The sequence below is a fragment of the Hemitrygon akajei genome, chromosome 8 (assembly GCF_048418815.1).
Source record: "Hemitrygon akajei chromosome 8, sHemAka1.3, whole genome shotgun sequence".
In the NCBI taxonomy this organism is placed as follows: domain Eukaryota; kingdom Metazoa; phylum Chordata; class Chondrichthyes; order Myliobatiformes; family Dasyatidae; genus Hemitrygon; species Hemitrygon akajei.
Genome location: NC_133131.1, coordinates 136,779,799 through 136,903,150, shown reverse-complemented (window position 1 = coordinate 136,903,150; position 123,352 = coordinate 136,779,799). Strand labels below are relative to the sequence as shown.

Genomic DNA, 123,352 nt, shown 5'->3' with positions numbered 1-123,352 from the left:
GAGGGGGAACTTCTTTACTCAGAGAGTGGTAGCTGTGTGGAATGAGCTTCCAGTAGAAGTGGTAGAGGCAGGTTCGGTATTGTAATTTTTTAAAAAAATTATATAGCTATATGGACAGAAAAGGAATGGAGGGTTATGGGCTGAGTGTGGGTCAGTGGGACTAGGTGAGAGTAAGTGCTCGGCACGGACTAAAAGGGCCAAGATAGTCTGTTTCAGTGCTGTAATTGTTATATGGTTATAGCTTTAACGTTATTCAACACAATGAGTGCACAGGCAGCAGAAGTGGCAGCTGTGCCATATGTGGTCAGCCACAAAGAATCTTTCTGCCTAGGATTAGTCATACATTCTGGTAGTCTGTATGCTTGTAATAGCCTTACTGAATATTTACCTCCTTGGGAAGTAACAGGGTTGTCAAGAAAATAAAGAAAAGGAAAAACATGTTGGTTCCTGCTTCCCCTATCCTGAAATGGAATTGGGTGGAAAAAGATGGATGGGTTGAGTCCAAAGAGAATTGGGAGCCAGGATTGGATGAGCTAGAAAAGCAGATAATAAATATGGACTTAAAATAATTTACAAATGAATCTGGAAATTAGAGTAAAAATTACATTTGTGTGTTACAGATTTAATTTGATATAACGAGAATTTTGAAAAATCGACTAGCCCACAACTTCAAGTAGCTGGAGCTACAGCAGAGCCGAAATGTAATGAGATTCAGCATAACACAACGGGGACAGAATTATTATTTGAATATACTGTGTGGGCAGGGGTGAAATTTGCCACTTTCTTACCAGGGTACCAACATGTGCAGGTAATTATTCTTCTTTATCAATCTTTTTCTTAATTAAAATAAGAGTACATATATACATATATTTATATGTATATAAAAACAAGTGGAGAATTATCTCAAATATCTATATCAATAATGACTCATTTAAAAGGTAAAACAAACATTATCAAGATCATGTATTAATTTAATAGTATGTAATAAAGAATACGATAATCGATTCTCCTCTTATCATTCCATGAAAAAAAGAAAAAAGATAAAGAAACTTCTATAATTTTAATATACATTAAAAACAGCACTAAACAAAAAAAAGCAACAAAAAAGAGAGAGAAAAAGGGAACTGGGCAGCTCAAATTGAGAGTGAAAGCAAGAAAAAAGAAAAACTTTCTGCTCAAATCCAACATTTCGAGGAGGTTACTGGAAGAGCCATAAATCAAAGCATATGAAAACATTGAATAAAAGGTCGCCAAGTTTCCTCAAATTTAAAGGATTTATCAAATGTCCGACTTATTTTCTCTGAATTTAAACAGGACATAATGGAAGGAAGCCAATAAAGAGCAGTAGGTGGATTAGAAACCTTCCATTTAAGCAAAATTGCTCTCCTAGCCAATACAGTTGTAAAAGCTGTCATCCATTGAGCGGAAACAGGAATATATCCTGCTTCTGATGGAATAATCCCAAAAATTGTTTTAAGTAAATTCGGTTGTAGATCCAAATTCAAGACTTTTGATAAAGTTTTAAAGACTTCTTTCCTAAAATTATCTATTTTGATACAAGACCAAAACATATGTGTTAAAGTAGCCACCTCAATATTACATCTATCGCAAATAGGATTAATATTGGAAAAGATACGAGCTAATTTGTCCTTTGACATATGTGCCCAATGCACTACCTTGAACTGTATCCAGGAATGACGGGTACAAATAGATGAAGTATTTACCAAATGGAAAAATTTTATCCCATTGATTATCTGAGAGTGAAATTTGTCACTTTCGTACCAGGGTACCAGTAAGTACATGTAATTATTAATCTAAATTAAATAATGGTGCCCGAATGGTGCTCGTCTACAATGAGACAGGAATTTGCTCACTTTCTTGGGAGACAACAAAGCAAGAGCGAGTTTAAGTCAGTCAAAAATGGAAAGAAGAGAGGGCTATTGGAATTAGTGAAAGCATGTTATGCATTAAGGATTGCAATGGTCAATACTTTAGATAGCAGAATGAGGATAACCAGATATAGACCCTTCAACAGAAAATGTTGGCTTTAATAGAGAAAATTATTGGGATCAGATAGATACAGACTAATCAAATTTTTCAGAGTGCATGACAGGTAATTCTGGATTCATTTGCATTTCTGAAGCCAATTCAAGATACAAAAAGCATCTGATTCTTGACCTCATGTCTAAGAAAATGTGTAAACCTGAGATCTTCACAGACATTTTCAATCTGCCCCTGGCCCAGGCAGTTGTCCCCACAAGCTTCAAGATTGCCACCATCGTGCCAGTGTCGAAGCATTCCACTGCCACGGGCCTGAATGACTTTCGCCCAGTTGCACTCATTCCCATCATTGCAAAGTGCTTTGAGAGACTGGTTCTATCACATCTGAAATCCTGTCTGCCCACTACTCTGGACCCCCATCAATTTGCCTTTCGCACCAACAGGTCAACAGAGGACACCATTTCCACGGCACTTCACTCTGCCCTGACCCACCTGGACAGCCCCAACTCTTATGTCAGAGTGCTGTTCATTGACTTTAGTCCGGCATTCAATACTGTGATCCCCTCCAAGCTGATCACCAAACTTCACCAGCTTGGTATCAGCTCATCCTTCTGCAATTGGACCTTGGACTTTCTGACTAACAGACCCCAATCTGTGAAGTTAGACAACCTCTCCTCCTCCATTCTCACCCTGAATACTGGCGTGCCTCAAGGCTGTGTGCTGAGCCCTCTTCTGTACTCCCTTTTCACCTATGACTGTGTTCCTGTACATGGTTCTAATTCCATAATAAAGTTTGCAGACAACACCACAGTGGTTGGCCTGATCAGAGGGGATGACAAGATGGCCTACAGGGATGAGGTCCAGTATCTGGCCATGTGGTGTGCCGACAACAACCTGGCTCTTAACACCCAGAAAACCATGGAGATCATTGTGGACATCAGGCATGCTAGGAACTGCACTCATGTCCCCATCTACATTAACGGAGCTGTAGTGGAGCGTGTATCAAGCTTCAGATTCCTTGGTGTCCACATTTCTGAGGATCTCACTTGGTCCCTGAACTCCTCCATCCTGATCACAAAGGCGCAACAGCACCTTTATTTGCTGAGGAGCATCAAGGAAGCTCACCTCTGTCCCAGGATACAGACAGACTTTTACCGCTGTACCATTGAGAGCATACTCACCAGCTGCATCTCAGTGAGGTATGGCAATTGTCCCTTATCGGACCGCAAAGCACTCCAGCGTGTGGTGAAAACTGCTCAGTGGATTATCAGCACCCAATTGCCCACCATTGAGAACATCTACCATAAACGCTGCCTGGGCAGGGCGAAAAGCATTATCAAGGATGCATCTCACCCTAACCATGGACTTTTTACTCTCCTCTCATCCAGTAGGCGCTACAGGAGCCTCCGCTCCCTCACCAGCAGGCTCAGGAAGAGCTTCTTCTCTGAGGCTGTGACCCTGCTGAACCTCACATCACAGCACTAAGCAGTATTGCACCCATATTGGACTGTCTCAGTACTTTTATATTTGTGTGCTGTAGCACTTACTTTTTATTCACAGTTATTTTTTAAATAACACTATCCTTTTGCACTTCTGTTTAGATGCTAATTGCATTTCATTAGCTTTGTATCTGTACTTAGAATAATGACAATAAAGTTGAATCTAATCTGATCTAATCTAATATGCTAGTTGGTTGCTTATTGTGATTGGTCAGAATTCATTGCAACTCGATGTACATCCAGTACCAAATTTGGTATCATATGAACAACTAAGACAATGGGATGGGGAAAGGTACCCTTGTGTCATATTAGAACTCTTACAATAACCGACAGGGTACTGGGTACAGTGACTAAGGTAAGGGAAGGTTTTATGTTAGTGTGGTATTTTATATTCCCCAATCTGGAAATACTATAACATACTCCTTGAAAAGTGTTCATAATAATGGAAAATTGCATGATATTTTTAAGTAACCCATCAACACATGCTATTGTTAGGAATGGGATAGATTTATCAAGATGTCATCAAAGAGGAGACCACAGGGCTTACCCAGAAGAGTTGACAAGACAGAAACTTCTAGATTGTGGTTTCAGTACTTAATAGAATTGTTTGTGGTCTATTCTGCCTGTAAATGAGTTGTACAGTATTTGCAATATGCATTGATGGGGCAAACATGCAATATAGCATCAGCAACAGTGAGTTACACCGAGTTTTGGCGTTGGGGAACAAATGTTCAAATACATCCGTATCTGAGGACAGTATCAGATGCTGTTGTAATATCAACGTTGTGTACGCTGATAATGGTGTTGCTAATGTGTATTATTTTTTAAGGTGGAAGGCTGAAGTCATGTAAACGGAAAAGGATGATGGTTTTGTAATTCAGAGATGATTGTTTGTATACAGAGTGCATGAATTCAATAAGTAAATGGTACCTTTATCTTTTCGGGCAGATGGAGCTCGTCAGCCTGGGAAGGCTGTCCATCTAAGAGAGGGAAAACTCTGATTTCAAACCTCCACTACCTTGCGGTCATACCCACTCATGGGAAAGGCTTTGGGAGTAAACCCTAAGGATAAATCCGGAGCTGGAGTCCCTAAGGCACTCTGACATTGCCTTAAACCTCGTTCTGGCAACTCCTGCGACAACACTGGTGCCAAGCTGTATCGGCCCTTGCCCTTCCCTTGGACAACATCAGTGTCCTGGAGAGGGGAGACTTGCTGCATGGGCAACTGCTGGTCTTCCATACAACCTTGCCCAGGCCTGCGCCCAGAAAACCATCCCAGGCGCAGATCCATGGTCTCGTGAGACTAATGGATGCCACCACCTTTATCTTTATATAATGTCAGTGTCACACACCTACCAGGGGTTCATGGCAGTCCTATGAGTAGTCAACAGAATAGAGGAGGATAGTCATCCAAAGATGACTATCTGTGGATCAAGAAGAGGAAGATGTTGGCCAGAAAGAATGAACTACAATCTACAGATCAGTGAATTCAGATGAATCAAGGGCAGTGGAAGTAGATAGACCAATTGTCTACGTTCTTGCCATGTGCTTGGGTATGGAGGCTGCCATTTTGTGGAACAGTTTTATTTCCTCCATTCTGTGAAGTTGTGCTTGGCTTGATCAGTGTTTTAAAGTAGACACAATGATGCCTCAGGTAACCTGCTGGACAAAGGATCAGTTCCAAATAAGAAGTTATTTGTCAGGTGTTGTTTGGTTAGACATAACTTGCAAGGTCGTGACTGTTGGGGTCTGCATCTATTATGCATGGTTGAAGCTGGTTGCTGATTGAGAACAAATAGCCATAAATTACCAGTTGTCACTTGCTGTGATGGGCAATAAATGGATGCTGGCTTGGAACGCAACCAATAAAAATGTGTTGAAGACCAGACATATAACCTATAGCTAATGACACTGGAATGCAACATCTGAATTGGTAAGGAATGAATATAAAAGCAGATGCTTCAAGAGTGCTGACTGCAATAACTCTCCAGAGACAAAATATGGTGGATGTGAGGTGCCCCATAGACATGGAGATTCAAAATGGCTGTTTTGGAAACGTGGACATCAGCGGAAACTCCTTTTTAACTAGAATTACATTTTCTAAATTTTGACTGCTCAAGGAAGGTCAGGGAAACCAAGTAAGTGTGAACACAGGTGTGAAATTTCACATGTCTTCCATTGTGACAACAAAGGTACTTGTTGGTAATTACAGATTCTCTCTGTCCCTTTATCATTATTATAAGAGGTAATTTTTGTGACAGGATGAAACCTGAATGACAGACTGGCAGAGGCCCAGTGAGCTCAAAGTAGCCTTCAAAACCTAGAAGCAAACTGTCACGATCAGAGACGATATCCTGGGGAAAACCGTGAATCCTGAAGATGTGCTGTAACATGAACTTGGCATTCTCTGAAGCCGATGGTAATTTGGGAAGGGGTACAAATCAGGAAGCCTTAGAGAATTGGGCTATGACCACCATGATTACTATTTGACCCCGTGATGCTGGAAGATCAGTGACCGTAAGGGTGCTGAGTGGCGAGATGCTCCACTGTCTTTGGAGGAGCTGCCCAGTGCCCTCAACTAGTTGCAGAGAGTCATGTCCCTGGGAATGGATAGGCTGACAGTAGAATTCCACCAGTCCTTCTGGGACATCCTGGGTTTGATTATACCAGGGTGTTGGGGGGAAGCCTGGTGGCAGGTGAGATGCCACTCTCTTGGCACAGAGCAGTTGTAGCCCTGCCACCAAAGAAGGGGGATTTCCATTGCCTAAAGAATTGGCGCCCAGTATCTCTTCTCAGTGCAGAGATTAAGATCTTTGCCCAGGCAATGGCCAATCATCTGGGCTTCATGGTGGCTCAAGTGGTCCACCCTGATCAGTTCTACATTGTCCCAGGATGGTCCATCCAGGACAAAATTCCACCCCCTCCGGTATCTGACTCACCTGTATCAAGAGGCTGGTCTGCCAGTCACTTATCTCCCCCGTGACCAGGCGAAGGTGTTTGACAGGCTGGGCTGTGACTATCCTTTTGTGACTCTGTACACATTTGGGTGTTGGACACAATTTGTGGCCGGGCTCCAAACCTTGTGCATTGCTGCAGAGTGCCTCAGTAAAGTCAATAAGTCCTTGACAACACCCTTGTGCTTTGAGAGGGAGGTGTGTCAAGGGTGCTCCACGTCAGGGCAGTTGTACTCTGTTTGCACGGAGCCGTTCCTGTGCCTCTCCCTAGGAGGGTGAACGGGCTTGGTTTTGAATGAACCACATGAGGAGGTTGTCAAATTGGCCTACAATAATAACATCCTCCTCATCGTCACTGACCCTGGTGACTTGCAGAGGTTGCGAAACTGCCAGAGGATCTTTTTGGCTGCATTTTCTGCATGGGCCAACTTGGAAAAGTGTCTTGGCCTCTTCTTATTGTGACAGTGCCTGCTGCAGTCCCTGACGGAGGGGTTGAGACCCTTTGCATGGAGCACAATGCACCTCCTCTACGCAAGTTCCACTGAGGAGGTCTGGCCGGCAAACTGGCGGCGCTAGGAGACAAACATCTCTGCTGGGCTGGGAAGCTGGTCAGGCCTACTTGGAATAATCTCATACCGGAGAATAGTGCTGGTAATAAATCAGCTGGTTGCCTCAATGATATGGGACTGGATGGTCACTTTGGTCCTGCCCATTAATTTTGTCTCTTGGACCCAGAAGAGGCTGGCGTATTTCTTCTGGGGCAATAGGAAGGATTAGATCTACTTGTAGACTTGCTTGTGGGCCTGGTCAAGATGGCCAGTCATGGGTCCAGGTGGTGGACAGTGGAGGGCTCTGCCAAGGCCAACCACCTGCCCCTGTTCCAGGGATATATTCATGCTCAGGTCTCTTTGCAGAGGGAGCATGCAGTCATGATGGGAATAGTGGGGGATTTATGGGAATGGTGCCCGTCCCAGGGAATTGTCTTTTATAGAAATTAATAATCATATTTTAATTTGAATTAGTTCATTATCTTATAAATACTTGATGATTGTATTTTGTATATTTTTGACTGTAAGAATATCAGACCATAAGGTTAGGAGCAGAAGTAGCCTATTTGGCCCATCGAGTCTACTCCACCGTTCAACCATGGGCTGATCCAGTTCTTCCAGTCATCCCCACTCCCCTACCTTCTCCACATACCCTTGGATGCCCTGGCTAGACAAGAACCTATCTATCTCTGCCTTAAATGCACCCAATGACTTGGTCTCCACAGCCGCTTGTGGCAACAAATTCCACAGATTTACCACCCTCTGACTAAAGGAGTTACTCCGCATCTCTGTTCTAAGTGGACGTCCTTTAATCGTAAACTCATGCCCTCTTGTCCGAGACTCCTCTACCATGGGATATAATTTTGCCATATCCAATCTGTTCAAGCCTTTTAACATTTGGAATGTTTCTATGAGATTCATTTCATTTTTCAATCTTTTTTATTGATTTTCAAATAAAGAATATACAAATTGAAAGCGGAGTTTAACAAGTAGATAATATAAAATACATATAAACAGCAATAGTAAAAACAAAGTATATAATGTCAAAATCAAATAGATAATATATTATGCCGTTATATGTACAATGGTCAAAAAGAAACTACAACTCCTCATAGCAATCATAAAAAAAATTGGAAATTTTATTGATAAAGAAAAAAAACCCCACTAACTAAACTGAAACAAAAAAAAATGAGATTCGCCCCTCATTCTCCTGAACTCCAGGGAATACAGCCCAAGAGCTGCCGGACGTTCCTCATACGATAACCCTTTCATTCCTGGAATCATTCTCGTGAACCTTCTCCGAACACTCCCCAATGTCAATATATTCTTTCTAAACTAAGGAGTTCAAAACTGTACACAATACTCTGTGTGGTCTCACGAGTGCCTTATACATCCTCAACATCACATCCCTGCTCTTATATTCTATACCCTAGAAATGAATGTCGACATTGCATTTGCCTTCTTCATCACAGACTCAACCTGAGAGTTAACCTTTAGGGTATCTTGCACAAGGACTCCCAAGTCCCTTTGCGTCTCTGCATTTTGTATTCTCTCCCCATCTAAATAATAGTCTGCCCGTTTATTTCTTCCATGAAAGTGCATGACCATACACTTTCCAACATTGTATTTCATTTGCCACTTCTTTGCCCATTCCCCTAAACTATCTAAGTCTCTCTGCAGGCTCTCTGTTTCCTCAACACTACACGCTCCTCCACCTATCTTTGTATCATCAGCAAATTTAGCAGCAGTTTTAACACTGACCCCTGTGGAACTCCACTGGTAACTGGCAGCCAGCCAGAATAGGATCCCTTTACTCCCACTCTCTGTTTTCTGCCGATCAGCTAATGTTCCACCCATGCTAATAACTCCTCTGCAATTCCATGTGATCTTATCTTGCTAAGCAGCCTCATGTGCGTCAAAGGCCTTCTGAAAGTCCAAGTATACCACATCTACAGCATCTCCTTTGTCTACCCTGCTTGTAATTTTCTCAAAGAATTGCAGTAGGTTAGTTAGGCAGGATTTTCCTTTCAGGAAACCATGCTGGCTTTCGCCTATCTTGTCATGTACCTCCAGCTACACTGTAATCCCATCCCTAACAATCGATTCCAACAACTTCCTAACCACTGATGTCAGGCTAACAGGTCTATAGTTTCCTTTCTGCTGCCTCCCACCCTTCTTCGATAGCAGTGTAACATTTGCAATTTTCTAGTCATCCAGAATCTATTGATTCCTGAAAGATCATTGTCAATGCCTCTGCAACCTCTCCGGCTACTTCCTTCAGAACCTGAGGGTGAATTCCATCAGGTCCAGGAGATTTATCCACCCTCAGACCATTAAGCTTCCTGAGCACCTTCTCAGTTGAAACTTTCACTGCACATACTTCACTTCCCTGGCACTCTTAAATGTCCAGTATACTGCAGATGTCTTCCACTGTGAATACAGATGCAAAATATGCATTCAGTTTCTCTGCCATCTCTGCATCTCTCATTCTGTCAGGAACGCGGCCGGATGGACCCAAACGCAGGACGCAGGCACTGAAGTACTAGGGGGAGGACAGGATGGGGATGCCATGGCACTTAAGGGTAGAGCTGGGGTTCAGGTAGATAGAGTTCAGGCAGGCAGAGCGGAGCGGGCTCCCGGAGTCCAGGCAGGCAGAGCGGAGCGGGCTCCCGGGGTTCAGGCAGGCAGATAGACAGGTCCCCGGGGTTCAGGCAGGCAGGCAGGTCCCTGGGGTTCAGGCAGGCAGGCAGACAGGTCTAGGTGGCTAGATAAGCTGGCAGAGAGCCCTCCCTGGGCAGGCCACATATATCCCGGGTAGGGACGCCCCCCCAGGCGGAAACACCGGAGGCCTGTGCACGACGCGAACCCCGAGGTGGGTGCAGGGCATGATCCCAGAGTTCGGGCAGAAGAGGAGGACGGGGCAGAAAAGAGCCTTCCCTAGGCGGGCCGCATATGTCCCGGGTAGGGCCGCCTCACAGGCGGAAACACCGGAGGCCTGGGCATGACACGGACCCCTAGGCGGGTGCGGGGCACAATCCCAGGGTTTGGGCGGAAGAGAAGGACGGGGCAGAACCCTTGCTGGGCAGCGGAAGACCAGCCGGGCCTGCCCGACGGAGGCAAGGGATAGGAATGGGCATAGGTCCAGGGTGACCAACACAACAGTCACGATAACGGGAAAATCGGGAACAACCAGCAGACAGCGCGACCGCACTAACAAAACAAACGAGCAGAGAAGCAGGACCAGCGCATGGGAAGAAAGGTGGGGGAGCGGACCAACCTGGCAGTACTGGTACGGGGCAGAGAAGCATGATGAAGAGTAGATCTGAGCCCAAGCAGGATAACAGAATGCAGAGAAGAGTTTAGAGCCAGTGGAGAAACGAGAAACGGGAAACAGAACAAAACGACCACCCACCTAGTCCCAGTCCCAAGGCCCCTTATAAACACCTGCAGCTCAGTGAGTTACAGGTGTGCCTCCTTAAGCCAGGAGGGTCCTAACTAGATCACGGGTGACCGGAGGGACAACTGCAGGACCCAGAGTCTGGAGCCCTCAGACCGGATCAAAACCCGGAATGCGGATTCAGGACCAGACCCTGACACTTTCCAATATTTCCAGAGTCATTTTCTGTTGGTCCTATATCTACCCACGACTCTCTTTTACCCTTTATATACTTAAAATAGCTTTTAGTATCTTCTTTGATATTAGTCGCCAGCTTCCTCTCATAATTCATCTTTTCCTTCCTAATAACCTTCTTAGTTTCCTTCCGGAAATTTTAAAAGCTTCCAAATCCTCTATATTCCTACTTGCTTTGACTTCCTTGTATGTACTCTCTCTTGCTTTTAGTTTGTGTCTAGCTTCACTTCACAGCCATGATAGTGTCCTTCTTCCATTGTGTAGCTGAATTTCAAGATTGTCCATTTTATTTCTTATGCTGCGTGCATTCAAATACAACACTTTCAGTCCACTATCTGTTGCTTTCTGTTTTAACTGCACCACACCTCTATTGCCCTGTAACTCATTATTCCACTGGCTGTGATTATGCCTCATCTCCTGCCTGTCCTTTCTATCATGTCTGGTGCACGCTACCATTGATTTATTTCTGTTTACATAAACTTTTGTCATTTGTGTCAAATTGTGTTTTGTTAAAAAAAAGACCACCTGACAAAGTCCGAAGAAATGTGGGACCATGAACAAGTAGGAATGTGGAGAGGCTGAAGCAGACCTTGAGGCTGTGCTCGGGGTTCTTTATTTCGTGCACAGACATCACACACTAAGACATATTCCTGGACATTTTTCATCTTGCCTGTCCTCCAGTAACATCTCTTGAGGGAACTCTATGCTGTGAGCCATCCCTGGATGCCCAGCCAGGTTTGAAATGTGTCCACAGTGGAGCACCTCTGAACGAACAGGTTTGGGAACAAAGATACATTCAGGAAGACTATTGCCCCGGTCTACCCCATGGTGCTCTTGGGCTCGACACACTATCATCCACTTTCTGTGGATGGGCATCACTCTAGCATTGGAAATTATAGATGATGGGTTCTCTTCTATAATAGCTGTTTTGAACACTCCAGAGAGGGAATCTGGATTTTGATTCTTTACTTCTGTACAGTAAGTAATGAGGAAGTTGAACCTATAAAAGTACAGGGAGCAATGTGCTTGCCTAGAATTCAGCCTCCTGGATGAAGGCTAAGTTTTTGAGGTCAGTCCATACCATAAATGGATGTTTGACTTCTCCAACCAGTGCCTCTAATCCTCCAGTGCCAGTTTAACAGCCAAAGATTCCCATGTCATAGTTTGCCTCTGTAACTTGCTGTAAGGTTTCACTGCGAATTTAGTGGCTTCTCTTTAAGGGACATCCTGAATCAAGGATCAGGGCACCAGGTTGAGGCCATTGCATTTGTCAGCCGGAGTCTGTCAAAAGATAAACTATCCCATGCAAAAGTTGGAATTTCTGGTGTTGAAATGGGCAGTGGTGGATAAGCTGAGTGATTACCCCTATGGGGCCAAGTTTGAGGTGGGAGGTGCGGAGGTCTCAGAGAATTAGGAGAGCACCGGATAGGATGGCCTACATAGCACCAGGGGAGCAGAGAGTGACCCTTACTGTTTTAGGGAGCTACATCACTGTCTTGTGCACCTGGATTGGACTTTGTGTTTTGCAGGAAGGGTTGACAAATTATCTCAACATCATGAGGACATGACTAAATTTGGTAGAGGGAGAATGTAACATGCTGTAAGGTTTCACAGCTAATGTAATGGCTTCTCTGTAATGTTCCACTGCTGAGGTAATGGTTTCTCTGTAGCAGCAATGTTTGGGTTATGACTAGAGATAATGGGGCATACTAGCCAATGAGTGGGATGTTGTTCTTTGTTGTGTGCCTGGGAGCCGGGAATTTGCAGTTCTTTTGCCAGAGAGAGATGAGGAGAGAGGTTGCGAATGGAGAGAGTTGGTAGACCTTGGAAAGAGTGGACTTGGAGTGAGGGTCCAAAGGTCAGTGATGATCAGAGGAGTTCGATGGTGGATGACTGGCCTTATCAGTGAGTTCCAATATTTGCATATTAGACTGTTTCATGAGAATGGGCCCTTATCTTTTTTTGTTTTCTTTTCTAGCCATATGTTCAAATTAAGAATTATAAAGCTCAATTGTTTAATCACATATTGTATACTGTTTGTTATTTTGTGGTACTGATTTGTAACAGTGGACACATCACCCAGCATCCAGGTCATTGGGACAAGATGAAACCTACTCCCATGTCTAATATGTCAACCTCCGCTACAAACGGCAAGTTCAGGTCTGGTAGAACTAGGATATGTCCAGACATAGACCTTTGTTTTAATGCCACAAAAGCTGCCTCGGCCTCTGGGGTCTGGCAGAAGGGTACGGTAGAGTTCTTGGTGAACCTGGTGAGCGGCACCACCACTGAACTGAAATTACGGATGTACCGCCTGTAAAAATTGGAAAAACCTAGAAACCGCTGGAGTTGTTTCATGGAGGAGATTTCAATCCAAATCTAAACAGCTTGGGTCTTATTGGGGTTTATTTGTAGGTTGCTATTAGATATAATAAACCCAAAGATGGAGACTGTAGATACGTGGAATTTGATCTTCTCAAACTTGGTAAATAGTTGATTCTTCAAAATCCATTGTAGAACCTGCCAGACATGCTGGACGTGTTCTTGAGTGGACCAGGAGAAAATTTTCATTGAGGTAAACAAGGAATTAGTGGTGCAGCATCTGCCAGAGCATGTCATTGATAGAGGCTTGAAATATCACTCAAGCATTTATCCATCCAAAAGGCATGACCTGGTATTCGTAGCAGCCAGTAGGCGTGTTGAATGACATCTTCCATTTGTTTCCCTCATGAATGAGGATGATGTGGTGTATGCAACAGGGGTCCAATTTGGTAAATATTGTAACTCCCTGGAAAATCTCAAAGCCCGTATCATGAAAGGGAGAGGATAACATTTTTAACAGTGATCTTATTTAATCCCCTATTGTCTTAGTCCACCATTCTTCTTGGTGACAGAGAAAAACCGGCCCCAGCAGGAGATATACACAGCTGAATAAGCCCCAAACTTCAGAGATTCCTAGACGTAGTCCTCTGTGGATTTTCTCTCTGCGTCCAATAGAGAGCAGAGGTGTGCTCGAGGAGGACAGGTACCCAGTAGCAGATTAATGGTACAGTTGTAGTCCCGGTGAGCACCTTTTATTGCTGCAGACCTCCAGCAGGTCTGAATATTCTGGAAGTACTCTAGGAAATCAGGTGTACTGGGTTAGAGGAGGAAGGTTCAACAGGTGATTCAGGAAGTATATCAAAAATTGTGTCTGAAGTTATCTCAGAAAGTGATCAGATAACCAGCGGTGACCCAGAATGAGTGTCATTTTTGGGGAGTGAGCGAGATGGAGATAAATTGATTCCACATGCTGGCTTATCTTGAGCAGGGATGTTTGCTGGTCAATCTGGCCAGAACCAAAGATCCCCATTGCAAGCCATAGCAACGAGCCTCTGGTTGAGACGGGAAAAGGGGACTTTCAATCTTTTGTCCAGTCTGAGGTCCAAAGTGTTTGCTGCTTCCTGGAGTCAATAAAAGCTTCCAGGGAATGTTTTTAATCTCCCCTTGAAAGAAACATGGGGAACACTACAACAAAAGGAGCTGAACTGGGAACAAAGGTAGCAAGCATCATTGCCCTCCTGGCATTGGATGATTCTGGGAGATTCCTGGCAGCTTGGGACAAGATATCCAATAATGTCCAGCCTCTCCACAGTAAATGCAGCACCTCGCTCTCCTTCGGCTTGAAAGATCCTAATCCAGCCTATTTGCAGAGACTCCTTGGAGGCTTGGATTGGCGTGGTCAAGGAGGAGTCCTGGCCCAGAGAATAGGAGAAGATGGAGTCTAGTCTGACATAAGACTCTCTTCAGGATAATTCCCTTCGTCTATCCCTTCTCTTTTCTGTTGATCGGTTATCGAGTCAAATCACCAGGTCAATAAGACTCTCTCAGGCAAATAGAGCTTCCTTTAGCTCATCACTCAATCCCTCATGGAATGGAGCAGTTTGTTCTTCCACATTCCAACCACTCTCTGCAGCCAAGGTACAAAATTCTCTGGATTAATTGGCACAGACTGGTGCAAGTTAAGGAGCTTTATCATAGACCCATATCCTCTTGTGGGGTATAGACCACCCTCCTCAAAACCTTTGTAAAGAGGTCCGCACTGGCACAGATGGATGAATCCTTGTCCCAGAGTGCAGTGGCCCAGGCAAGGGCTCTTCCAGTAAGAAACCGGATGATATCAGCTACCTTACTGCATTCCAAAGGGAACGTGGATAACTGTATCTTGAAGGCCAAGGAGCATTGTACCAGGAATCCTCAGCGTACTTCATGATTACCGTCTTACCACTCAGGAGTCAGTAGGTGCGGCAATCCTTCACAAGTATTGAAGGAATCTCCAGATTGAACATGCCCAGAACTGGCAGCCACTCCTTCCAAACTCAGATCCTGCCTACCGGAGTTGGAGAGTTTCTAGAGAGTGGTGAGGATCTCCCGAAGTATGTTGTCGAGCCTGCCTGGTAGGTCAATGTGGTTCGTAGACATTCACACTCTGCTGGGTTCATGAAAAATCAGTCTGATATTCCAGTGCCACTTGCACTAAACCTACTGAGCATCAACAGCCCCTGTGAAAGGAAAAGGAATTTGTAGCTATCCCATTGTAATCTTTGTTGTTTTTTAAAGAGTGTTCTGGAACATCTGGAATAGGATTTGCTAACACTTCTGACCAATCAGTGAGTAGAATTTGGTGTCATGGCTGAGACTGTTATCATGGTTGGGGCTTGTACTGATTCAGCGAGGGCACTTGCCTATCCCCAGGACAAACAGTAGCAAGGAGTTTCTCAGCTCGGGACCCAGGTTGCGTTTGACCATTGTATAACATGGGGAACAGATTAGGAATGTTATTTAGAAAAGGGCACCCATTATGATGCCTGAGGAGCAGCCCATTTATCATTTAAATTGGGTGATGGAGGAAAGGGAAGGAAGATCCTGTTCAGATGAGACTGTTCTTAACCGATTCATCTTTCCTTTCCCTTTCCTCTGCCCTCTGTCCTTCCATCTTCACTCCTATGCTACATCCTCTCTCTCTCCCTTGTCTTCACTCACACTCATTCCCTTTCCCTCTCCTATTTCTTTCTTTTCTTTCCTTTGCTCTCTTTACTTTTGTCCATCTCCTTCTGTTCCTTCTTCTGCAGTTGTCACCTGCAGTTTAGTTCCAACCAGAAATTCCCCATTCCAGTTATCAGTCAGAGACGGTACTGCCTCATTCGGAGGGCTTGAGTGTGAGTGTGTGAGTGAGTGTGTGTGTATGGGTGGTGGGACAGGTGGAGTGTTGTTGTCCAGGGTGACAGAGTTTGCATCAAACAGGCAACTTGAGACAGACCTTGCTGGTTTCCTCAGGGTAGCATGGTGGCACAATTGGTTGACACTGTTGCCCCCGTGCTCCCGGGCTCCAGGTTTGATCCTGATCTCACTTCATCATGAAGTTTGCAAACTCCCCCTCTTTCCCCAGATGTTCTGGATTCCCTCCCCATTCCTAAATCTAATAACTATTGAAAATTATCCAGAGTTTAGGTAATTGGCAAAAAAATCAATACCAAGATGTGTGTGACAATGTATTAGGGAGAGAGGTTGCGGTGACTGGCCCCTACAGCTGTGGAAGACGTAGGCAGCGTGTGTGTGGATTATATTGCGCTGAAGAGGAGCACTGTCAGTGACCAGAATATGGCCCTGAGGGCCGAAGAGGCAATGGCCTATCTGAGTGGTGCGAAGTGGTTTAAGGTGCTGGATCTGAGGAGTGGATGTTGTCAGATCCCAATGAGTGAGACCGACAAGGAGAAGACGGCCGTTATAAGTTCTCTAGGAGTCTTCCGGTCCGAAAAGATGACACAGGGCATATCCGGAGCCCTTGCAACCTTCTCGCGGGGCATGTGGAAGACCATAGGGGATGTGGAGGTGTTTGGAGTTTTGGTGTATGTGGATGACCTCCTGGTATTTGGATTTGCCTCGGGAGAATATGAAGTGAGGTTGTTGCAGGATCGGTTGAGAACTACAGAGTTAAAGTGTTTTCTGGACACGTGCCAGGGCTGGCGAAAGTCGCAGCTCGTGAGTGACTGTCTCTGCAGAATCAAGTTTGAAATGAAGACTGAGAGATTGGAGAGAGTGATCTGGAACCAGTGGGAAGACTTACAAGTTGGAGAGAATGAAGAAAGTTGTCTGACTGAGGGCAACAGCAAACTGAGAGCCTGGAGAGGGGAGTTTGCGGAGGTGAAGAAATTGCGGACAAATCTCGGAAGAGGGAAGCGGAAGCTTGAAGGGAACCTGAAGATGACCATCAACAGTTCAAATGAAGTGCAAAACCTGAAAGTTGATCTGGAAGAAGTCATGAGGAAGAAAAAGCTGGAGAGAAGTGCAGTGAATACTGAACTGAAGGCTGACCAATCTTTAACTGCTGCTTTTCAGGTCGGGGTGGAAGAAGCTGTTGGAGTAACTGCGTCCCTGATTGAGATGGCCGGGATGCGTGAGTCAGAACTGCTGAGCCTGTGGCGAGAGTTGCAGGGGCCAGAGAAGAAGCTGATATCTCAATTGCAGGAGGCTGCAGAGACTGCAGGAGCAGTGCAGGCCACGTGTTTCCGTTTGGAGAAGATCAAGCAGCAGCTACCGATCGCAGAAATGAGGAAGAATACGGATTCAAAGGATGATGTGCTGGATGTATGGTACATGCTGCCTTTTGCTGACTTTCCCTCGATTGAGGAAGAGACCTTTGGCCCTTCTCCCACTGAGTCAGGCGTAGTGGGGAGGATTAGCTGTGTGCAGTGGGGGCATTAGTGAGAGGTTGAGAGAGGAGTTGGTAGTGGGCCCGAGGTATCCCCAGTTGTGTCCTAGCCTGAAGGGTTTAGGTGAAGGGGTATGGAGGTTTCAGAAGGGTTAGGGAACTCCCAGATAGTTGGCCTATGTAGCGCCTGAGGAACTGTGTTTACTGTGTGGGGAGGAGATGTCACTGTGTGTGCTTGGGTTAGGGTGTGTTGGCAGAAAAGGTGGCGAGTTATTTAATAGTCATGAGGACATGACTTTTATTTGGTGGGGGGAGAGTGTAAAGGGGGTTTCTTCTTTTTCTTTGTTACTGTGTATATTAATCAAAATGGCTTCTTTGTTTTGTTAAAAGTAGGAATGCTTCTTTGTTGCGAGAGAGTGCTGGAAGCTTGTTTGGGTTCAAATTTACTGATAACGAAAATTGTATACCTTTGTAAACCAATTGGGATTAATATTTTTCTTTCTTCTGAGTCTGTAAGCTATTGTTGGCGAGCTTTTGGGGAGATCGGCACGAGGGGGTGAGAGAGAGAGGACGCGATGCTGTAAACTGGGCGAGGAACGGACCCCAAGCGGGGGTCCAAGGCCAGGAGGTACCCCGAGGAGAGGAGAAGAAGATAGATGTGCTTGGTTGACCACTTCGGGCGGTCCTGAGCTGCGAGTCGACGAGTTCGGAGGGGATCGAATGGTGGCCAGAAGACTTCAGTAATTGAGCTCCAACGGTTGTGCACGAAGTGGTTTGGACTTTGATAAGTTGGTGCCTTTTCTTTATTTTCTTTTCCTTCATATATACTGTATCATTATTAATCACTTAGTTATAGTAACCTTTATAAATTGTACTCATTTAATCACATATGGTGTACTGACTGTTTTTGGGCGAGGTGGGGACATCACACAGCATCCACACCAGCTGATTACCCAGTTTGGCGGGGCCGAAGGCTGCTCCCCCTAGATGAGAACGAGCTGAGCGAGCCTGAGGCGACCCAGGGGGTTACATATATATTTTTTAAAATAAATTAAATTGTAGTGCTAAAAGAGGGGGAATAATAGTGAGGTAGTGTTCATGGATTTCTTGTCCATTCAGAAATCTGATGGTGGAGGGAGAGAAACTGTTCCTGAAATGTTGAGTGTGTCCTCGGGCTCCTGTACCTCCCACTTGATGGTGGCAATGAGAAGAGGGCATTCATGGTGACCACTACAATAGTGAGCCACCCATTGTCGTTGTCATGGATGTGATGGAAACTGCTGCTCCTCCCTCACCTTGTTTGCCGGCACAATTCATTAGCCCAGAGATAGCAGCAGAAGTATTTATTTAAGTCTAATTTCACATACGCAGGATGGCTTTTAGACAATGAATTATTTTTGTTTATAAGCTTGGACAAAGCAAAATTTCATGGCAGTGCTGGTTGGGAGCTGTTTTATTCAAAAATTGGGAAATCTCACTGATATTTATAGAAAGTTAGTCAAGGACTAGATTCTTCTGAGCATTGAGACATAATTATCTTAAGCAGTCATGAAAAGTGTTGTACTTCTATCAGGGCAGCATTAACCTACAACTGTTCTCAATTGTCACCTGGTTTTAAATGATTACAGTGATTGGTGTCTACTAGTGAAGAGAAAACTAAGATTAAAGAAGACTAAAAAGATGAACAGTGTTTAGCTATATTTACCCATAGAGATAGGGAAAAGTCCATTCAAATTTACAGTAGGAATTAACAAATCAGAAAGCTTTTACTCAAAACTGCAGGACCGAGATAACCAGTGAGAAAGCACTTATTCAAGTAGTGTAGAAATTGGAATGGAATCAAACACCATGAAAATCATTGCTTCAGCATTTCTATCCCTAATGCTCCTTCAGTAACGATGTGCTATGCTTCATCCACTGTTTTACAGGAGCCTGCATAATATTTTGCTATGGGTTGTTCATGCATTTACCTGAATTTTCAGGGAGCAAGGGAGAAGACTGGTCTGCTGGATGGTCTCCCAACTGCAAGAGAAGCAAGAAAACTCTTTCCCACCTCATCCACTGACCAGAGAAACTACGGAAACCCAGTTTTACAAATAAAAATTGTGAGTGGGAATCCTTTGCTAAATTGAAGAAAATTTGATGGAATTTTGTTTCTAAGTCTATTTCATAAATTAACTTAGTGAAAACAAATGAGGGACATACAGTTACAGTAACAATTCTGTTTATCACGGTTATAAAATTGAAAGTGATCTTCTGCTCAGGGGCATTTTCGAACCCCTATACACTGCAATGCTGATGAGCACAGGGTATCTGAAAGTCCCTGGCTGCAGAAATAAAAGAAGATTTTAAAGACAATATGTGACAGAATTGTATAACCCAATCAGTGAATGGGAAAGATCCCATTTGATTAAATTGTAGCAAACTTGATAGCTCCCTTCAACCCAGATATCTAACATATTTAGGGTGACACTTTTACAGTTCAGGGCATCAAATTCAGAGTTCAATTCCAACACCTGTCTGAAAGGAGCTTATAGGTCCTCCCCGTGAAATGTGTGGGTTTCCTCAGGGTGCTCCGGTTTCCTCCCACATTCCAAAGACATACCGGTTAGAAGGTGAATTGGTCATTGTAAATTGTCCTGCGATTAGGCAGGTGCAGCTCATGGGGCCAGAAGGGCCTGTTTCATGCTGTGGCTCTGAGTAAAATAAATTTAACACACAGAGACAAATGACATAGGAAGCAATTAGAAATCATATCATGAGTATGAATAATTTAATTGAACTGTGTATTTTCAGAACACCCTTGGACAGAGCATTGGGAAACCGAATAGTCAGGTGGTTAATTGACAAATCAGCTCAGGCCAAGCTCTTTTACACACTGGAAACAACTTTTGAAAACACAACACTGAGATATTGAAGAAATTTTAGTCAGTTGAGGCACAGATGTGAATTTATTGGAAAGTAATCAACAAGAGAAAAAGTGGTCCTCAGGGGTGGATTACGTTGGACAACATTTAATGCAATACAATCACCCACTTTACAACTGTTGCATTAGGCTCATTTAATGAGGTGATATCATAAAACCGAATTAAGCTTAGACAAGAAAAGAATACACTGCATAGCACTAGTGAATATCATGAATTTTAACTTATAAGTATGCTATAAAAATCCTAACATAAGCACGTAATACTTTATGTAAATATTCAATGCATTGAATGAATTTTTCCATATAATGGTTCAGTTCACTTGGTTACTAATAAAATTCTTTGCATTTGCAAATAGTAATAAATATCATTCTATCAATTATTCAATGATTTAGTGATGATTAAGTATGAATAAAAATGAAAGTAATTGAAAATAATCAATAACCACATTTTTCTAAAAAAAAGCATCTTCACTTTACATTGACATGGAGGCCAGAAGTGATTGGTGGACTGAGGGAGGGAGGATGACAAACAGATCTAATGAGGTAGGAGCGAGGGAGCGGTAGAGTTCGGAGACATGATAGATGGAACCAGACAAAGAAAAGGAGGAAGATTGAGCCAGGAGGAGGGTGGGGAGGGTGAGGTTGGAGACAGATCCTAGGGGATGATAGCAGGAATACATAGGCTACCAATGGTGGAGTCTGATATAAGGAAGGTAATAATGGGAACCATCAGGGGAGAGGGGAAAGGCAGACTGTTTGTTGCTCCAGAATCCAGCAGCTGCCACCCCTTTGTGTATCCACAGTATTATGGACAATCTGGATCAGGCATTCCCATACGTTTGCCTTTTAGATTAAAGTTGCCAGGTTTTGGACTTTCATATGCTGCGTTGCAATACATGTGGTTTTTCTGCCAATTTACCACATTGTCTGTTCTTCCAAAATGTGACTGACCTTTGTTTGGTGAAAATCTTTCCTGTTGATTTGTTTCCTTTTCTTCTATTACACTGTTTGTCTTTTTATTGAGTCCACAGAAAGTTAGAAACACAGGCAGGAATACAAGACCATGAACTGCCCCAAAAGATATGACAAGAAACATGATCTTAAAAAATGTCCTGAAGATGTAACTTTCTGCAGCAGCCAGCACAACCACACCCAGAATGGTTGAAACTGCTCCCTGGATAATGGGATACCCAAGAGCATACAATGCATCGATAGCTCGTTCATTGTAACTGCTTTTGCCACTTGAAACAAATGCATAGGAAATGTGAGCTGAAAAATCCACTGAAAAGCCGATGCAGATGACCAGATTAATCATCGATATGGAATCTAAATTGACATCCCAAAAAGCCATGAACCCAGTTACACCCACTAAAACCGATGCCGTTGCAAGTGTGACCCACAGAGAACAGACCGGATTAGGTATTAACAATAAAGCAATAAGAAGCATCGCAAGAGCAGCCACAACTACATTCTGTATTGTGTTGGTTACTATAACAAGATATTGATCAAAATAGATAAATGCAGAGTGATATACCAGCAAGGGAATTCTACATTTCTTTGCCAGATCTCTTAATTCAGTCAGTATGTTTTTCTCAGCAACTGAGCTATTGACATTCATGGTTTGAATGAAAAAACGTGAAGCATTAATGCTCAGTTCATTTTCTGAAATGTCAATATCTTGTCTGAATGCAGGGGCATACTGAAGGAATGTTGCTAAGTTTGTCATTAATATATCTTGCTTGTTTATATCTATACTGTTACTTTCATTAACGTAGATACGAAGCCAGGACTCTGACAGTTCCCGATCTACATATGAGAGGTTTTCAAATCTCTCCATACAGGTTTCAATATCACTCCGCACAGTGGGATTCCAATAATCTACAGATTCAGTGACAGTGACCATGACTCGTGGTCCGTACTCTGAGAAAAAATCTCTTTGTGCATCATAGAACGGAATCACGTATGAATCATCAAAGGCCAGATTTCTGAGATCAATTCCTTCCTTGATCTGCAAACAGCCATAAATACTGGCAGCTAAATATCCTAAATACAGGAAAACCACAGCTGCCTTGGTCCATCCATTGGTGAGGAATGGACCGTAATATTCCTTCATGAAGTAGTAGATTGGATGCTCTGATTCGGTACCTGTTTTCGGATCATAAGCCCCACCTACACAACACATGGTGGTCAGTGTAGATCCTCCTGGTTTAGGATCTTTGTCAACCTTTCTGAATGTCAGCCAGTGCCTGTTACTGGCTTCCCTTCTCCCATTCAGTGCAAGAACAGCTCCAAAAAATGTAATGTTATAAATAAAGCAGAACAGAACTGTTGTACCAGTGTAAACACAAAATGATTGCACAGATCGAAAAGGTGTCATGATGCCAATATAAAAGGCTAAAACATCAGTCAATGTGGTGATTGTGATGGAAACAGCTGCTTCAGCATACGTGTCTGCCAAACGTTTTTCAACTTTATCTTCAACTTTTGTCTTTTGCCAGCCTGAAAGCATAACAAACATGTCGTCCACACCGATACCTGGAGATGTGAAAGTATGAAGAATTTGACACTCATTGCCAGTGAATAACCACAAGGTGAAGTGAATAGGGTCTGACATTGTCAGTTAAACAGCATATAATATTTGTTGTGAACTATTTCCAATACATTAGAAAGGTTTAAAAGAAGCTAGGAGAACTCCAAGATGGAGCTGGAACCTTGAGACTCTTTGCAAGGTGGCTTCAACAGATCTATTTATGACATTTATTATACTTGTTATGCTTTTATATCTGAACCCTATGATCCTAAGAGTTACAGCCGCGATATATGGAATTAACTGACTGAATACCATGCAAACACTGTATCTCAGTACATGTGGCAATGAAAATATTGTCAATAAATGCAGACAGTGGGCCACCAAGTGTCCATTGGGTACTTTCTTCCTGTTTCCAGGACTACTCTTCAGCATTACTTTAATAGGCAATCACTGTATTGCACTGTACTAGCAAGCCTGGCTCCTGCTCTTCGCTGTTGAAACAGTGTTGCTTGTGACTGCTTCATGTTCGCCTTATCTTCTTTACCTGCACAGAACGTGGATACAGCTAACATGGCAGAGTGTGGAAGTGGTTCAACAAAACTCACTCCACCTCCTGCACCTCAAGGAGGTTGGAAGTAGCCATAAAATGCTGGCCATATCAACAATGCCCATATCCTGTGCAGGTAGAGAAGAGAAGATCATCATGGAGTGCTCACAAGTACAAGAAGCTCCATACCGGACTTCAGCTTTGGCAACAATGAGAATCAGTCATTTGTCTGTCTTTTCAAGAAAATGTGTTAATTTCATGAATATAGGACTGTGTCATAAGTTGTACCTTAACATTCTATGAATGTCCATAATAAGATTGGCCAGGTTGTTGGATTCACAGTGAATAAGGACGAGAATGTAAACAGGAGAGTGTGAGTGCCAAAATGGGGGACTATCATGGCTTTAGGATCATTTGTGATGAGAGCTCAGTTCAGAGGTTGAGTCAGGAAAGGAGTGAATATACTTTATTTTGAATGTTTTTGTCATTGGTTCTAGAAAGAAAATGAGGGAGGACATTTGTTTAAATTTAATCATGCCTTTATTACTGAAGTAAATGCAACTTACCTAGAATGAGAAATGGTGCATTGGCCGTATTGATGGCAAATTTCATCCCACAAAACAGCAGCAATCCAAATCCTGATAGTACGGCAAGTCCAGCTGACACAACTCCCAGAGCAGCAACCCAGACTTTGTTCCTTACACAATCAAACCTGAAAATAAATTCGGTAGTCCTTTATAAGGCATCATATGTTTTATATAATGTATTCAATGTAACTAAATTTGACAATAATGTATTTTACCTCATGCAAGATGTGATGGAAAAGAAAATTGAAAGAAAATAGGTAATCGAAAAGAAAGGAACAATTCGTTCAGTATTTCCTTCAAATTCATCTTGTCTTGATACTGACGTGAAATAAGACACCTATAATCCAGGGATCAAAGTATATATAATTATGTAAAATTCTTCAGAATTACTCTCAATCAAATTTCAACAAAAAGACAAAGATTTTCCAATTCATCACGATAATAATTATTTATAAAATCTGTAATTTTAGAATAATTTGCATCCAATGGAAAACTTGGATGTGAACGGAGTATCAAAAGACAAATGTGTTGACACTCACTTCGAAAACTGACTATCTTTTGATGTCTTCATCTTAACTTTTGTTATCCAACTGCACAAAATCAATGCTCAAGAATAACACCCAATGTCTTTTCAGTTTACTCATTATTCAATAGCTGGTGAAGAGAATTCAGTGTTAGTTTCCAATATATGTGTTACGCTACCATGCAGTGCAGATAAAACAGAGCAGACTTTGACAAACGCTGTTTGTTGGGATAAGGCACGTAGTGCCACTAACTCATTGGGGTAGGTAATGCATGCAGCCCACTCTATCTCAGGCAGAGTTTTCGCCACCATTGAGAATGTTTACATGGAGAGCTGTCACGAGAAAGCGGCTTCCATCAGTACCCAGACTATGCCCTCTTCTCATTACTACCATCGGGCAGAAAGTGCAGAAGCCTTAGGCCCTATACCACCAGGGTCAGGAACAGTTATTACCCTCCAACCATCAAGCTCCTGATCTCGTGTGTAAATTCACTCACCACTGTTCTAAACTGATTCTGAGACCTGAAGTCTCACTTTGAAGGATTCTTGACAACTCACGTTCTCAGTATTATTTTTATTTGCACAGATTGCCTTCATTTTCACAGAGGGTGTTTGTCAGTCTTTGTTTATCATAAAATTCTATTGCATTGTAAATGCCTGCAAGTAAATGAATCTCAAGTTAGTGTAACCCCCAGGTTCAGTGGGCAGCATCAGTCAAGGGGAAGACAGTCGCTGCCCCCACCAAACTGGTGAAGGCTCATTTGTGTGGGTGCTGCGTAATGTGTTCCCCTGTTACAATTCAGTACTGTACCATGAAAGATCAGACGGTACACCATATGCAATTAAACAATTGAGCTTTATAATTCACACAAAATGCTGGTGAAACACAGCAGGTCAGGCAGCATCTATAAGGAGAAGCACTGTCAATGTTTCGGGCCGAGACCCTTCATCAGGACTAACTGAAAGGAAAGATAGTAAGAGTGTTCCACCAGCATTTTGTGTGCGTTGTTTGAATTTCCAGCATCTGCAGATTTCCTCGTGTTTGAGCTTTATAATTCTTAAGTTGGCTATAGGGTTAGTAAAGAAGATAAAAAGAAAAAGCCTATCTTAATGAAACAGTCTAATGTGCACATTGGAGCTCACGGTTTTCCATCCATTAGTTCCCCATCAACCTCCCCCAAGCATCATCGACTCCTAGACCCTCACTCCAAATCAACTCCATTCTGCGGTCTACCAGCTCATTCCTCTCATGTCTTCTCTCTTCATCTCTCACCAACAAAAAACCCCATATACCTCTTTTCAGACACACAAGAAAGAAACAACACTCCTCTCATTGGATGGCGCACATTCCAAAGCCCCTGTTAATCTCTAGTCATAACCTAAACACTGCTGCTAAAGAGAAACCATTATCTTAGTAGTGAAACCGTACAGAGCGTTACATTAGTAATGGTAACAAACTTTGATAATGAATTTACTTTGAACTTGAGTTATTATTTCTTTGGTTATGTCCAGAAAAAAATACCAAATATTTCTAAAACGCTTAAATTCCATTTGGAACTCCTCAGAAATTCCTGCATATCACCAATGATTGGATACTCAACAGGAACTATGAGATGAATAGAGGTGATAAGGAAAGATTAGAGATTGGAGAATCTTCAATAAGTTACTCATCTCCCGATATTCTAAAGATTTTCATGGTTAAGAAATTGGCCATATTGTAACCAATACATTTTAATATTCTGGAAAATTGTAAAATCATCAACTTTGGAGCTATCTAAATGGTAAAAACTTGGGTACTCCAAGAGAGTTAATAAGGAAATTGCAGACTCTCCATTTATTCAGGAAATGGGAGCATTTTAAAAGTAAACATGTTCTAGTAAGGGATAAGAGATAGGAAGAGGAAGTCCAGCTTGATATGGAGTATTGAAAATGCGTGAGGTCCTTCTGGACTGTAAGACGTCTGTGAGGGGAAGGGGACAGAACACTTAATGAAAAAAAGAGGATAAATTATGCAGATGAATTTAAATAGAGCAATTTTAATGGTATGAGAGAGGAGTTGTCTAAGATGTTCTGGGAAAACAAGCTAAAAGATAAGTTGGTAAAGAAACAGTAGCATATGTTCAAATAGCTGGTCTATCATGCTAGCAAGAGTTTATCCCAAGTAAAAAGAGGGCATCTGTGAGAAAGAAGCACAGTCCATGTTTAATTTTTAAAAAGGGTAAGGAAACTTGTGGTTTCCTCCATGGTGGTTTTAGAAGTTAACTCTGCACGAACTAGTTCTAACAGCTCTTGACACCTCTCTTCTCCTTTTCTCACTCACATTCTTTCTTTCTAATTCTTCTTTTCAATCTCTTTGCTTTATTTTTCTCACCTTCCTTTTTCTTCTTCTAGTTACTTGCATCTGTGAATTTGCTAATTGATCAAGAAATGAGGTCTCATTTATCCTCTTCCATTTCCGCAGTACTTAAATCATTCTCCTCCTTCTTCTAATTTTTTTTCTTTGGAGGATGTGTATCATGATCTTGAGCAAGGTGTATTTAGTTCACTGGAGTATGCTCCTATTAATCCTTCTATTGCTCCCTTTATGATCTGATCTCTCTCTTGGTTTCCTCATCTATAACATCATCTGAAAAAGTCCTCTGATTTTGTATCTCCACTGACTCCTTTCTTTTTTGACCTTTTCATTCATCCAGCTGGGCAAAGCATGGAGGAACCATTATGAACTCCCACATATCCCGATGACCCAATGATTTCAGTCTCTGAAGCCAATGCGCGGGGACGCTTCAGGAAGGTGAACCCATGAAAAACATCTAGCCCAGACAGGGTATCTGAACAAGTACTAAAGACATTTGCTAATTAACTGGCTGGAGTGTTTACTGAGATTTTTAAGCTCTCGCTTCGGCAGTCTGAGGTGCCCACCTGCTTCAAGTAGGCGTTAATTATACCGGTACCTGAGAAGAACTTGCTGACCTGCCTCAACCTGTAGCACTTACATCCACAGTGATGAAGTGTTTTAAGAGGTTAGTGATGAAACAGATCAACTCCTGCCATGAAAACTGATTTAAATCAGCTCCAATTTGCTTACCAGAGCAACAGGTCCACCACAGGTGCCATCTCATTGTCACTCTCCTCAACCCTGGAACATCTGGACAGCAAAGATGCACACATCAAGATGCTCTTTACTGACTACAGCTCAGTATTCACTACCATCATCTGTTCGAAACTAATCAATAAACTCCAAGACTTTGGCCCCAGTGCCTCCTTGTGCACTTGGATCCTGCATTTCCTCACTTGCAGACCCCAAACACTTTGGATTGGCAACAACATCTCCTCCATGATCTCCATCAACACAGCTGCAACACAAGTCTGTGTGCTCAGCCCTCTGCTCTACTGACTTTACACTTATGACTGTAAGGCTAAGCACAGCTCCAATGCCATATTCAAGTTTGCTGAAGACACCGCTGTTGTAAACTGAATCAAAGGTGGTGATGAATCCGCGTACAGGAAGGAGACTGAAAATCTGGCTGAGTGGTGCCAGATCTTTTACTCATTGTCAACAATTCCAAGGAACTGATTATTGACTTCAGGAGAAGGAAAGCAGAGATCCATGAGCCAGTCCTCTTCGGAGGATCGGAGGTGGAGAGGGTCAACAACAATAAACTCTTCAGCGTTATTATTTTGAAGGACCTGTTCTGAGCCCAGCATCTAAGTGCAATTGTGAAGAAAGCACAGCACATCTCTACTTCCGTCAGAGTTTGCTGAGATTCGGCATGATATCTAAAACTTTGTCAAAAATCTATAGGTGTTGGGTAGAGAATATATTGACTGGCTGCATTACAGTCTGGTTTCCCAATGCCTTTGAACAGAAAATCCTACAAAAAGTAGTGGATACGGCATCACACACAGGTAAAGCCCACCACAACATTGTGCAGTCCATTTACTTTTGTCTGCCCAACATTCTCTTTGTATGTGTCCTACTTTGTTGCATTTTCTTCAAGTTTCATCTTAAACCTGTATTGGTCTGGTTTATGTGACCCCCTTGCCACACTGGTAACACAATTTGTTTTGCCAAGCCGGTTGCTATTCAAACATTGCAATTTTGCTCACACTCACTTTCATTCCTGACTGCAACTTAATTGTGTCTCTGTCTGCCATTTCCATTGATACAGCTATTTCAAGTGCTTTTTTAAATGTAAGTTGTGCTTCAGTCAGGAGCTGCTTTTGAATGCTTTCAAGAAGATTTCACAAACTAAACAATCTCTCAGTACATCTTTAAGCTCATTAAAGAACTGACAACTTCTTCAATTCAGCCATGTATGCTGAAATGGACTCCCCTCACTTTTGCTTCTGCTTCTGAAACCAAAAGTGTTCTGCAATCAACAATGGTTTTGGTTCGAAATGTTGCTGCATTACTTTCATGATATTGGCAAAACTAATTTTTGCTGGTTAGTTTGGAGCATTTGAACTTCAAAATAAACTATGCTTTTCCACCAGTTACACTCAACAAAACTGGCACTCACTTCTCATTGGCTAATTCATTTGCTTCAAAATATTGCATGATTTGTTCCATATACATATTCCAGTTATATTTTCTGCAATTGAATGCATCAGTCCTTCCAATGAGGCCAGTCATTTCTGCTTTTTATAAAAGTTATGATTATGATCACTATTCATTATTTATGAACCCGTGAATTCATCTGTTTTCTGACCAGTTTTTAACTTGATCGACTATCTCTCCTTGCAAAGAAAAAGAAATATACTACATAGCTTTTTTTATTCAACCATTTCTCATGGTGCTTTTTAAAAATTCAAACGTCACCTACCTCAACAGGTAGGTGGTCATCTCGGGTTTATTTCAAAAATAATTCATTGCCACTGTTATGTTTTGTAACTCTAAAACACGAAAGTAATTTAAAAGAAAAACATGTACAGGCCAGAAGGCGAATCTAACTTTGTTTTTACTTTAAGTGATATGCGCACGTATAATGTGGTGGCGTAATAACGTATGTCATTTACTTACTTTTACATATAATCCACAATGCTTTATTAAATAACAAAGAATGCTTAATCAAACCATATATTTACATATTAAATACACAACAGCACTAAAATTATTAAGATCTAGGGATTACTAAAGATTCACTCATGATGGACTGAAGGAACTGTTTCTGTGCTCTATGATTCTATGATCTGTTACTTAAATTGTTAAATCTTTTATGCAATCTTCTGGTGGTGTAGGATGACAGCTGGAGAACACCAAAATCCTTCATTTTAAAATGTATTTGCTTTCAAATCCCTCCCCACTGATCCCTCCACCATGATCTCCCTTCATGGTCTCCTTTAGAACCAACCCAGGACTTCGTGCTTTGCAAATACTGTTGTTTTGCATATTGCTGATTGTAATGTGTAAATCAGGTTAATTAAACCCAAAATTGTAATGTTAGAAAATTCTACCTGCGAAGAGATGAAGACAAGGTGTACCGATTTAAAAAGAAGAATTTGAAAAAAATGCTATGGGGGTTGTGGGCTCGACTCAGGGCAGACAAGGAGAGAAACGCAGCGTCAATTATAAGCTGAAGACATGAACTGTTAAGAGTGGAATTAGTAGTGAGTATCTTTACCCTACTAACTTGAAACCCTCAAGGTCAAACCTCTAGAGGAGAGTCAATAGCAATAAAAGATCTATTGAAGCTATAACATGCAGCAGCTATAACATGACAATATCGGCAGAGACCAGTGTCCAAAATCCCTACTGTGTAATTCAGAGTTAGTTCAGTTCCGTTCTTTCTGCCCAGTGTGGATGCGTGTAGCTCCCCCGCCACGCGCTGGTCCCCAACCACCGGGCCGCAAGGAAACAATATGAGTCAGCTGCACCTTTCCTCATTCCCTGTCAAGCGCCGTCGCTACTGGCCTGGAGCGCTGCCTCTAAACCTGTTTAGCACACCGAATGTTCATGGGGAACCTGGTGCTAAAATATTTGCAGACGGCCTAATTCAGGCTCACCGGGGGTGGGCCGCTCCCTGTCACACTCCTCGCTCGCTCGGTCGCTCTATGGACTGCGACCGCTGCCCCCCGGTACGGGGACCACCAGCCCTGACCTTGTCCTCTCACCCCACCCACGACCAACCGCATCTGGCCAAGGTGTCTGGCGGCGGGCGGGCCAGGAGGCTGTCCGAGGCAATGAAGCCCTCAAAACTGCTTTGGTACCTTGAGTCCAAGCACCCCGCACTTAAAGACAAATGCGTTGAGTTTTGTGAGTGGAAAAAATGTGAGCAGCGCAGGACAGAAGCTAAGTGCCGAGAGCCGTGAAAACTGGACATAAGGAACCTGCTTCGAGTATCGCTGTATTCTGGTCATGTTTAACACCACCCCTCTCCCCGTCAGTGGTCCACAAGAATATTGTCAATATTAAACTGGTCCGCAGTGCATAAAAGGGTGGGCACCCCTGGTGTTCATACATTATTTCTACTTCCGGGTTGCGGGGATTTACTTCCGGTATTTTCTGCCCTGGTGCGCATGCGTGTAACTAATTGCTTTGGGGTCGATCTTGCCTTGAACTAAGGCCGAGGTAGGGGATCTTGGGCTTAAAAAGGTTGGTGACCACTACTCTAAAGAGTGTGATGATTAGTAACACACTTTAAGACTAGTGCTATATAGGTGTTACAAATGACAGCAAATTTCACTTGCCTAGATCCTCTCTCTCTCTCTCTCTCTCTCTCTCTCTCTCTCTCTCTCTCTCTCTCTCTCTCTCTCTCTCTCTCTCTCTCTCTCTCTCTCTCTCTTTTCTCCCCCTTGTTTCCCCCCTCTTCCCCCCTCTCTTCCCCCCTTATCCTCTCTCTCTTCCCCCCAACATCTCCTCCCCCCAATATCTCTTCCTGCTGCCTGTTTTCTAACATGTAAAAAGGTTTGACTCTTAAGTGGACATGTTCACAATTATATACACTCCGTAGTCATTTTATTAGGAACAACTGTATGCCTGCTCACTAATGCAAATATCTAATCAGTCAATCATGTGGCAGCTGCAAAATGACAGGAATGCAGCAGTAACATGAATAACCATTTGTTACAACAGTGGTGTGCAGAAGGGCACCTGTGAGTACACTGCACATCAAACTTTTTAGAGGGTGGGTACAGTAGCAGAAGACTATGAACAGACTCAATGATCACTTTATCATGTACAGGAGGTACCTAATGAAGTGGCCACTGAGTGGATATCACAATTAAGCAGCATCCACGGACAATTATTTTGCTCCTTTCACACTCCAAGATAAATTGCAAGCATTTACTCCATCACTCCCTTATTAGTTTCAATTCATGAGACAGATATATGAAAATACAGATGAACATTAAAACCTGACCTTAATATCCTTCAGGTGCATCAGTTCGTTTGGAAAGATGGAAAGAAAGTTTTTGAGCCACAGCAAACTTTTTATTTTAATGTCTTCATTATCTTCTTGTAAATAATAGTCAATTTGAATTGCTTTTGCTGTTTCTATGATATTGCTTTTTGGTTTCAATTTTACACCTCCAACAGCTGAGCCAATAAATACTTCTTTCATTCTTGGATAAGTAAACTCAGTGCTCTCCACCAAAGTAGGATTGTGTTCTATCAACTTCAAAATTGCATTTGAAATGCAAGAGTCTGATCTCCGTACACAGAGAGAAGAATAGTTCCATATGGCATGGTAATTGTCAGAAATATTCAGCTGTTTCACCTTTTCATCAAGTGATATAATCTCTTTAAATGCATTTATGGTAAGGATGTTGTTACCTTTTGATACAGCAGTAAAAGAAACAAACGTTCCCTCTGTGTACAGCCTTTGTTCAAAGAACAATTCAGAATCATTGGTTGGAAAATGTTGCTTAATAAACTCTCTCTCGGACTTTGCTGGCCCATCGATAGGTGTAAATTGCTCTTCCAAATCATTGGCTTCACGTACCGGTAAAAAATAAAAACCTGCACCCAGTCCCGCAGAAACAAGTAGAGGAATTGTGAGGAACCACCAGGGACTTTTACCCACAAGATATCCAAGCTTCTTGAAACACTGACAGAGGGGTTTCTCAATGCAGTCGGTCCTCCGGCACGGCATGATGACAGTCAAGGACAACCCAATACCTTCACCTTTTTCAGCACGAAAGTTGATGAGCAGGAAGAACAAAGGCTTATTGATAACTGGACTGATAAACTGAAGCTGGATTTAAGAACATTGGGTCCATTTCAGTGCACAATTTGAATGCAGCACTTGAGTGTATATGGCTAGTTGCTGTGGAAACTGTTTCTACCCTATTCTGTTGGAGTCACTTCGGTGTCCTCATTTGTTATGTCAGTATCTTATGTCATTCTCTATGAATTCACTTTAACTATTTATTTGAGAGTCATCAAAAGGTGACCAGGAAGTTCCAACACAGGGTTAGAGTTTCAGGAAATATACCAGAGTATGATGTGGTTCATATTAATCATTAACCACTTCTCAGAAAGCAGTGACCACATGAAATAATGTTGGCCAGCATTTTTTTTTTTTGAAAGTGTTGCTTCCTCAAAAAAAATTGGTTATGCTAGACAGCTTGAAGCTGAACACAATTATAATTTCAGACTACTTGTATCATTAGGATTTTGGAGAAACAAGAAAAAACAACTTTTATTGAATACAATGCATTTAATTGCATAGTGGTGATGTCTTGCCCTAGTTAATCTAAGCTAAATATGTTTTGTTAATGATTTTCATTTGTAATTAATGTCCAAGGCTTCTTGCTTAAGTGTCCAACAATGATCAACCAGCATTGATGGATTCCGGTTGCTCTGATCCCAACTCTCCATGACCACAATCTCCTGTGAAAACTTCTACCATGCTTGTCAAGATGATTCTAAATGGGAATGCAGAAAATGAATCTTTAGCGACATGTTGTACTTCATGGTTTCGTATGCCTAAGCATGTTGTCAATCAGCTACATGTAGTTAGGTGCTCTGTAGTTGCCAAGAAAATTTTTCAACGACATCCTTGAGTGCCTTCCCTGCGATTTTCTCCGGTCTCACTAGAAGTTCTTCGTTGATGATCTACTTGATCTTTTTTAACCAACAAAAAGTCTTCCTTAATCTTGGCATCAGTTATTCTGGGAAATATCTTTCTCAAATATTGAAATCCTGCATGGGAGTTTTTGTGTCTGGAGTCAGCAGATTCCATCCTTGCAGTTTTGAACTCAATGGTTCTGCTTTTGCCTTTGACAAAACCTGTGTCTCTGACAAGGTCATTTAACTCTGATTGAGTTATCAGATGAGGCTCACTCAATACAGATGGTTCAAAATCTGTATCAGTATCATTGTCATGTCCATTCCTGACTTGTGCATCATGGCATCTTCGTCTGCCTCCTCTAGGCTCCATGTCTCTAGTGGCTTTGGTACTGGAAGACTGTTGCAATGCAGTACAGGTCTCATGGCTGAAGGGAGATTGGGGTATTCAATGGATTCCTTGTTTTTAGCAGAGAAACCAGACACAGTGGTCAGACAAAAGTAGCAGTCTGTTCCATGATCCTTCTGCTCTCGCCATATCATCGGGACAGTGAATGGCATTGACTTCCGAGTACCTCTGAGCCAAGCTGTAAGATCGATAGCACATGTTGTGCAACAAATGTGAGGAGCCCAGGCTTTGCCTTTTATGCAACAGCTGTGAAGATGCGTGTCTTCCTAAAAAGATCATTGTGAGGTATAACAATGACAAGCCGCAGTTCACCATGGAGTTGAGGACTCCCAGTTCTGCCCACTGGACTGGAAACAGAAAGGAATAAAGCTCTGCAAAACAGCAGTTTAATAAAGCCCTGACAGCAGCAAAATCTACTTACAAGCATTGGTTAGACTTCAATAGCAATAGCCAAACAGCCTGGAGTTTCCTGCAAACTCTTACCAACTTCAAACAGAAGTGCTCTCTAATCTCCCCCTGCCCTACCTTGGCCAATCAGCTTGAACAGTTTTATTGCTGCTTTGATAAGAACAATCAACATCTATCTCTTTTCTCTTCCTCTGATACTGATATGTTGACCCTTTCACAATGTTGCCATCCCCCTTAACCCCAGCCCCATCCATCTTCTTTTGCTTTCTTTCCATTCTTGCTCCTCCCTCCATCCCACCCTATACTTTCCATGAAGCAAGAATTTGTTCAGAAACTATTTGGAAAGCAGAACATTAGGAAAGCTGTAGGTCCTGATCGTGTCTCACTTGGTAATCTAAGGCACTGTGCCGATCAGCTATCACCTGTCTTCACAGAGATATTTAAAACCTCCCAGCAATCATGCAGGATTCAGGACAGCTTTAAAGATGCTCTAAGCATTCAAGTTCCCAAGAAAGATAAGATCACTGGAATTAATGATGATAGGCCAGTCACTCTGATTTCAGTGGTTATGAAAATCTTTGAATGTCCAATGTTGGCCTACGTTGTCCATTACTGATCCTGTTCTTGACCCGCTGGAGTTTGCTTATAGAACTAATTGTTCAGTTGAGGATGCAGTTAACTTCTGCCTTCACTATATTCTTCAACATGTGAACTCCCCCCAGCACTAAGTGAGGAGCTTGTTTCTGAACTCCACCCTCAACACTATTCTTCTGGAGCTGCTCCACAGCAAGCTAACCCAGTTAGCTATAACCTATGGTATGTATCAGTGGATTATAAACTTCCTGACAGGAAGGAAGCAGTGTGTAAGGCTGAGCTGCTACTTATCTGATCCAGACTCTCCTTAGGGCTGTGTTCTTTCACCCCTTCTGTTCTCACATTATACAAATGACTACTGTACATCTGCAGACGAATCCATAAAATCCTTAAAGTCTGTGGATGACACGACTGATCTCTATGAGTGGTGAATCTGTGGAATTCATTGCTACAAACAACTGTGTAGGCCAAGTCATTGGAAATATTTAAGGGAAAGGTTGATAGGATCTTGATTAATCAGGGCTTGAAAGGTTACGGGGAGAAAGTAGAAGGGGTTGAGAAGGATAAGAAATCAGGCATGATGGAATGGTGGAGCAGAATCAATGGATGGAATGGTCTAATTTTGCTCCAGTGTCTTATGGTCTTTATGGAATGTCACTGCTATTAACACATTGCTAAAGGTGTTAATAGCAGCTTTAGCAATAAGACCATAAAACATAGAAACAGAATTAGGCCTCCTAAGGGTTCCTTTATCATAAGCTTTCTGATCAAATCTGGGTCATTGCATAAAACCCAATCCAGAATTGCCTTTCCCCTAGTGGGCTCAACCACAATCTGCTCTAAAAAGCCATCTCATAGACATTCTACAAATTCCCTCCTTTGGGATCCAGCACCAACTTAATTTTCCCAATATACCTGCATATTGAAATCCCTCATTATCATCATAACATTGCCCCTTTTACATGCCTTATCTATCTCAGTTATCATTTGTAGCCCATGTCCTGGTATACACAGTAACTCCCATCAGGGTTTTAATACTGTTATGATCCCAGCCCCCTCCTTTGTGAGAATCGCCAGAGCCCTAGTGAACGGGGGGTCAATGACCCAAGAGAAGAGAGAGATACGTGCGGTGTCCCTCGTTTCACGGCGAGGCAAAAGCTGGCGACTGTGGTCATTGTCTCGTGGAGACACCTTTGTGAATTGGGAACTGTACTACGTGTATACCCTTGGGGCAACTTGGGTGGAGAGTTGGAGAGAGATTGCATCATCCCAACCTGATTGACATCTGAGACCCCCTGAGCGCAGATAAAAGAGGGGTTGTAAAGACGGCCCCCCAGACGCACCAGAGGACACGCTAGAAATCCTGTGACAGCGTTTAATAGCGACAGCCGGTGAGGAGGTTCATGTGCGTCTTTTCCTTGCCTGGGATTGGCGACCTCACCACGAAATAACGGCTTTAGCTACAGGAGAGGCCACGAGCGAACGGCCACCCCCAACGAGACTCCGACGGATCGAACTCATAAAGGTTGGAAAAAACCCGCCGGGTAACTGTTTCATTCAAGCTCTATCTCTCTCTCTCTAACAAAAGTGCACCACCGCGACCCCCCAAAAGACGGCAGCTGGTGGAACTGCAGTGAACGCAAGAGACTTTTAGATATACAGCGGACAATATATAAATTACCCCTAGACAACGATAAAGCTTATTTCTTATTGATTATTACTATACCTGCGCTTTAGATTGAGTATTGACAACGTATGTTATCTGAATGTTTGTATTAACCTTACTTTTGTGCCCCTTTATAAATAAAAACGTTTAAAAATGGTACCATCAGACTTCAGCGGACCTCTCTATCTTTGCTGGTAAGTGATCCAGTTACAGGATACGTAACAATACCCTTGCAGTTTCTAAACTCTATCCACAAGAAAGATTCTGCATCTTTTGATCCTATGTCACTTCTTTATGAGGATTTGATTTCATTTTTTTACCAACAGTCACAGCACCACTGCTGCACCCTACTTACCTACCTATTCTTTTCATACAATGTGTATCCCTGGATCCCACATGGAATCTTGCCACTTATGCCTCAATAATCTAGTATCCTTGCCACTTAATGCATAGTTCAGGACAGTCCTAGTTTGTCACTTAACCTTCTGGCTAGTTGTATATTCATGGAGCCAGCTTTAAACAGTGTAACAGAAGGGGTATATTTTGAATGTCTGAAGTTTATACATTCCAGTGTCACAGTTAAGAGGTGATTGCAGCAGCTGAAACTAAAGTTAATTATTTATTGTTACCTTTTCATTGAAGAAGTATAAAGCGTGTCAGGAGGGTGAGATTCTCTTGTGTTTTCCTGGACTCTCCCTCCAGGGGATTTACGTTGTGAATAAAGACTTGCATATTTCCTAGTTGCAGCTTTCACAGAGTTTACTTTTAGTTCCGTCACAGCAGCGGCCAATATCTGGCATGAATCTGTGTACGTCCAGATTTTATATGTCATCTATAATCAAGAAACTGTTCTGGAGAGAAAAGAGACTGTTTGCTAATTCATAGATGCTAATAAAGTGCGAGTTGAGCTGCAAGATTTGGATTCAGTTGTGGGAGATTTCCTGAGCTACCCTATATTAGCTGTCAGTGCTAAGGGTAATATAGTAGTACAGTTGTTAGCACAATCACTTTAAAGAAGCAGAGATCATTGATCATGGTTCGATTCCAGTTGCTGTCTGTAAGCAGCTTGTACATTCTTCTCATGACCACGTGGGTTTCCTCTGGGTGCTCCGGTTTCTCCTCACATTCCAAAGACATATGGGTTAGGGTTTGGAAGTTGTGGGCTAGCTATGTTGGCGCCAGAAGTATGACATCACTGGCAGGCTACCCCAAGTATATCCTCAGACTGTCTTGATCGTTGATGCAAAATGATACATTTCACTGTATATTTTGATGTTTCAATATACATGTAACAAATAAAGCTAATATTTTAATCTTTTGATATTAGGAAAAATATATCATTATATTGAGGGCCAAGGATTTGGAGTCTAAACAATTAATCTTGCTACTTCACACAAAATGCTGGCCTGCTAAGCTCCTCCAGCATTTTGTATTTATTGCACAGATTTGCAGCATCTGCAGATTTTCTCTTGTTTGTAATCTTGCTGCTTTATAGTTTTGGTTTTGCAAATGATTTTCTTTACAGGAGCTTTGTTGGTTTTCCCCAGTAAACTTTGGAGAAACTTGGTGCTAAATTTGTTGTCTTGCTTTCTTTGTTCCACTTGTTGGCTTATTGTGAACCATAACCATATAACCATAGAACAATTTCAGCACGGAAACAGGCCATCTCAGCCCTTCTAGTCCGTGCCGAACACTTACTCTCACCTAGTCCCACCTACCTGCACTCAGCCCATAACCCTCTATTCCTTTCCTGTCCATATACCTATCCAATTTTACTTTAAATGACAATATCGAACCTGCCTCTACCACTTCTACTGGAAGCTCGTTCCACACAGCTACCACTCTGTGTAAAGAAATTCCCCCTCGTGTTACCCCTAAACTTTTGCCCCTTAACTCTACTCTCAATGGAAAAAGCTTATCCATGTCAACTCTATCTATCCCCCTCATAATTTTAAATACCTCTATCAAGTCCCCCCTCAACCTTCTACGCTCCAAAGAATAAAGAGTTCAACCTTTCTCTGTCACTTAGGTGTTGAAACCCAGGTAACATTCTAGTAAATCTCCTCTGTACTCTCTCTAATTTGTTGATATCTTTCCTATAATTCGGTGACCAGAACTGTACACAATACTCCAAATTTGGCCTCACCAATGCCTTGTACAATTTTAACATTACATCCCAATTCCTATACTCAATGCTCTGATTTATAAAGGCCAGCATACCAAAAGCTTCCTTCACCATCCTATCCACATGAGATTCCACCTTCAGGGAGCTATGCACCATTATTCCTAGATCACTCTGTTCTACTGCATTCCTCAATGCCCTACCATTTACCATGTATGTCCTAGTTTGATTAGTCCTACCAAAATGTAGCACCTCACACTTATCAGCATTAAACTCCATCTGCCAACTTTCAGCCCACTCTTCTAACAGGCCTAAATCACTCTGCAAGCTTTGAAAACCTACTTCATTATCCGCAATGCCTCCTATCTTAGTATCATCTGCATAATCCAATTTACCACCCCATCATCCAGATCATTAATGTATATGACAAACAACATTGGGCCCAGTACAGATCCCTGAGGCACACCACTAGTCATCGGCCCCCAAACTGACAAACAGTTATCCACCACTACTCTCTGGCATCTCCCATCCAGCCACTGTAGAATCCATTTTACTACTTCAATATTAATACCTAACCATTAAACCTTCCTAACTAACCTTCCATGCGGAACCTTGTCAAAGGCCTTACTGAAGTCCATATAGACAACATCCACTGCTGTACCCTCGTCAACTTTCCTAGTAACCTCTTCAAAAAATTCAATAAGATTTGTCAAACTTTTTTTTTCTTTTTTTGCTTCTTTTTTTTTCTTCTTTAGATATTAGATTAGTAGTTTAGTCAATTTTGCAAATATATTTTTTTTCTTTTTTTTATATTATATATTATGAAATATCTAGATTTACCTTGTTCATACATATACTGTATGGTTCATGTTTTGGGAAAACTTATTTATACTGTAATCATTGCTTATGTATTCTTTCATGTGTAATGGGAATTTGTATGTTTGTAATCCCTTTATTAATATATCAATTGTATTTTGTTCATAATATTATTAATACTAATAAAAAGATTGAAAAAGAAAAGAAAGATTTGTCAAACATGACCAGTAGGGCTTCAGGAAGTCTGCACTCTGGCTGTTGCACATGCTGCACAATATTTTGGCAGTGTTACATACCCCGTAACTGGGTGTCTTACCAGCAAAGATAGAAGTGTCCGTTGGAGTCTGGTGATACTATTTTCAACAACATTTATTAGCAAAAATATACAAAATAATATCAATGCAAATATACAGAGAATATACGTTAGCAATACTAAACCTAAAAGTGCGGGTATAATAATAATCACTAATGAAACAAGCTCTATCGTTGTCTAGGGGATAATGAATTGTCAGATGGAAATATAAAGTTCAGTTCAGTTCATGCAGGCTGCGGTAGTTGTTTGTCGATGTGTTGCAATTGTTGGAGAGAGAGAGAGAGAGAGAGAGAGAGAGAGAGAGAAAACGTGTGAACAGTAACAGCTATTATCTTGCCAACCTTCCTTTACGATTTTGATCCGTCAATGTGTTGTTGTTGTGGTCATTCACGTATGACCCCTCCGTCCTTTAGCTAGACCGTTCTTCCGTGGTGGACTCATCACCCAGGCAAGGGTGGACACACACACCAGCCCCCAATGGTCTCGCTACAAAACACTGTGAGTTAAAATTTACCGACCCTTCGTTCGGTCTCCGGTCTCCCACCCTGTCTCGTGGGGGTTCTGATGCTCACTAGCGTTTCTCCTGGTGCGTCTGAGGGGTGTTAATCCAGACCTCACTTTTATCCCCACTCACGGGGTCTCAGGTGTCAATCAGGTTGGGATGATGTAACCCATCAAACCAGCCCACTCTGGTTGCCCCCTGAGGGATTTCAATGAATAGAACAGTACCAAGTAAACAATCCTTCTCCAAAAGACAATAGCAGTAATCAATGGTTCCGCTCCTCTTTTGTTAGCTGTGTCTCTCTCTCATTAACTTTTATGAGCTGTTATCAATAACAACTGCCCTGGCAGCTTTCCTTTGTCTCTCTTACTTCCTTGATAACAGCATCGAAATAGTAGCGATTTGCGATTCTCCAAAAAAGGGGGGGGGATTGGTGACTCTGCACCCTTCTGCCCATCAGAGTTGTTCATCCTTCGTAACAGCAGTTAGAGGAAGGGCAAGATCCATATCTGTGGGACCCTTAGGGTAACATCTTACTGTATCTATACACAGGGCAGCTGTGAGTCATGGTAGCTGGTGGTTTTCTGCAGAGTAAAAGATTTTACACGAAGAGCAGTGCCTGGAACATGCAGCCAGATGAAATTGTGGGAAACACGTCAGCAACATGAAAGAATGAATGAAAAGACTTGTAGGTCAGCAGAGGAAACTGAAAGGATGATGGACACATCCCTGCACCATGTGTTATTTATAGACATGCACAAGCCACTACCACATGACTTACAGCATAGCCCACTATTACAATCCACTCTAAATAGCTGGTAAACACAAAGAATACTGCAGATGCTGTGGTCAAATCAAGACGTACAAAAAGCTGGATGGGGGTGTCCTGGAGGAAGAGAAGGGTTGAAGACGGGAGAAGGGGTCATCAATAGGGGGAGGGGAATCGTTGTTAAAGTAGTAGGCTCGGAGACATAAGCGACGGAAGAAGAGTTCAGCGTCCTGACAAAGAGTCTCGGCCCGAAACGTTGACTGCTCCTTTCAACAGATGCTGCCCGACCTGCTGAGTTCATCCAGCTTTTTTGCATGTCTAAATAGCTGGTATCCTGGCATTTGAACAAAGTTTTCTGGTATGCCTGAGTTAAGCCACATTTCAACTAACAAAAAGGCAGTAATACAGCCATAATTCTTATTAGACCTGATGAGTAGCACTAACATGCCTATGATGTTAGTTATGATGTTAACATGCACTAACAGATGATGCCCTGACTAATCAAGAATCTAAGCAGAGGCTGATAGATTGTTGATTCATCAAGTCATGAAGGGATTCATGGAGAAGGCAGGAGGTTAGGGCTGAGAGGGAAACAGGCACATTTGACAAACTCCATCTACAATATGGGACTCCCAGTCAATATATGAAAAGTTAAAACCACCTACTATAAGAAACTTATGTTTCTTGCAGCAGTCTGCAATCTGTCAACACATATGTTCCTCTAAATCCTGCAGACTGTTCAGTGATCTGTAGTCTTAACATGGCCATACATTTCTTATTCCACTGTTCAACATGTAATGCTTCACTAGATGAATTCTCCAGTCCATCCTGACTGAGCACTGTTGTTCAAATCAGTCACATTGTACTGTAGCAAAATCTGTCTGACTTCTCTATCCATCAAGGCCTCTGGATCCTGGTAAGGAACAGAAAAGGACTGCCTATACAGGTGCTTTTGAAGACCTTTAGCAATCCCAGTGTTATCAGCAAGTACTAATGATTTTGGTGTAGAACAACTATCTACTTCTTTGGCAAGGTGATCAATTTCCTCCCAAGTATTTTCATAGGAAATGTCATTAAATCCTGTGGAATTAATGTGGAATTAATCCAAGGAATGTAGTTCTGACATTTTTTATTTCAGCAATTACCATGCCCTTTCTATCTGTAAAGGCCCCAGAAACTTAATAAAATTCAGTAGTATTTTTACAGGTTCTCATGACTATTATCATTTCCTGTTGTATTGGTTGACATACCACCAAACTCCCAGTGGAAGGAGGAGCTTAGGAGAGTCAATGGCTCCTAATGGTGACTACTTTGCTTACATCTTTGGAAACAACACTATTTCTATCTTTAATATCTCTATTTTTCCCTCTTAGAGTTCTTTTGAAGACCCTGACCTGGAGTGACACTCTGACTACGGTTCTTTGTGGGAATGGGACCCGTTCTCGGGGTTTCTTGACTGGCCATTTTTTGACACACCAAGGCCTCAGCCTAAGAGCTTTGCTTGCCTTCGTAGGTAATGGCCCTGGAGACAGGTGTATCAAAGGTCAGTGTCATGGGTGTCGGAAGATCTAAGGCTGTGTGCCCAGAGATGTGATATCTTTGGGCACAGAGCTCAGAAAAAGCGATGCAACAGACTTTTAACATCATAAACCAGCTAGTTGTTAGTTATATCTCCCCTCTCGCTGTGAAATGGAGACATCTCTTTCTCCTGTATTAGGGAGAGAGAGAGAGTCTGTGGTATGTCGAATATCAGGTGAACGAGTAGTCTTTGGGGTACTGAGAGTCTGTGTCTTTATAGAGGCTTTCCTGCATGCTTGAGTACTCAATAGTGAGTGCCAATGTTTTTTTTTTGCTGGTGTGGGGAGGAAGTTTGTTGCTTATGCATGGGAGGGAGGAGAGCTGGGAGGACTTTGGGGTTCTAACATTTAACTGTCATTCATTCTTTGTGGGCACTTCTCTGTTTTTGTGGATGGTTGCGAAGAAAAAGCATTTCAGGATGTATATTGTATACATTTCTCTGACATTAAGTGTACCTTTGAAACCTTTGAAGTTAGGAACCCTGACCTCATGTTTGACATTTTCATTGCCAGAATTCTAACTGCTTGCATGTAGTAATCTAAGATAACTGGATGAATGCAAAACTCATGCATCTGTGGGACAAGTTCATCTGGTACTGTTACGTACCCCGTAACTGGGAGTCTTACCAGCAAAGATAGAAGTGTCCGTTGGAGTCTGGTACTATTTTCAAAACAGTGTTTATTAGTAAAAATATACAAATCAATATCAACAATGCAAATATACAGATAATACACGTTAGCAATACTAAACCTAAAAGTGTGGGTATAATAATAATCACTAATAAACAAGCTCTATCGTTGTCTAGGGGGTAAGGAATTATCATGGGAAAGTATAATGTTCAGTTCATGTAGGCTGAGGTAGTTGTTGGTTCTTTTGTTGTAACCGTTAGAGGGAGAAAGAGAGAGAGAAAGGGCGAGCAAACAGTGACAGCTACAGTTATTCAAACCTTCCTTTACTTTCTTGATCTGTCGATGTGTTGTTGTGGCCATTCAGGTATGACCCCTCTGTCCTTTAGCTAAACCGTTCTTCCATGGTGGACTCGTCACCCAGGCAAGGGTGGACACACACACAAGCCCCCACCGGCCTCACTATAAAAACTGAGAGTTAAAATTGACCGATCCTTCGTTCGGTCTCCGATGCCCCACACCTTTCTCGTGGGTTCCAACACTTAAACAGTGCTCACTAGTGTGTCTCTTGGTGCGTTGCCTGGTGTGTCTGAGTGGTGTCTCCCCAGACCTCACTTTTATCCCTACTCACGGCATCTCAGATGTCAATCAGTTTTGAATGGCTTAGCCCATCAAACCAGCCCACTCCGGCTGTCCACTGAGGAATTTTAATGAACAGAATAGTACCAAGTAAACAGCCCTCTCCGGAGCCGTGAGTCTTACAGGAGTCATAATATGGTCTCTCTCCCCTGGTGTTATCTCTCCCTTGTCTGAAGCAAATGTTCCAGTCCCAGTATGTTTTGTTCCATCTCTTTCTCTCTCATTAGCAGCCTGGCAACAGTAACGGTTTGTACTTCTGCCAGGGGAGGGGGACATGGGCAACCTTGCACTCTTCTGCCCATCAGAGCTGTTCATCCTTCGTAACACCCCCATCCTTCTAGGAATTTTCACCAAATGGGAAAATTAACTAGTACAGCATTTTACAGGATTACAGAGTTTAGCAAAAAAAAAACAGAAGTGTTCTTAACTATAAAGCAATACAGATATACCTTCACTTAGCATCCAGATAAACAGTCAGCTATTACATTGTCACTTCCTTTAATATGGTGTATCTGAATATCAAACTCTTGTAGCATCATACTCCAATTTAATAACCACCTATTTTATTCCTTTTCGTCAGCAAAAAAAACTAAAGGGTTGTGATCTTAGCTTAAGTGTATATTACAAAATGTGAACTAATACATGTGTAATTATACTGTAGTACATTACGAAAGTTTGTGCAAATACTAATCTTTATTTTACTTTTAAACTTAACAGTCAATCTTCCATGATGTTTTCTTTATTATTTACATGTTTTGTCAAATTCCCTCAAAACCAGATCCTATTATTCAAAGTGGCATTTTGTCAACCTTTGCCCCTTTTCCACTTAACTCTCACATGGTTAGCTTGCTCACCAGTGTGGAATAGGCTTTCACATACTCCTTTCATAGGAGTTATTTTATCACCAATGTTTTCCAAACTTAGCCCATTTTCTGAACTTCCACACAATTCTTTATTTTTGAGCAAGTCATTAATCTTATCTTTAGGACCCTTCATTCTATTAGTTTTCAGTTTAACATCTGCAAGTGATCCCTCTTTGTCAAAACAACATTTTTGATTCTGTCCCTCCAAATCACCTCCTTGAATAACATCAGTGAGTTGTTTACCTTTACATTCCAAAACAAACTGTAATTGATTCACAGGCACCTTGTTAACAAGCCATTGTTCCTTCAGCCTGGTTACTGCTTCTAAAACCAATTCAGACTTTAAATTTTCTTTATTCAATTTAGGAACATCACTTTTCCCTTCTCCTTCAATAATATTCACATCACCACCTTTTATCTCCTCACTAACTTTTAACACACCTTCTAACACAAACAACTGAGAATTCTCACTTTCCACTGGTACCAAGGTTAACCCTTTCTTCACTGAACCAAGTCCATCTGACTCAAAAGGACTGCATTCCTTTACAACTAAATCAGATACCTCAGACTTTTCCTGAGTTTCAATACTAGGTTCACTACCCTGTGACTCCACACCCTTCACACCCTGAACACACTCAAACGGGACATCTACCTCTCCCAGGCTTTCCATACCAGTCCCTTTTTCAAATTCTAAGTTCCCCTGATCCTCCCAGTTACTCTCTGGACAACTCCCATCCGGAGTAAACTCAACCCTGTGGGTTAAAACAATTTCATCCGCTAACCCAGCAGACTCCTTCAAGGTAATGGCATCCTTTTCATCCTGGATTGCCCCTATATCATTATTGGGAACACATTTAAATTTTTCAACTTCAAACTGCTCTGTCAAGCCAGACAGATCATCCATGTCCAACCCTGGACCTTCTAACTGCCTTATCTGTTTCTCATCTTTATTCTGTGCCTCCATACATTCTCTCTCGGCTAAGGGTAGGTCTACCTCCTCTCCTTTACTCTCTTTCACCTCCCTATTCTCCACTTTACCATCCCCTAACCCCTCTTGGTACAGGGTCGGTAAAAACATCTCAGCCAAATCAACACTGGACTCATTTAAACTGTCCTCTTTCTCAGCTGCCTTTCTCGACATGCTGCAAGTGATCACGCATGCGGGATAGATCTTAGAATCCAGGGGTGTGTCCTCAGCACTCACAGGCTTGCTCGTTAATTTCACTGCTGAACACACGTCACCACCTGCTAAATCATTACCAAGAAGGACGTCCACGCCGTCTCTCGGTAATTCTGACCGCACCCCTACTTCGACTGGTCCAGATACCAGGTCACATTTTAAAATGATCCCATGCAAAGGCACAGCTTCTGTTCCTTTTCCTATACCTCTTAAAACTACCTCTCCAGTCTCAGGACCAAAATCTAGCACCTTACTTAGGATCAATGACTGATCAGCTCCAGTATCTCTCCAGATTCTCACTGGAACTGGGGTTTCTCCTTTCACAGACACCGTTCCTTCTGAAATAAATTTCTCACGCCCCTCTCGTACTCTATCTACCTTTGCCTTCCTCGTCGATTTGCTGATCGACTCAATACACCCTGTCGGGACTGCCGTTTTCCCTTTTCCTGTCTCCTTCTTCGGAGCAAAGCACTTAGATGCAATATGACTGACCTTTCCACAATTATAACAGGTCAAGCCAGGAACCTTCCTGCCAGCCTGCTTTTCCTCCTCCTCACCTTTTCCACTAGCTCCCGGCTTATTCTTGACCTTAGCCGATGGACTTTCTCTACCGTCCCTACTGCCTTTCTGATAACTCTTATTCAAGGAAAACTTTGACTTGTGGGTTAGGGCATATTCATCTGCGAACCTGGCAAATTCCGATATAGACTTATTCGGCTTCTCGTTCAGATACATCCTGATATTATCCAAAACACAACCTTTAAATTCCTCAATCAGAATTAACTCTCTGACACGATGGAAATCCTCCTCCACCTTTTCTGCAGCACACCAGTGATCCAAGAGCACACCCTTCTCATAGGCAAACTCTGCATACGTCTGATTCCACAGTTTCTTTAAATCTCTGAACTTTTGTCTATATGCCTCAGGTACCAACTCATAGGCCCGAAGAATAGCCTCTTTTACTTCCTCATAATCCGCAGACTCATCCATGGACAATGCCGCATATGCCCATTGAGCCTTACTTTTTAATGCACTTTGTAACAACGCCACCCACTGATCTCTGGGCCACTTCTGATTCACTGGCACCTTTTCAAAATGCAAGAAGTAACTATCAACATCTGTCTCCTCGAACGGAGGTACTAACCTAAACTCCCTACTAACATTAAACATCTCCTCTCTTGAGCCTTCCTCTCGGTCTTTTCCCTGTTGCTTTACCCTCTCTATTTCCAGCTCATGTTGCCTCTCTTTCTCTTTCTCCACTGCTTCCAGCTGTTTTAACCTGGAGTTCATGCTCCCTCTGATTCTCTAACTCAGCTTTTTCCTTCTCCCTTTCAGCCTTTTCTTTCTCCCTTTGTGCCTCCCAGGCAGCTCTTTCCCGCTCCCTTTTCGCCTCTAACTCCTTTAGTTGGAGCTCATACTCCCTTTTCTTCTGTTCCGCGTCCAACCTTAATTTTTCCAACTCTAACTGAACCACCCCAACAACTGGTTTCTTTTCAGGGAACAGATCCAATGCATCAGGTGTGAACACATCCTTGGATATATAATACTGGGCTATGGCCCTCTGTATCTCCCACTTTTTCATTGACGACTTCACCTCTGTGAGATTTAATCGTTTCGCAACATTCATCAATTCAGCCTTCCTGGCAACCTCTAATGCCCCCGCAGTCGGGTCTTTTAAAAATTTGACAATGTCCATCTCTGCTGGTTTCCCGTCTGGTTACCCATGCAACTAGATCAAATAATGGACTTATAGCCCGATTCATTGGTCCCCCCAATTTGGTAACAAATCTCGAGACGAGGGCCCAATTTGTTACGTACCCCGTAACTGGGTGTCTTACCAGCAAAGATAGAAGTGTCCGTTGGAGTCTGGTACTATTTTCAAAACAGTGTTTATTAGTAAAAATATACAAATCAATATCAACAATGCAAATATACAGATAATACACGTTAGCAATACTAAACCTAAAAGTGTGGGTATAATAATAATCAATAATAAACAAGCTCTATCGTTGTCTAGGTGATAAGAAATTATCATGGGAAAGTATAATGTTCAGTTCATGTAGGCTGAGGTAGTTGTTGGTTCTTTTGTTGTAATCGTTGGAGGAAGAGAGAGAGAGAGAGAGAGAGAAAGGTCGAGCAAACAGTGACAGCTACAGTCATTCAAACCTTCCTTTACTTTCTTGATCCGTCGATGTGTTGTTGTGGCCATTCAGGTATGACCCCTCTGTCCTTTAGTTAGACCGTTCTCCATGGTGGACTCGTCACCCAGGCAAGGGTGGACACACACACAAGCCCCCACCAGCCTCGCTATAAAAACTGAGAGTTAAAATTGACCGATCCTTCGTTCGGTCTCCGATGCCCCACACTTTTCTCGTGGGTTCCAACACTTAAACAGTGCTCACTAGTGTGTCTCTTGGTGTGTCTCTTGGTATGTCTGAGGGGTGTCTCCCCAGATCTCACTTTTATCCCTACTCACGGGGTCTCAGATGTCAATCAGTTTTGAATGACTTAGCCCATCAAACCAGCCCACTCCGGCTGTCCACTGAGGAATTTTAATGAACAGAATAGTACCAAGTAAACAGCCCTCTCCGGAGCCATGAGTCTTACAGGAGTCATAATATGGTCTCTCTCTCCCGGTGTTATCTCGCCCTTGTCTGAAGCAAATGTTCCAGTCCCAGTATGTTTTGTTCCAGCTCTTTCTCTCTCATTAGCAGCCTGGAAACAGTAACGGTTTGTACTTCTCCCAGGGGAGGGGGACATGGGCAACCTTGCACCCTTCTGCCCATCAGAGCTGTTCATCCTTTGTAACAGTACTTTAACATGTTATAGTTTCTTCTAGTTCTTCTGAGCAGAACACATCTCCAAGGTTTCTGAATACTGAACCATGCTGAAAGCCCGCAGAGGATGTATCTACATAGTGATCTTCTGCCTTTATCCTTTCATTGGCTCTTTGCAAAATTTGTTGTAAGGAAAGAATAGTTTCTTCAGCACTACTGTCCATGTTTTGCTGAACCTCTCCTTTTGCATAAGAAACAATTGATGTCCTAACAGTAAATTCAGTCACTTTGTCCTTCCTGTTAGGTTGGACCTTGAGCTCTGTTGAGTTTGGCTGCACAATACAGGGATTCAAGAAAGAAATACTCAATTGGCAAAACCTGAGGGGTATCTTTGGTTTAATACTTGCCAAGGTAGATGCTAAGGCAAGCTCAACGTGCATGGAGCCAGGTAATATTGGCACTCCGTTGTTCTTGTGCTCCAACAGGTACGGTGCTTTTGTTAGTGTGAGGTTGTAGTCATACTCCTTGCCATCTCTGCTTGAACTACTGAGAAGAGGATGAGCTATAGATGACACTTCTTTGTCACCATGCCTAAAATCTTCAAAGTCAATGCTAAGCTTAGAGCGATCAAACTTATAACACGGATACAATGTGGGAACTATCTCACATTCCTCAAAGATATTTTGCCAATTAGGATTATATCCCATTTGGAAAAGCCCTGACAAAACTGAAAACAGGGTTTCATAATCTCTTTGTGGCTGCACTGCAGGGAAAACCTGAGCCCCATTTCCTACAATTTCTTTAATGTATCTCTGTAAGGCCCTTCAAGGTCCTATTTCAATAAACACAGCATCTTTTACCTCTGCAACAGCAGCTCTAATGACTTGTTAGAATGAAAGAACAGGTTTTTCTATGTTTCTGGACCAATACTTCCCTGTCACACAGTCAATTCCTGCAACCGACTTTCCAGTAACAGTGGAAATGACTTTAACTTTTGTTTTATGTTTCTGTAAATCAGTAATATTCTCTTCCACTTGGTTTAAAATTGGTTCCATCAAATGACTGTGATATGCTGCAGGGACATCCAGAAGGTGAAGGAATACATTTTTGTCACCAAATGAACTCTGTAAATCTGTATGCAATTTGTCTATTGCATCAGCATCTCCTGACACTGCGCATGGCGAGGGACTATTGAATGCAGCAATGCAGAGTCTCCCTGAATAGGAATCAAGCTTATCTGACACTTTTTTCACAGGCAAATTACTAACCACCACATTTTCCCTCCTGTTACTGTTGATTGTAAAGCACTTCTGTGGTAAAGCATCTTTACAGCATCTTGTAATGAAAGTATTCCAGCACAATATACTGCAGCTACTTCCCCAACTGAGTGTCCAATGACAATGTCAGGCTCAATTCCCCAAAACTTCAGAAGAGTCACTATTGCTACTTGGATGCCAAAGAGTATTGGCTGTGCTACGTCTGGTTTTGTGAAGTCATCACAGTCATTCTCTATTAACTCCATTAAGTTGATGTCTGTGTATTGTTGGAGCATCCTGTCTATCTCATTGATCTGTGCCCTGAACCTCGGTTCTATTTGTAGAAGCTGTTTGCACATACCTTGATATAAAACACCGTTGCCACAAAACACAAATATCAATTTAACATCAGCTTTGGTCTGAGCCACTTCACTATCTACAGCTGATCTAAGCTGCTGTTGGAGATGCCCAAGGGAAGAAGCAATAAATGCTTTCCTGAATCTGTAATTCTTATGGCTTCTTCTACATGCAGATGTGTATGCCAGGTTGTGAAGAATTACATCGTCACTTTCCCTTATTTGGTTACTTGTATCCTTTATCATCATTCTAACTGAATTCTGGGTGACAGCGGAAAGCACAAATATTTCAAATGGTTTTTGTACAGAGTTTTGAACAGAATCTTGCTTGAAATGCCTTACAGATTTCCTGGTGGTGGCTGATGGAATAGCAGTAATCTCCCTTTGCTCCAACTCTAATTATCTTATTATTTCGAACCTGTCTTGTAATTTCCTTTTTAAGTGTGATTTTTTTTCATTATGGCTACATCAAGGGGTGGCAGAGGTACTAAAAAGGATGATTCCCCTGCTTCTTTGGATTATATCATGGATTTGCTACGAAGTCATACATGAGGAGCCTCTGAGAAGTACCCACAATTCAGCTCTGAATTTAAATAAATAGATGGTAAATTAGCTTCTATTCAGCAAACACTTTATGAACATGATAAACGTATAAAAAATAATGAAGCAATGTTGTCATCTCTGGAAACAGAAGTGGTTGAATTGCAAAAACTTTGCGAAAAGCAATCGATGTCCAACAAAAAGACAGAAGATTATCAACATAGAAAATAGAAGTAAAAGGAACAACCTACATGTTCTGGGTCTTGATGAAATAATCATAGGTAATCATCCTATGGAATTCTTTGCAAACTTTCTGCAAGAATTATTTCGGGAAATTTTGGCATCTTTGCCTATGATTGATTGACTTCACAGGTCTCCTGTGTTTAGAACTCCTAACAGAGAGAGACCAAGATCAGTAACATAAAATTTAAAACAAAGGAACTGTTAAGATGCAAATCTCGTCAGAGGCATGCTTGATTGTTGTGATGGCTAGATTAGAATTGTTGAAGATTACTCGCCTGAGGTTATGCAGGAACATGCTAAGTTCAAAGAAGTTATGTTCACGTTTTAAACCCTCCCTTCGCTATCCAGCTCGTCACAGAATCCCACTTAAAAACAGTTCTTTCTAATGGTTTCGTTCAACTGCTGAGGCACAAAGGTTTTTAAACTCTGTAGGCTAGCTGTTTAGTTTGTCCTTACATGAAGACACAAGATTAAATGAGTAACTTTTAATTTGCAAATCCCATCGAAGGGGCATGATTCATTATAGGGTGGAATATTGGATTCTCAAAGACTATTCACTTGAAGTTATGCAGGAATGTGTTAAGTTTAAACAAGCTTTGTTGAAATTTTTTAACAAGTGTTTTAACGTGTCCCTTGGCTACCCAGTTTGACTGAGAATCTCATTAAAGATGGACTCTTCGAATGATTTTGTTTGAATGTTGAAGCATAAAGATTTTTTTAAATTTGAAAGCTAACTGCTTAGCCTGTTTTTTCATGAAGATATAAGATTAAATGTTTAACGTCTTTCTGTATGAATAATGATATCTTTTACTTTTGGTAAACCTTTGTAACTAATTTCCTTCTGTATTTTTAATACTGTATTTTTGACAAACGGGAATTGAATTTCTTGACTGGATATTGTTTAGTCTAGGTTGGATAATAAACAACCTTGAAACTAATTGGAGTGATCACCAGGTTTTTTGGGCGGGGTTGTCCGTAATTGTAGATGCTGGCTTTCTATTGGTCAGTTTTCCTTCTTTGGGAGGTGGGCGGGGGATGTTTTATTTCCTCAGAAGTTGTTTTCAATTTTTTTTAGCTAATTTGTTACTTGGTTACCATTTCTCAAGGTTTATGTATTGGTTTTAACTTACATTTTAACCCTTCCTTTAAATAATATTAAAAATGGACTAAATTATTAACTTACTCAGTTTTATCGTAAAAGGGTTAAATCGCCCTAGAAAACATAATAAGATTTTTGCTTATATTAAGACATTTAAGGTCCCTATTATTTTTTACAAGAAACTCACATACGCAAATGTGATCATCTACTTTTTTTAGTGGTTGGAATGGACTTTGTTTTCATTCATCTTTTCAGGCCAAATCTAGAGGAGTTTTGATTTCTTTTGCCCAACATAAAGTCGTGTCTGATACTAATGGATATTTTGTTATAGTTTCAGTAAAACTAGATAATAAATTAATAGTATTTGCCAATGTGTATGCCCCAAATGTAGATGATCCAGGATTCTTTGAGTGTTTTTTTTTTGTTTTTACCAGATCTTTTTTCGTTTTTACCAGATCTGAGTCTTTATTCTTTGGTGATGGAAGGAGATTTTAACTGCTGGCTAAACCCAATTTTAGACTGATCATCCTCTAAACCAGTGTCTCTTAATAAATCAGCTTTGTTTATTTAATCTTTTTTATTGAAATGTGGTATTGTTGATATTAGGTGTTTCTTATGTGCTTTAAATAGGGGGTACTCATTTTTTTCCCATGTTCATCATACATATTCCAGGATTGATTTTTTTTTTTATTGATAGTCAAATGATTTCATCAGTTCATTCCTGTGAGTATAAAGAGATTGCTGTTTCAGATCATGCTCCTGTATTTTTATCTTTAAATCTCCCTGGTCTTCCTCAAACAAACAGAATTTGGTGTTTTAATACAACTTTGTTATCTGATAAGGAATTTTTAAAATTTCCAGAGAGGCATATTATTTTGTTTTTTGAAGAGAATAAAAAGGAAGAGACTTATAATCTTATTATATGGGATATGTTCAAGGCCTATATTAGAGGACAAATTATTTCTTATACTGCGAGCATTAAGAATAAAGCTAATAAAGAAAGAATTGAATTAGCCAATCAATTGAAACAATTAGATGAAAAATATGCTATAGCTCCAGATCCCCTTATATAAAAGATGTGCTGAAGTTAAACTAAATATGATCTTCTGTTAACATATGCAATTGAAACTCAATTTCTTAAAGATAAAACTCAATTTTACATTCACAGAGATAAATCAGGCAAAGTATTGGCCAACCAATTAAAAACTTCTGTAGTTAAATGACAAATTAAAGACATTTGCAAAATTAATAGTGATGGGACAAATGATCACTTTGAAATAAATGATACCTTTAGAGAATTCTATTCTATACTTTATAGTTCTGATTCCCCTAAAGATAATACTGGAATGAATAATTTTCTAGATCAATTAAATATCCCTGCACTTTCTGCAGATAATTGTAAACAGATGGATTCTTATGAGGAAATTGCAGAGGCTACATGTTCATTACACTCAAGGAAGGCTCCGGTCCAGATGGATTTTCTGGAGAATTTTATAAGGCTTTTCCTTCATTAATTATACCGCAGTTACACGTTGTATTTTTGGATTCTTTCAAATTGGGTAGCTTGCCTCAATCTTTCTATGAAGCCTCTATTTTGCTTATCTTAAAGAATAACAAGGACCCAACTGAATGCTCTTCATATAGACCAATTTCATTATTCAATGTTGATACTAAAATCCTTTCTAAAGTTCTGGCTCGTAGGATTGAAAATATTCTACCTTCTATTACTTCTGATGATCAGACTGAACTTACTAAAAACCGACATTCCCATTTTAATATACGCCATGTATTAAATGTTATTTACTCTCCCTCCCAGGAGATATCAGAATGTGTGATATCCTTAGATGCTGAGAAGGCCTTCGATCGGGTTTAATGGAATTATTTATTTAAAATCTTAGAAAAACTTAATTTTAGATCAGATTTAATTCAATGGATTAAATTACTTTATCTATCTTCTTCTGCTGAGGTTGTTACTAATTTTCAAAATTCCAAACCATTTAAACTTCATCGCTGAACTAGACAAGGTTGTCCGTTGAGCCCTTTGCTCTTTGATCTAGCTTTAGAACCTCTTGCCATTGCTTTTCGAGAATCTAATGCTATCTGTGGTATTTTAAGCAGAGGTATTACTCACAAAATTTTGCTTTACACAGATGATATATTGCTGTTTATCTCTAATGGTGAGACCTCATTACCTGTGTACTTTCTTTACTCTCCCATTTTAGCCAGTTTTCAGGATATAAATTGAATCTATATAAGAGTGAATTATTTCCTTTAAATAATTTGGTATCAATTAATACTAATCTCCCTTTTAAAGTTGTAAGGAATCAATTTACTTATTTGTGTGTAACAGTCACTAAGAATTACAAACACCTTTTTAAAGAAAACTTTCTTACTTTATTGAATCATGTAAAAAGGATATCATTAAATTAGTCACCTCTTTCAAATTTGTTGAATGGATGAATTAATTCTATTAAAATGAATTTTCTACCTAAATTTATATATCTTTTTCAGGCTTTATCCGTTTTTATTTCTAAATCCTATTTTGATGCTCTTGATTCTATTTTATCCTCTTATATATGGAAAAATTAATGTCCTCATTTAAATAAAGTTCATCTTCAAAAATCTAAAAAGTCTGGAGGTTTAGCCGTACCTAATTTTAGATTTTATTACTGGGCAGTTAATATACGATATCTTACATTTTGGCTATATTATATTAATCATGTAGGTTGTCTGGTATGGGTTTCTTTAGAAGCTAACACTGTTCATAAATTTTCTATTATTTCTCTTCTTGGATCCTCACATCCTTTATCTGGAAGTAAATTAACTGATAATTTAATAGTTAAACATACTCTGAGGATCCGGATACAATTTAGAAAACACATCAGTTTATTGAGATTTTCCCTTTCAAGTCCCATTTATTTTAATTTTTTTAACCCTCCATGACTGATTTAGTTTTTAAAGAATGGGACAAGTTGGGTATTAAATGTTTTTGGAATCTGTTTGTTGGAGGAAACCTTTTTTCATTTGAGCAATCGTCAGCTAAATATAGCTTACCTAAAACTCACATCTTTAGATACTTACAAATCAGAGACTTTCTAAGCTCTCAATTATGCACATTTCCTATAAGCTCAGATAAGAACATACTGGACATAATTTTCAATTTGACACCTTTTCATAATAGTTCAATATCTAATATTTATGGTATGTTACTGGAGATGAGGAATGTTCCTTTAGACAAAATTAAGAAGCTCTGAGAACAAGATTTACAGACATCAATGTCTGAGGAAACTAGGAATGAAATGTTTAAACTGGTTAATACTTCATTGCTGTGTTCTCGTCATTTTCTCATACAATTTAAGGTGAAACATTGAGCTCATATCACTAAAGGTAAGCTATCTCATTTTTATTTGGATATATCTCCCTACTGTGACAGATGTAATAATGGAGAAGCTTCATTAATTCATATGTTTTGGATTTGTCCGAATCTTGAAAAATATTGGAAGGAAGTTTTTCAAACTTTTTCCTTACTTTTTAAAGTCAATTTTAAGCCTAACCTTCTGATGGCCCTATTCAGTATTGTTGCAGGACAAGATAGTAAGCTTGATTTACATTTGATTTACATTGCCTTTAGCTCTCTCATAGCTAGGAGGGTGCTTTTGTTTAAATGGAAATATGCTTTTCCTCCTACTCATGCTCAATGGTTATGCGAAGTTATGTCATGTTAGATTTAAAGAAGATTCGTTGTTCAATTTCTGAATCTCGTCAAGACTTTCAAACATTGTGGGGACCTTTCATGAATAATTTTCAAAACCTTTAATTTGTTGTTTAAACTCAGATGTTGGCTATTAATTTTTATTACATGAAAAGGTATTTTGCCTTCTTTTCTCCTTAATGAACAGCTTCGGTCTTGGTAGGGGTTAGATTCTTTTTATTGTAATAAATTAGTATAGTTCAATATAACTATTGATCAACTTATATGAATATGGGGTAATGAGATTGTTATTATGAACAGATATAATGTAATTGGTAGTTTTTTTTTATCTTTTTTGACCTTTTATATACACTTCCTACTACTCTGTATTCTTCTATGTAAAAACTAATAAAATATTGGAAAAGAAAGAAATGCCTTACAACTACATGAGCATTTGTCCCTCCAAATCCAAATGAATTGATCCCTGCCATCTTCCCTTTCTCCCTGTTTCCTTCCCAGTTTATCACAGTAGCTGGAATATGTAGGTTCAAATCTTTTGTATTAATGCTCAAATTTTCCTTGGAGTAGTGGAGTGATGGTACAATCTTTCCATGATGCATCATGAGGAGAAATTTAATTAAACCTGCAGCTCCTGCGGCTGATTCTGTGTGACCAATGTTTCCTTTGACTGACCCCATTGTAAGTGGAGGGAAATCTGAGTGTCTGGATTGTGCAATAACACTTGATATGCTGGCTGCTTCAGTCGGATCACCAGCTGGTGTTCCGGTTCCATGAGCCTCCACGTACTGAATCTGTGAAGGGTCAACACTTCTGGGGTAAATACCCCTCAGTAATTCTTCTTGCTGCTTTTGGGAGGGTCTGGTGATAGGTGTGACTGTTCTGCCATTCTGGTTGATTGCATTACAGACTATTACACCCCAAATATGGTTGTAGTCCTTCTGAGCCTGTTGATAGGATTAATGAGTATGTCAATATTAAAGAAATAGTTTTCCAATAAACGCCAATATTTAAATACACTTTGTAGACGTAAAAAGAACCTAATAAAATGTGTTACCGTTGCTAGTGGCTTTAACAGCAAAATGCAACAACCATCGCCTCTTCCATACCCATTAGCTTTGTTTGAAAATGGTTTGCTCATTCCATCTGGAGATATCATTTTTGCTTTGCTGAGTGCTACATTGACTCTTGGCTCAATAATACAGCTCACACCCCCGCAAACTGCCATCTCACAATCACCTGAAAATGGGAATTTGAACAGAGTCCATGTGTATCCAAGTGTACAAGGAAAGGTTTGAATAAAATAATTAATGATTACAAAACCAATTCAGACCCTTAACAGTGTTGCTGAGCAGAGAGATCATGTGATCCATCTTCACACCTCCTTGAAAATGGCAACACATGTCAATGGGGTGGTTAAGAAAGTTTGTGGAATGTTTACTTTTATTAGTTGAGGCATTGAGTTCAGAAGCCAAGAGATTATGTTGCAACTTTATAGAAGTCTCCTTAATCCACATTTAGAGTATTGCATGCAATTTTGGTCAATCCACAATAGGAAGGTATGTTAAGGCTCTGGAGCGAGTGCAGAAGAGATTTACAGGGATGCTGCCTGATCTATAAGGCTTCTGCTATCATGCAAGTTTGGACAAACTTGGATTGTTTGCTCTGGAGTAGCTGAGGCTGAGGGTTTATCAGATTATGAGAATCACAGATAAAGTAAAGAAGGAGTATCATTTTCCCAGGGTAATGAAATGTCAAATACCAGAGGGCATTCATTGAAGATGAGAAGGGATAGATTCAATGGGGATGTGAGGGGTAAGCTTTTTACTCAGAGAGCAGTGGATGTCTGGAATGCGCTGCCTGGTATGGCTGCAGAGGCAAATGCACTCAAGGCTTTTAAGAGATATTTTAGAAGATGAGGAAGATGGAGGAATATGGGCATTGTTGAGGTGGGAGATATTAGTTTTTGAGGGTTTTAGATTTACTTTTTAGCTGGTTTGGCACACTGTTAAAGGTCGTAGGTGTAGCTTGAAGGAAGATACAATGACGTGGCTCAGTTCTGTTACTTTCTTGTGTGGTGTTAAATTACAACTAAAGATTCAGAGATGTGCTAAGCTAACTAGTTATATTTCAGAGTACAACATATTCCTCTGAAGGATCTCATCCTCAGAATAAAGATCCATGTGGTGTTGCTCCTTTCCCACCATTTCCTTGCTAAGTTACTAATTGTGGTTCATTAGCAACGTGGAAAAGCAGGCCAGGAATTATAGCAGGAGTACCTAAAGGAGATGTGTCAATTGAGTAAAGCAGTTTCATAAGACTCCATTCAACTTTCTTCAGCTGGAGCTAAGTGAAGCTACAGTATGAACAATCAAATTTATTTCATGCATTATTGTAACGAGTAAAAGCAACAGAGCCTCCATGTACTGAATCTGTGAAGGGTTATTCCTTCTGAAATTGGAAATGGACACTAGAGGTTGATGATCTGTAATGAGGTTAAACTGCCTCCAATAATAGTACTAGTTGAAATGTTGTACACCCCAAACCAGACTCAAAGCCTCTCTATCAATTTGTGTGTAAGTTTTCTCTGCAGCAGTAAGGCTATGGGACAATCACTTCCATCATTCATAACATGGGACATGACTGAATCATACCATAAACAAGCCATCACAGGCAAGTTTCAGTGGACAATGTGGATCATAATGTGTGAGTATGGTGTCTGACATTGCCATTTCTTCCTGATCTGTAGTAATGAGTTCAAGGGGTGGTGTAGAGTAGCCAGATTTACTGGAATGTATGTTCGTAATTAACACATTCTGTAAAGGACCACAACTGTGACACATCCTTTGGTCTTGGGATATTCACCAGTGCTTGAATTTTCTCAGCACACTTGTGTAATCCTTGTGCATCAATAGTGTGACCAGAGTAAGTTACGGTTGGTTTAAAGAATTCACACTTGTTGCTTCATGTTCTGAGCTGATAATCTTATAATCTTTTTAATACTGTGTTGAGATTCTGGAAATATTCCTTGTCATCCTTAGTGGTAACAATGATCTCATCCAGGTAATACTTGGTGCCTTTATAGCCTTGCAACTCCTGGGCCATAGATTTCTGCCAGAGTGCAGGCGTAGATGCTACTCCATAAGCAAACCTATGATAGTGATAAAGCCCTTTGTTAGTGTTTATGGTGAGAAACCTTTGGATTCTTCTTCCATCTCCATCAGTACATAGGCCTCAGCTTTGCTGAAGTATTTTCCTCCAGAAAGGTTTGCAAAGATATTCCCCTCTATCTTGGACAGGGAGAATTGATCTACCTTCAGTACTGGGTTGATGATGACATTAAAATCACCACAGATCCGGGCACACACATTCTTCTTGGTGACTGGGACCATTGGCATTGCCCAAGGGCTCCACTCAAACTTGGAAGGAATTTCTTCAGCCTCCATTCAATCTAGCTCACTGGTTACTTCATCATGGATGGTATAAGGAACCGGACAAGCTTTGTAAAACTTGGGTGTGATATTTTCATTTAATACTGTTTTACCCTTGATATGTTTGAGTTTTCCAATGTCATCCTTGAATACCACTGCACATCATCTAGTACTTTTCTTAATACACTTTGAATTGATTTTATTGCAGGGATAGGATATGAAAAAGGTGGATGGGTCTGCAATCAAGTTGTAGTTGTCTCAGCCAATCATGACCCCATCTGTTTTTAACACATACTCGCCCAATGTGGCCTGTCAGTTGTTGTATTTCACTGGAACAAACGTTGTTCCCACAGGGGTTTTCTTTTCTCCAGTATAAGTTCTTCATTGGATATCTGCAGGGTTCAGTTTAGTATCTTTGAAATGCCATTTGAACTCATTCTGTCGAATGACTGAAATAGCTGAACGAGTGTCCAATTATATTTTAATTAATTTGCCATACACTTCTGCTGTAAGCCATATTGTTTGTCTATTGTTTGCTTTCACATTGTAAATCTTAAGGCTATGCAGTCCTGTGTCATTAATAGCATGCAGATTAGCGCTCTTTTTGAAACTGCAACTTGACATTTTATCTTTTTTTTCTTCCTTGTGCAGTCCATTTATTTTTGTCTGCCTGTCATATTCTTTGTATGTGTCCCACTTTGTTGCATTTTCTGCAAGTTTCGCCTTTAAACCTGCATTGGTCTGGTGTTTGGGAGCCCTTGCCACAATGGTAACATAATTTATTTGGCCAGGCTAGTTTCTCTTTCGATGTTCCAGTTTTGTTCAAGCTCACTTTCATCCCTGACTGCAACTCAATTGTGTGTGTGCTGTTTCCATTGATCCAGTGATTTCAACTGCTCTTCTAAATGTAAATTGTGCAGTAGCCAGCTATTTTAGAATGCTTTCTTGTAATATTCCACAAACTAAACAATCTCTGTGTATAATTGAACTGACAATGCTCAGATAACCTCTTCAATTCAGCCACTCGTGCTGAAATAGACTCCCCTTTCTTTTAATTCCATTTATGAAACCTAAAATGTTCTGCAATCAACAATGGTTTTGGTTCTAAATGTTCCTGAATTATTTTCACAATATCAGCAATGCTCATTTCAGCAGGTTTGGTTGGAGCAGTCAAATCTTTAAGCCCAACGTACTCAGCAAAACTGGCACACACTTCTCATTACAAACAAGAGGAAATCTGCAGATAATGGAATTCTGAGCAACACACACAAAAAGCTGGAGGAACTCAGCAGGCCAGGCAGCATCTATGGGAAAAAGTATAGTTGACGTTACAGACTGAAATGCTTCTGTACTTTTTTCCATAGATGCTGCCTGCTGAGTCCCTCCAGTATTTTTCCTGCTGAGTCCCTCCAGTATTTTGTTTGTGTTGCACACACTTCTCATTGGCTGTCTTATTTGTTCCAAAATACTGCTCGTTTAGCTCAGTATACATGAATCAGTTACACATTGAGCAATCAAGCGCATCTATCTTTCTGATGTAGACAGCCATTGTCCTCTTTTTTATGATTATCACCTGATAGTCACTGTTTATGAGCTCATGAATTCTTCTGTTTTATGCCATTTCTTTAACCTTATCATGTCTTCCCTTCCTACGTACACCCACTGCACTTTTTTCTTACCCTAGCATTTATCACTACACTTTTTTTAAGCTCCGATGCCTCGCTGCACTTCAACAGATAGATGTTCTTCTCAGGTTCATTTAAAGCTTCGTCATCGCCACTGTTATGTTTTGTGACTACAAAACGTTAAACTAATTTAATAGAAAAATGTGGCAAGTTCAGAATGCGAGTCTAACCTCTTCTTTACTTCAAGGCGCGCAGGTATGTCATGAGGTGGTGCGATGCCATCTAAGTACTTCATACATAGAACCATGATGAATTAAATAAACAACAAGGAATGCTTAATCAATCAATATATCTACAAATTTACTCCAATTACAATATCTCCAATTAACAATTAAAAACACAGAGATTCAGAATAGATTCAACAACCCAAATGTGGACAAACACAAAGTATTGTGGGTTGTCAGCTAAAACCAGAATTGACTTCCCCCACAGGCTGTAACCTCCGGATTTTATGTATTGCTCCTTTGCCATCACTTTCATGTTGTTATTAACTGTGACTAGACTATCCCACCATGGGAAACATCCTTTCCACATCTACTCTGTCTAGGCCTTTCAACATTCGAAAGGTTTCAGTGAGATACCCCCCCCCCCCCACACCCTTCTGTATTCCAGCAAATACCGACCCAGAGCCATCAAACATTCCTCATATGATAACCCTTTCATTCCTGGAATCATCCTTGTGAACCTCCTCTAGACGCTCCCCAATGCCAGCACATCTTTTCTAAGATGAGGGGTCCAAAACTGTTCACAATACTCAAGGTATTGAGTGTCTTATAAAGTCTCAGCATTACATCCCTGCTCTTGCATTCTAGACCTCTTGAAATTAATGCTTACATGGCATTTGCCTTCCTCACCACCAACTCAACCTGCAAGCTAACCTTCAGGGTGTTCTGCACAAGGACTCCCAAGTCCTTCTGCATCTCAGATTCCTGGAATTTCTCCCCGTTTAGAAAATAGTCTGCACATTTAGTTCTACTACCAAAGTGCACGACCATGCATTTTCCGACAGAAAATGGAACAGAAAGATTATAAAGATTAATACGTGGCTGAGAGGATGGTGCAGGAGGGAGGGCTTCAGGTTTGTAGATAATTGGGCCTTGTTCCAGGGAAGGTGGGATCTGTTCCGAAGGGACGGTTTACACCTGAACTGGAGCGGTACTAACATTCTTGCAGGGAAGTTTGCTAGTGCTTCTTGGGGGGGTTTAAACTAAATTTGCAGGGGGTGGAGATCCAGAATGTGAGAGAGGATAGCGAGAGGAAGAATAAAGGACAGGTGGGGACTACACGGTTCCAGAATATTAAGTGCGTAGTAGAGAAAGGTGAGGCGGAACAAATGATAAGAAGGACACATGTACAGAGGGATGGTCTGACGGAACATGGAGTTAAATAGATAGATAGATAGATAGATAGATAGATAGATAGATACTTTATTCATCCCCATGGGGAAATTCAACTTTTTTTCCAATGTCCCATACACTTGTTGTAGCAAAACTAATTACATACAATACTTAGCTCAGTAAAAGAATAAGTAAATTTAAGAAGGACAACAAAATTCTAGGGGCGTATAGCCCGATGGGAGTTCGGGGAGCTGGCTTAAGCACAATAGGCAGCGATTCAAACAGAGAGAGGAGAAATGGGCTAAAAATTCTATATCTGAATGCACAAAGTGTCAGAAATAAGGCAGATGAGCTTGAAGCCCAGGTGCGAATGGGTAACTATGATGTTGTTGGGATAATGGAGACATGGCTGCAGGGAGATCAGACCTGGGAAATGAATGTACAAAGGTATACGTGCTATCGTAGGGACAGAAATGTGGGCATGGGACTTCCGGTAAGATGGCGATTGTTTAGCTGCTCCGAACTTTTGTTCCGTTACTGTCGCTATCTTTGCACTAAATGTCTCCATTTTTTAAACCTTAGGAATTTTTTCGGTATCTCTTACTTGCCTGTGAACATATCTAACTTACAATGTCTAGCAAGAGTTCTAAATCCGGGAGAAAGGAAGCTATGGCGCCCTCAGACGAGACCCTGGCTGCGCTCGGAAAGCTCCGAGATGAAATTTTAAAGGAATTTAAAACCGCTTTCAAACAGTTGGAAGATAAACTGGATCAGATCAACGATAAAGTGGACAAGCATGCCAAACACCTATCTCGCATCGATTCAACTTCTGAAGATTTAGAAAGTCAGGTTCGATACTTGGAGACCTTGGAGCTTAGAGGAAAAATGTAACAAACTCCTTTCCAAAATGGTGGATCTCGAAAATCGCAGCAGTCGCTGCAATCTCAGAATTCTTGGATTGCCAGAGGCGACCGAACAGGGATCAACCATGAAGTTTTTCACCAAGTTTCTCTGTGAGATATTCGGGAAATATTTGCTTCCGAACCCGCCCGAGCTCGAACAGGCACACAGAGTTTACGCTCCCCCCGGAATTCTGGGCTCCCGTCCGCGACCAGTAATCTTGTGTTTCCATCAATACCAGGTAAAACACAGTCTGACTGTAGAGGCACGTCGCAGGGGGTCTTTTCCTTTCCAGGATTCGCTTTGTGGAAGATTTTGCACCCCAGACCTTAAAGATGCGCGCTGAGTTTAAAGGCGCAATGAAAGTGCTTTTTGATCATGGTTTTAAACCCTCTCTTCACAATCCTGCTGATCTACGAATCAAGCTTAATACCGGAAAATACAAGTGGTTCAAATCAGCGAAGGAAGCTGAAGCATTTGTGGCAAGTCTTCCGGCTATCCAGTCATCTTCGGAATCTGATCAGACCTCCTAAAATGGTGGATAAGTACTCCTCGTAGTAAAATTACTTTTTCTGGACTCAGACTTCACTTGAATCACTCAGACATTATTCATTGAAACTCTAAGGGTTGTTGACAATCTCTCCTGGGATTTGGTGTATGTGTAATCTATTTTTATTCTTGTATAACTTTATCTACAGAGTTCTACAGCTGATTCTAACTTGTTTTGGAGGTTCGTAGTCTTTAGTGAAGGCCTCCCTGTTTGTTGGTTCACAGCTTAATTGCTGATTTATTTTTCCTTTTTTTAATATTTATTTATTTTATCTTTTTTTTTTCTTTTCTTCGCCCCTTTTTTCTAATCTCTGAATTTTTTTCTCTCCTCTCTGTAAATGGTTGATAAATACTCATCTTGAATTTATAATTTTCCCCTTCCTCTCCTTTTATTTTACCTTTTTTTCCCCTTTCTCTTACTTTATTCTTCTATAATTTTTCGCGGGTAGGTTAGTTTTGGTTTTCTTCCGATTTTCTCTGTATTAAGTTTTATATTTCTGCAGAAGGTGTTCTAATCTGTAGTTATGTTTTCTAGTGCATAAACTAGTTACTATTTGCTATAGTATTTATACGGAACTGTTGTTAATGACACAGATCTGGAAGTTGTATTTGGGTTAATTTTTTTGGTAGAGCTAGCTACTTGTTTTGGTAGCCGTCTAGTTTTGGGTTGTGTGGACGGGGTGGATTTTCCAGTTCCAACATCACTCACTGTATTTATTGTTTCTCTTTATTGCTCAGGACATGTATATGTTTTGATTTTACGAATCTATGTTTACATCTCTGCTCCCAGACTGCTATTGTACTGCTTGACTTTTTATATGCCTGCTGCCTTTTATGCATTAGTAATTGATAATGGCTAGTGCACTTAAATTCATGAGCTGGAATGTAAAGGGATTGAATCACCCTGTTAAAAGGAGGAAGGTATTCTCACATATCAAACAACTCAAAGCTGACATTGCTTTCCTTCAAGAAACTCATATTCGTTGTTTTGATAACTCCCGGCTTCTGTCAAAGTGGGTGGGTCAGCATTTTCATTCATCCTTTGCCGCAAAAGCTAGGGGAGTCTCCATTCTTATTAACTCAAATATTCCATTTGAACTCCATAATAAAATATCTGATACAAATGGCCGTTTTATTATTGTTTCTGGTAAACTATATAACACTAAAGTTGCACTAGCAAACCTGCATGCCCCCAACTTTGATGATGTTAACTTTTTTTGAACAGTTTTTTTCCTCACTACCAGACTTAAACTCATACTCTCTTATACTGGGTGGTGACTTCAACTGTTGGTTGGATCCTAAGCTGGATCGATCGTCCTCTGTTACCAGATCACCTACTAAATCTGCCTTAGCTATCCAATCGTTTCTCTCTAATTTTGGTATCTCTGATATATGGCGTTTCCTCCATCCTACAGAGAGTGATTATTCTTTTTTCTCACATGTTCACCATACCTTCACTAGAATTGACTATTTCTTACTCGATTACCAACTTATTCCATTTGCCCACTCTTGTGACTATCAGAGTATACTGATTTCTGACCATGCCCCAATTACCCTCTCTCTGAACTTTCCTGGTCTCCCTCAGAGGAATAAACACTGGCAGTTTGATTCAACTTTATTAACGGATGATGATTTCATAAAATTTATTAAGGATCAGATAACCTTTTATTTTAACACTAATACATCACCTGAAGTGCCATCCCAGATTGTCTGGGATGCCATGAAAGCATATCTGAGGGGTCAAATAATCTCTTACACAGCAAATCTCAACAGAAGATCCCGTGCAGATTGATCAGACCTCATTAACCAGATTAAAGATTTGGATCAAATATATGCCCAAACTAAGAACCCTGAATTATACAAGAAGCGCGTTGAACTCCAAACTAAATTTAACCTTCTGTCCACTCAACCTGTCAAACGCCAACTTCTCGAAAGCAAGAGTCACTTTTACATTCATGGGGATAAGTCTGGTAAATTCCTAGCCAATCAGCTGAGGCGTTCCAAAGCTAAACAACATATTACAGAGATCCGGAAGGAGAACGGAGACTTTACATCGGATCATTTAGAAATTAATGACGCATTTAAAAATTTTTATTCTCGGCTTTATTCCTCTGAATCTCTGAATGACAATATCTCTGTTGATCAATTTTTACAGAATCTGAATATCCCCTCACTTTCATCTGATTTCAAAGCCAAACTCAATGCGCCTATATCATCAGAAGAAATATCTTTTGCAATTTCTGCACTGTCCTCAGGGAAATCTCCTGGACCTGATGGGTTCCCTGTAGAATTTTATAAATCATTCTCTTCACTCCTTTCTCCTCAGTTACTTTCAGTATTATCTGACTCGTTTAATTACGGCAAATTGCCACCCTCTTTCAATGAGGCATCTATTATTCTTCTTTTAAAAAAGGGCAAAGACCCAACAGAGTGTTCCTTGTACAGGCCGATCTCTCTGCTCAATGTTGATGTAAAGATCTTAGCTAAAGTGTTGGCTCATAGATTAGAAACCGTTATTCCCTCCATTATCTCTGATGACCAAACAGGCCTTATTAAAAACCGTCTCCCTTTTTTTAACATTCGGCGTCTATTTAATATTTTATACTCAGCTCCAACTGGGACTCCTGAATGTGTTATTTCCCTCGATGCGGAGAAAGCATTTGATCGTATAGAGTGGAACTACCTTTTTGCAGTCTTAGAAAAATTTGACCTCGGCCGAAGTTTCATCCCTTGGATCCAATTGCTGTACCTGTGTCCTACTGCTTCTGTTTTAACTAATTTTCAGAAATCCCAAGTATTTAATCTCAAACGTGGCACCCGTCAGGGATGCCCCTTAAGTCCCTTTCTCTTTGATTTGGCTATAGAACCTCTGGCGATAGCATTTCAAAACTGTCCTGAATTGACCGGGATTTGGAGAGGGGGTGTTGAGCATAAAGTTTCTCTCTATGCTGATGACTTATTACTCTTTCTCTCAAATCTGTCTACATCATTACCTCTAATGTTTTCACTTCTTGACCAGTTTAGCCAGATCTCTGGCTATAAACTTAATTTACATAAGAGTGAACTTTTCCCAATTAATAAAGAAGCACAAGAACTAATATTTCGTGATCTCCCTTTTAAAGTAGTCCATAATCAATTTACTTATCTTGGAATGACAGTCACAAGGAAGTTTAAAGATCTCTTTCATGAAAACTTTGTCAATCTTTCATACACTATAAAACAGAGTCTGGTACAATGGTCACCTCTATCTATGTATTTGGTAGGTCATATTAATGTTGTTAAAATGTATGTTCTCCCCAAATTTTTATACTTATTTCAATCTATCCCAATTTTTATTCCTAAATCTTTTTTTGATTCCTTAGACTCTATTATTTTGTCATATCTGTGGCAGAATAAGCGCTCTAGAATTAATAGATAGATAGATAGATAGATACTTTATTCATCCCCGTGGGGAAATTCAACTTTTTTTCCAATGTCCCATACACTTGTTGTAGCAAAACTAATTACATACAATACTTAACTCAGTAAAAAATATGATATGCATCTAAATCACTATCTCAAAAAGCATTAATAATAGCTTTTAAAAAGTTCTTAAGTCCTGGCGGTAGAATTGTAAAGCCTAATGGCATTGGGGAGTATTGACCTCTTCATCCTGTCTGAGGAGCATTGCATCGATAGCAACCTGTCGCTGAAACTGCTTCTCTGTCTCTGGATGGTGCTATGTAGAGGATGTTCAGAGTTATCCATAATTGACCGTAGCCTACTCAGCGCCCTTCGCTCAGCTACCGATGTTAAACTCTCCAGTACTTTGCCCACGACAGAGCCCGCCTTCCTTACCAGCTTATTAAGACGTGAGGCGTCCCTCTTCTTAATGCTTCCTCCCCAACACGCCACCACAAAGAAGAGGGCGCTCTCCACAACTGACCTATAGAACATCTTCAGCATCTCACTACAGACATTGAATGACGCCAACCTTCTAAGGAAGTACAGTTGACTCTGTGCCTTCCTGCACAAGGCATCTGTGTTGGCAGTCCAGTCTAGCTTCTCGTCTAACTGTACTCCCAGATACTTGTAGGTCTTAACCTGCTCCACACATTCTCCATTAATGATCACTGGCTCCATATGAGGCCTAGATCTCCTAAAGTCCACCACCATCTCCTTGGTCTTGGTGATATTGAGACGCAGGTAGTTTGAGTTGCACCATATCACAAAGTCCTGTATCAGTTTCCTATACTCCTCCTCCTGTCCATTCCTGACACACCCCACTATGGCCATGTCATCAGCGAACTTCTGCACATGGCAGGACTCCGAGTTATATTGGAAGTCTGATGTGTACAGGGTGAACAGGACCGGAGAGAGTACGGTTCCCTGCGGCGCTCCTGTGCTGCTGACCACCGTGTCAGACCTACAGTCTCCCAACCGCACATACTGAGGTCTATCTGTCAAGTAGTCCACTATCCAATCCACCATGTGAGAGTCTACTCCCATCTCCGTTAGTTTGTGCCTTAAGATCTTGGGCTGGATGGTGTTAAAGGCACTAGAGAAGTCAAGGAATGTAATCCTCACAGCACAACTGACCCCATCTAGGTGAGAGAGTGATTTGTGCAGCAAATACGTGATAGCATCCTCCACTCCCACCTTCTCCTTATATGCAAACTGAAGAGGATCCTGGGCGTGCCTGGTTTGTGGCCTCAGATTCTGTATTATCAGCCGCTCCATGGTCTTCATCACGTGCGACGTCAAGGCAACAGGTCTGAAGTCATTCAACTCCTTTGGTTGTGGTTTCTTCGGTACCGGGACAATACAGGATGTTTTCCACTGTCTGGGTACTCTTCTCTGCTCCAGGCTCATGTTGAAGATGCGCTGTAGTGGTTCTCCCAGCTCAGTCGCACAGGCCCTCAGTAATCGTGGGGAAACTCCATCCGGTCCAGCCGCCTTGCTGGTACAGATCTTCCTCGGTTGACCTTCCACCTGTGCAGCCGTAATCCTGGGCGTGGACAAGGTCTCCTGTGAGTGGCTATTTTCCTGTGAGGGAAGTAAGCCTGGTGTGGATTTCTGCGGTGAGGATGAGATTGTGCTGTCGAACCTGTTGAAGAAGTTGTTCAGCTGGTTCGCTTTCTCCCTATCTCCACTTATGTTTGCCCCCCGCTTTGCACCGCATCCGGTGATGATCTTCATCCCATCCCACACCTCCTTCATGCATTTTTTCTGCAGCTTTTGTTCTAGCTTCCTCCTATACTGCTCCTTTGCCCCCCTTATCTGTACTCTGAGTTCCTTCTAAACTCTTTTAAGCTCCAACCGATCACCATCTTTAAAGGCCCTCTTCTTCTGGTTTAGGAGGCCTTCGATGTGACTAGTGATCCAGGGCTTATTATTGGGATAGCAGCGAACAGTTCTAACAGGGACAACGACATCCACACAAAAGTTAATATAGTCCGTTGTGCATTCAGTGACCTCTTCAACGCCCCCACAGAGCCCCCCTTGCAGTACATCCCAGTTAGTAGTACTGAAGCAGTCTCTCAGGGCCTGTTCAGCTTCAGGAGTCCACTTCCTAAAAGAGCGTGTGGTAGTGGGATGCCTCATCACAATTGATTTATATCTGGGCTGTAACAAAACCAGGTTGTGATCAGCTTTCCCCAATGAAGGCAGTGGGGATGCACTATATGCCTCCTCTACGTTTGCATACGGTAGGTCAATTGTCCTATTACCCCTGGTGTAGCAATCCACGTACTGGGAGAAAGCAGGTAGTGTCTTGTCCAAAGTCACATGGTTGAAGTCCCCTGTAATTATCACCAGTGCCTCAGGGTGCTGTGTCTGAAGCCTAGCAACAGCGGAGCTGATGACATCACACGCTACCGTTGCGTCGGCACGCGGCGGGACATACACATTCACCACAATGACGCTTGCGAATTCTCGAGGCAGGTAATATGGCCTCATACTCACGGCGATCAGCTCAATATCTCTTTCACAAACGGAGATCTTTGTACTCACATGCCCGGGGTTACACCATCTTACGTTAAGAAAGTCCCCCTCCTTTCTTCTTCCCACACTTTTTGGCATCTCTGTCAAATCTTACCGTAGTAAAACCAGGTAATTCTACATTTACATCCGGGATGTTAGCCGTCAGCCATGTTTCAGAAAAACACAATAAAATCCACCTCCAAAAATCTAAAAAAGAGGGTGGCATGGCTTTACCTAACTTTTGCTTATATTATTGGGCAGCTAATATACGTTGTGCTACCTTCTGGTCTTTCTTCCACGGTCAACCTGAGTGCCCTAATTGGGTGGCAATGGAGTTGAGCTCCACTAAAGAATTATCTATATCTGCACTTCTTGGCTCTGCACTCCCTAGCAGTCTGCCCAGATCAATAGCTAATCCTCTGGTTAGACACACTTTGCGTATATGGGCTCAGTTCAGGAAATGCTATGGTTTCCAGGAGTTTTCCGTTTCTAGCCCTGTCGCACATATTCACCTTTTTTTACCTACTACGTACGATTCAGCATTCCATGTTTGGTATAGGAAGGACATTAGACATTTTGAAGATCTCTTCATTGATAATCGCTTTGCTTCTTTTCAGCAGCTCTCTGTTAAGTTCAACCTGCCTAATGCTCACTTTTTCAAATATCTCCAAATCCGACACTTTATTGCTCCTTGAATTCCTAACTTTCCTGAAATGCCTGCGAAAAATGCTATGGACCTATTTCTTTCCATTAATCCACTAGGTAAAGGTTTAATATCAATTATCTGAGATAAACTAGCAGCCCTATGATGGGCCCCTGTGGATAAAATTAAAATGGCCTGGGAGCAGGATTTAAGTATCTCCTTATCCAAGGAGAGCTGGGACTCAGTTCTCAAATCGGTTAACTCAAACTCTCTTTGTGCTTGCCATTGCCTTTTACAGTTTAAGATTGTTCATAGAGCCCATATGTCTAAATCTAAACTATCTCGATTCTACCCTGGCATTAGTCCGCTCTGTGATAAATGCAAGAGGGGCGTGGCCGCTCTCATCCATATGTACTGGCTCTGTCCTAGCTTGGAGAAATTCTGGAAGGATGTCTTCACTACATTATCAGGTATTCTGAATCAGCACCTAGAACCAAACCCCTTAATTGCTCTGTTCGGTTTTTGGGGCGAGACAGATTTATGTCTGGGTCCGACCAAATGCCGAATACTATCCTTTGCCTCTCTCCTGGCTAGACGCTTGATCCTCCTTAGATGGAGAGATGTTGCCCCGCCCACTCATGTGCAATGGCTTAACGACATTATGGCCTGCTTGGACCTCGAAAAAATTCATTATTCAGTTCTTAATTCGGATCTAAAGTTCCATAAGGTCTGGGGACCTTTTATCGAGTACGTTCATAACCTTCCTCTTGACTAGGGTTTTTTTTTTCTTTTTTTTTCTTCTTTTCGGTCCCTTGCTTTCAGCTCCCTTTTTTTTCTGGTAGTAGGCATTATTATCCTCTGTTGCTAAGTGTATTCACAGTCTGGGAGTTTGACTGTCCGGACTTATACTCTTTATATTGTGTTGTGGTCGGTCTGGAGTTGTTGTTTTTTTTCTTGTGTTGTGGGGCTTGGGGAGGACACTAAGCTTACTTGTCTTTAATTTAGGTGCTTTTTTGTTAAATTCTCTTCCTTTGTAGCATATTGTTATTGTATGCTTAATTTTGCACTGTATTAATGCTCCTCATTGGGATTTGGGGTTTTTAATTTGTAAAATGTTTTGAAAAACTAATTTAAAAAATTTTTTTTTAAAAAGAAATGTGGGCAGAGGGGGTGGGGTGGCCCTGTTGGTGAGGAATGAGATTCAGTCCTTTGCAAGGGGAGACATAGGGTCAGGAGAAGTAGAGTCTGTGTGGATAGAACTGAGGAACAGTAAGGGCAAAAGCACCCAAATGGGTGTTGTCTACAGGCCACCGAACAGTAGCATGGAATTTGGGTGCAAGTTGAACAGGGAGTTAACATTGGCATGTGGCAAAGGTAATGTCGCAGTAGTTATGGGGGATTTCAACATGCAGGTGAACTGGGAGAATCAGGTTGGTGCTCGACCACAGGATAGGGAATTTGTAGAGTGCCTACGGGATGCATTCTTGGAAAAGCTTGTATGAGAGCTGACCAGGGACAAGGCTATTCTGGATTTAGTCTTGTGTAATGAACAGGATTTGATAAGCGATCTTGCAGTAAAGGAGCCATTAGGAGGTAGTGATCATAATATGATAAGTTTTTATCTGCAATTTGAGAAGGATAAGGGCAGCTCGGAGGTGTCAGTGTTGCAGTTATACAGGAGAAACTATGGAGCCATGAGGGAGGAGTTGGCCAAAGTTGACTGGACAGATAGCCTAGCAGAAAAGAGAGTGGAACAGCAATGGCAGGTATTCTTGGAAATAATGCACAAGGTGCAAAATCAGTTCATCCCCCAGAGAAGGAAGGATTCAAAGGGGGGAAAGGGGCCACAGTGGTTGACAAAGGAAGTCAGAGATTGCATAGCATTAAAAAAAAGGAAGTATGACAGAGCTAAGGTGAGTGGGAGGACGGATGATTGGGAAGTTTATAAGGAACAACAGAACTTAACTAAAAAGACAATACGGGGAGAAAAAATGAGGTACGACTGCAAGCTAGCCAGGAATATGAAGGAAGATAGCAAAAGCTTTTTTAGGTATGTGAAGAGAAAGAAGAGAGTTAAGAACAATGCTGGGGCCTTGAAGAATGAATTGGGTGAAATTGTTATGGGAAACAGAGAAATGGCAGAAGAATTTAATGAGTACTTTAGATCCGTTTTCACTAAGGAAGACACAAGCAATCTCCCAGATGTATGGATGGGCCAAGAACATAGGGTAACAGAGGAAATGAAACAGATTGACATTTGGAAGGAAACGGTGATGAGAAGACTGATGGGACTGAAGGCTGACAAATCCCCAGGTCCGGATGGTCTGCATCCTAGGGTACTAAAGGAGGTGGCCCTGGAAATTGCGGATGCATTGGTAATCATTTTGCAATGTTCCTTAGATTCAGGATCAGTTCCTGAGGATTGGAGAATGGCTAATGTTATCCCACTTTTTAAGAAAGGAGGGAGGGAGAAAACAGAGAACTATCGACCTGTCAGCCTGACATCGGTGGTGGGGAAGATGCTAGAGTCCATTATTAAGGATGAAATAGTGGCATATCTAGATAGCAGTGATAGGATTGGGCCGAGCCAGCATGGATTTACCAAGGATAAATCATGCTTGACTAATCTGTTGGAGTTTTTCGAGGATGTAACCAGGAAGTTAGACGGGGGAGATCCAGTGGATGTAGTGTACCTCGATTTTCAGAAGGCATTTGATAAGGTCCCACATAGGAGATTGATGGGTAAAATCAAAGCTCAGGGCATCGGGGGGAAGACATTGACTTGGATAGAAAACTGGTTGGCAAATAGAAAGCAAAGGGTAGCGGAGAATGGGTGTTTCTCGGAATGGCAGGTGGTGACTAGTGGGGTGCCACAGGGCTCGGTATTGGGACCATAGCTGTTTACAATTTACGTCAACGATTTGGATGAAGGCATTGAAAATAACATCAGCAAATTTGCTGATGATACTAAGCTGGGTGGCAGTGTGACATGTGATGAGGATGTTAGGAGAATTCAGGGTGACTTGGATAGGCTGGGTGAGTGGGCAGATACTTGGCAGATGGCGTTTAATGTGAATAAGTGTGAGGTTATCCACTTTGGGAGTAAGAACAGGAAGGCAGATTATTATATGAATGGTGTAGAGTTAGGTAAGGGAGAAATACAAAGAGATCTAGGAGTCCTTGTTCATCAGTCACTGAAGGTGAATGAGCAAGTGCAGCAGGCAGTGAAGAAGGCTAATGGAATGTTGGCCTTTATTACAAAGGGAATTGAGTACAAGAGCAAGGAAATCCTCTTGCATTTGTACAGAGCCCTGGTGAGACCACACCTGGAGTATTGTGTACAGTTTTGGTCTCCAGGGTTAAGGAAGGACATCCTGGCTGTAGAGGAAGTGCAGCGTAGATTCACGAGGTTAATTCCTGGGATGTCTGGTCTGTCTTACACAGAGAGGTTAGAGAGACTGGGCTTGTACATGCTGGAACTAAGGAGATTGAGAGGGGATCTGATTGAAACATATAAGATTATTAAGGGATTGGACAAGATAGAGGCAGGAAATATGTTCCAGATGCTGGGAGAGTCCAGTACCAGAGGGCATGGTTTGAGAATAAGGGGTAGGTCATTTAGGACAGATTTAAGGAAAAACTTCTTCTCCCAGAGAGTTGTGGGGGGTCTGGAATGCACTGCCTCGGAAGGTAGTGGAGGCCAATTCTCTGGATGCTTTCAAGAAGGAGCTAGATAGGTATCTTATGGATAGGGGAATCAAGGGATATGGGGACAAGGCAGGAACCGGGTATTGATAGTAGTTGATCAACCATGATCTCAAAATGGCGGTGCAGGCTCGAAGGGCCGAATGGTCTACTTCTGCACCTATTGTCTATTGTCTATTGTATTTAATTTGACATTTTCTTGCCCATTCTCCTATTCTGTCGAAGTCCTTCTGCATCCTGTTTCCTCAACACTACCTGCTCCTCCACCAATCTTCATATAATCTACAAACTTGGCAACAAAGCCATCTATTCCTTCATCTAAATCATTTGATATACAGCATAAAAAGAAGTGGTCCTAACGCCAACCCCTGCGGAACACCAATAGTCACTGGCAGCCGACAAGAAAAGGGTCCTTTTATTCCCACTCGTTGCCTCCTATCACTAAGTCAATGCTCTAACCATGTTAGCAACTTTCCTCTAATACCATGGGCTCTTAACTTGGTAAGCAGCCGCATGTATGGCACTTGTCAAAGGCCTCCTGAAACTCCAAATATACAATATCCACTGCATCCCCTTTATCTATCCTACTTGTAATCTCCTCAAAGAATTTCAATAGGTTTGTCAGGCAGGATTTTCCCTGAAGGAAACTATACTGACACTGTACTATTTTGTCCTGTGACACCAAATACTTCTGAGTTCAAATAGACTTCAAGATTAAATTTATGATATCCCATTACTCTATATTAATTCATAAATATTTATGTCTTTATCACTGAATTTATCATTACCCTTCATCAAAGCATGCTTGTTCTGAGATCATTTTTACTAACTTGTTGTCATTGGTATTATACCAGAATTTTGTATCAAAACAATTTGGAGGAATATCATCCACACAGTTTCTTCCCTGAAGAAGAATGTTCCACAAATTATCAATGCATTCAGCACCATCAGTTCTGTATGTATGGAAATATAGATTCCTTTAGGTAGTTATCTATCCTATTTTCATCATATAGAAATGCCAGGGGTTGAAAACTAATGGAGAAATGGATATGGCAAAATATCTTCAGAATAATCATGAAAATACATGGAAATGCTTAAAAGGTCAGACCACATCTGTGGGAAGATGGACAGTTCTCATCTCTCAGGTTGAAGGCCCCCTCTCATAACTCAGAGTCTTTGACCTGAAACATTGATTTTATTTATCTTTTCAGACATGCTGCCTGATCTGCTGAAGATTTCCAAAATTTCTGTTGGTGTTTCATATTTCTGGCATAAGCAGTTTTCGGGATTTTTATAAGGAAAATCGTAGCTCAAAGGTCCCTGATTATCTGCGAGTAAGGACATTAGAAAACACTTGATAACCAAAATATTTGTTATATTCTAACATTTCCTTAACTTTTTCTCCTTGCTTTAGAATAAATTATATATATTTCAGTCCAAAGTAGGACAATACATGTGCATTCTTTAATCCTGTGTGAGCAAGAAAGTGATTATTCCCTTAGTTAAGTCAGCTACAAATTGGAGAGCCTTATCTTATTTCCATAATTAGATTACATCTCAATACATCAACTACTCCTGGCATTGATACCAAAGGTCAATTGGAAGTCCAGGAGTTGAGGCCTAATGTCCAAAGCCCCAGGCCTGTGGTTCAACAGGGAAGTCAGAAGCCTGATGTCAGCGTGTCTGCAAGTCTGCTGGAAGCTGGAGGCATGGAAGTGGCCTGTCCTGGAGTGGGAGGAGTGTCTGTGTGTCTATGAGAGTGTTGGATGAGCAGGATGAGGCAAGGGTTGTCCTATTGCTGCAGTTCTGTGGCTGTCATGTGCGTTGTTCTGTTCAACATTCTGGATATGCTATGTTGGTACCAGAACGTGTGGTGACACGTGCGGCTGTGCTCAGCACATCCTTACGTTGTGTTGCTTGTTAACGCAAACAGCGCATTTCACTGTATATTTCAAAGTACATGTGATAAATAAATTAATCTGAATAGGATCTGCTGAATTCTTTTGTTGCTCCAAATGCTTGCTTACTTCTATTGGTTGTATGATTCGTTTTTTCTCTCTCTGCACAATGGGTGTTTGATGGATTCTTTTGTTTCAATGGGTTCTATTGGGTTTCTTTGTTTTGTGGCTGCCTGTAAGGAGACAAATCTCAAGGTCGTATAAAGTATACATACTCTGGTAATAAAAATACTTTGAACTTTGAGCCTCTCTGATAATATTAGAATCTACAGGACTAGAATATGAAAGCACACAGATCACAAGAAGTAGTTACACAGTTTTTTTATGGTCTTAAAATAGAATTGGAATTTATTTAAAATAAAGACAACTTAATAACTCTGTAATTCTGTGAATGTCATGATAACCTTAATAGGGGTGATAGGTGAACTAACCCCTATTGTCAAAAATGGATCTGGGGTTGAGAAGGTAAACAGCTTCAAGTTCCTCGGCATCCACGTTACCGAGGACCTCACATTGTCTGTACACGCCAGATCTGTGGTGAAAAAGGCACAACGGTGCCACTTTCACCTCAGACAGTTCAGGAACTTTCTACAGGGGCACAATTCAGGACATTCTGGCTGGCTGTGTCACTGCCTGGAGGCACTGCCTGTGCCGCCCTTAATCTCAGGACTTTGCAGAGAGTGGTGTGGACAGCCCAGTGCACCTGTAGTTGTGAACTTCCCATAATTCAGGACATTTACAAGGACAGGTGTGTAAAAAGGGCCCATAGGATCATTGGGGACCCAAGCCAGTCCAACCACAATCTATTCCAGCTGCTACCATGCAGGAAGCGGTACCGCAGCATAAAACCCAGGACCACCAAGCTCCGGGACAACTTCTTCCACCGGGCCATCAGACTGATTAACTGATGCTAATTTGAGTGTACTCTATATTACATTGACTGTTCTATTTATTATAAATTGTTATCAATTGCTGTGATTGCACACTGTAGATTTAGATGGAGACATATCGTAAAGATTTTTACTGCTCTTGTACGTGAAGGATGTAAGAAATAAAGTCAATTCAATTCAGTTCAAAAAGGTAAAGCGCTGAAAAAGAAGGAATCTATTAGGAGAGTGGACCACGGGAGAAAGAGAATGGGCACTGTGGGGGGGGGGGGGGTGATAGGCAGTGAGGAGATGGGTTAAGACAGGAGCCAAAATGGGGAATGGAAATGGAGAGAAGAGGAAAGGAGGGAGAAATAACCAGAAGTTGGGAGAAACAGTGTGTTTCTGTATAATGGTAACAGATTCCAGCATCTGCCATGCTGCGTGCTGACAAGATGTTGTGAACATTCAAGTCAGCTTCATATTATAATAAGGATGCAAAGGCTCTCAGGAAGAGAATACACAAGAAGAAATTACCTTTGTATTACTGCAATTAAGCAATCTTCTGTAATTCAATAAGATATTGGTAGCTGGCAGTGGAAATGGCATCAAATTGCAACTTGTTCTAGTTTTGAAATGCTGGCGAAATATAAATAAGAACATAATGCTGAATATAAAGATGAAAAATCATGATTCTAATACAGTTACAATGCAAGACAGATAGCTATTCATATTTCTGGCATATTTAGTTTTGGGGATTTTTATTCGGAAAATCGCAGCTCAAAGGTCTTCTGATTATCTACTAGTAAAGACATTAGAAAACACTTGATAACCAAAATATTTGTTATATTCTAACATTTCCTTAACTTTTCCTCCATCCTTTAGAATAAATTTTGTATATTTCAGTCCAAAGTAGGACAATACATATGCATTCTTTAATACTGTGTGACCAAGAAAGTGATCATTTTCTTAGTTAAGTCAGCTATGAATTGGTGAGCCCTATCTTATTTCCATAATTAGATTACATCTCAATACTTCAACTACTCCTGGCATTGATACCAAAGGTCAATTGGAAGTCCAGGAGTTGAGGCCTAATGGCCAAAGCCCCAGGCCTGTGGTCCAACAGGGGAGTCAGAAGCCTGACGTCAGCGTGTCTGCAAGTCTGCTGGAAGCTGGAGGCCTGGAAGTGGCCTGTCCTGGAGTGGGAGGAGTGTCTGTGTGTCTATGAGAGTGTTGGATGAGCGGGATGAGGCAAGGGTTGTCCTATTGCTGCAGTTCTGTGGCTGTCATGTGCGTTGTTCTGTTCAACATTCTGGATATGCTATGTTGGTACCAGAACGTGTGGTGACACTTGCGGCTGTGCTCAGCACATCCTTACGTTGTGTTGCTTGTTAACGCAAACAGCGCATTTCACTGTATATTTCAAAGTACATGTGATAAATAAATTAATCTGAATAGGATCTGCTGAATTTTTTTGTTGTTCCAAATACTGGCTTACTTCTATTGGTTTTATGATTCGTTTTTTCTCTCTCTGCGCAATGGGTGTTTGATGGATTCTTTTGTTTTAATGGGTTCTATTGGGTTTCTTTGTTTTGTGGCTGCCTGTAAGGAGACAAATCTCAAGGTCGTATAAAGTATACATACTCTGGTAATAAAAATACTTTGAACTTTGAGCCTCTCTGATAATATCAGAATCTACAGGACTAGAATATGAAGGCACACAGATCACAAGAAGTAGTTACACAGTTTTTTTATGTTCTTAACATAGAATTGGTATTCATTTAAAATAAAGACTATTTAATAACTCTGCAATTCTGTGAATGTCATGATAACCTTAATAGGGGTGATAGGTGAACTAACCCCTATTGTCAAAAATGGATCTGGGGTTGAGAAGGTAAACAGCTTCAAGTTCCTCGGCAGCCACGTTACCGAGGACCTCACGTGGTCTGTGCACACCAGATCTGTGGTGAAAAAGGCACAACGGTGCCACTTTCACCTCAGACAGTTCAGGAACTTTCTACAGGGGCACAATTCAGGACATTCTGGCTGGCTGTGTCACTGCCTGGAGGCACTGCCTGTGCCGCCCTTAATCTCAGGACTTTGCAGAGAGTGGTGTGGACAGCCCAGTGCATCTGTAGTTGTGAACTTCCCATAATTCAGGACATTTACAAGGACAGGTGTGTAAAAAGGGCCCATAGGATCATTGGGGACCCAAGCCAGTCCAACCACAATCTATTCCAGCTGCTACCATGCAGGAAGCGGTACCGCAGCATAAAACCCAGGACCACCAAGCTCCGGGACAACTTCTTCCACCAGGCCATCAGACTGATTAACTGATGCTAATTTGAGTGTACTCTATATTACATTGACTGTTCTATTTATTATAAATTCTTATCAATTGCTGTGATTGCACACTGTAGATTTAGATGGAGACATATCGTAAAGATTTTTACTGATCTTGTACGTGAAGGATGTAAGAAATAAAGTCAATTCAATTCAGTTCAAAAAGGTAAAGCGCTGAAAAAGAAGGAATCTATTAGGAGAGTGGACCACGGGAGAAAGGGAATGGGGTCTGTGGGGGGGGGGTGATAGGCAGTGAGGATGGGTTAAGACAGGAGCCAAAATGGGGAATGGAAATGGAGAGAAGAGGAAGGGAGGGAGAAATAACCAGAAGTTGGGAGAAAAAGTGTGTTTCTGTATAATGGTAACAGATTCCAGCATCTGCTGTGCTGCGTGCTGACAAGATGTTGTGAACATTCAAGTCAGCTTCATATTATAATAAGGATGCAAAGGCTCTCAGGAAGAGAATACACAAGAAGAAATTACCTTTGTATCACTGCAATTAAGCAATCTTCTGTAATTCAATAAGATATTGGTAGCTGGCAGTGGAAATGGCATCAAATTGCAACTTGTTCTAGTTTTGAAATTCTGGCGAAATATAAATAAGTAGGAATGCTGAATATAAAGATGATAAATCATGATTCTAATACAGTTACAATGCAAGACAGATAGCTATTCATATTTCTGGCATATTCAGTTTTGGGGATTTTTATTCGGAAAATCGCAGCTCAAAGGTCTTCTGATTATCTACTAGTAAGGACATTAGAAAACACTTGATAACCAAAATATTTGTTATATTCTAACATTTCCTTAACTTTTCCTCCATCCTTTAGAATAAATTTTGTATATTTCAGTCCAAAGTGGGACAATACATATGCATTATTTAATCCTGTGTGACCAAGAAAGTGATCATTCCCTTAGTTAAGTCAGCTACAAATTGGTGAGCCTTATCTTATTTCCATAATTAGATTACATCTCAATACATCAACTACTCCTGGCATTGATACCAAAGGTCAATTGGAAGTCCAGGAGTTGAGGCCTAATGGCCAAAGCCCCAGGCCTGTGGTCCAACAGGGGAGTCAGAAGCCTGACGTCAGCGTGTCTGCAAGTCTGCTGGAAGCTGGAGGCCTGGAAGTGGCCTGTCCTGGAGTGGGAGGAGTGTCTGTGTGTCTATGAGAGTGTTGGATGAGCGGGATGAGGCAAGGGTTGTCCTATTGCTGCAGTTCTGTGGCTGTCATGTGCGTTGTTCTGTTCAACATTCTGGATATGCTATGTTGGTACCAGAACGTGTGGTGACACTTGCGGCTGTGCTCAGCACATCCTTACGTTGTGTTGGTTGTTATCACAAACAGCGCATTTCACTGTATATTTCAAAGTACTTGTGATAAATAAATTAATCTGAATAGGATCTGCTGAATTCTTTTGTTGCTCCAAATGCTTGCTTACTTCTATTGGTTGTATGATTTGTTTTTTCTCTCTCTGTACAATGGGTGTTTGATGGATTCTTTTGTTTTAATGGGTTCTATTGGGTTTCTTTGTTTTGTGGCTGCCTGTAAGGAGACAAATCTCAAGGTCGTATAAAGTATACATACTCTGGTAATAAAAATACTTTGAACTTTGAGCCTCTCTGATAATATCAGAATCTACAGGACTAGAATATGAAAGCACACAGATCACAAGAAATAGTTACACAGTTTTTTTATGGTCTTAAAATAGAATTGGAATTTATTTAAAATAAAGACAATTTAATAACTCTGCAATTCTGTGAATGTCATGATAACCTTAATAGGGGTGATAGGTGAACTAACCCCTATTGTCAAAAATGGATCTGGGGTTGAGAAGGTAAACTGCTTCAAGTTCCTCGGCATCCACGTTACCAAGGACCTCACGTGGTCTGTGCACACCAGATCTGTGGTGAAAAAGGCACAACGGTGCCACTTTCACCTCAGACAGTTCAGGAACTTTCTACAGGGGCACAATTCAGAACATTCTGGCTGGCTGTGTCACTGCCTGGAGGCACTGCCTGTGCCGCCCTTAATCTCAGGACTTTGCAGAGAGTGGTGTGGACAGCCCAGTGCATCTGTAGTTGTGAACTTCCCATAATTCAGGACATTTACAAGGACAGGTGTGTAAAAAGGGCCCATAGGATCATTGGGGACCCAAGCCAGTCCAACCACAATCTATTCCAGCTGCTACCATGCAGGAAGCGGTACCGCAGCATAAAACCCAGGACCACCAAGCTCCAGGACAACTTCTTCCACCAGGCCATCAGACTGATTAACTGATGCTAATTTGAGTGTACTCTATATTACTTTGACTGTTCTATTTATTATAAATTGTTATCAATTGCTGTGATTGCACACTGTAGATTTAGATGGAGACATATCGTAAAGATTTTTACTGATCTTGTACGTGAAGGATGTAAGAAATAAAGTCAATTCAATTCAGTTCAAAAAGGTAAAGCGCTGAAAAAGAAGGAATCTATTAGGAGAGTGGACCACGGGAGAAAGGGAATGGGCACTGTGGGGGGGGGGGGGTGATAGGCAGTGAGGATGGGTTAAGACAGGAGCCAAAATGGGGAATGGAAATGGAGAGAAGAGGAAGGGAGGGAGAAATAACCAGAAGTTGGGAGAAAAAGTGTGTTTCCGTATAATGGTAACAGATTCCAGCATCTGCCGTGTTGCGTGCTGACAAGATGTTGTGAACATTCAAGTCACCTTCATATTAAAATAAGGATGCAAAGGCTCTCAGGAAGAGAATACACAAGAAGAAATTACCTTTGTATCACTGCAATTAAGCAATCTTCTGTAATTCAATAAGATATTGGTAGCTGGCAGTGGAAATGGCATCAAATTGCAACTTGTTCTAGTTTTGAAATTCTGGCGAAATATAAATAAGTAGGAATGCTGAATATAAAGATGATAAATCATGATTCTAATACAGTTACAATGCAAGACAGATAGCTATCCATATTTCTGGCATATTCAGTTTTGGGGATTTTTATTCGGAAAATCGCAGCTCAAAGGTCTTCTGATTATCTACTAGTAAGGACATTAGAAAACACTTGATAACCAAAATATTTGTTATATTCTAACATTTCCTTAACTTTTCCTCCATCCTTTAGAATAAATTTTGTATATTTCAGTCCAAAGTGGGACAATACATATGCATTCTTTAATCCTGTGTGACCAAGAAAGTGATCATTCCCTTAGTTAAGTCAGCTACAAATTGGTGAGCCTTATCTTATTTCCATAATTAGATTACATCTCAATACTTCAACTACTCCTGGCATTGATACCAAAGGTCAATTGGAAGTCCAGGAGTTGAGGCCTAATGGCCAAAGCCCCAGGCCTGTGGTCCAACGGGGGAGACAGAAGCCTGACGTCAGCGTGTCTGCAAGTCTGCTGGAAGCTGGAGGCCTGGAAGTGGCCTGTCCTGGAGTGGGAGGAGTGTCTGTGTGTCTATGAGAGTGTTGGATGAGTGGGATGAGGCAAGGGTTGTCCTATTGCTGCAGTTCTGTGGCTGTCATGTGCGTTGTTCTGTTCAACATTCTGGATATGCTCTGTTGGTACCAGAACGTGTGGTGACACTTGCGGCTGTGCTCAGCACATCCTTACGTTGTGTTGCTTGTTAACGCAAACAGCGCATTTCACTGTATATTTCAAAGTACATGTGATAAATAAATTAATCTGAATAGGATCTGCTGAATTCTTTTGTTGCTCCAAATGCTTGCTTACTTCTATTGGTTGTATGATTCGTTTTTTCTCTCTCTGTGCAATGGGTGTTTGATGGATTCTTTTGTTTTAATGGGTTCTATTGGGTTTCTTTGTTTTGTGGCTGCCTGTAAGGAGACAAATCTCAAGGTCGTATAAAGTATACATACTCTGGTAATAAAAATACTTTGGACTTTGAGCCTCTCTGATAATATCAGAATCTACAGGACTAGAATACGAAAGCACACAGAACACTAGAAGTAGTTACACAGTTTTTTTTATGGTCTTAAAATAGAATTGATATTCATTTAAAATAAAGACAATTTAATAACTCTGCAATTCTGTGAATGTCATGATCACCTTAATTACGAGGTGAGAGGTGAACTAACCCCTATTGTCAAAAATGGATCTGGGGTTGAGAAAGTAAACAGCTTCAAGTTCCTCGACATCCACGTTACCGAGGACCTCACGTGTTTCTGTGCACACCAGATCTGTGGTGAAAAAGGCACAGCGGTGCCACTTTCACCTCAGACAGTTCAGGAACTTTCTACAGGGGCACAATTCAGGACATTCTGGCTGGCTGTGTCACCGCCTGGAGGCACTGCCTGTGCCGCCCTTAATCTCAGGACTTTGCAGAGAGTGGTGTGGACAGCCCAGTGCACCTGTAGTTGTGAACTTCCCATAATTCAGGACATTTACAAGGACAGGTGTGTAAAAAGGGCCCATAGGATCATTGGGGACCCAAGCCAGTCCAACCACAATCTATTCCAGCTGCTACCATCCAGGAAGCGGTACCGCAGCATAAAACCCAGGACCACCAAGCTCCGGGACAACTTCTTCCACCGGGCCATCAGACTGATTAACTGATGCTAATTTGAGTGTACTCTATATTACATTGACTGTTCTATTTATTATAAATTGTTATCAATTGCTGTGATTGCACACTGTAGATTTAGATGGAGACATATCGTAAAGATTTTTACTGATCTTGTACGTGAAGGATGTAAGAAATAAAGTCAATTCAATTCAGTTCAAAAAGGTAAAGCGCTGAAAAAGAAGGAATCTATTAGGAGAGTGGACCACGGGAGAAAGGGAATGGGCACTGTGGGGGGGGGGGGGTGATAGGCAGTGAGGATGGGTTAAGACAGGAGCCAAAATGGGGAATGGAAATGGAGAGAAGAGGAAGGGAGGGAGAAATAACCAGAAGTTGGGAGAAAAAGTGTGTTTCCGTATAATGGTAACAGATTCCAGCATCTGCCGTGTTGCGTGCTGACAAGATGTTGTGAACATTCAAGTCACCTTCATATTAAAATAAGGATGCAAAGGCTCTCAGGAAGAGAATACACAAGAAGAAATTACCTTTGTATCACTGCAATTAAGCAATCTTCTGTAATTCAATAAGATATTGGTAGCTGGCAGTGGAAATGGCATCAAATTGCAACTTGTTCTAGTTTTGAAATTCTGGCGAAATATAAATAAGTAGGAATGCTGAATATAAAGATGATAAATCATGATTCTAATACAGTTACAATGCAAGACAGATAGCTATCCATATTTCTGGCATATTCAGTTTTGGGGATTTTTATTCGGAAAATCGCAGCTCAAAGGTCTTCTGATTATCTACTAGTAAGGACATTAGAAAACACTTGATAACCAAAATATTTGTTATATTCTAACATTTCCTTAACTTTTCCTCCATCCTTTAGAATAAATTTTGTATATTTCAGTCCAAAGTGGGACAATACATATGCATTCTTTAATCCTGTGTGACCAAGAAAGTGATCATTCCCTTAGTTAAGTCAGCTACAAATTGGTGAGCCTTATCTTATTTCCATAATTAGATTACATCTCAATACTTCAACTACTCCTGGCATTGATACCAAAGGTCAATTGGAAGTCCAGGAGTTGAGGCCTAATGGCCAAAGCCCCAGGCCTGTGGTCCAACGGGGGAGACAGAAGCCTGACGTCAGCGTGTCTGCAAGTCTGCTGGAAGCTGGAGGCCTGGAAGTGGCCTGTCCTGGAGTGGGAGGAGTGTCTGTGTGTCTATGAGAGTGTTGGATGAGTGGGATGAGGCAAGGGTTGTCCTATTGCTGCAGTTCTGTGGCTGTCATGTGCGTTGTTCTGTTCAACATTCTGGATATGCTCTGTTGGTACCAGAACGTGTGGTGACACTTGCGGCTGTGCTCAGCACATCCTTACGTTGTGTTGCTTGTTAACGCAAACAGCACATTTCACTGTATATTTCAAAGTACATGTGATAAATAAATTAATCTGAATAGGATCTGCTGAATTCTTTTGTTGCTCCAAATGCTTGCTTACTTCTATTGGTTGTATGATTCGTTTTTTCTCTCTCTGTGCAATGGGTGTTTGATGGATTCTTTTGTTTTAATGGGTTCTATTGGGTTTCTTTGTTTTGTGGCTGCCTGTAAGGAGACAAATCTCAAGGTCGTATAAAGTATACATACTCTGGTAATAAAAATACTTTGGACTTTGAGCCTCTCTGATAATATCAGAATCTACAGGACTAGAATACGAAAGCACACAGAACACTAGAAGTAGTTACACAGTTTTTTTTATGGTCTTAAAATAGAATTGATATTCATTTAAAATAAAGACAATTTAATAACTCTGCAATTCTGTGAATGTCATGATCACCTTAATTACGAGGTGAGAGGTGAACTAACCCCTATTGTCAAAAATGGATCTGGGGTTGAGAAAGTAAACAGCTTCAAGTTCCTCGACATCCACGTTACCGAGGACCTCACGTGTTTCTGTGCACACCAGATCTGTGGTGAAAAAGGCACAGCGGTGCCACTTTCACCTCAGACAGTTCAGGAACTTTCTACAGGGGCACAATTCAGGACATTCTGGCTGGCTGTGTCACCGCCTGGAGGCACTGCCTGTGCCGCCCTTAATCTCAGGACTTTGCAGAGAGTGGTGTGGACAGCCCAGTGCACCTGTAGTTGTGAACTTCCCATAATTCAGGACATTTACAAGGACAGGTGTGTAAAAAGGGCCCATAGGATCATTGGGGACCCAAGCCAGTCCAACCACAATCTATTCCAGCTGCTACCATCCAGGAAGCGGTACCGCAGCATAAAACCCAGGACCACCAAGCTCCGGGACAACTTCTTCCACCGGGCCATCAGACTGATTAACTGATGCTAATTTGAGTGTACTCTATATTACATTGACTGTTCTATTTATTATAAATTGTTATCAATTGCTGTGATTGCACACTGTAGATTTAGATGGAGACATATCGTAAAGATTTTTACTGATCTTGTACGTGAAGGATGTAAGAAATAAAGTCAATTCAATTCAGTTCAAAAAGGTAAAGCGCTGAAAAAGAAGGAATCTATTAGGAGAGTGGACCACGGGAGAAAGGGAATGGGCACTGTGGGGGGGGGGGGTGATAGGCAGTGAGGAGATGGGTTAAGACAGGAGCCAAAATGGGGAATGGAAATGGAGAGAAGAGGAAGGGCGGGAGAAATAACCAGAAGTTGGGTGAAACAGTGTGTTTATGTATGATGGTAACAGATTCCAGCATCTGCCGTGCTGCGTGCTGACAAGATGTTGTGAACATTCAAGTCAGCTTCATATTATAATAAGGATGCAAAGGCTCTCAGGAAGAGAATACACAAGAAGAAATTACCTTTGTATCACTGCAATTAAGCAATCTTCTGTAATTCAATAAGATATTGGTAGCTGGCAGTGGAAATGGCATCAAATTGCAACTTGTTCTAGTTTTGAAATTCTGGCGAAATATAAATAAGTAGGAATGCTGAATATAAAGATGACAAATCATGATTCTAATACAGTTACAATGCAAGACAGATAGCTATTCATATTTCTGGCATATTTAGTTTTGGGGATTTTTATTCGGAAAATCGCAGCTCAAAGGTCTTCTGATTATCTACTAGTAAGGACATTAGAAAACACTTGATAACCAAAATATTTGTTATATTCTAACATTTCCTTAACTTCTTCTCCTTGCTTTAGAATAAATTTTGTATATTTCAGTCCAAAGTAGGACAATACATATGCATTCTTTAATCCTGTGTGACCAAGAAAGTGATCATTCTCTTAGTTAAGTCAGCTACAAATTGGTGAGCCTTATCTTATTTCCATAATTAGATTACATCTCAATACTTCAACTACTCCTGGCATTGATACCAAAGGTCAATTGGAAGTCCAGGAGTTGAGGCCTAATGGCCAAAGCCCCAGGCCTGTGGTCCAACGGGGGAGTCAGAAGCCTGACGTCAGCGTGTCTGCAAGTCTGCTGGAAGCTGGAGGCCTGGAAGTGGCCTGTCCTGGAGTGGGAGGAGTGTCTGTGTGTCTATGAGAGTGTTGGATGAGCGGGATGAGGCAAGGGTTGTCCTATTGCTGCAGTTCTGTGGCTGTCATGTGCGTTTCTTTTCTTACAATATTGTTATTCAGAAAAAAAAAAGATTTACAGAGTGCAACACATAGATACAGCTCAACATAACTTGTGTACATTCATATGTTGTAATAAAATTGATCAAAATGTTATAGCATAACACATAAAGGTATACCACACTGTAATAAAAAATTTAAAGATAGGTCATACATCATAAAAGAAGTTTTTTTATGGTCTTAAAATAGAATTGGTATTCATTTATAATAAAGACAATTTAATAACTCTTCAATTCTGTGAATGTCATGATCACCTTAATTATGAGGTGAGAGGTGAACTAACCCCTATTGTAAAAAATCATCTGGGATTGAGAAAGTAAACAGCTTCAAGTTCCTCGGCATCCACATCACCGAGGACCTCACGTGGTCTGTGCACGCCAGATATGTGGTGAAAAAGGCACAACGGTGCCTCTTTCACCTCAGACAGTTCAGGAACTTTCTACAGGGGCACAATTCAGAACATTCTGGCTGGCTGTGTCACTGCCTGGAGGCACTGCCTGTGCCGCCCTTAATCTCAGGACATTGCAGAGAGTGGTGTGGACAGCCCAGTGCACCTGTAGTTGTGAACTTCCCATAATTCAGGACATTTACAAGGACAGGTGTGTAAAAAGGGCCCATAGGATCATTGGGGACCCAAGCCAGTCCAACCACAATCTATTCCAGCTGCTACCATCCAGGAAGCGGTACCGCAGCATAAAACCCAGGACCACCAAGCTCCGGGACAACTTCTTCCACCGGGCCATCAGACTGATTAACTGATGCTAATTTGAGTGTACTCTATATTACATTGACTGTTCTATTTATTATAAATTGTTATCAATTGCTGTGATTGCACACTGTAGATTTAGATGGAGACATATCGTAAAGATTTTAACTGCCCTTGTACGTGAAGGATGTAAGAAATAAAGTCAATTCAATTCATTTCAAAAAGGTAAAGCGCTGAAAAAGAAGGAATCTATTAGGAGAGTGGACCATGGGAGAAAGGGAATGGGCACTGTGGGGGGGGGGGTGATAGGCGGTGACGAGATGGGTTAAAACTGGAGCCAAAATGGGGAATGGAAATGGAGAGAAGAGGAAGGGCGGGAGAAATAACCAGAAGTTTGGAGAAAAAGTGTGTTTATGTATGATTGTAACAGATTCCAGCATCTGCTGTGTTCCGTGCTGACAAGATGTTGTGAACATTCAGGTCACCTTCATATTATAATAAGGATGCAAAGGCTCTCAGGAAGAGAATACACAAGAAGAAATTACCTTTCTATCACTGCAATTAAGCAATCTTCTGTAATTCAATAAGATATTGGTAGCTGGCAGTGGAAATGGCATCAAATTGCAACTTGTTCTAGTTTTGAAATTCTGGGGAAATATAAATAAGTAGGAATGCTGAATATAAAGATGACAAATCATGATTCTAATACAGTTTCAATGCAAGACAGATAGCTATTCATATTTCTGGCATATTTAGTTTTGGGGATTTTTATTAGGAAAATCGCAGCTCAAAGGTCTTCTGATTATCTACTAGTAAGGACATTAGAAAACACTTGATAACCAAAATATTTGTTATATTCTAACATTTCCTTAACTTTTTCTCCTTGCTTTAGAATAAATTTTGTATATTTCAGTCCAAAGTAGGACAATACATATGCATTCTTTAATCCTGTGTGACCAAGAAAGTGATCATTCTCTTAGTTAAGTCAGCTATGAATTGGTGAGCCTTATCTTATTTCCATAATTAGATTACATCTCAATACATCAACAACTCCTGGCATTGATACCAAAGGTCAATTGGAAGTCCAGGAGTTGAGGCCTAATGGCCAAAGCCCCAGGCCTGTGGTCCAACAGGGGAGTCAGAAGCCTGATGTCAGCGTGTCTGCAAGTCTGCTGGAAGCTGGAGGCCTGGAAGTGGCCTGTCCTGGAGTGGGAGGAGTGTCTGTGTGTCTATGAGAGTGTTGGATGAGCGGGATGAGGCAAGGGTTGTCCTATTGCTGCAGTTCTGTGGCTGTCATGTGCGTTGTTCTGTTCAACATTCTGGATATGCTATGTTGGTACCAGAACGTGTGGTGACACTTGCGGCTGTGCTCAGCACATCCTTACGTTGTGTTGGTTGTTATCACAAACAGCGTTTTTCACTGTATATTTCAAAGTACTTGTGATAAATTAATTAATCTGAATAGGACCTGCTGAATTCTTTTGTTGCTGCAGATGCTTGCTTACTTCTATTGGTTGTATGATTTGTTTTTTCTCTGTCTGCACAATGGGTGTTTGATGGATTCTTTTGTTTTAATTGGTTCCATTGGGTTTCTTTCTTTTGTGGCTGCCTGTAAGGAGACAAATTTCAAGGTTGTATTACGTATACATACTCTGGTAATAAAAATACTTTGAGCTTTGAGCCTCTCTGATAATATCAGAATCTACAGGACTAGAATATGAAGGCACGCAGATCGCCAGAAGTAGTTACTCAGTTTTTTTATGGTCTTAACATAGAATTGGTATTCATTTAAAATAAAGACTATTTAATAACTCTGCAATTCTGTGAATGTCATGATAACCTTAATAGGGGTGATAGGTGAACTAACCCCTATTGTCAAAAATGGATCTGGGGTTGAGAAGGTAAACAGCTTCAAGTTCCTCGGCATCCACATCACCGAGGACCTCACGTGGTCTGTGCATGCCAGATATGTGGTGAAAAAGGCACAACGGTGCCTCTTTCATCTCAGACAGTTGAGGAACTTTCTACAGGGGCACAATTCAGAACATCCTGGCTGGCTACATTACTGCCTGTTGTTACGAATGTGCCACAACTCTGAGGGGCCGAAGGGTACAAAGTCGCCCCCTCCTTTTTGAGAATCGCAAGATCGCTATTAATTTGGGTCTGGGACCCAGGAAATGAGTGAGAGACACGCAGAATCCTCAAGGTTTGGAATGTGTCCTGGCCTCAGCGAAACAAAAACCCCTGATAACGGCTATTGTCTCTTGAAGACGGAATTGTGTATTGAGTACTGTACTATTCATTGAAGCCCTCAGGGGACGACCAGAGTGGGCTGGTTGAGGGATTGCATCATCCCAACCTGATTGACATCTGAGACCCTGTGAGTAAGGATAAAAGAGGGTCTGGGGAACAACCCCTTTAGACGCACCAGGAGAAATGCTAGAAATCCCGTGACAGCGTTTAATAGCGACAGCCGGTGGGGGGCTCGTGTGCGTCCTTTCCCTTGCCTGGGATTGGCGGCCTCGCCACGGAAGAACGGTTTTAGCTAAAGGAAAGGCCACAAGTGAACGGCCACACCAATGGGACTCCCGACGTATCGAAATCATAAAAGGAATCGGCAAGTTTCTAAAAATCTCTCTCTCTCTCCAACCATTGAAATACAGTGGTCCCAAAAAGGCTGCAGCCTGCATGAACTGAGTCACTTTTATATTTCCATCGGACAATACATTTATCCCCTAGACAACGATAGAGCTTATTTCTTATTGATTATTATTATACCCACTCTTTTAGATTTAGTATTGACGACGTATATTATCTGTATGTTTGTATTGATATTATTTTTGTGTATTTTTACTAATAAATATTGTTAAAAATCATATCATCAGGCTTCAACGGACCTCTCTATCTTTGCTGGTAAGTGACCCAGTTACGGGGTTCGTAACAAAGTGGGGGCCTCGTCTCGAGATTTGATACCAAATTGGAGGGCCAGTGAATTGGGTTTTTAAGTCCAAACTTGGATCTGGTTGTGCGGGTAACCAGATGGGAGACCAGCAAAGATGGACGTGGATGAATTTATAGAAAACCCGACTCTGGAGGCGCTAGAGGCGGCCACAAAGTCGGACTTGATAAATACTGCGACAGGACTAAACCTCGCAGAGGTGAGGTTGTCAATGAAAAAGCGGGAGGTGCGGAGGGCCATAACTCAGTATTATATTGTGAAGAATGTGTTTTCTGCTGAGGTATTGGAAAATATCCCTGAAAATGCACCAGCTAGTGGGACAGCCCAGTTAGAGTTGGAGAAATTAAGGTTGGAACATGAAATTAAGTTAAAACGGCTGGAAGCAGCTGAAAAGGAAAAGGAAAGAGTCGAGAAAGAGAAAGAAAGAGCCGAAAAGGAAAAAGAGCAGGAAAGAGCTGAGAAACAAAGGGAGCATGAAATTCAGTTAAAACAGCTGGAAGCAGCTGAAAAAGAGAAAGAAAGAGCCGAGAAGGAGAGAGAGTATGGGAAGAAAAAGAAACAGAGGCAACATGACTTGGACATGGAGAAGTTAAGGCAAGAGCGAAGAGCTCAAGGGTCAGACCGAGAGGAGCGGTTTAATGTTAGTCGGGAGTTTAGGTTAGTACCATCGTTCGAGGAGACGGATGTTGATAGTTATTTCTTGTATTTTGAAAAGGTGGCAGTGAGTCAGAAGTGGCCCAAAGAGCAATGGGTGGCGTTGTTACAAAGTGTGTTAAAAGGGAAGGTACAACAGGTAAATGCGGCGTTGTCCATGGAGGAGGAGTCTGAGAATTATGAGAAAGTAAAGGAGGCCATTCTTCGGACCTACAGATTGGTACCTGAAGCCTATAGACAAAAGTTCAGAAATTTAAAGAAAGGGTGGAATCAGACGTATGCAGAGTTTGCCTATGAGAAGGGTGTGCTCTTGGATCGCTGGTGCGTAGCAGAAATAGTGGAAGAAGATTTTTGGCATCTTAGGGAGTTAATTCTGATTGAGGAATTTAAAGGTTGTGTTTCGGATGATATCCAGATGTATTTGAATGAGAAGCCGAATAAGTCCATCTCCAAATTTGCTAGGTTCACAGATGAATATGCCCTAATCCACAAGACAAAGTTTTCCTTGAATAAAAGTTACCAGCGAGACCGTGGGAACGGTAGAGAAAGCCCGCCGGCTGAGGCAAAGATCCCGCCGGGGGCTAGTGGTAAAATTAAGGAGGAGGAAAGGCAAGATGGCAGGAGAGGTCCTGGCTTGACCTGTTTTAATTGTGGAAAGGTGGGTCATATTGCATCTAGGTGCCTTGCTCCAAGGAAGGAGACAGGAAAATGGAAAGCAGCAGTCCCTACAGGATGTGTTGTGGTGATCAGTAAATCGACGAGAGAGCCCCAGGTAGACAGAGTACGATAAGGGTCTGAGAAATGTATTTCAGAAGGAACCGTGTCTGTGAGAGAGGGAGACACACCAGTTCCAGTGCGGATCTGGAGAGACACGGGAGCAGAGCTGTCATTGATTAGCAGTGAGGTACTAGGTTTTGGTCCTCAGACTGGTGAGGTAGCTTTGAGAGGCATAGGAAAAGGGACCGAAGTGGTGCCCTTGCATAGGATCATTATAAATTGTGAGCTGGTATCTGGACCAGTTGAAATAGGGGTGCAATCAGAATTCCCGAGAACTGACGTAGACATCCTTCTGGGTAACGATTTAGCTGGTGGTGAAGTCTGGTCGGCCATGAAGCTGACAAGCCAGCCTGTAAGTGTTGAGGCCCCACCCCTAGATTCCAAGATCTATCACGCATGCACGACCACTTGCAGCATGTCGAGAAAGGCAGCTGAGAACAAGACCAGTTTAAATCCGGCCAGTATCGATTTGGCCGAGACGTTTTTACTGACCCTGTACCAAGAGGGGTTAGAGGGTGGTAAAACGGAGAATAGGAAAGTGAAACAGAGTAAGGGAGAGGAGGTAGACCTGCCCTTAGCCAGGAGGAAATTTATAATAGAGGCACGGAGTAAAGATGAGAAACAGATAAGGCTGTTAAAAGGTCCAGGGTTGGACATGGATGATCTGTCTGGTTTGGCGGAACTGTTTGAAGAAGTTGAAAATTCTAAAGGTGTCCCCGATAATGAAATGAGGGCAGTCCTAGATGAAAAGGATGCCATTACCTTGAAGAAGTCTGCTGGGTTGGTAGATGAGGTTGTTTCAGCCCGCGGGGTTGAGTTTACTCCGGAAGGGAGTTGCCCAGAGAGTAACTGGGAGGATCAGGGGCATTTAGACTTTGAAAAGGGTACGGGTATTGAAAGCCTGGAAGAGGCAGATGTCCCGTTTGAGTGTGTTCAAAATGTGGATGCACGTGGTACTGAACCTAGTAATGGAGCTCAGAAAAAGTCTGAGGTATTTGATTCAGTCAAAAAGGAATGCAGTCCTTGTGGGTCAGATGGACTTAGTTCAATGAAGAAAGGGTTAACCTTGATAATAGTGGGAAGGGAGAATTCCCAGTTGTTTGTGTTTGAAGGTGTGTTAAAAGTTAGTGAGGAGATAAAAGGTGGTGAGGTGAATATTATTATTGAAGGAAAAGGGAAAAGTGTAGTTCCTAAATTGAATGAAGAAAATTTAAAGTCTGGATTGATGACAGAAGCAGCAACCAGGCTGCAGAGACAATGGCTTGTTATCAAGGTGCCTGCGAATCAATTACAGTTTGATTTGGAATGTAAAGGTGTCCCACACGCTATTGTTATTCAAGAGTGTGCTGTGAAGAGGCAGAATTTGAAGTGCTGTTTGGACCAAGAGTTTAAACTGAAAACTCATGCTAACAACTTGCTTAAAATTAAAGAATTGTGTGGAAATTCAGAAAATTGACTAAGTTTGGAACATATTGTTGATAAAATAACTCCTATGAAAGGACCATGCAAAGGCCTATTCCACACTAGTATACAAGTTAACCACGTGGGAGTTAACTGGAAAAGGGGCGAGGGTTGACGGGATGCCACTTTAAATAACAGGATCCGGTTTTAAGGGATGTCGACAAAGCATGTGAATAATAAAGACAACCACCATGGAAGATTGACTCTTAAGTTTGAAAGTAACATAAAGATTAGTATTTGCATGAACTTTTGTAGTATACACGTAAGCTAAGAACACAACTCTTTAGTTTTTGTTTGCTGAAGAAAAGGAATAAAAAAATAGGTGGTTATTAAATTGGAGTCTGATGCTACAAGAATTTATTAAGGTACAAAATGTTAAGATATTAAAGGGAGTGACAATATAATCGCTAACTGTTTAGATGCTGAATTGAATGTATAACTGTATTACTCTGTAGTGAAAAAAAACTCATTTGTATTTTGTTAGATTCTAAAATCCTGTAAGACTCTGTATTAATTCATTTTTACCGATGGTAAAAATCTTAGAAGGAAGGGGGGTGTTATGAATGTGCCACAACTCTGAGGGGCCGAAGGGTACAAAGTCGCCCCCTCCTTTTTGAGAATCGCAAGATCACTATTAATTCAGGTCTGGAACCCAGGAAATGAGAGAGAGACATGCAGAATCCTCAAGGTTTGGAATGTGTCCTGGCCTCAGCGAAACAAAAACCCCTGATAACGGCTATTGTCTCTTGGAGACAGAATTGTGTATTGAGTACTGTACTATTCATTGAAGCCCTCAGGGGACGACCAGAGTGGGCTGGTTGAGGGATTGCATCATCCCAACCTGATTGACATCTGAGACCCTGTGAGTAAGGATAAAAGAGGGTCTGGGGAACAACCCCTTTAGACGCACCAGGAGAAACGCTAGAAATCCCGTGACAGCGTTTAATAGCGACAGCCGGTGGGGGGCTCATGTGCATCCTTTCCCTTGCCTGGGATTGGCGGCCTCATCACGGAAGAATGGTTTTAGCTAAAGGAAAGGCCACAAGTGAACGGCCACACCAACGGGACTCCCGACGTATCGAAATCATAAAAGGAATCGGCAAGTTTCTAAAAGTCTCTCTCTCTCTCCAACCATTGAAATACAGCAGTCCCAAAAAGGCTGCAGCCTGCATGAACTGAGTCACTTTTATATTTCCATCGGACAATACATTTATCCCCTAGACAACGATAGAGCATATTTCTTATTGATTATTATTATACCCACACTTTTAGATTTAGTATTGACGACGTATATTATCTGTATGTTTGTATTGATATTATTTTTGTGTATTTTTACTAATCAATACTGTTAAAAATCGTATCATCAGGCTTCAACGGACCTCTCTATCTTTGCTGGTAAGTGACCCAGTTACGGGGTTCGTAACACTGTGCCTCCCTTAATCACAGGACTTTGCAGAGAGAGGTGTGGACAGCCCAGTGCATCTGTAGTTGTGAACTTCCTATGATTCAGGACATTTACAAGGACAGGTGTGTAAAAAGGGCCCGTAGGATCATTGGGGACCCAAGCCATCCCAACCACAATCTATACCAGCTGCTCACACATGGGAAGCGGTACCGCAGCATAAAACCCAGGACCAGCAAGCTCCAGGACAACTTCTTCCAGCAGGCCATCAGACTGATTAACTGATGCTAATTTGAGTGTACTCTATATTACATTGACTGTTCTATTTATTATAAATTCTTATCAATTGCTATGATTGCACACTGTAGATTTAGATGGAGACATATCGTAAAGATTTTTACTGCTCTTGTACGTGAAGGATGTAAGAAATAAAGTCAATTCAATTCAGTTCAAAAAGGTAAAGCGTTGAAAAAGAAGGAATCTATTAGGAGAGTGGACCACAGGAGAAAGGGAATGGGCACTGTGGGGGGGGGGGGTGATAGGCGGTGAGGATGGGTTAAGACAGGAGCCAAAATGGGGAATGGAAATGGAGAGAAGAGGAAGGGAGGGAGAAATAACCAGAAGTTGGGAGAAAAAGTGTGTTTCTGTATAACGGTAACAGATTCCAGCATCTGCTGTGCTGCGTGCTGACAAGATGTTGTGAATATTCAAGTCAGCTTCATATTATAATAAGGATGCAAAGGCTCTCAGGAAGAGAATACACAAGAAGAAATTACCTTTGTATCACTGCAATTAAGCAATCTTCTGTAATTCAATAAGATATTGGTAGCTGGCAGTGGAAATGGCATCAAATTGCAACTTGTTCTAGTTTTGAAATTCTGGCGAAATATAAATAAGTAGGAATGCTGAATATAAAGATGATAAATCATGATTCTAATACAGTTACAATGCAAGACAGATAGCTATTCATATTTCTGGCATATTTAGTTTTGGGGATTTTTATTCGGAAAACCGCAGCTCAAAGGTCTTCTGATTATCTACTAGTAAGGACATTAGAAAACACTTGATAACCAAAATATTTGTTATATTCTAACATTTCCTTAACTTCTTCACCTTGCTTTAGAATAAATTTTGTATATTTCAGTCCAAAGTAGGACAATACATATGCATTCTTTAATCCTGTGTGACCAAGAAAGTGATCATTCTCTTAGTTAAGTCAGCTATGAATTGGTGAGCCCTATCTTATTTCCATAATTAGATTACATCTCAATACATCAACTACTCCTGGCATTGATACCAAAGGTCAATTGGAAGTCCAGGAGTTGAGGCCTAATGGCCAAAGCCCCAGGCCTGTGGTCCAACAGGGAAGTCAGAAGCCTGATGTCAGCGTGTCTGCAAGTCTGCTGGAATTTGGAGGCCTGGAAGTGGCCTGTCCTGGAGTGGGAGGAGTGTCTGTGTGTCTATGAGAGTGTTGGATGAGCGGGATGAGGCAAGGGTTGTCCTATTGCTGCAGTTCTGTGGCTGTCATGTACGTTTCTTTTCTTACAATATTGTTATTCAGAAAAAAAAAAGATTTACAGAGTGCAACACATAGATACAGCTCAACATAACTTGTGTACATTCATATGTTGTAATAAAATTGATCAAAATGTTATAGCATAACACATAAAGGTATACCACACTGTAATCAAAAATTTAAAGATAGGTCATACATCATAAAAGAAGTTTTTTTATGGTCTTAAAATAGAATTGGTATTCATTTATAATAAAGACAATTTAATAACTCTTCAATTCTGTGAATGTCATGATCACCTTAATTATGAGGTGAGAGGTGAACTAACCCCTATTGTCAAAAATCATCTGGGATTGAGCAAGTAAACAGCTTCAAGTTCCTCGGCATCCACATCACCGAGGACCTCACGTGGTCTGTGCACACCTGATCTGTGGTGAAAAAGGCACAATGGTGCCACTTTCACCTCAGACAGTTCAGGAACTTTCTACAGGGGCACAATTCAGAACATCCTGGCTGGCTGTGTCACTGCCTGGAGGCACTGCCTGTGCCGCCCTTAATCTCAGGACTTTGCAGAGAGTGGTGTGGACAGCCCAGTGCACCTGTAGTTGTGAACTTCCCATAATTCAGGACATTTACAAGGACAGGTGTGTAAAAAGGGCCCATAGGATCATTGGGGACCCAAGCCAGTCCAACCACAATCTATTCCAGCTGCTACCATCCAGGAAGCGGTACCACAGCATAAAACCCAGGACCAGCAAGCTCCAGGACAACTTCTTCCAGCAGGCCATCAGACTGATTAACTGATGCTAATTTGGGTGTACTCTATATTACATTGACTGTTCTATTTATTATAAATTCTTATCAATTGCTATGATTGCACACTGTAGATTTAGATGGAGACATATCGTAAAGATTTTTACTGCTCTTGTACGTGAAGGATGTAAGAAATAAAGTCAATTCAATTCAGTTCAAAAAGGTAAAGCGCTGAAAAAGAAGGAATCTATTAGGAGAGTGGACCACGGGAGAAAGGGAATGGGCACTGTGGGGGGGGGGGGTGATAGGCGGTGAGGATGGGTTAAGACAGGAGCCAAAATGGGGAATGGAAATGGAGAGAAGAGGAAGGGAGGGAGAAATAACCAGAAGTTGGGAGAAAAAGTGTGTTTCTGTATAACGGTAACAGATTCCAGCATCTGCCGTGCTGCGTGCTGACAAGATGTTGTGAACATTCAAGTCAGCTTCATATTATAATAAGGATGCAAAGGCTCTCAGGAAGAGAATACACAAGAAGAAATTACCTTTCTATCACTGCAATTAAGCAATCTTCTGTAATTCAATAAGATATTGGTAGCTGGCAGTGGAAATGGCATCAAATTGCAACTTGTTCTAGTTTTGAAATTCTGGCGAAATATAAATAAGAACGTAATGCTGAATATAAAGATGATAAATCATGATTCTAATACAGTTACAATGCAAGACAGATAGCTATTCATATTTCTGGCATATTTAGTTTTGGGGATTTTTATTCGGAAAATCGCAGCTCAAAGGTCTTCTGATTATCTACTAGTAAGGACATTAGAAAACACTTGACAACCAAAATATTTGTTATATTCTAACATTTCCTTAACTTCTTCACCTTGCTTTAGAATAAATTTTGTATATTTCAGTCCAAAGTAGGACAATACATATGCATTCTTTAATACTGTGTGACCAAGAAAGTGATCATTCTCTTAGTTAAGTCAGCTATGAATTGGTGAGCCCTATCTTATTTCCATAATTAGATTACATCTCAATACATCAACTACTCCTGGCATTGATACCAAAGGTCAATTGGAAGTCCAGGAGTTGAGGCCTAATGGCCAAAGCCCCAGGCCTGTGGTCCAACGGGGGAGTCAGAAGCCTGATGTCAGCGTGTCTGCAAGTCTGCTGGAAGCTGGAGGCCTGGAAGTGGCCTGTCCTGGAGTGGGAGGAGTGTCTGTGTGTCTATGAGAGTGTTGGATGAGTGGGATGAGGCAAGGGTTGTCCTATTGCTGCAGTTCTGTGGCTGTCATGTGCATTGTTGTGTTCAACATTCTGGATATGCTCTGTTGGTACCAGAACGTGTGGTGACACTTGCGGCTGTGCTCAGCACATCCTTACGTTGTGTTGCTTGTTAACGCAAACAGCGCATTTCACTGTATATTTCAAAGTACATGTGATAAATAAATTAATCTGAATAGAACCTGCTGAGTTCTTTTGTTGCTCCAAATACTGGCTTACTTCTGTGGTTTGTATGATTCATTTTTTCTCTCTCTGCACAATCGTTGTTTGACAGACTTCTTTTGTTTTAATGGGTTCTATTGGGTTTCTTTGTTTTGTGGCTGCCTGTAAGGAGACAAATCTCAAGGTCGTATAAAGTATACATACTCTGGTAATAAAAATACTTTGAACTTTGAGCCTCTCTGATAATATCAGAATCTACAGGACTAGAATATGAAGGCACGCAGATCGCCAGAAGTAGTTACTCAGTTTTTTTATGGTCTTAACATAGAATTGGTATTCATTTAAAATAAAGACTATTTAATAACTCTGCAATTCTGTGAATGTCATGATAACCTTAATAGGGGTGATAGGTGAACTAACCCCTATTGTCAAAAATGGATCTGGGGTTGAGAAGGTAAACAGCTTCAAGTTCCTCAGCAGCCACATCACCGAGGACCTCACATTGTCTGTACACGCCAGATATGTGGTGAAAAAGGCACAACGGTGCCTCTTTCACCTCAGACAGTTCAGGAACTTTCTACAGGGGCACAATTCAGAACATTCTGGCTGGCTGTGTCACTGCCTGGAGGCACTGCCTGTGCCGCCCTTAATCTCAGGACATTGCAGAGAGTGGTGTGGACAGCCCAGTGCACCTGTAGTTGTGAACTTCCCATAATTCAGGACATTTACAAGGACAGGTGTGTAAAAAGGGCCCATAGGATCATTGGGGACCCAAGCCAGTCCAACCACAATCTATTCCAGCTGCTACCATCCAGGAAGCGGTACCACAGCATAAAACCCAGGACCAGCAAGCTCCAGGACAACTTCTTCCAGCAGGCCATCAGACTGATTAACTGATGCTAATTTGGGTGTACTCTATATTACATTGACTGTTCTATTTATTATAAATTCTTATCAATTGCTATGATTGCACACTGTAGATTTAGATGGAGACATATCGTAAAGATTTTTACTGCTCTTGTACGTGAAGGATGTAAGAAATAAAGTCAATTCAATTCAGTTCAAAAAGGTAAAGCGCTGAAAAAGAAGGAATCTATTAGGAGAGTGGACCACGGGAGAAAGGGAATGGGCACTGTGGGGGGGGGGGGGGTGATAGGCGGTGAGGATGGGTTAAGACAGGAGCCAAAATGGGGAATGGAAATGGAGAGAAGAGGAAGGGAGGGAGAAATAACCAGAAGTTGGGAGAAAAAGTGTGTTTCTGTATAACGGTAACAGATTCCAGCATCTGCCGTGCTGCGTGCTGACAAGATGTTGTGAACATTCAAGTCAGCTTCATATTATAATAAGGATGCAAAGGCTCTCAGGAAGAGAATACACAAGAAGAAATTACCTTTCTATCACTGCAATTAAGCAATCTTCTGTAATTCAATAAGATATTGGTAGCTGGCAGTGGAAATGGCATCAAATTGCAACTTGTTCTAGTTTTGAAATTCTGGCGAAATATAAATAAGAACGTAATGCTGAATATAAAGATGATAAATCATGATTCTAATACAGTTACAATGCAAGACAGATAGCTATTCATATTTCTGGCATATTTAGTTTTGGGGATTTTTATTCGGAAAATCGCAGCTCAAAGGTCTTCTGATTATCTACTAGTAAGGACATTAGAAAACACTTGACAACCAAAATATTTGTTATATTCTAACATTTCCTTAACTTCTTCACCTTGCTTTAGAATAAATTTTGTATATTTCAGTCCAAAGTAGGACAATACATATGCATTCTTTAATCCTGTGTGACCAAGAAAGTGATCATTCTCTTAGTTAAGTCAGCTATGAATTGGTGAGCCCTATCTTATTTCCATAATTAGATTACATCTCAATACATCAGCTACTCCTGGCATTGATACCAAAGGTCAATTGGAAGTCCAGGAGTTGAGGCCTAATGGCCAAAGCCCCAGGCCTGTGGTCCAACGGGGGAGTCAGAAGCCTGATGTCAGCGTGTCTGCAAGTCTGCTGGAAGCTGGAGGCCTGGAAGTGGCCTGTCCTGGAGTGGGAGGAGTGTCTGTGTGTCTATGAGAGTGTTGGATGAGTGGGATGAGGCAAGTGTTGTCCTATTGCTGCAGTTCTGTGGCTGTCATGTGCATTGTTGTGTTCAACATTCTGGATATGCTCTGTTGGTACCAGAACGTGTGGTGACACTTGCGGCTGTGCTCAGCACATCCTTACGTTGTGTTGCTTGTTAACGCAAACAGCGCATTTCACTGTATATTTCAAAGTACATGTGATAAATAAATTAATCTGAATAGAACCTGCTGAGTTCTTTTGTTGCTCCAAATACTGGCTTACTTCTGTGGTTTGTATGATTCATTTTTTCTCTGTCTGCACAATCGTTGTTTGACAGACTTCTTTTGTTTTAATGGGTTCTATTGGGTTTCTTTGTTTTGTGGCTGCCTGTAAGGAGACAAATCTCAAGGTCGTATAAAGTATACATACTCTGGTAATAAAAATACTTTGAACTTTGAGCCTCTCTGATAATATCAGAATCTACAGGACTAGAATATGAAGGCACGCAGATCGCCAGAAGTAGTTACTCAGTTTTTTTATGGTCTTAACATAGAATTGGTATTCATTTAAAATAAAGACTATTTAATAACTCTGCAATTCTGTGAATGTCATGATAACCTTAATAGGGGTGATAGGTGAACTAACCCCTATTGTCAAAAATGGATCTGGGGTTGAGAAGGTAAACAGCTTCAAGTTCCTCAGCAGCCACATCACCGAGGACCTCACATTGTCTGTACACGCCAGATATGTGGTGAAAAAGGCACAACGGTGCCTCTTTCACCTCAGACAGTTCAGGAACTTTCTACAGGGGCACAATTCAGAACATTCTGGCTGGCTGTGTCACTGCCTGGAGGCACTGCCTGTGCCGCCCTTAATCTCAGGACATTGCAGAGAGTGGTGTGGACAGCCCAGTGCACCTGTAGTTGTGAACTTCCCATAATTCAGGACATTTACAAGGACAGGTGTGTAAAAAGGGCCCATAGGATCATTGGGGACCCAAGCCAGTCCAACCACAATCTATTCCAGCTGCTACCATGCAGGAAGCGGTACCGCAGCATAAAACCCAGGACCACCAAGCTCCGGGACAACTTCTTCCACCGGGCCATCAGACTGATTAACTGATGCTAATTTGAGTGTACTCTATATTACATTGACTGTTCTATTTATTATAAATTGTTATCAATTGCTGTGATTGCACACTGTAGATTTAGATGGAGACATATCGTAAAGATTTTTACTGATCTTGTACGTGAAGGATGTAAGAAATAAAGTCAATTCAATTCAGTTCAAAAAGGTAAAGCGCTGAAAAAGAAGGAATCTATTAGGAGAGTGGACCATGGGAGAAAGGGAATGGGCACTGTGGGGGGGGGGGTGATAGGCGGTGACGAGATGGGTTAAAACTGGAGCCAAAATGGGGAATGGAAATGGAGAGAAGAGGAAGGGAGGGAGAAATAACCAGAAGTTTGGAGAATCAGTGTGTTTATGTATGATTGTAACAGATTCCAGCATCTGCTGTGTTTCGTGCTGACAAGATGTTGTGAACATTCAGGTCACCTTCATATTATAATAAGGATGCAAAGGCTCTCAGGAAGAGAATACACAAGAAGAAATTACCTTTCTATCACTGCAATTAAGCAATCTTCTGTAATTCAATAAGATATTGGTAGCTGGCAGTGGAAATGGCATCAAATTGCAACTTGTTCTAGTTTTGAAATTCTGGGGAAATATAAATAAGTAGGAATGCTGAATATAAAGATGACAAATCATGATTCTAATACAGTTTCAATGCAAGACAGATAGCTATTCATATTTCTGGCATATTTAGTTTTGGGGATTTTTATTAGGAAAATCGCAGCTCAAAGGTCTTCTGATTATCTACTAGTAAGGACATTAGAAAACACTTGATAACCAAAATATTTGTTATATTCTAACATTTCCTTAACTTTTTCTCCTTGCTTTAGAATAAATTTTGTATATTTCAGTCCAAAGTAGGACAATACATATGCATTCTTTAATCCTGTGTGACCAAGAAAGTGATCATTCTCTTAGTTAAGTCAGCTATGAATTGGTGAGCCTTATCTTATTTCCATAATTAGATTACATCTCAATACTTCAACTACTCCTGGCATTGATACCAAAGGTCAATTGGAAGTCCAGGAGTTGAGGCCTAATGGCCAAAGCCCCAGGCCTGTGGTCCAACGGGGGAGTCAGAAGCCTGACGTCAGCGTGTCTGCAAGTCTGCTGGAAGCTGGAGGCCTGGAAGTGGCCTGTCCTGGAGTGGGAGGAGTGTCTGTGTGTCTATGAGAGTGTTGGATGAGTGGGATGAGGCAAGGGTTGTCCTATTGCTGCAGTTCTGTGGCTGTCATGTGCGTTGTTCTGTTCAACATTCTGGATATGCTCTGTTGGTACCAGAACGTGTGGTGACACTTGCGGCTGTGCTCAGCACATCCTTACGTTGTGTTGCTTGTTATCACAAACAGCGTTTTTCACTGTATATTTCAAAGTACTTGTGATAAATTAATTAATCTGAATAGGACCTGCTGAATTCTTTTGTTGCTGCAGATGCTTGCTTACTTCTATTGGTTGTATGATTTGTTTTTTCTCTGTCTGCACAATGGGTGTTTGATGGATTCTTTTGTTTTAATTGGTTCCATTGGGTTTCTTTCTTTTGTGGCTGCCTGTAAGGAGACAAATTTCAAGGTTGTATTAAGTATACATACTCTGGTAATAAAAATACTTTGAACTTTGAGCCTCTCTTATAATATCAGAATCTACAGGACTAGAATATGAAGGCACGCAGATCGCCAGAAGTAGTTACTCAGTTTTTTTATGGTCTTAACATAGAATTGGTATTCATTTAAAATAAAGACTATTTAATAACTCTGCAATTCTGTGAATGTCATGATAACCTTAATAGGGTGATAGGTGAACTAACCCCTATTGTCAAAAATGGATCTGGGGTTGAGAAAGTAAACAGCTTCAAGTTCCTCGGCATCCACATCACCGAGGACCTCACGTGGTCTGTGCAAACCAGATCTGTGGTGAAAAAGGCACAACGGTGCCTCTTTCACCTCAGACAGTTCAGGAACTTTCTACAGGGGCACAATTCAGAACATCCTGGCTGGCTGTGTCACTGCCTGGAGGCACTGCCTGTGCCGCCCTTAATCTCAGGACATTGCAGAGAGTGGTGTGGACAGCCCAGTGCATCTGTAGTTGTGAACTTCCCATAATTCAGGACATTTACAAGGACAGGTGTGTAAAAAGGGCCCATAGGATCATTGGGGACCCAAGCCAGTCCAACCACAATCTATTCCAGCTGCTACCATGCAGGAAGCGGTACCGCAGCATAAAACCCAGGACCACCAAGCTCCGGGACAACTTCTTCCACCGGGCCATCAGACTGATTAACTGATGCTAATTTGAGTGTACTCTATATTACATTGACTGTTCTATTTATTATAAATTCTTATCAATTGCTATGATTGCACACTGTAGATTTAGATGGAGACATATCGTAAAGATTTTTACTGCTCTTGTACGTGAAGGATGTAAGAAATAAAGTCAATTCAATTCAGTTCAAAAAGGTAAAGCGCTGAAAAAGAAGGAATCTATTAGGAGAGTGGACCACGGGAGAAAGGGAATGGGCACTGTGGGGGGGGGGGGGTGATAGGCAGTGAGGAGATGGGTTAAGACAGGAGCCAAAATGGGGAATGGAAATGGAGAGAAGAGGAAGGGAGGGAGAAATAACCAGAAGTTGGGAGAAAAAGTGTGTTTCTGTATAACGGTAACAGATTCCAGCATCTGCCGTGCTGCGTGCTGACAAGATGTTGTGAACATTCAAGTCAGCTTCATATTATAATAAGGATGCAAAGGCTCTCAGGAAGAGAATACACAAGAAGAAATTACCTTTGTATCACTGCAATTAAGCAATCTTCTGTAATTCAATAAGATATTGGTAGCTGGCAGTGGAAATGGCATCAAATTGCAACTTGTTCTAGTTTTGAAATTCTGGCGAAATATAAATAAGTAGGAATGCTGAATATAAAGATGACAAATCATGATTCTAATACAGTTACAATGCAAGACAGATAGCTATTCATATTTCTGGCATATTTAGTTTTGGGGATTTTTATTCGGAAAACCGCAGCTCAAAGGTCTTCTGATTATCTACTAGTAAGGACATTAGAAAACACTTGATAACCAAAATATTTGTTATATTCTAACATTTCCTTAACTTCTTCTCCTTGCTTTAGAATAAATTTTGTATATTTCAGTCCAAAGTAGGACAATACATATGCATTCTTTAATACTGTGTGACCAAGAAAGTGATCATTCTCTTAGTTAAGTCAGCTATGAATTGGTGAGCCCTATCTTATTTCCATAATTAGATTACATCTCAATACTTCAACTACTCCTGGCATTGATACCAAAGGTCAATTGGAAGTCCAGGAGTTGAGGCCTAATGGCCAAAGCCCCAGGCCTGTGGTCCAACAGGGGAGTCAGAAGCCTGACGTCAGCGTGTCTGCAAGTCTGCTGGAAGCTGGAGGCCTGGAAGTGGCCTGTCCTGGAGTGGGAGGAGTGTCTGTGTGTCTATGAGAGTGTTGGATGAGTGGGATGAGGCAAGGGTTGTCCTATTGCTGCAGTTCTGTGGCTGTCATGTGCGTTGTTCTGTTCAACATTCTGGATATGCTCTGTTGGTACCAGAACGTGTGGTGACACTTGCGGCTGTGCTCAGCACATCCTTACGTTGTGTTGCTTGTTAACGCAAACAGCGCATTTCACTGTATATTTCAAAGTACATGTGATAAATAAATTAATCTGAATAGGATCTGCTGAATTTTTTTGTTGTTCCAAATGCTTGCTTACTTCTATTGGTTGTATGATTTGTTTTTTCTCTCTCTGCGCAATGGGTGTTTGATGGATTCTTTTGTTTTAATGGGTTCTTTTGGGTTTCTTTCTTTTGTGGCTGCCTGTAAGGAGACATATCTCAAGGTCGTATAAAGTATACATACTCTGGTAATAAAAATACTTTGAACTTTGAGCCTCTCTGATAATATCAGAATCTACAGGACTAGAATATGAAGGCACACAGATCGCCAGAAGTAGTTACACAGTTTTTTTATGGTCTTAACATAGAATTGGTATTCATTTAAAATAAAGACAATTTAACAACTCTGCAATTCTGTGAATGTCATGATAACCTTAATAGGGGTGAGAGGTGAACTAACCCCTATTGTCAAAAATGGATCTGGGGTTGAGAAAGTAAACAGCTTCAAGTTCCTTGGCATCCACATCACCGAGGACCTCACGTGTTTCTGTGCACACCAGATCTGTGGTGAAAAAGGCACAACAGTGCCTCTTTCATCTCAGACAGTTGAGGAAATTTCTACAGGGGCACAATTCAGAACATCCTGGCTGGCTACATTACTGCCTGTTGTTACGAATGTGCCACAACTCTGAGGGGCCGAAGGGTTCAAAGTCGCCCCCTCCTTTTTGAGAATCGCAAGATCGCTATTAATTTGGGTCTGGGACCCAGGAAATGAGTGAGAGACACGCAGAATCCTCAAGGTTTGGAATGTGTCCTGGCCTCAGCGAAACAAAAACCCCTGATAACGGCTATTGTCTCTTGGAGACGGAATTGTGTATTGAGTACTGTACTATTCATTGAAGCCCTCAGGGGACGACCAGAGTGGGCTGGTTGAGGGATTGCATCATCCCAACCTGATTGACATCTGAGACCCTGTGAGTAAGGATAAAAGAGGGTCTGGGGAACAACCCCTTTAGACGCACCAGGAGAAATGCTAGAAATCCCGTGACAGCGTTTAATAGCGACAGCCGGTGGGGGGCTTGTGTGCGTCCTTTCCCTTGCCTGGGATTGGCGGGCTCACCACGGAAGAATAGTTTTAGCTAAAGGAAAGGCCACAAGTGAACAGCCACCCCAACGGGACTCCCGACGAATCGAAATCATAGAAGGAATCGGCAAGTTTCTAAAAATCTCTCTCTCTCTCCAACCATTGAAATACAGCAGTCCCAAAAAGGCTGCAGCCTGCATGAACTGAGTCACTTTTATATTTCCATCGGACAATACATTTATCCCCTAGACAACGATAGAGCTTATTTCTTACTGATTATTATTATACCCACACTTTTAGATTTAGTATTGACGACGTATATTATCTGTATGTTTGTATTGATATTATTTTTGTGTATTTTTACTAATCAATACTGTTAAAAATTGTATCATCAGGCTTCAACGGACCTCTCTATCTTTGCTGGTAAGTGACCTAGTTACGGGGTTCGTAACACTGTGCCTCCCTTAATCACAGGACTTTGCAGAGAGAGGTGTGGACAGCCCAGTGCATCTGTAGTTGTGAACTTCCTATGATTCAGGACATTTACAAGGACAGGTGTGTAAAAAGGGCCCATAGGATCATTGGGGACCCAAGCCAGTCCAACCACAATCTATTCCAACTGCTACCATCCAGGAAGCGGTACCGCAGCATAAAACCCAGGACCACCAAGCTCCGGGACAACTTCTTCCACCGGGCCATCAGACTGATTAACTGATGCTAATTTGGGTGTACTCTATATTACATTGACTGTTCTATTTATTACAAATTCTTATCAATTGCTATGATTGCACACTGTAGATTTAGATGGAGACATATCGTAAAGATTTTTACTGCTCTTGTACGTGAAGGATGTAAGAAATAAAGTCAATTCAATTCAGTTCAAAAAGGTAAAGTGTTGAAAAAGAAGGAATCTATTAGGAGAGTGGACCACAGGAGAAAGGGAATGGGCACTGTGGGGGGGGGGTGATAGGCGGTGAGGAGATGGGTTAAGACAGGAGCCAAAATGGGGAATGGAAATGGAGAGAAGAGGAAGGGAGGGAGAAATAACCAGAAGTTGGGAGAAAAAGTGTGTTTCTGTATGATGGTAACAGATTCCAGCATCTGCCGTGCTGCGTGCTGACAAGATGTTGTGAACATTCAAGTCAGCTTCATATTATAATAAGGATGCAAAGGCTCTCAGGAAGAGAATATACAAGAAGAAATTACCTTTGTATCACTGCAATTAAGCAATCTTCTGTAATTCAATAAGATATTGGTAGCTGGCAGTGGAAATGGCATCAAATTGCAACTTGTTCTAGTTTTGAAATTCTGGCGAAATATAAATAAGTAGGAATGCTGAATATAAAGATGACAAATCATGATTCTAATACAGTTACAATGCAAGACAGATAGCTATTCATATTTCTGGCATATTTAGTTTTGGGGATTTTTATTCGGAAAACCGCAGCTCAAAGGTCTTCTGATTATCTACTAGTAAGGACATTAGAAAACACTTGATAACCAAAATATTTGTTATATTCTAACATTTCCTTAACTTCTTCTCCTTGCTTTAGAATAAATTTTGTATATTTCAGTCCAAAGTAGGACAATACATATGCATTCTTTAATACTGTGTGACCAAGAAAGTGATCATTCTCTTAGTTAAGTCAGCTATGAATTGGTGAGCCCTATCTTATTTCCATAATTAGATTACATCTCAATACTTCAACTACTCCTGGCATTGATACCAAAGGTCAATTGGAAGTCCAGGAGTTGAGGCCTAATGGCCAAAGCCCCAGGCCTGTGGTCCAACAGGGGAGTCAGAAGCCTGACGTCAGCGTGTCTGCAAGTCTGCTGGAAGCTGGAGGCCTGGAAGTGGCCTGTCCTGGAGTGGGAGGAGTGTCTGTGTGTCTATGAGAGTGTTGGATGAGTGGGATGAGGCAAGGGTTGTCCTATTGCTGCAGTTCTGTGGCTGTCATGTGCGTTGTTCTGTTCAACATTCTGGATATGCTCTGTTGGTACCAGAACGTGTGGTGACACTTGCGGCTGTGCTCAGCACATCCTTACGTTGTGTTGCTTGTTAACGCAAACAGCGCATTTCACTGTATATTTCAAAGTACATGTGATAAATAAATTAATCTGAATAGGATCTGCTGAATTCTTTTGTTGTTCCAAATGCTTGCTTACTTCTATTGGTTGTATGATTTGTTTTTTCTCTCTCTGCGCAATGGGTGTTTGATGGATTCTTTTGTTTTAATGGGTTCTATTGGGTTTCTTTGTTTTGTGGCTGCCTGTAAGGAGACATATCTCAAGGTCGTATAAAGTATACATACTCTGGTAATAAAAATACTTTGAACTTTGAGCCTCTCTGATAATATCAGAATCTACAGGACTAGAATATGAAGGCACACAGATCACCAGAAGTAGTTACACAGTTTTTTTATGTTCTTAACATAGAATTGGTATTCATTTAAAATAAAGACAATTTAACAACTCTGCAATTCTGTGAATGTCATGATAACCTTAATAGGGGTGAGAGGTGAACTAACCCCTATTGTCAAAAATGGATCTGGGGTTGAGAAAGTAAACAGCTTCAAGTTCCTTGGCATCCACATCACCGAGGACCTCACGTGTTTCTGTGCACACCAGATCTGTGGTGAAAAAGGCACAGCGGTGCCGCTTTCACCTCAGACAGTTCAGGAACTTTCTACAGGGGCACAATTCAGAACATTCTGGCTGGCTGTGTCACTGCCTGGAGGCACTGCCTGTGCCGCCCTTAATCTCAGGACTTTGCAGAGAGTGGTGTGGACAGCCCAGTGCATCTGTAGTTGTGAACTTCCCATAATTCAGGACATTTACAAGGACAGGTGTGTAAAAAGGGCCCATAGGATCATTGGGGACCCAAGCCAGTCCAACCACAATCTATTCCAGCTGCTACCATCCAGGAAGCGGTACCGCAGCATAAAACCCAGGACCAACAAACTCTGGGACAGCTTCTTCCACCAGGCCATCAGACTGATTAACTGATGCTAATTTGAGTGTACTCTATATTACATTGACTGTTCTATTTATTATAAATTCTTATCAATTGCTATGATTGCACACTGTAGATTTAGATGGAGACATATCGTAAAGATTTTTACTGATCTTGTACGTGAAGGATGTAAGAAATAAAGTCAATTCAATTCATTTCAAAAAGGTAAAGCACTGAAAAAGAAGGAATTTATTAGGAGAGTGGACCACGGGAGAAAGGGAATGGGCACTGTGGGGGGGGGGGTGATAGGCGGTGAGGAGATGGGTTAAGACAGGAGCCAAAATGGGGAATGGAAATGGAGAGAAGAGGAAGGGAGGGAGAAATAACCAGAAGTTGGGAGAAAAAGTGTGTTTCTGTATGATGGTAACAGATTCCAGCATCTGCCGTGCTGCGTGCTGACAAGATGTTGTGAACATTCAAGTCAGCTTCATATTATAATAAGGATGCAAAGGCTCTCAGGAAGAGAATACACAAGAAGAAATTACCTTTGTATCACTGCAATTAAGCAATCTTCTGTAATTCAATAAGATATTGGTAGCTGGCAGTGGAAATGGCATCAAATTGCAACTTGTTCTAGTTTTGAAATTCTGGCGAAATATAAATAAGTAGGAATGCTGAATATAAAGATGACAAATCATGATTCTAATACAGTTACAATGCAAGACAGATAGCTATTCATATTTCTGGCATATTTAGTTTTGGGGATTTTTATTCGGAAAATCGCAGCTCAAAGGTCTTCTGATTATCTACTAGTAAGGACATTAGAAAACACTTGATAACCAAAATATTTGTTATATTCTAACATTTCCTTAACTTCTTCTCCTTGCTTTAGAATAAATTTTGTATATTTCAGTCCAAAGTAGGACAATACATATGCATTCTTTAATACTGTGTGACCAAGAAAGTGATCATTCTCTTAGTTAAGTCAGCTATGAATTGGTGAGCCCTATCTTATTTCCATAATTAGATTACATCTCAATACTTCAACTACTCCTGGCATTGATACCAAAGGTCAATTGGAAGTCCAGGAGTTGAGGCCTAATGGCCAAAGCCCCAGGCCTGTGGTCCAACAGGGGAGTCAGAAGCCTGACGTCAGCGTGTCTGCAAGTCTGCTGGAAGCTGGAGGCCTGGAAGTGGCCTGTCCTGGAGTGGGAGGAGTGTCTGTGTGTCTATGAGAGTGTTGGATGAGTGGGATGAGGCAAGGGTTGTCCTATTGCTGCAGTTCTGTGGCTGTCATGTGCGTTGTTCTGTTCAACATTCTGGATATGCTCTGTTGGTACCAGAACGTGTGGTGACACTTGCGGCTGTGCTCAGCACATCCTTACGTTGTGTTGCTTGTTAACGCAAACAGCGCATTTCACTGTATATTTCAAAGTACATGTGATAAATAAATTAATCTGAATAGGATCTGCTGAATTCTTTTGTTGTTCCAAATGCTTGCTTACTTCTATTGGTTGTATGATTTGTTTTTTCTCTCTCTGCGCAATGGGTGTTTGATGGATTCTTTTGTTTTAATGGGTTCTTTTGGGTTTCTTTCTTTTGTGGCTGCCTGTAAGGAGACATATCTCAAGGTCGTATAAAGTATACATACTCTGGTAATAAAAATACTTTGAACTTTGAGCCTCTCTGATAATATCAGAATCTACAGGACTAGAATATGAAGGCACACAGATCACCAGAAGTAGTTACACAGTTTTTTTATGGTCTTAACATAGAATTGGTATTCATTTAAAATAAAGACAATTTAACAACTCTGCAATTCTGTGAATGTCATGATAACCTTAATAGGGGTGAGAGGTGAACTAACCCCTATTGTCAAAAATGGATCTGGGGTTGAGAAAGTAAACAGCTTCAAGTTCCTTGGCATCCACATCACCGAGGACCTCACGTGTTTCTGTGCACACCAGATCTGTGGTGAAAAAGGCACAGCGGTGCCGCTTTCACCTCAGACAGTTCAGGAACTTTCTACAGGGGCACAATTCAGAACATTCTGGCTGGCTGTGTCACTGCCTGGAGGCACTGCCTGTGCCGCCCTTAATCTCAGGACTTTGCAGAGAGTGGTGTGGACAGCCCAGTGCATCTGTAGTTGTGAACTTCCCATAATTCAGGACATTTACAAGGACAGGTGTGTAAAAAGGGCCCATAGGATCATTGGGGACCCAAGCCAGTCCAACCACAATCTATTCCAGCTGCTACCATCCAGGAAGCGGTACCGCAGCATAAAACCCAGGACCAACAAACTCTGGGACAGCTTCTTCCACCAGGCCATCAGACTGATTAACTGATGCTAATTTGAGTGTACTCTATATTACATTGACTGTTCTATTTATTATAAATTCTTATCAATTGCTATGATTGCACACTGTAGATTTAGATGGAGACATATCGTAAAGATTTTTACTGATCTTGTACGTGAAGGATGTAAGAAATAAAGTCAATTCAATTCATTTCAAAAAGGTAAAGCACTGAAAAAGAAGGAATTTATTAGGAGAGTGGACCACGGGAGAAAGGGAATGGGCACTGTGGGGGGGGGGTGATAGGCAGTGAGGAGATGGGTTAAGACAGGAGCCAAAATGGGGAATGAAAATGGAGAGAAGAGGAAGGGAAGGAGAAATAAGCAGAAGTTGGGTGAAACAGTGTGTTTATGTATGATGGTAACAGATTCCAGCATCTGCCGTGTTTCGTGATGACAAGATGTTGTGAACATTCAGGTCACCTTCATATTATAATAAGGATGCAAAGGCTCTCAGGAAGAGAATACACAAGAAGAAATTACCTTTGTATCACTGCAATTAAGCAATCTTCTGTAATTCAATAAGATATTGGTAGCTGGCAGTGGAAATGGCATCAAATTGCAACTTGTTCTAGTTTTGAAATGCTGGCGAAATATAAGTAAGTAGGAATGCTGAATATAAAGAAGATAATTCATGATTATAATACAATTACAATGCAAGACAGATAGCTATTCATATTTCTGGCATATTTAGTTTTGGGGATTTTTATTAGGAAAACCGCAGCTCAAAGGTCTTCTGATTATCTACTAGTAAAGACATTAGAAAACACTTGATAACCAAAATATTTGTTATATTCTAACTTTTCCTTAACTTCTTCTCCATCCTTTAGAATAAATTTTGTATATTTCAGTCCAAAGTAGGACAATACATACGCATTCTTTAATCCTGTATGACCAAGTGTTACGAATGTGCCACAACTCTGAAGGGTACAAAGTAGCCCCCTCCTTCTTGAGAATCGCAAGATCGCTATTAATTCGGGTCTGGGACTCAGGAAATGAGAGAGAATCCTCAAGGTTTTGGAATGTGTCCTGGCCTCAGCAAGACAAAGACACGGATAACGGCCATTGTCTCTTGGAGACGGAATTGTGTATTGAGTACTGTACTATTCATTGAAGCCCTCAGGGGATGACCAGAGTGGGCTGGTTGAGGGATTGCATCATCCCAACCTGATTGACATCTGAGACCCGTGAGTAAGGATAAAAGAGGGTCTGGGGAACAACCCCTTTAGACACACCAGGAGAAACACTTGAAATCCCGTGACAGCGTTTAATAGCGACAGCCGGTGGGGGCTCGCGTGCGTCCTTTTCCCTTGCCTGGGAATTGGCGGGCTCACCACGGAAGAATGGCTTTAGCTAAAGGAGAGGCCACAAGTGACCGGCCACACCAACGGAACTCACAAAGGATCGAAATCATAAAAGGAAAAGCCGGCAAGTTTCTAAAAATCTCTCTCTTGACTCCAACCAAAGGCTGCAGCCTGCATGAACTGAGTGACTTTCATATTTCCATCGGACAATACATTATCCCCTAGACAACGATAGAGCTATTTCTTATTGATTATTATTATACCCGCACTTTTAGATTTAGTATTGACGACGTATATTATCTGTATGTTTGCATTGATATTATTTTTGGGTATTTTTACTAATAAATACTGTTAAAAATAGTACCATCAGACTTCAACGGACCTCTCTATCTTTGCTGGTAAGTGACCCAGTTACAGGGTTCGTAACAAAGTGGGGATCCCGTCTCGAGATTTGATACCAAATTGGAGGGCCAGTGAATTGGGCTTGTAAGTCCAAACTTGGATCTGGTTGCGTGGGTAGCCAGACAGGAAACCAGCAAAGATGGACGTGGATGAATTTATAGAAAACCTGACTCTGGAGGCGCTAGAGGCGGCCACAAATTCGGAATTGATATATATTGCGAAAGGACTAAACCTCGCAGAGGTGAGGTTGTCAATGAAAAAACGGGAGGTGTGGAGGGCCATAACTCAGTATTATATTGTGAAGAATGTGTTTTCTGCTGAGGTATTGGAAAATATCCCTGAAAATGCACCAGCTAGTGGGACGGCTCAGTTAGAGTTGGAGAAATTAAGGTTGGAACATGAAATTAAGTTAAAGCAGCTGGAAGCAGCTGAAAAGGAGAAAGAAAGAGCTGAAAAGGAAAAAGAGCAGGAAAGAGCCAAAAAGCAAAGGGAGCATGCACTCCAGCTAAAGGAGTTGGAGGTGAACAAGGAGCAGGAAAGAGCTGAGAAACAAAGAGAGCATGAAATTCAGTTAAAACAGTTGGAAGCAGCTGAAAAAGAGAGGGAGAGAGCCGAGAAAGGAAAGGAAAGAGCCGAGAAGGAGAGGGAGGCGGAGAAACAGAGGCAACATGACTTGGATATGGAGAAGTTAAGCCAAGAGCGAAGAGCTCAAGGGTCAGACCGAGAGGAGCGGTTTAATGTTAGTCGGGAGTTTAGGTTAGTACCATCGTTCGAGGAGACGGATGTTGATAGTTATTTCTTGCATTTTGAAAAGGTGGCAGTGAGTCAGAAGTGGCCCAAAGAGCAATGGGTGGCGTTGTTACAAAGTGTGTTAAAGGGGAAGGCACAATGGGCATATGCGGTGTTGTCCATGGAGGAGGAAGAGTCGGAGAATTATGAGAAAGTAAAGGAGGCCATTCTTCGGACCTACGAATTGGTACCTGAAGCGTATAGACAAAAATTCAGAAATTTAAAGAAAGGGTGGAATCAGACGTATACCAAGTTTGCCTATGAGAAGGATGTGCTCTTGGATCGTTGGTGTGCAGCAGAAATAGTGGAAGAAGATTTTTGCATCTCAGGGAGTTAATTCTGATTGAGGAATTTAAAGGTTGTGTTTCGGATGATATCCGGATGTATTTGAATGAGAAGCCAAATAAGCCCATCTCCGAATTTGCTAGGTTCACAGATGAATATGCCCTAACCCACAAGACAAAGTTTTCCTTGAATAAAAGTTACCAGAGAGACCGTGGGAACAGTAGAGAAAGCCCGCCGGCTGAGGCAGAGATCCCGCCGGGAGCTAGTGGTAAAATTGAGGAGGAGAGGCAAGATGGCAGGAGAGGTCCTGGCTTGACCAGTTTTAATTGTGGAAAGGTGGGTCATATTGCATCTAAGTGCTTTGCTCTGAGGAAGGAGACAGGAAAATGGAAAGCAGCAGTCCCTATAGGATGTGCTGTGGTGATCAGTAAATCGATGAGAGAGCCCCAGGTAGACAGAGTACGAGAAGGGTCTGAGAAATGTATTTCAGAAGGAACCATGTCTGTGAGAACGAGAGACACACCAGTTCCAGTGCGGATCTGGAGAGACACGGGAGCTGAACTGTCATTGATTAGCAGTAAGGTACTGGATGATGGTCACAAGACTGGAATGGTAGCTTTGAGAGGCATAGGAAAAGGGACAGAAGCGGTGCCCTTACATAGGATCATTATAAATTGTGAGCTGGTATCTGGACCAGTTGAAATAGGGGTGCGATCAGAATTCCCGAGAGCTGACGTGGACGTCCTTCTTGGTAACAATTTAGCCGGTGGTAAGGTTTGGTCAGCAATGAAGCTGACAAGCCAGCCTGTAAGTGTTGAGGCCCCGCCCCTAGATTCCAAGATGTATCCCGCATGCGCGATCACTCGCAGCATGTCGAGAAAGGCAGCTGAGAACAAGACCAGTTTAAATCAGGCCAGTATCGATTTGGCTGAGACGTTTTTACTGACCCTGTACCAAGAGGGTTTAGAGAGTGGTAAAACGGAGAATAGGAAAGTGAAAGAGAGTAAGGGAGAGGAGGTAGACCTGCCCTTAGCCAGGAGGAAATTTATAGAGGCACAGAGTAAAGATGAGAAACAGATAAGGCTGTTAAAAGGTCCAGGGTTGGACATGGATGATCTGTCTGGTTTGGCAGAACTGTTGAAGAAGTTGAAAATTGTAAAGGTGTTCCCGATAATGAAATGAGGGCAGTCCTAGATGAAAAGGATGCCATTACCTTGAAGAAGTCTGCTGGGTTGGCAGATGAGGTTGTTTCAGCCCGCGGGGTTGAGTTTACTCCGGAAGGGAGTTGCCCAGAGAGTAGCTGGGAGGATCAGGGGAATTTAGAATTTGAAAAGGGTACGGGTATTGAAAGCCTGGAAGAGGCAAATGTCCCATTTGAGTGTGTCCAAGATGTGGATGCACGTGGTACTGAACCTAGTAATGGAGCTCAGAAAAAGTCTGAGGTATTTGATTCAGTTGAGAAGGAATGCAGTCCTTGTGGGTCAGATGGACTTGGTTCAGTGAAGAAAGGGTTAACCTTGGTAATAGTGGGAAGTGAGAATTCCCAGTTGTTTGTGCTCGAAGGTGTGTTGAAAGTTAGTGAGGAGATAAAAGGTGGTGAGGTGAATATTATTATTGAAGGAAAAGGGAAAAGTGTAGTTCCTAAATTGAATGAGGAAAATTTAAAGTCTGGATTGATGTCAGAAGCAGCAACCAGGCTGCAGAGACAATGGCTTGTTATCAAGGTGCCTGCGAATCAATTACAGGTTGAGTTGGAATGTAAAGGTGCCCCACACGCTATTGTTATTCACGAGTGTGCTGTGAAAAGGCAGAATTTGAAATGCTGTTTGAACAAAGAGTTTAAACTGAAAACTAATAGCCTGAAGGGTCCTGAAGAGAAAACTAGCAACTTGCTTAAAATTAAAGAATTGTGTGGAAATTCAGAAAATTGACTAAGTTTGGAACATATTGTTGATAAAATAACTCCTATGAAAGGACCATGCAAAGGCCTATTCCACACTAGTATACAAGTTAACCACGTGGGAGTTAACTGGAAAAGGGGCGAGGGTTTTAAGGAATTTCGACAAAGCATGTGAATAATAAAGACAACCCCATGGAAGATTGACTGTTAAGTTTGAAAGTAACGTAAAGATTAGTATTTGCATGAACTTTTGTAGTATACACGTAAGCTAAGATCACAACTCTTTAGTTTTTGTTTGTTGAAGGAAAGGAATAAAAAAATAGGTGGTTATTAAATTGGAGTCTGATGCTACAAGAATTTATTAAGGTACAAGATGTTAAGATATTAAAGGAAGTGACAATGTAATCGTTAACTGTTTAGATGCTGAATTGAATGTATAACTGTATTACTCTGTAGTGATGAAAAAAACTCTTTTGTATTGTGTTAGATTCTAAAATCCTGTAAGACTCTGTATTAATTCATTTTTACTGATGGTAAAAAAGCTTTGAAGGAAGGGGGTGTTACGAATGTGCCACAACTCTGAGGGGCCGAAGGGTACAAAGTAGCCCCCTCCTTCTTGAGAATCACAAGATCGCTATTAATTCGGGTCTGGGACCCAGGAAATGAGAGAGAATCCTCAAGGTTTGGAATGTGTCCTGGCCTCAGCAAGACAAAGCCACGGATAACGGCCATTGTCTCTTGGAGACAGAATTGTGTATTGAGTACTGTACTATTCATTGAAGCCCTCAGGGGATGACCAGAGTGGGCTGGTTGAGGGATTGCATCATCCCAACCTGATTGACATCTGAGACCCCATGAGTAAGGATAAAAGAGGGTCTGGGGAACAACCCCTTTAGACGCACCAGGAGAAACGCTAGAAATCCCATGACAGCGTTTAATAGCGACAGCCGGTGGGGGGTTTGCGTACGTCCTTTTCCCTTGCCTGGGAATTGGCGGGCTCGCCACGGAAGAACGGCTTTAGCTAAAGGAGAGGCCACAAGTGACCGGCCACACCAACGGAACTCACAAAGGATCGAAATCATAAAAGGAAAAGCCGGCAAGTTTCTAAAAATCTCTCTCTTGACTCCAACCAAAGGCTGCAGCCTGCATGAACTGAGTGACTTTTATATTTCCATCGGACAATACATTATCCCCTAGACAACGATAGAGCTATTTCTTATTGATTATTATTATACCCGCACTTTTAGATTTAGTATTGACGACGTATATTATCTGTATGTTTGCATTGATATTATTTTTGTGTATTTTTACTAATAAATACTGTTAAAAATAGTACCATCAGACTTCAACGGACCTCTCTATCTTTGCTGGTAAGTGACCCAGTTACAGGGTTCGTAACACAAGAAAGTGATCATTCTTTTAGTTAAGTCAGCTATAAATTGGTGAGCCCTATCTTATTTCCATAATTAGATTACATCTCAATACATCAACTACTCCTGGCATTGATACCAAAGGTCAATTGGAAGTCCAGGAGTTGAGGCCTAATGGCCAAAGCCCCAAGCCTGTGGTCCAACAGGGAAGTCAGAAGCCTGATGTCAGCGTGTCTGCAAGTCTGCTGGAAGCTGGAGGCCTGGAAGTGGCCTGTCCTGGAGTGGGAGGAGTGTCTGTGTGTCTATGAGAGTGTTGGATGAGTGGGATGAGGCAAGGGTTGTCCTATTGCTGCAGTTCTGTGGCTGTCATGTGCGTTGTTCTGTTCAACATTCTGGATATGCTATGTTGGTACCAGAACGTGTGGTGACACTTGCGGCTGTGCTCAGCACATCCTTACGTTGTGTTGGTTGTTAACGCAGACACGCATTTCACTGTATATTTCAAAGTACCTGTGATAAATAAATTAATCTGAATAGGACCTGCTGAGTTTTCTTGTTGCTCCAGATGCCAGCATCCACAGTCTCTTATGTCTTCACTTTATCGAGAGAAGAGAATCTTTATAGACAGCAGAACAGGTCAACACAGGCCTTTCGACCCATGATGTTGCACTGACCTGTAGAAGCATTCCCTATCATCAATCTAACCCTTCCCTCCTAATTAGCCAATAACTCTCCATTTTTATTAAATCCATTCTACCTATCTAAGATTCTTTCAAATGCCCCTATTGTATTAGCTTCTCCAACCACCCTGGCAGTGCATTCCAGACACCCACCACTTTCTGTTTAAAAAAACTACCTCTGACATCCTCTCACACTTTCCCCCATTCACCTAAAGTGGATGCCCTCTGGTATTAGCCCTTGCTTCCCTGTGAATAAAGATGCTGGCTATCCTGTCTATCTATGCCCTTCATAATCTTTTACTCCTCTGACAAGACACTTCTCATCCTCCATCACTCCAAGTCAAAAAGCCTTACATCAACCAACCTTCTCTCATGAGAAATATTCTCTAATCCAGGCAGCATCCTGACAAATCTCAATTGTACCTTCTCCGAGGCTTCCACATCCTTCCCATAGTGAGTTGAACAAAACTGAACACGATAGTCTAGGTGTGGTTAAACCAGAGTTTTACAAAGCTGCAAAAATACCTTACAGCACTTGAACTCAATCCTCAACTAATGAAAACCAGCAGACCATGCACCTTCTTAATCACCTAGCAACTTGTGTGGCAACTTTTGAGTGATCTACGGATGTGGATCCCAATATAGTTCTGATTTCCTTGACACTGCTAAGAATCCTGACATTGACCTTGTACTCCATCTTAATGTTTGATCTTCCAAAGTATATCATTTTACACTTTTCCGGATTGAATTTAATCTGCCACTTTTCTGTTCAGCTCCTATATCCTATATAGAACCTATGACGAACTTCCATTCTATCAACAACTGCTCCAACCCACCTTTCTAATTACTCACCCAAGTCATTTATACCAGGACAGATCCCTATGGAATACTTCTATTCACCAACCTCTGGGCAGGATATGCTCCATCTACTACCAACTACTAACTCTGCCTTCCGTGGAAAAGTCAATTCCAAATCCACAAAACCAAATTTTCCGAGAAACATTATTATTCAGTAACACAGTAGTATTAGGCAGGTTGACACTTGTGGCAAAAAACTCAGCCAGCAACCAGCTCACTGCTTACGATCTTCCATCTCCAATGATGCAACAGGCAGCGATGGCACCAGCCTTGAATTGCCCGCCTCCAAAGCCAAAAAAATCCGGCACCCTGAAATCACGCTAGTCTTCCAGGCTGCATCCTTGACAAATCGAAAAGTAGCCAGTTGTGAGGCCCCAAGGGTAGGTTCCATTTCCACAAAGAACCAAAGTCAGCATGTAATTTTAGGTCACGGTCTTCAAAATAACCCTGAAAAGGAAAAAATAGATATTAAAGATAGAAATAGAGCTGTTTCCAAAGATGCAAGTGAAAAAGTCGCCATTAGGTGCCATCGTCCTCTTAAGCTCTGCCCGGTGTGATAAAGAGCATGAAGTGCATTTTCTAAACATTGAATGGACTCACCCAACTTGGGCAGTGACGTATCTTAGTAACCTCTGTGTTTTACAGACGGGACCGATGGTTCAATGTGGCAATTTTTGTATAGGAGGTGTGAGGAGGAAGAGGAGGATTCAAGGTCGAGGCCTATGGACAATTCTGGTATGAAAAATTATAATCACTGCACTAGTTCAAAAGTGGACTCAGAGTCCATCTTTACAATGAAAGCTACTTATCAATGGGTTTTACATGGACTGGTGATCAAAGTTGTCCTGTTCCATTGTGACCAGTCTGTGGCAAACAACCTACTATTATAGCAATGGCTCCAGCAAAATTGAAAAGAAAGTTAACTACAAATCACAACCATATGACATGTAAAAGTGATGATTATTTTAAATGGCTATTGGAATCTCAAAACAGAGTAAAATGTTTGCTAATAAAGTCACAGTCAGTAAAAGATTCAGGAAGCAAGTTACTTTGTAGCAAAACTTATTACCCAGAAAAGGAAAAGTCACACAGTTGGTGAGAATCTAATAACACCAGCATGTAAAATTATAGTGGGTAAAATGCTAGGACAAGATGCAGTATGAGAAATTGAAAAGGATTTACTCTCAAACAGTACAATAAGTCGACGTATTGATGACATGTCACAGGATGCTGAAAAGGTTTTGTGTGATAAACTGAAAAAAACAACAGCTTCACTATCCAGGTTGGTGAGTCACCAGAATTTCACCAATAAATGTCATGTTGTAGCATTTGTAAAATTTGTAAATGACGGTGAAATTCAACAAAGCTTTTTCTGTTGCAAAGAGCTGCCAAACCAAGCAAAGGTCATGATACATTTAATGTTTAGTCTTCATATCTGGAAACAAAAGGTCTGTCTTAGGGGAACTGTGTTGGCATCTGTACTGATGGTGACCCATAAGTGGCTGGCTCCATGAGAGGTTTTGTTTCTCTTGTAAAAAAAGAAAATCCTGACTTCGTCACTACACACTGCTTTCTTCACAGAGATAAGCTGATGTCAAAAACTCTTGGAGATGAAATGAAAAGAAGTTCTGGATAATGCTACGAAAATGGTTAACTTTATGAAACAAAGACCAGTTCACTCATGAATGTTTAGAACACTGTGTGAAAACCTGGGCAAAGAGCACACCAATCTCCTTCTACATAGAGAAATCCTGTGGCTTAACAGAAGAGTTCTCAACAGGATGTTTGAGTTGAAAGGTGAATTGCAGGAGTACTTTAAAAAAAAATAGTAGAGAAGATTTTGCTGAGTGCTTTGAAGATGAAGAATGGCTGCAGAAACTGGCCTACTTAGCAGACATTTTTCATCATATGAACCAGTTGAACACATCTCTGCAAAGCCCTGGAGAATCTGACGACTTCAAGTGACAAGATTCTTGGATTTAAAAGGAAACTGATTCTTTGGAAAAGTCATATTGCAAAAGGAAATCTTGAAACCCTTCCACTGCTGCTTGGGCTTGAGAGTGAGGAAGGATATCAGAAAATCTCGAGTCTAATTGAAAACCACCTGGAAGTACTGCAGTACAAAATTGAACAGTATTTTTCCTCCTGTTCAACACAAGTATAAGACTGAGTGATGGACCCTTTCTCGGAATCTTCTGCTCAGCCTGGGAACTTGACTTTGAGAGAAGAGGGAGAACTTTGTGAGCTGCAGTCTGATCATGCACTCAAGATGAGATTTACTGACCTGTCCATGGACAAGTTTTGGATTTCAGTGAAAGAGTATCTTGCCATTCATAGGAAAACAATGAACATTTTGCTGCAGTATTAAACTTCTACATGTCTGAGCATGCTTTTTCCTGTTTAACAAGCATCAATTGTATCTTAGGCTATATTTTTACTCATAGTGCTTTAGCTTATGGTTTTTAGTAACTTTACTATTCAACATTGTCAATGCATTTTCATGTTGTAAATAGCATTAATGAAAATCAATTTACATCCTTTATTTAAATTAAATCTACCAAGCTTACCTTAAGAAAAATTAAATCCCATTTTGGCTTATGTCAGTTATTTAACAGAAATTGATTATGTTTGCCTTATGAGTTTTTAAAATTTATGAAAGGGAAAAAAGAGATTAATTTCAAGAAAAATAAGTTAAGCTTAACTACCTTTTTTTCAAGAAAGGTTGGTTAAAAATTCATTCTCTACTCAAAAGGGCATTGACAATAATTTTTGGATTATTATATCAACAACTTACTGATCACACTAACATACCATGAGCTGTAAATATAATAATTTTTACGCAGGGGTTCCCTGAGACCTGAAAATTTTTTCAAGGATTCCTCCAGGGCAAAAGGGTTGAGAAAGGCTGCTCTAGAAGGACAAAGGCAGCAAAAATATGGAACCATCACCACCTAGAACTGGTCCTTAAAGCCACACACCATCCTGGCTTACAAATACCTCACTGTTCCTTCACCATCAATGAGTCTAAATTCTGGATATTTTTCCATAACACATTTGGTCATACTCACACCTCAAGAACTGTAGCAATTCAAATATATAGCTCGCTACCACCTTCTCAAGGACAATTAGAAATGGGCAGTTAAATTCTGGCTGAGCTTGTGAAGCCCACATCCTTTGAATGAATGTTTCTAAGAAGTAATTAATTGCACTCTGCTCACCAACTTCCAAGCTGTTCTCTCTCTTTCAAAACTTTTAGGGTCTGAAGACTCAATGAACAATAAACCCAAGTGCTAATATAAGGCAAAATATATTCTGGATTTGGGTTGGATGATAACTTATGTTAATGAATGTGTTAGAACGATTTTTGGGTTTAGCACATATACATTTAGCAAATGACTTCGGCTACAAGACCCACATCTGAATATGTATTGT

General features: G+C 41.3%; 1 protein-coding gene and 1 pseudogene across 1 annotated transcript; both read right to left on the bottom strand.

The window, feature by feature from the left end:
• Positions 1–20,080: 20,080 nt before the first annotated feature.
• LOC140732292 (patched domain-containing protein 3-like) lies at positions 20,081–32,744 on the bottom strand. Its single transcript, XM_073054712.1, has 4 exons — positions 31,796–32,744; positions 24,130–24,251; positions 23,894–24,039; positions 20,081–22,785 (listed from the first exon to the last, which is right to left on the bottom strand). Exons 1-4 carry the CDS (start codon positions 32,525–32,527, stop codon positions 21,056–21,058), a joined length of 2,730 nt encoding a protein of 909 aa, XP_072910813.1. The 5' UTR covers positions 32,528–32,744; the 3' UTR covers positions 20,081–21,055.
• Positions 32,745–41,848: 9,104 nt separating this feature from the next.
• LOC140732541 (uncharacterized) lies at positions 41,849–120,311 on the bottom strand (annotated as a pseudogene).
• Between the last annotated feature and the right edge of the window lie 3,041 nt (positions 120,312–123,352).

Excerpts from the sequence above, each read along its gene's own strand:
- LOC140732292 (XM_073054712.1), bottom strand. The coding sequence starts at position 32,527 with ATGCCGTGCCGGAGGACCGACTGCATTGAGAAACCCCTCTGTCAGTGT. Across the intron at positions 24,252-31,795 it reads TGCACCTGAAGGATATTAAG|GTGTCTTATTTCACGTCAGT; the intron begins GTCAGGTTTTAA and ends CCTGGATTATAG. Across the intron at positions 22,786-23,893 it reads TGCACCATTTCTCATTCTAG|GTATCGGTGTGGACGACATG; the intron begins GTAAGTTGCATT and ends TCACATCTCCAG.